We start from the raw sequence: 137,500 nt of genomic DNA on the forward strand, positions 1-137,500 counted from the left end.
AGGTTGTGCTATATAATTATATGTGCTCAATATTGTGTATTTCATTTCTAGTTAAATAATAGTTTGTCCCCAAATTATTTTATACACATACACAATTGTTAGTAAGGATCAATTTTGCAATATAATTCATCAGTAGCAACTAGAAGTCAAGGCTTTGCGCCCACTTTCCAGACTCAATACAATTGATAGTATCGCTTCACAAGGATGGATAATTGATCAAGGGAAATTCAACAAACAAGGTACCTGCAATAGTTCTCAAGTTGTTCTCATGACTTGTGACAACTATGGGCCACTTCTCAAGTTTATGATACACTAAAGCACCTCTTAAATGCTTGAGGCAATACAAATATCCATATGCACTCTTCCAACATATTGTGTACATAATCCAACAATATAGAGTATTTTGCATGAATACAAACACTTCTATGTTGAAGATATCTCCATCACACATCCTGTTTCAATTATGATGGGCCTAATACTCCTTTAGAAAAAAATGCGCAGTCTAATTTACAAAGCTTCTTACTATAGAATTTGAAGTATCACTTTGGAATTTTTAAACAATACAAACAATATGACAACCAAGACAATACCTACAAAGCTCATGGTATAGCATGCCATCTACCAACTTAGTGGAGACAAGAAAACAATTGGTTTAGATCTACAACTATTGGAAGATAAGGAGTTAAACATTTGAAAGAATTTCACTTCCAAAAGAGATGACTTAACTTCCCATCAAGTTGACCTTCATTTCATGACTCTTGTAATCTATATGAACATTCGTAATATAACTTCTAAACAATAAATTCATTTATTTAGCAAACAAAAGATAAATAACCATGTACACCTTTCTTAAGAATATGTCATGCAGAGAATGAACAATTGAATAAAATACATTTGTTGTTTTAAATTTTTATCTCTTTGTCTATTTTGCATGCTTACTATGTTAGCTTCCACATACACAATAACTCATCTAGATTCTCATTTGAAGTTTTTCATCATTTTTATAACCCTCAAACCTAGACCAATGGTATTAGAGAATTTTTCTTTGTATATAGCAGGTCTTTCGCCAAATAGTTAGAGTACTTGAGCCTCAACATTGAGCCTTGAGATCCATCAAATTACTTGCCAATTTATTTCAATATGTTCAAACCCACAAAATAAGTGATATAGGCGATGATCAATAAGGAAATTACAAAAGCACACATCGACCAATAAAAATACTATTCAATTAGTTTGGGGAGGTCCTTAAATAGGTGGTCCATTGACCTTGTCATCAAATTGAGTTTTTGGTGGATGAGTCCCTCAAATGTATATTCTTTTTAAGGAAGTTTTTGTGTGTGTCTGTTTAACTACAATATAATTCTTGTACAAGTGTGTATGAATGAAAATTTGATATACTACATGCAATTTTATTATTCAAACTATATATACAATTTTATATTTAATGATGAGTCTTATTATGTTAATCACAAAATTTATTATTTAGAATTACTCCAAAAAATTCTCTACATAAAATGTTTATAATTTGTCTTAATTTAAATTCCACGAACCCAAAACTAAATTTGATGATCAACCCTGCCTATCGAATCAATATTTAATGAAGATCATCAATTCAAAGTTACCTTTCAAATAGAAACATATTTTATTTTTAAAGATTATATCATAGATGAGATATATTACTATGATATTACGTATTTTTTTATTAGTACAACATAATATTCTCAAAATTTTCATTAGCCAATAGGCTATTTCTAGTGGGGAACTCCCCATTGGAATCCTCATGTCTCACACCAGTTTTTTCTCACATCGGCATTCAAATGCCCATTTATCAAAATTTATATGCTTTATACAACCGGAAAGGGTTCTCTTTGTTACTTTTTTTTATCTATAATACTGAAAGCAATTTAATTTATTTTTTACCTATTTGTCCAACCATAAAATTCTGATACAGAGGTGAGACACCAAATGGAAAATATAACTTTAACCATAGCACTTTCTACCTATTTACCACCAAATACATTTTTTATCCCAAAATTCCTCAATATGGTGGGTGCTACAATTTGTGTATCTTAAAATACAAGGTAAATTCCCCATCTCGTTGTAATTATACACTTACCAACATATTATTCTGATAATTTAACTATTTTCTTTTTAAAATGGAGAAATTAATTTAAAATTTGCAAATGTTGAGTTTGCGAGCATTCTGATTTTTCTCATCATGATAGTTGTTAAGAGAGGTGTACCATGCAAGCTAACAATGGTTTTTTCAACACTGACTCAATTGGTATACTGATTTGTGGTTGTCATAAGATGAAACCAATTCTCCCCTAAATAGATTTGATTTCCTCGCGTCATGTTTAAAATAATGTTAGTTAGGAACCAACTATAATAAATGACAATGAATGCCAGTAGATATCAATAAATCACTTGGGCACCACCCTCAAATGCATCGCCTCCAATGAACCTTTCAATCCAACCCACCCGAAGCCAAATAGGATCAAATGAAGTATGAACAATACATGCATTACAAACATAGAGCCTAAGAGAACTAGACAAAATATAGAAACAATCTAGACCAACACTTGCAAGTAATTGCAACACATTCTAGTTGTTTGTTTCTCTTCCTTCTTTTTTTTGTGTGCTTCATATTGTTGTGAATATTTTGCACCTTTCACTGTGAAATCTTAAATTTTTAATTGCTTTATGTAATTTCTCTAAATGGTCAAATGCTACCCTCACATGTCCCCTCCTTCTCATCTATCACCAATTCAGATTGTTGGTCTCGAGCAATGTAGGGATGGGAGCACCAATTTAGTGGCTTTTAGTTCCTTCGTGGCCTTTTATTTCTTCTTTCCCTCCTTTGCACCCTATATGAAAATGTCGAGGTTCAGGTAAAAGAAGATTTTGTGAAAAATAAAAAGAGAATATAAAATGAAGGAATAAAAAGCTACTAGAGACCATTGCTAAAACCTCTTGTTCAACTGTGTTAGGTGCAAGAGATAAGAGTTGATGTAATAAAGTGAAATAAACTTGTCATATAGGCCTTGCATCATGCACCTACTATCATGACTATCTGTGTCCTAAATAACTCTATTTATAGTCCTTGTCAAGACAAATGTAAAAAAACTATAACTACATATATACAACCATAAACCCTATATTATGGAAGATTTGATCACTCTCCTTCCTTCCAGCATATCTATTCTCCATATCCATAGCTCATGGCTTCCCGTACAATGCCACAACAAAAATAAAGAAAATAAAAAGAAAAAGAATTATACTTATTCGTAGTTATAATTAATATAAGCTCATTGTTTTCTAATAAAGTTGCCACCCAAGGTATTAAAGATTGTGTTTTTATGATTTTTAAATAATATTGGATGAAAGGAGCGATAGACAGAGTGCTACAAGGGAGGAAATTTTGATAGTTGGGGTTGAGAGGCCCTAGGCCATTTCTCTTCCAAGTTGGTTGCAATGGTGGCATGGGGGGGGGGTGTGTGTGTGTGTGTGTGTGTGTGTAGCGCAATGGGAGTAGACCTGGTGGGGTCCATTTGCAAGGTTTTTTTTTAAGTTTTTGTTGTGGTTTTGGCTATGTGTGTGGTGGTTTGCAGGGTCGGGGGATTTGATTTGGTTCTAGCTTGTTGTATGTGGTTTTGAGTATTTTCCCTTGTTGTTGTGGGCATTTTTGTGTTTGTGATCATAGAATGTGTTTTTTTCATTTGGGGTTTGGTGTAGTTATTTTTACTCGTTCATTTTTTACCTGTGGGGCCTTGCATAGCCTTCTATGGAGGTTCTTTGGTGACTTAGACTCTCCCTTTCAAGAATATTGCGATTAGAGGGATCTTGTCACCAATTTTAAATGGTAATTCAATGTTTGGGATGAATAAGATTGCCATTGAGGAAAGTTCTTCTCAAAATGGAGGTTTTCAACCTTTGAAGGTGAATGGGTATCTTGCAAGGAGTGAGCACAGGCTCGTGTTGGCATTATGTGAATCGGTATGAGGACATAATGACATTGTATGTTGTCATTGATGTCAATATGCTGAAGAGTTGAGAACCGACATATGAGAGAACCGGTATCACTGTGAACCAACATTTATGCCAAAGTGAAGCGGTGTTCTTGTACCATCTAGAAAAGGAAAAGAAGCTAGCACTAGTGGTGAACCAAGACAGGGCAGAGAAATGGATGATGAGGAGATTCTGATGGCATTTGAAGCTCTCCTTTCCAGGAAACTTCCTAAAGGAACTGACAAATACAGAGGTAAGCTACCTTTGAAATGCTTTTCTTGTAACCGGATAGGACATATTGCTGTAAACTGTCCTAATGGTGACAACAAGGACAAACTAGAAAGGTTCAAGAAATTCAAAGGAGGAAACCGGAGAAACTATTTTGTGGCGGTTGATGAAGGTGTCACAGATGAAGAATCAGAGGATGAAGAAAATGAAGATATTGTGTTTGTTGCTGTCAAAGAAGATGTGTCAGACAAGAAGGCTCTTGTCTCCCGGTTTGATAATTCCAATGAGTGGATCATTGACAGTGGTTGTTCTCACCATATGACTGGTGACCGGAGCAAGTTTCTATCGTTGGAGGAGTATGATGGTGGTGTGGTTCTCTTTAGCAATGATGCACCATGCATGGTCAAAGGTAGAGGGTCCATCTCTCTGAATGGAAAGAGTAGTGTTGACAATGTGTATTGGGTTGATGGTCTTAGACACAACCTTCTGAGTGTTGCCCAGCTGAATGACAGTGGCCTCACTCTGGAATTCAAGAACGGAGTTTGTAGAATCAAAGGAAAGAATGATGAATTGGTGTCCATCGACATGCAGACCAAAGGTAACCTATTTCATCTGAATGCAAATACAAGTACATGTCTTATGGCTAAATTTGATGATAGCTGGATATGGCATAGGAGACTCTGCCATGTAAACTTTGATAACATTGTGAAGGCTAGTAAGATCAAGGCAGTTAGAGGGTTGTCGGTGCTAAGCAAACCGGATAATACCTTGTGCAGAGAGTGTCAATTGGAGAAAATGTCTTCCTCAACCTTTAAAGGTAAATCTTTCACTGCTGACAACTTGCTTGATCTTGTGCATACTGATTTGTGTGGTCCTATGAAAAATAGAAGTGTGCAGGGTGATATGTACTTCATGATTCTCACTGATGACTGCTGAAGAATGATGTGGGTCACATTCTTGAAAGATAAGTCTGAAGCCTTTGTAAAGTTCAAAGCCTTCAGAGCTTTAGTGGAGAAGGAAAGCGGTAAAAGGATCAAGTGCCTGAGAACTGATCAAGGAGGGGAATTCACTTCCGGTGAATTCAACAAGTACTATGAAGAACATGGCATCAAGAGGCAATTGTCTACCCCCCGGACTCCATAGCAAAATGGCCTAGCAGAGAGGAATAACCGGATTGTGGTTGAAGCAGCTAGAACCATTTTGATTCAAGGAAAGGTAGCTCACACCTTTTGGAGAGAAGCGGTGAGCACTGCAGTCTACACAATGAACCGGGTACTCATCAAGAAAGGTAAGGATAAAACTCCTTATGAGTATTGGACCGGTAAGACACCTGTGGTCAGCTACTTTAGAGTGTTTGGTAGCAAATGTTACATCAAGAAGAGTGAACACTAGAGCAAATTTGATGCGAAATGTGATGAAGGAATATTCCTAGGATATTCCACCAAGAGCAAAGCTCTCAAGTGTTTCAACAATAGGACTCATAGAGTTATGGAAAGCATCAATGTAAGAGTTGATGAAACCTCTGAGAAAACTAAGGAAACCGGCAGTGAGCAAGCAGTAAACGAACTGGTTGCAACCTTTTGGGAACCGGTTGATAGCCAACCAAGTACCAGTAACAATGTTCCTAAACCGGCAAATGTAGATGCTGTTACTGATGGAGATGAGGATGAAGAAGAAAAGCAAGAGGAATCTGTCAAGACCATTCCTCGGTATGTCAAGCTGAATCATGATCCTAAGCAGATCATAGGAGATAAGGATGCAGGAATCCTTGCAAGAAGAAAGGTCAGAGAAAACTCATGTATGATCTCTGAATTTGAGCCTAAAACATTCAAAGAGGCACATAAAGATGAAGACTGGATCAAGGCAATGGAAGAGGAACTTGACCAGATAGAAAAAAATGGTACATGGTCTTTGGTACCCAAATCGGAGCATAAAAATGTCATTGGTACCAAATGGGTCTTTAGAAATAAGCTGAATGAGGATGGCACAGTGATTAGAAACAAAGCTAGATTGGTATGCAAAGGATATGCTCAAGAAGAAGGAGAAGACTATAGAGAAACCTTTTCTCCTGTAGCCAGATTGGAAGGAGTTCATATGCTTCTTGCATATGCAGCTTTTAAAGGTTTCAAAGTATATCAAATGGATGTAAAATCTGCATTCCTAAATGGTGTACTTGAAGAGGAGGTGTATATTGAGCAACCAGATGGGTTTGCCCTATCTAAAGACAGTGACATGGTATGTAGGCTACATAAAGCCTTATATGGACTAAAGCAGGCACCCAGGGCATGGTATGAACGTCTGCATTCCCATCTTGTGAAGATTGGATTTGAGAGAACAAGTGAAGATAGTAATATCTACTTGAAGTCTGAAGGAGATCAAATCCTGATCTGTGAGGTATTTGTTGATAACATTATCTTTGGTGGAGATGACAAGATGAGTCATGAGTTTGCAGATGAGATGAAGAAAGAGTTTGAAATGTCACTCATAGGGGAGATTAAATTCTTCATTGGATTGTAGATCCAGCAGATGAAGGATGGAATATTTATCACTCAGTCCAAGTATGTCAAAGAGGTGTTGAAGACCTTTGGCATGGAAGATAGCAAACTGGTTGGTACTCCGATGGTGACCAGTTGTAAACTATCTAAAGAAGATGACTCAGAATTGGTTGATGAGAAGGAATACCGATCAATGATTGGTAAGTTGCATTATGTAGTGCATAGCAGACCGGATATTGCACATGGAGTTGGCATTACTGCAAGGTTCTAGAAAAGTCCAAGAGAATCCCACTTGGCTGCAGTCAAGCGGATTCTTAGGTATCTGAAAGGAACTATTGACTATGGGTTATGGTATCCATACAATAATGATTTTAACCTGAAAGTGCTCATAGATGCTGATTGTGTTGGTAATGTAGATGACCGGAAGAGCACAACCGGTGGTGCATTCTTTCTTGGTGGTAGACTGGTCTCATGGATGAGTAAGAAACAAAGTTGTATCTCTCAGTCTACAGCGGAAGCAGAGTATGTTGCAGCTTTCATGAACTGCACTCAGACAATTTAGATAAAGCATGTATTAAATGGCTTCAAAGTTCCTGTATCTGAACCGGTAAGTATATTTTGTGACAATACTAGTGCAATTAATATCTCCAAGAATCCGGTTTTACATTCTAGAACCAAGCACTTTGAGCTTAAGTATCATTTCTTAAGGGAAAAGGTTTAGAACAAAGAGATTGCACTGGAACATGTTTCCAGTAAGGAACAGTTAGCAGACATATTCACCAAGCCTCTCTCAAAGACTACATTTATGTACTTAAGAGGTGAATTAGGGGTGTTGCCCCTTCAGGAGGTAAACTAAAAGCATATGCTCCACATCAATCAGGTATTGCATAGTCAAATTTATTTTGGATTGATGTGTTGAAGGATGCTACTCCTTAGGGGGAGCAGCATAATGGAATAGGGAAGCTTGTGCCTCCACTTTGGCATTGTTGTCAAAGGGGGAGAAGATGTGAAGCGAAGAAGATATCTGCAGAAATTGGGGGAGAAGATGTGAAGCGGAGATATATCTTTGTATATTGCCATCAATGCCAAAGGGGGAGATTGTTGGCATTATGTGAACTGGTATGAGGACATAATGACATTGTATGTTGTCATTGATGTCAATGTGCTGAAGAGGTGAGAACCAACATATGAGAGAACCAGTATAACACTGTGAACCGACATTTGTGCCAAAGTGAAGCGGTGTGCTTGTTCAAGGTGAACCGACATATGGTTATGGGAACCGACACATGGAAGCGTTGTATGACTACCACTTGGTAGTCTCAACTTTAGGGTTTTCGGTTGAAGTGCTTCAAGCCTTTGTGGCTCAACCGGTGACTTTGTGTGATGAGTTAGCATGATAACAAAGAACATATCGTGTTGCCATGTAAGCCTTGTGCGCGTGAAGGATCTTGCATGAAGAAGATTGTTCCTATCTACCTTGGGAATTTGAGAAGTCTGTAAAACGGTGATAACGTGTGATGGGTTATTAGCCGCCACAAAATCGGTGGAAATGGACGATGGAGAATGTCTTGAGATTGGATCAAGAATTGCTGCATTTAATGCAGTGTGCTCAACAGTCAGGATTGAGCTGTTTGAATTCATTAACCTAATAGGTTTAGGGTTTATGGTTTATGCTACTGACCTAATTGTTTTCCTATAAGGTCGATGTTGTAACTCTTTCTGAAGTTGTTGGCAAAATTTGTGTGTGTGTATCCAAGAGAAGGGATACATGATTCTTGCCAGACCAAAAGGAGAGAAGTGATACCTACAGAGTGTAAGTGCAGAAGGTGAAGAGGAGCTTAAGCGGATCTGCATTGGCATTGAGTGCTGCTACCAGATCATTGTGTTACTTGTTGATCTCTAACCACCTCAATAGTTGGAAAATCCCTTAACAGGGTAGCCTTAACCGGCTTGCTGTAAATCCTTTAACAGGGTAATTCAAAGCTATTGAGTTCAAAATCCTTTAGCTATTGAGCTCTTGAAATCCTCTAGCAAGGTAACCTTTAACAGGGTTTAACCCTTAACCGGGTATTGTAGCCATCCCTTAACCGGGTGATCTCTAACAGGATCGGTTCCTAGCAGAACCTATTGTAATGTCTCTAATCGGACAAGGCTCCTAACAGAGCGGACTTCTAAAGAGTTCAAAAATAGCTTGTGGGTATTCATCCCCACCGTGGTTTTTCCCAGTTGGGTTTCCACGTGAAAAATATGTGTGTCATGTGTGATGATTTTATCTTGTGATGCTTTGCTATTGTCTATCAAGCATATGATGGTTCTGTGTTTTATGCCTGTCAATAAAACATGTTGAACTAGCTGTTATTATGATCTGATGATAGATTACCTGTTTATGCATAAGGGTGAAATGGTAGGGTAGTCTTGAGTTGAGTGAAAAGCTAAGTGAGTAACCGGTTAATGCTTGTCTCAGACATTCTTAGCTTTACCGGTTGCACTCTATTTCAAACCGGTGTCACTATTTGCCAGTCATTTGAAGTGTTTGCTATCAGACCGGTTTAAGACTGTATTTTTGCCTGTACTGATTCACCCCCCCCCCCCCCCTCTCAGTACTGGGTTAGTACTATCAATTCATCATTGAGTTATTATCTCGTGCTTGTGATCCAACTTGATACTATGGAGGAAGACATCAAATATCTTTTTAATCATTCTCTAATTTTTGCAAGTTTATGGGCATTCATGTATCTTCACCCTTTTTGGAATCATGGACTCGACGCACATGAAACCCATAGGGAGAAATGGAGGTGATGGTCCCCTTGACACTAACTATAGATAAAAAGGTACTTCACCTATCCTCGTGTTTGTATTGAAATTGATTTAAGCAAATCTTTACCATATTTTATAGAAATTTAGTTGGGATTCACATCTTGGATTCAACAACTAGATTATGAAACTCTTCCATTTAGATGTCGGATTTGTCATGAATACGGTCTTCTCCATAATCCTGAAAGGTATTCTAGTCAAAGACCATCTCATCCGCTACCTAAGTAGAACAAAGGGAAATCCTCTATGATGGAGGAAAAAGAGGGTATCATCCTGGTTAAGACCCAAAATAATGGAAGAGGGCATAAGAGAACTCTAAAGGAAACGCAAAATAATTGGGTGTTTAATAGATTCGATGAGCTAGATAACTTAGATTAGTTTGATGAGGGCCTTGCAAAGATGTCTGTTGATCAAGAACCTATGATTATGGAATAAAATACCAATGGGGAGGATGGTAATCCCTTTGGTATTCCATTTGCTATAATATTAGATGCACAAATAGACAAATATATTTCCTTTCTATCTACAGGTGAGAAGGAGACAAGTGGGGGCAACGAGGGGAAGTTTCCCTAATCTAGCGGGATTTGTGGCTAACCTTTGGAAGTAAGGGAATTCCACTTGATTTGGGGTTGAAACAAAAAACTCTTGAAAAGGGGTCTCTTGAGAATCTCCCTAATGGTAGGAAGAAAGATCAAGAAAAAGTGGAACTAATTGGTGAGACATTGGTCGAGTTTGGTTATGTTAAAACCATTGATTCCCATTTCTCTCCATCTTAGAAATGATAGTTCTATCATTGAATGTAAGGGGTGTGAATAGAATCCCTAGATAAAAGGATATTTGGGAGTTGATTAATTTCCACTCCCTAGAGATTGTTTTGATCTAGGATACTAAGATGTGTATGGAAGGTATGTTAGGCTTGGTTCCCAGGATTTGGGCTAGAGGCCAATGCTAATGCATTGGGGCTCAACTCTCAAGGTAACTTAGGTGGTGTGGCCTGTATGTGGGAACCCAATAAGGTTGTTCCTTTGTGGTGGGTTTCTAGTATATCTTTGATGTCAATGATTGCATTTAGTTTGAAATCAAGAGAAGTTAATCTTCTTACCAATGTGTATGCCTTGATTGATTTTGTAAAAAAGTCTTTACTTTGGTCTCATATTAAGATGGTTGGATCCCTTGCACCTTATCTTCCTTGGATCCTTGTAGGGTATTTTAATTTTTTTCTCAGTATGAATGAGAAGAAGGGCGATGTTGGTAGGCTTGAGCACTGTTTTAGGCTCTTGAGGGATAATATTGATCTTTTGAACTTGGTGGACATTAAGCCATCTAACGAAATGTTTACTTGAAATAATAGGAGTTTGGGTGTTGATGCCATCTCTTAGAGGCTTGATAGATTCGTTGTGTCAACTTATTGGGTGGGAGATAGTTGGACCACTACCTCAGAGATCCTTAACTAGAAGGGATCAAATCATTAGCCAATAAAAAGCTTATCTTCCTTTTACAAAACTTCTAAAAATCCTTCTTTTAAACTTCAACTGATGTGGCTTCAAGTCTCTTTTCTACAAGAGTATTTCTAAATGGTGGGCCAAAGAGAAGCCAAAATATGGGACAACAACATTATCATTTAACAAGCAACTTCAGTTTGTTAAGAATATGTTGAAAAGATAAAATAGGCAACGTTTTGGCTATGTATTCACGACCAAGGCTACAACTCAATCCCACTTGGATGATATGACTCAAAAATTTGGGATCAAGTTCTAACAAAGGATTCTTTTCATGTAAAAGCTAAAGCTATGAAAAAATTAGAGGAATGGGAATTGTGGGAAGAAATATTTTGGAAGCAAAAGTCTCATATTAACTGGCTATGTGAAGGAGATAGAATCATTATTTTTTTCCACAATCCTGATAGGGATAGGAGAAAAGGGAATCTCATTAATTCTCTCAAGTCCTTAGAAGGGAATCACATCTCCTTTTTCAGGATAATTTCAAGAGATATTATTCAATTCTATTCCAGTATGTTTACCAAAGACACTCTCTTGGTAATAGAGGAAGAAGCTCTTATTCTAGATTGTATTCCTCCTTTTGTTTACAATGAGATGAATGAGCCTTTAAAAAAACCCATGACTTTGTATGAATTAGAGAGGATTGTCTTCCAGATGAAGAAATAAAAAGCTCCTTGTTCTAATGGGTTTCCAATTGAGTTTATCAAGAATTTTGGGAAGTTGTTAAGTTGGACCTCCTTGAGATGGTCTTAGAATCTCAAATAAATAAACAAATGTTGAAATCCATGAATGCTACATTCCTTTCTCTTATTCCAAAAAGAGGTGAAGATGATTATTTGGATCAATTTAGACCCATATCTTTGTGCAAAATTGTCTATAAAATTATCACCAAACTAATTGTTGAGAAACTCAAGTTCTATCTTAGCTCTTTAATCTTAAAGGCACAAGTGAGTTTTGTTATCGACAAACAAATTTTGGATGGATTTGTAGTTGCAAGTGGGGCTATTCATTCCATGGCCACATACAGAGAGAAAGCTATGTTTATCAAGCTCGACATGGCCAAAACTTATGATTGGGTCAATTGGTCCTTCTTAAGTAAGGTCTTAAAAGCTTATAGATTTGATAATGAATGGGTCAAATGGGTCATGAGTTGTGTCACCTCCTCTTCTTTTTGAGCTCTTATCAATAGTGAAACTTCTAAGCTTTTTGGCGCTTCTCAATATCTTCAACAAGATGATCTTCTCTCCCCTTAATTTCTCATCTTAATGGCTAAAGGTTTGGGGAGGTTTCTAAAGTCTCATGTGAGACAAGGGTTTATTCAAGGTTGGAATTGGGGTGATAGAGTATCTCCCCACTCACATTTAAAGTTTATGGATGACATTTATTTGATGGGATTAACTAGAGCTAATGAGGCCATTAATTTGAGAAAGTCTTTGGATGTTTATTTGGCAGCCTTTGCACAAAGGATTAATGAAGATAATTCCTCCATTTTCGTTTTCAATACACTTAAGCCTATCCAGGCGTAATGGGAGGAAAATTAGGGCAAGGTTTAAATTAAGATAATAAAACCACTTAATTACCTAATTAACCATTACATTAGGGAGGAGAGAGAATATAATAGATCTAGCTTTGAAAGACTAAGATTCTGATTAGATTCCAGGCTCCTTTGGTAGGGTCTTTCTCCTTCCTATATTGATTTTATTTTATTTGATGATTAGGGCAAAATAGGTGATTATTGAAGTGATCTAGTAGAAACAATAAGCTACAGATGTCCCACAGATGTAGCCATGGGGATCATTTTTTGCCAAGGAGATACAACACGTACCCTAATTCAAATTTGGGCCCCATTGAGAGGGACCGTGGTGTTTTGGAGTACCATGGTCTAGACCTGGGCATTCCATGCCTTGGTCCCTCTGGAAACAAGATGAAGTTAAGGTGCTAGGGGGAGGGGTACCTAACCATGGGATCCATTAATGGGTGTTCATGGCCTAAAAGCTGGAGAATGGGGTTAAATCAAACCTAGAGAGGGGATGGGTGTAAAACATGCTAAAGTGGGAGCACAACATGAGGTGTAAATTGGACCAGTGATAATTTACAATGCTAAACTAGGTTAGGATTTCCAAAATTCTAGGATTCCATATCGACGCTCTTCCCTTTGTGTATCTTACTATCCCCATTGCCATAGGCTCTTTGCATAGCATGTTTTGGTAGGATATCTTGGATAAGTTTTGCCAGAAAGTTACTCATTGCACCTATAGGTGGCTCTCCTCTACTGGGAGGGTGTGTCTTCTTAAGTTTGTGATTCAGGAACTCCCTTTGTATAGGTGTTTTGTGTAGATTGCCTCATCTAACTTCATTCATGAATTTGATGCTCCCTCTAATCAATTTTTATGGATTGGTAATTTGCTTTCAAATAAATGGAGTTTGGTTAAGTGAGATTTGATTTGTAGACCAAAGTAGGAATGGGGCATTGGTCTTCATCAAACAATCTTAATGGTCAAGCTTTGGTGGCTAAACCTTATTGGAGATGGTGTTGCCACCAGGATCATGATTGGGCCAAAATTCTTACTTTGAAGTATTTGAATGGAGAAAAGAGTAGTGATGTTCCTCAATATAGCTTTGAGGGTAAAGGATCTATGATTTGGAGCAATCTCAAAAGAGGATTAAACTAATCAAGTAGGGGCTATTTTGGATCTTTAATAGAGGCTTAGAGGCTTTGTTTTGGTCTAACCCTTGGGACAGGTTCTCTCCTATCATATATGTATACCCACATTCGTGATCCCTTTGCAATAATTTTTTGGAGGTTGGTTGGACTAATTTGCAAGATTATAAAACCTCCTAAATGCTTGGGCAACTTGAAGTGTTCAGATGGAAAGAGCCTTATGAGTGGCCTTTGGGTGTTTTTTATGAGGATCTTCAAGAGCTTGGATATATTTTGTCAAGAAGAGCTTGTAGCTCATTGGAGGAGAGAGAATTTCTTAAAATGTAAATTCTTAACTGCTTCGGGTTATGAGGAGTTTGATAGACAACTTCATGGGAATATTAGAGTTTCTTGGTGGAAACAAGTGTGGAGTAAGTTTTCTTGACCCAAATGTAATTTCTTCATGTAGTTGGTTGTCTAGAATAATGTCTCACCTAGGATAATTTGAGGAGGAGGGGATTTCAAGGTCATTTTATGTGCTTTTTGTGCAATCATGGTAAAGATATATCTTCTCATATTTTTTTTCTTATGCCTCTTATCTAGGAAAATATAGCATGCTACTGGTGGGGGTTTTGAATAAGGCTTGTTTCCATTGCTCCTCATTGGCTGAATTTTGGGTTCTTTCAGGAAATTCCCTTGTTAAGACTCCTTTTATGCACATTGCTTGGAATATAGGCCCTTCCTTTATTATTTGTTCGATTTGGTTAGAAAGAAATAGAAGGAATTTTTGGAATAAAAAAATGCTAAGTCATCCGTTATGGATGCACATAATTAGTGCCCTACATGAACCCTTATTATCAAAATATGATTTGTCACTCCATGTGGATACTGGTGATTCAGTTTTCATTCTGAGGTTGGGTTTAAAGGGTTGTAGGTGGAAGTCCCCCTCTTCTAGGGGTGGTTGCTAGGTTAGCGAAAAGGTTTGTTAGGATGGATGTTCGTCGCTCCCTCCTCAAGATGTTTTGAAGATAAATACTGATGGTTCATCTAGGGGTAATCCTAAGCATGTCGGGATTGGAGGAGTTGGTAGAGCTAGTTTTGGAGTGGTTCAGCTCTTCTTCTCTGTGTATAAAGGTCACCATTTTAATAAATTTATGGAAGCTCTTGATTTCCTTTATGCTTTGCAAAAATGTTGTGCTCTTGGATGGAGGAAAATTATTTGTGAATCTGTTTCACAAATTATTGTTGATATGTTAAATAGACGAGAGGTAGAGGGAGTGAATTGGGAATTGGCCTCGGTGGTCAATTAGATTGCGATACTTTGCAGATCTTTGGACTTTGTTACCTTTTGTTGCATTCCTAAAAAATGGAGCAAAGTTCCATATTTCTTTGGGATGGACTTATGAGCATATGGGAATGGGGAGTGTTGGAAACTGGGGGATTTTATCCTCGAAGTACTCTAGTAGTTTGGAGGATTTAGTTATTGAATACATGAGAGTATTTAGGTGTTTTGCGAGAGCTCTAACTGATTGGTTTCTTTGTTGTTTGGCCTATTGTATTGCTTGTTGGCCCTTGTTACTTTCTAATGTTCTTTGTTGATTAATAAATTTTTACTTCCTTAAAAAAAAGGAGTGTGTTTTTATTGACATAAGAGCACAAAACTGTATTTTATTAATATTTGCTAATTTTCTTTAAAATTTACCCTCGTAAATTCGCCTAGCTATATTTATTTATTTGAATAATTAAATTCCCATATTTATAAATATTCTATAGTTTTTTGTGAGTATTTATGTCAATTTAAAAAACATAAGGTATATGCATTTTAAAAAATAACCAACTTTTATATGACTACATATGTATTGCATAATTTAAATCTTGATTTGCATTTACATTTACATGAATGCATTTATTTCAAGAGGAGAGTGATGTATGAATAAGGTTGTTATACTATTATGAGAAATTTTATTACTTTGCTTCCTTTTTCAATCTTTTGTTTTGAAGTAGAAATTTATTTATTCTTATGCCAATCAAGAGTTAGAAAATAATCACACGATTCCATTCATCTCTTTTTAATAAGGAACATTAGATATTCATTTATCCAACTAACATGCGATATCTACTCCATCCATTATAAAAATATGATTTGCATTTAAGTAGTATTATACACCTTCATTCTCTCTTTTTTTTCACTTTCTTTTCTTCTAGAGAGTTATCTATATGTAATAGGATTGGGTATCCACTTATTAATTTAACCCTTAAATACTTAACAAGGATCACTTGCACCTACGTATAACTTATATCTACTCTTAATCTATAAATATTTATTCTTTTATTTAAAGAACCAAGTGACTTAGGAAGGAGATAATCTTTTGTGGATTATAGAGAATCAATTTTAATAAACAATTAAGTCTTAATAAAAAAGACAACTTATTGGAAACATGGGTTGTTGTGTTGTGTTGACATTGATGTCAATATATCTTGTGTTATAATTGATGTCACTATTTGTTGGAGATGGTCTAGAAGTGATTGTTTTGATATTGTTGTGTGGCCTAGTGAAGATATCGAGGTGTTTTTAGAAGGTTGGTGTAGTGAAAGTTTCAATATATAGGAAACAATATTTATGTAGGAAAGAGTTTTTAATGTCCCAGTGGAAAAATGGTTTTCTTTCCTTTGGTATGTGAAGATTATGAAGTGTGGTTTTAGATATAATGTTTATGATTTGTATATGTTGTACTATTAGGTTTACAGGGGTTCTGTTGCTTAGATGATAGAGTTGGTTGTTGTTGTTTTTGATAGTAGCTATCTATCAGAGCTGTTCCAAAGAATGCTTGGTAGCTCTCTAGTGTTTGGATTCAAGTGTTGTGGCTTGAAGGACATGTTCATTTGGTTTGTGTAGTGTTACAATTTAATTTTTGGTGATGGTTTGATTGGCAAAAGAAGTTGTGATGTTCTGAGTTCAGTGTTGTTAGTTGGTTTGGTTTTTGGTTAACTATGGCGGTGTATCCTATCTGGATCATGCCCTTTTGGTTTGGATATGCTTTGGTGAATGAGTTTTAAGGTTGATATGGGTTTCACCATGACTTGTGTAGATCCGCATTGAGTTTTGTGCATTGGAAGATGTTTTTGGGTTGACTAGTTGATGTGGTACATTGTCTCTCTACATGTTTTATTTGATGTCGGTCTTGGAGGATGTGTTAGCATGTGTGGTTCACTAGAATCATTTGAAAATGATGTGTTGTGATGTATTTGGGTCCTCTCTATCTCATGGAGTGGATATTTTAGGTCCGGGTGGCTGAATTTATGTAATGTTCATTGTGTCTATGGTCAACCTAGTTAAGGGTTTTAATGAATTATCTTGTATATATAGGGGTGTGGATTTATGAGTTGTGCATGGGATGCATGCAAATTTATGTGAAGTGGATTTGAATGATGCATAAGGAGATTTGGTATAGAAAAAGTGCGAAATACAGTTGTGGAGAGCTTTGAGACAATATTTGATGTTAGTTGTGTTTTCCATGATTGACAAAGTGGTTCAAGGATAATTTCATGATTAAGAGATCTTTCTCATTTCAATTCATTAATCCTCTACACTTTTTAGAAGAAGATGTGTTCCTTTTGATAGCTAGTGCATTCATTTGTACTTAGCCTCGAGACAGTGAGTCTCAGTACAAGTCCATTGTATCTTGCACTAAGGTTGTGCTCCTTAGTCTTATAAGTCCTTTTAGGGGTAGTAAACTCCTTGGCCTCTGGCCTAAACATTGTAATCAATTATTCATTTCATGAGTGTGATTCTCACCATGGATTTTCCATGTTTAGGATTTTCCATGTAGATTTTGTGTTCATGTGTATGTTGTGCTTTGTGCTTTCATGTTTCACAACTGCACTAATAAGTTAAGTGTGGTTTGAAGTTTAATAGATCATAAGTAAAGTAATTTTAGGTCTAGACTGATTCACCCCCCTCTTAGTCTTGTGGTGTGTTTAACGATTCGTATCAGATCTTGGTTCCTCTGAAGAAGCTTAATCACTTGAGGAAGATCCAGAATGGTGAATGAAGTTAATTTTAAACCAACAAGGTTCGATGGGACAAGTTACTATTATTGGAAAGAAAGAATGGAATGCCACTTGGAATCTCTACCAACTAGAACATGTGAGAGTATCAAGAATGGGTATAGTGCTTTGGCAAATGGTCCTCAGACTTTGGATGAGGTTAAGGAACATGAGAACAATGTGAAGGCTAAAGTTGCAATTATCAGCTATTTAAGTGATGCATTATTTGCTGAAGTTGTTGGATTCAAGTCTACTAAAGAAGTCTGGGAGAATTTGAGTACTGTATATGAAGGTGATGAGAAGACAAGGCAAGCTAAGTTGACAAATTTGAAGCACAAGTTTGAAAACCTGAGAATGTTTGATGATGAGAATTATTGGAAGCTATATACAATAGATAAATGAGATTGTGAGTGAAATTAAGGGTATTGGTGGTAAATTAGAAGAAAGTGAAGTTGTGAGAAAGGTGATGTTGACATTGCCTAAATGCTATGAGTCTAAGAAGTATGTCATTGAAGAAATCCATGATATGGACAAGTACACTTTGGATTAGTTTTATGGCTCACTCTCTACCTTTGAATTTGCTAAGCTAGATGATTTGTAGAAGGAGAAGAAATATGCTGCATTCAAGGCTAGTAGGAAGATTGAAGATGATCTTGAATCAAGCAATGACATGGATGAGATAAAAGCAACTTTTGTAAGAAGACTAAAGAAAGGATCCAAAAAATACAAAGGTAAGTTATCCTTCAAATGTTTCAATTGTGGTAGAATTGGTCATTATGCTTCTAGATGTACTTAGAGAAGACTATGATAGAATATCTAATGAAGACAATAAGGGAAGAGATAATCACAGATGGAATAATAAAAATAGGGGAATAGATGATAGAGACAAATCTAAGAAGAAAATATGTTCAATGGAAAATCATTCATTTGAGGAAAAAAGAAAAGAATCAAATGAAGACCTCATTGTTTTTAGCTATAAAGGAGAAGAGCGATGAAAGGTTTAGTGATTCAGATGATGTGAAGAGTAGTGAAAAACTAGATAATGAGAAGATTGCACTACATGCGAAAGTAGAGCCTAAGGCATGTATAACTGACTCTGGATGTTCAAATCATATGACAGGTGATAAAGGAAAGTTCATTGATTTTGAGAAGTATGATGGTGGACCAATGAAATTTGTTGGTGAGGAAGGTGCATCGATCCATGAAAAAGATACTATTTCAATTGATGGTAAACTTAAGATTGATAATGTTTATTATGTTAAGGGTTTGAGACATAATCTTTTGAGTGTGAGTTAGATGTGTAGTAAGGGCTATAAGCTTATATTTCATGGGTCCAGATGTGAGATCAAAAAAGAAGGTTTTAAAAGATTGGTTGCAGAAGGAATAAGAACTAATGACAATGTTTAGTATGTGAAGGATAATAGTGGTAGCAATTGTATGTTGGTGTAGAGCAATGAATGTTGGTTGTGACACAAACAAATTGGACACATCAATTTTGACAATATGGTGAAAATCAATTCTACTCATGTTGTAAGAGATTTACCAAAGATTATCAAAATTGTTGATACTATGTTTAGGGAATGTTAGCTAGGAAAGTAAACAAAGAGGAGATTCAAGAACAAGAAGTATTCTACTTCAAAACCTTTAGAGCTAATTCATATAGACCTATGTGGACCTACAAGGATAAGAGGATTGAATGGTTAAAGGTACTTTATATTTCTTATTGATGATTATTCTAGAATAACATGAGTTACTTTTTAAAGAGAAAAAATTGAAGATTTAGAAAGGTTTAAGGTATTCAATTCTATGACTGAGAATCAAGTTGTTTCTATGATCAAATGTTTAAGATTTGATAGAGGAGGAGAGTTTACATAAAATGAATTTGATAAATCCCATGAGGAACATAGTATTAGAAGGCACTTTTCAGCTCTTAGGACTCCTTTGTTGGGAAAATGGTGTCTCAACCTTGCATTTACATGAGGTTACCATTTAAAGTTTTCATTTGGGCACAAAATGGTGCAAAATTCTCCCTGAAGCTTCTGGTTGGCTAGATAAACATTTCGGTAAAGTTACATCGCAAGATCACAACTACTTTTTAAGATATTAAAGTTTCCATTTTGGAGGAGTGCAATGAAAGGTTTGATTTTAATTCTGAGGACTTTAGAGGCCCCGAAACACCCTAAAAAGTGGGTGTAAACATCGCTGTTTATGAGGCAATAGAGCACTTCAAAAGCTTTTTGACGCTTCAAACAGTTCGTCAATAGGACATGTGTTGATGTTTTTTTAAACATGTCATAAGGCATATAGATTGGAGAAAGGTCGGCTATACCTTATTGGGTGGTTTTAGCCCATAGTTTTGTAATATTGTATGATGGTTTCTTGTATTGTATCTCCTATATATGAGGTGTGTGAGATAGAGGTTGCGTCTAAGAGTCTTATGGCTATTGAGTTACCTCTGAGTCTCTGATTACTGGTACTCTTGCGAAGAGCTTGCTCTACAAGTATATTGTAATTTGTTATTGATTGTTGAATAATATATTGAGCTTCTTTTGGAGTGTGGGGGTTTTCTCCCGAAAGGGTTTTCCCCACGTAAATCACTATGTTTATGGTATGCATGTTATTGTGTCTATTTCTGTTAAGTTTTTGTAACTATTGTAACGATTTATAAAAGTTTTTGCATTACCCTCCTCTCAAGGTTAGTGTAGGAAGTTGTTCAGCTACTGAACTTCCTTACAAGTGGTATCAGATCCTGATCACCTTTGGTTTCAGTTGTGGGTTGGGTTTTTTGAGCTAATCTAGATTTGAGTGGGAGATTGTGCAGAAGACACTTTCTGATCTTGTTGTAGGAATTTTCAGATGGCAAGTTCATCGGGGAGAATAGAGGTGGAGAAATTTAATGGAAGTAATTTTGAGATGTGGAAGTTGAAGATGAAAGATCTGCTAATAGATTGAGATCTGTGAAATGTTGTTGATGCAAATGTCTCAAGAGCTGTAGATCCTACTACGGTTGCTCAGTATGATGTCATGGACCAAAAAGCCAAGGGTTTAATCACATTGTGCCTGACAGACTCTATTCTAATCAATGTCCACAAAGAGAACGTTGCAAAGAAGTTATGGACTAAGCTTGGTGAAATGTATCAAGGGAAATCCTTATTGAATCAAATTTTCTTGAGGAAGAAATTATATTCCTTAAAGATGGAAGAGGGTGGACTAATTGTAGACCACTTGAAAGCATTTAATCTGTTGGTGGCTCAATTAGTATATGTTGGTGTGAAGATGGACAAAGAGGAGAAATGTCTTATCTTGCTTTGTTCTTTGCCTGATTCATGGGATTCTCTTGTTATGGCTATCGGTAGTACTTCTGTTGTTTTGAAGTCTCAAGATGTGGTGGGTGCTCTACTTGGTGAAGAGATGCAAAGGAAGGTATCCATCAGTTCGAAGGAAGCCCTAACTGTTCGAGGAAGACCTAAGGAAAAAGACAAGAAGAATGAGAAGCACAATAAGTTCAAATCCAAAGGGTGATCAAAATCTCCTAGAAAGTCCAAAGTCACATGCTGGAATTGCTATAAAGCATGTCACATCCATAAGGACTGCAAAGAAGAAAAAGAAGAAGTTCAATTTTGATTCTGAGTCTGAGAAGGAAGATGGCGATGCATTCATTGCAACTTTGGCTACTCATGCAGGTAATGATGCATGGTTAATTGACTTAGGTGCATCTTTTCATATGACTTCAAATAAAGATTGGTTTTTTGAATATGAAGAATTTAATGGAGGTAAGGTGTACTTGGGTGATGATTCACATTTAGACATTGTTGGTCGAGGTGAAGTTAGGATCAAGTTTCCTGATGGTAGAATAAAAAGGATTAGCGGTGTGTTGCATATCTATGGATTAAAACGAAATTTATTATCTGTGAGCAAATTGATAGATGCGGGTGTGCAGGTAGTCTTTTCTGATGCATGATGTAAGATGATTAAGGATGCTATGGTGACTGCTAGAGGTGTTAGGTTCGACACTTTGTGTAAGCTAGATGCATACACTGTTGAGTGTAATAGCACTTCTATAAAAAACAAATCTGCAGATACTTCATCGGAAGACTTGAGGGTTTCACCTTCAGTGGATAGACATGGCTTCTAGGTGCCTAAGGGTGCTCTTTCTTTTGAAGCAAAATTACCTGCAAAAAGATTATGTTATGGCACCAGAGACTTGGCCACATTGGAGAAAAGGGTCTAAGGACCTTGAAAAATAAAAACCTTGTTGAAGGTTTGAATAATTGTAATCTTGACTTTGATTTCTATGAGTATTGCATTTATGGAAAACAAAACCGTGTTCAGTTTTACTCGAGTTTTCATAAATCTTGTGGTGTTTTGGATCTTATTCATTTTGATGTGTATCACCATTATGGAGGGATATTAATTAAATATAGATGTCAATGCAAAATAATTTATGAAATTAATACACAATATCCATGGGAGGGTTACCTAGGATTTGCTAAAAATTGAAGGTAACGATGGCTCTGACTGGGAGCTGCGTTCTGTGACAGAATGTAGAGAACTCCAAAATCTCTGGGACAATCAAGCATCTATCTATTGGACTATAGAGTCACCATTTCTTATTGCCATGAGGGTTTCTATTGATGATTTCTTTTTGAAAGTTGCATAATGTCAGTGTTTTAAATGACAGGCATAATCCACCCATATCTTGTAACACGTCGTCTAATATATTCATGCAGTACAACTGTAAGTACTTTAACAACATCCTCAAGTTATTGCTAACAATCCCACATCATTAACAGGCTCATAATCTAAGATTAATTTTTCAAGGGAATGGCACTAAGTCCAAACATCTCGGAGGGCATCATCAACTATCTTTGCACATGCTGCAATGCGAACAGGTTTCAAATATTCTCTCACAACCAACAACTATGTATATTTCACCTTTAACCTCTCTAGAATCATATTTCTTGTTGCAAACAACAGTGATCTTGAGAGAAATAACCTCCTCGCCTCTAGTTCGCTTTGTTGTAGTGCATGCTAAGATATCCTACTAGAAGACTTGATAACTCTCTAACTTCAATATTCATCTCCACAGCCTGATTTACTACTTCAATCAATTTTGCAATCTTGCTGCAGTGTCCTTAGACTTAGAATCTCTATAATTCTAACTTCCGCTCTTGTTTTACTATCCTGATAGAGGTGCTAGAAGAAGCCATATTCATAGTTTGTAATGGTGCACATAAAGGATACTGTTAGATGACTAGATCTACGAACCTTTGTTAAGCTCATCCTCCAATCCAGATGTTTCCAAACAATACCACAATCTTCTTTGTACAAGCAAACCAAATTCTCAATACTTTTCACTCCTCCGGTGAAATTTGTGAAGTGTACATCAAAACATTTGATATAGCCCAAACAATCACATCCCTTCTTAAAAATAATGAGCATTTTCACCCTAGCCATCCTCTCATCAATGAAAGATCACATGATCTAGAAATGCAGATGACCTTCAGCATTCACAACCTTTTTAAAAAAGAATCGCATCATTTATAACTTTCAACCAATTACTTGTAAACTGATGTATTTTAGCAAATTAGGCACCGTAACTGAATGACATACCAAGAAAAAAAATGCAATTAGTTTGGGAGGTGACAGGAGAATCTCCCAAATTTGTGCTAAATACGCTTTGTGAAATAACCATCCCGCCTTAGGAGTTATCCCAGCTACTCTGACTATTGTAACTATCACAACAATTTTAGCTGCAGATAATTGATCTGAAGGATGTTTTGTTTTAGCTAGCACCATTTGTACAACTGTACCTTTTCGTGCAGTAGGCTTGGAGGCATTATTGAGGCGAAATTTCTCTATCACAGATCTATGATCTCCCTTGACGTTTCCCCATTCTGCTACTAGTGGCACCTCACTAGAAGCAACCTCATGCAGAAGTTACAACAAGGTAGCCTGTGCTAGTGCTAGCTATGGAGATGACTTCGCATTTTCCTTGCTTGAGATATTCTCAGGGAGATCATTACCACACTTGCAAGTCTTCTCCCATAAGAATCCACATAATTTATGTCACCACCCAATTGAATTAACAATTTTATAGTTTCGACAACATAAATAGGTCCTCACCTGGCAACTACACAGTGCAAGCAGTGCTCTTACTAGAGCCACAAGCTTGATTCATATCTACACCACATATTAGATAAATTGATAGGATACAATTCAAAACATCTATGCTGTCATAAAGTGATGCAACCATCAATGGAGTCCAATAGAAATTAATCACAAATAGAATCACCGTTCCCATCATCCATATCACTTGGAACATGTTAAATATTTATACGTTTTATGATGAAGGCATCCAGCTTAGCATAATTCAATTTAATAATCTTTGAGTCGCCATTTGTTTCCTTATCCTGTGAGGACCCAATGCCTAGAACCAAATGTCTCCCTTGATGTTGTCCTCTCTTCTAATCGCACTAGATCTAAAGCTTAAAACAACATTGTCCTCATTTTTCCATGGTACTTTCTATGCAAGCCTCTTGGTCATGTCTTTCAATTTTTGTAATCAGATGATGGCATAACGCTATCATGGGCATTGTCCCATGAACTGTTGTTAGGTACCAACAATAGTTTAATTACCAGCCAAAGGCAACGATGAACAATCTGCCACTTCTTCCTTTTGCATTTCTACAAGTTTTTCTTCTATAGTCATTGCATGTGCCTTCCCAATAGGATTCACATAGGTCAAGGCAATTATCAACTAAGTATTGAACATAATAGCACATCAATCATCATTCTCAATTGGTCCTCCACATGTGACTGAGTGTCCTTTTTTGATACTTAATTATATTTTTGTAGAAGGCTTCCAGAATCTCAGGAGCATCTTGGAAAGGGTTTGAAAATGGTAGTTTTGGATAGTTAAACTGCTTTGTGTGTTGATATGTCTATGCTTAGAGCATAAGATATTGCAGTTTATATCGAGAGGGCCTTTATTTCAAGGAAATTTCAAAATGTAGGGGCTGATTTAGGGCAAAGGGGAAATCTACAAAGCTCCTGTAAGCTTATTGGAGATGACACACAAACCAAAGACAAGCCAAAATTAGAAAGAAAAATGAAATATTTACAATGGGAGAGGTAAAAGAGAAAAGACTAAATGTGACCAAGGAAGTGACTTTGATATGGAGACTTGGTAAGGGTATTGGCTTTAATTATGGGACAGTGAGGATTAGATGTGACAGTCAGAATGCCATATGTGAGGCAAAAAATCCTATGTATCATGCTCGTACTAAACATGTTGATGTTCAGTATCACTTTGTGCGAGAGATGATTGAGAGTGGATAGGTTTTGATTGAAAAAGTTGACACTTTGTATAATAATGTTGCAGACTCTCTTACGAAGCCAATAACCACAAATAAGTTCTCTTGGTGCAGGAAGGCCATGGGCCTTGATCACTATACTTGATTTGTATTATGTATCTCCATGGGGTAATTTATAATGCATGATGTCAAGTGGGAGTATTTTAGAATTTAGATGCCATCAACCTTGTAAATCCTCTAATTTATTGTTTTCCTAATGTCTATTGTAATTTACCAATAAGAGGTTAAACCGTTTAACCAAAAGTAGTGAAAGAGACCATGCAAAGGCAAAGTTACTTTTATTGTTTGTCCTCTAGGAAAATGACAAAATAGCTAGGCATCCCCTCTTGGAATCTTCTATTTTGAGGTGCTTGGAAACTTCTCAGGAGCTATAAGAGAATATATGATGGTTATGACAATCATTATTGATTCGATGACAAGCATTTATGACATAGACTCTTATATTGGTGCAGGGGTGCCCAATTAGCTAGATTCCATTTAACAATTGTAAAAACCATTTGTAAGAGGTTATTTTGAGAGGTGGGCATGAGTTTTTCTAGGTGGTTTTGGTGATTGTTGTTTGGTGATACCATAGTGGTATTCATCCTCACCAACCTCTATAAATTAGGGGCCTTAAGCTAGAGTTATTCATTCAATCTTGATTAGTTTGAAAGAGAATGGAGTGTTGCCAAATTTTACAGAGGTCTATAAAGAAGTGTATTGTTGTTGTATTTTTCATTGCATTAGTAATATACTTGCCTCTCTTTCTATGGTGAATCTGGGGTTTTATGAGCAATGGCTTTTTTGTTCTTGTTTTGACTCTACAATCACTTTGTTAATGGTTAATCTTTAGTTTCAAATTGGCAATAACTTTGGATTTAAGTTCATATTGCAAGCTTTCTTCACCTTGTTTTACAACACATTGCATAGGACTCCAACGTCCTTGAATTATAAACTGAACTACAATAACATGAAGAAATTACATGAGAAGAATCAATTGAGCACGCTCAGTCTAATATCCTTAGAACCCCAATGGAGGTATACACAACACCTGATCACATGGAAGCAAAAAGGTCCACTCCCTTCGGACTAGGAGACAGTCACAAAGGCCGAGAGATACATCACTCATCCAAATATGCAAAGAACGTAGCATCAAGCATTGAATATATACAAAATCTAATCATGAGGTTTACCATTAGATTTGTGACCTAATAATAAATGATCAAAGTTTACAATGGTAAATTATACATAAAATGTAGCTTAGAGTGTTGCCCCTGAATCCCTGTTGGGACACACAACCCTTGGACCCCCCACCAGGAGGGGCATCCCTCTAGACCTCGCAAAGGGTGTACCCCACCTTGCAATCCCTCACACTCATTTATCACTAGTAACCTTTTATTATTGCAAGGTTGAGATACCATTTTCCTAGCAACAATAACCAAGCTATCACATACCAAACACAATCAACAACACATACATTTGAACCCAAGTTGCTAACAAAACAAACAAGGATGGCCAACTACACCACCCTTGGACCCTTTGTAATGTTCTAAGCACCCAAAACTTGGGTGTGGAAGGCACAAGCATGTTTAGAATGATCATGTTTCCTTCTATGGACAATCTTCCATGAAATATCATCCTCCAAAGACTCAAATCAAGGGGAGAAGGGATGGCTAACCTCTACTGCGCCCAAAGGCAAAGAAATAGGAGCAATCAACTTTACCAAAGCATCCGATGAGATATGATCCCTAGATTCAACTCTTGGCATCAAAGTTTTCAAAGGTGGAATGGCCAAAGGGCCCATGGAAGATAACTTGCCAGGAGACTTATAAGTTATCATGGCCCTTGGGGCCAATTTCTCCTCCAAACACCTCTTCAGAATAAAAAAATCCCCCAACCATCAAATGTTCACTTCTTTTCCAAGTCACCTAGACTTTCTTGTGGTGAGAGCCAGGACAAATCGAAGCCAAGCACCTTAAAACAAAACATTTCTTGCAATGAAAGGAGAGACCCTCATAGTCGAGTGTTTAAGTCCATAGTGTATCCCCAATAAGTAGGACAATATTCCCAAGCAGATCCTTAGAGGTGTAAATATCCATTAGAATGTGACATAATAGTATGGCCATAGTTTACCATCATAACATTTTCTTCTAAAAAATGACCAAGAACTTTTGGATTCAAAACAAGACACTTTTCAAAATTGAAGAGGAAGATTAGGAAGTTTGACCCAAGTAGGCATAATACTTAAGGATTGTATAATGATCTTATGTAGGAAGAGTATGAATGGATAGGGCTTGGGTTTCATTATCCATCATTATGATACCCTATCCTAGAATGGATTAGTAGGGTTCCTATGGGTGCAAAGGCAAAATCAAGAAGGTGGGCAAAGATTATTAAAAACAAGTTTATTATTATGTGATTGTGGTGCCCCACATAGAGCTTTATGACTTGAGGGTTCTTTGCTTCTTTCACATGATGTGCCACTCAAGATAAAGCAATTAAGATTGCACAAGGACATGCAACATTTTTAGTTGGGGCAATAATGAACCCTGAAATTAGTTGTTGTTTTGCATCTTTTTCATATCCTTAAACATGCTTTTGTATAATAGAAACCCTTTTAATAACCTCATTTCATCTACCGAACACATTTAAGTAATTTCTATTTTATATTATGATAATATTAGCTGAATTGATTACTTTTTAAGTAGGAAAATGTGGAATAATTGGTTTTATAAGATGTTTTATATAGTAGTTCTGGTGGCTTCCAAAGGTTTAAAAGAATTGGAAGTTGTGCTAGACATGAAAAACCAATTAGAACAATTGTTTTACATAAAAGTTGGTAAACTTGCAATGGAAGACAACTCTATCATGAAAGGTCATTGTTGAGCTATCTAAATCAACCGTTTTCTTATGCAATGTTCCATATAAGAATGCTCCAAATAGATTATACTCATTGCACAACAATACAAGTGATAAATGGTTGATTGATAACCAACAAAGGGGAGAGCCACTTTTGTAAAGATAGTTAAAAGACAAGCCTATTGTAATGAGTTGCTATTAGGTTGTTTAGGATTTATTTGTCTCTTGGTAAAGGTAACATTGATATTGTAGCTATTGCTATAACTAAATGCCACCATTAGTATCTATATAAATCCCTAGTTATAGGCAAGTGGTAGGTTAGTCTTGAATTCAAATTCCTATGTCAATAGTTGATTCACAATTCAATTGTCCCATGATGACTTACCTATTTATAATAATAAAAGAGTTGTGAGAGTGAGTTTGTGATCCAATAATTAAAATGATTAGGAAGGGGCTTGCTTGTCTTTTATGTTTGCGTTGTTTATTTTTTAAGTTTTGACTCAATTAAGTATGATGTTGTGACTGCTATTCTTAATATGTTTTAATTCACAAAAGTATTACACTTCAACGTGTTACATTTGAGGCAATTTCCCTCATTGATTTGCAAGTAGACTTGGTTGATAGGTAGGAGATATTTTCCACAACAAATCAAATAATGATATTTCTATCAAGATTCAATTGTGTAGTTTTCGAGTCAAACTCATTGACCCATGTTTCATGAGTAATATTAACAAGAACCCATCTCTCATGAGAATGAATGGTCCACTTAGCACTCATTGCATCTAGGTGATGCTCACAGAGGTGAAGCATTTGGCCTCCCCGAGAGGTCACCCATCCAAATACTACTCCAAGTCAAGCGTGCTTAACCATGGAGTTTCCTCCAAATTTAAACCCACTTAGCTTGCAACTCCATTTGCAAAAACCTTCAGCAAGTGTCGTGCCTTATGAAACATTTATTATAGAGCCCCTTTAGCTCATCAATTGATAAGTAGGATATATTTTCCACAACAAGTAGACTTAGCGTTTTCTCTTATCATTATCTTCTAATATATGTGAGATCCCCAAATTAGATTTGATTTGCATTTCATTTAGAAAATGTAGTTTGAAATACGACTTGTATACTTACATATAATTTGCAAACACTTGGTCAAGACAAGGGTCCTTGCATCAAAACAATATTGAGTGCTCTCAACAATTGGATTTTGAAGCTTTGCTAAAAAATCCATTCTTCAAAGAAAGAAATCTCATTCTTTTCTTAAGCTAAGAAAGTGACAATTTAACAATTGACACTTGGCAAGGAAATTGATTCATTTGACCAAGCTAAAGTGCAACCCTTGACAAGGAGAGTGGTTTGTTTGACCAAGTTCAAGCTTTAGAGGCTCTATTAGAAAGTAGCCAAGCACATGCCTTGCTAACACAAACAATAAGGAAGCTATAGTACAACCCTTCCTAATAGAGCCAAAAAACTTGAATCTCTAAATCTATTACCATAAGGTGAGAAAAGCAAAAGTTTCTTAAAAATGAGTTTAAATTGTTGGAAAACATAAATGGTTGAAGCCAAGAGCTTTGACCATAGTGTAGATAGAAAGAAATTCAAATCCTATTATAGGAAGTTAATAATGCTTAAGTACAAAAGCTTTCACTAAGATTTGCACAACACATTTAACATAGCAATGGGCTATATCAACATTATATTTCTTACCTCAAGAGGAAATTTTATATCATCTTGAATGGTCATATTTTTTAGGATTGAGAAGTAAGAGCTTCTTGGTAAACTTTAAAGCAAGTTTAAGCCAACACAATATAATGTGGGTTTTCTGCCATTTACAAAGTAAGCCATCCATCTCAAATGTTTTGTCATTGGCATCTACATAAGAGTCAAGTCATGCTCATCCAAAGTGAGATGTTCCATAGAGCCCTAGCAAAAGGAATAAGGTTGCAAAGGACCACTCCAATATATTCTAGAAAGAATTGGACTTACAAATTGTATTATCTAAAGTGTTTGGCACTTAAAGCTATAAAACACTCTTAGGAAGCTCTATTAGCCACTTTAAGCAAATGGAGAGAAACTCTTAAGATGAGTGGCTTCGACTAAATGCATCTCTACATGCTTTTGCTTGTGTTTGGGAAAATCTCATAGGATTTAAACACTGTGATGAAACGATAAAGCTTAAGTTGAGATTTAACCCTATAAAATTCATTGATAGAGTAAACTTTGCTTGCTTAAACACCATGTAGTCTCTTGCTTGCCATAATGTTTAAGGAAAGAGGCACGGCAAGAGATGGTGACTATGAAATCCAACTTGAACAATGAGGTAGTGCAAGAGAAGACATCATTCGAATGCAGTAACAATAGAAAACTTTGGCTTATTTTGTTGAAGCAAGTACTTTCCTTCATATCACCCTGTCATCAGACTCATCACGATAGTTTTCTTGAATATATTTTGGTCTCTAATCTTATTAAAAAGAATTGATTTTATTACAATTTCACAACAGAACTACAACACTGTGAAAAGAGAACAGCATTATTTTGACAGGAAAACCATATGATGCTTTACAAGGCTTGTTCACACAAACTCCACTAAATCAACACCTCGGCTTGCTGTAAAAGTGTATGGTTCAATCCATCCCTGCATCTGGGTTGAAATACAAAAGAAAAAATAAGATCATACTCTTCCAATCATACACAATCTACAATAAAAGATGTGTAATTATCCAACAATAAAGCAGTGGACTGATACTTGATTCCTCAGAGGCCAAACAGTTACTGGGAAACCAAAACCTGCCATCAGTATTCTTGGAAGTTTATATGACCAGTAGCTGTGGCATGTTCGACAGCTCCCTACCAAATACATTAAAAAGAGGAAATCAATAATTTAAAATCATCATTGGAAAATAGTTTTTCAAATTGAAGACATCATGCTACTCTATGGAGAAGTAAGAATTGATTTCATACTGCTTGACCAACTACTCCTTGCTGACAGACTCCACAACGCAACGTGAAATTTGCAGTATCTGTGAAATTCCTTTGCCTGCACACCATTTTTTGTAAAAATACTCTCCAAAATTTTAATTAAAATTTCATTCTACTGAAAGCAATAACAGGAAAAACACAATACTTTAAGACTGTGTCTTCCAAACAATAAAATTTAACCTTTTAGTCTCTTCAATCAGGCTCTCAGCTAGCACTTGGACAAAACCAATATTACCATCTCTATCAACGGGGAAAATTGTTTGGTCAACTTCTTCTGGGGCATTCTTGGAAGGGGTCATCTGCAACCAAAAGGATTAATATCTACCCATGTCACTAATGTTTGCGGAGTTTGTAACCAAAAAGAAAATTGATATGAACAAAAAGGTGAAGACCAGCCAAGAATCTACTACTACAAAAATGGGTTGATTGGACCATACAGCTAAAGCATCATAATGCAAACCATCGTAAATCAGCATGACTCGTTCTGTATAGCCCTTTCCCTGTCAAGCAACATTGACATTAAATTATCCCAAAAGTTTTGGTCATGTTTCTTTGGATTACCAGTGCAATTCCAGCTCTAATCCTTGCTTATAAATACCATTTTAACTTAGCTTCTACTCATGCTAAAACAAAATCCTACTATGAATGAGCATACCTGGCCATAAAGATCACAGCGGGTTGTTTGAATATCATATGCAGCAATTTCACGACCATAATAATCTGCTAAAATTGAAAGCTCAATGGCACCTGCAAAAATAAGGATAACATAAAGAGAAAGAAGAATCTCATATTGGTCCTAGTTTTCTTAAACAAAAATAAATCATGCATCAGTGAAGAGTTTTTGTGCCATGTATCACCAGTTTGTGATGATCGGTCTATGACCTTTGACATCCTCTTAGGAAGTTCGAATAAATAACATGTTAATCACTTAATCTTCTATTCCCTCTAGATGTTAGCATATAATCCTAAGCTCCATTGCATTCATTAAGGGGTCTGATATCTTGAATCGGTTCTATCACTGGCCTTATTGCAGATCAATTTGATGAGCTAGTTAATCCAGGTTTTTCTCCAACTTGGATGACCAACACCATCTACCTCATCCATAAAACAAGTAAGCTTTTAAGTTATCAAAATAAAGAATTATGTGTCACTATACTTCCTTGCTAACTACAGGTGCTATGCCATTGTTCAGACTATACACAAGTGAGTTACAGAAACACTTGAAAACAAAATCCAAGTGTGGAATATTTCTCTCTAAGAAATGTTGATCACCGCTCTCCCCTTTCAATATATAATGAATATGCTAATAACAAGTACATTGTGGATCAAATCACACAACCTGAAATAAAAAATAGAACTAAGTCACAGCAATAAAACAAAATAAAACACATACATGGTCCACCATATATAAAACTTTAGAGGAAGACTGAAACCAACAGACATTCGCAAATCCTATGACATAATAACAAGGATATACAAGATGAAGTGGTTTGGAGCAATTCAACAGCCAACCTCAAACAGCACATGCTCAATACTTTCCGTCGATGGTTTCTAACATTGCCTTACTATAATTGTCACTGCCACATTTTGAATAATGTAGCTTATAATCAAATATCATTAGCAGTATCCCAACCAATCTCCTCACCTTCCTATGCTTATTCTCTAGCTCAATATTATTTTGGGTCATCGAAGTTTTCTCAAACTTTCTTCCAATGATGAACATGCATACTAGGGATTAAATGACATGGACAAGCATCCAACTCATGCTGACACCCAAGAAGCTCAACCACATAGCCAAGTATCTCAACCAAACAACCAGGTAGCTCAACTAGACAAGCAAGTAGCTCAAGCAAGTAGACAAGTAGCTCAACCAGGTAGGCAAGTAGCTCAACCAGACAACCAGGTAGCTCATTTCAATTTTCTATTACTTTGAGTAATCCTCCAGAAAATGTACAGCCTTAAATATCATCCTTTGACATCAATGAAAAAATATGCAACACTTTAATCCTCAACAACCCATGCATGTTATCCTAGGCATATGAAATCTCCCTTAAAGTGGCTCCACCATGCTTCTACTACACTACTCCAATTATCATACAAATCTCATCCAAATTGAATTTGGAAATACCTGCAGTCTCAACATAAAAGGCTCTCCAACCCATCATCCACTAGATTGCCATAGTACTCCTCTCCTTATGGTGAATCCACAAAGTCAATCCCCATGTCAAAATAGTCAATCTATCATGTATGGCCATAGGAAGCAAACCATCACGAGAAAAATGTTCTTTTCCCACACATTCAGCATGCATCTCAAAAAGAGGGCTAGGGTATGCTAGGTTTACATCCATAATAGAAAGAACACTTCCTACACAACCATTCTCAATCCCATGATAGCATTTATAACTGTGTAATTTTTGAATATACAAAGCTCATTACCATGTCATTCTGATTCAAATTTAGAAACTTACTATCATGATGAAACCTTTCTTTAGCTCTGAGATGGAACAGTTTTGAAGCTCTCTCACAATGCTACAATGCCCATTCTGTGCACACATTTCCATGCAATCAGCTGCAAACAATAATGCTAGGTCTGAAATCTTTGTGGTCAGTGGAAGCAGCCATTGAACATCAAATGTGTATGCTGAAATTCACTGAACCAAAACTGAAAGCTCTTCACAGACTTGTCACATATTTGTGAAATTCAACCAAATCAATAATCTTATGATTTGAAATATTATTTCATTCACTAATAATGAACGGTGAACAGCAGGATTAAAGTGGGGAATCATCAGTGTCTCATCTAATAACCGCCACAAAGAGTGAGATGTCCATGACAAACCACACATTAACAAAATGAAGTATCTTCCGTAGGGTCAATCTCTTGAATCAGATTGAAAAAGATAAATCTGTCCACTCAAAACTTCTGCTATAGGAATTAGGCGCTGCTCCAGCAGGGGCAATTTTGATAAAAAAATTCATAACTCAATCACTTCACAAAACTGTCCTAAATTGCAAACAAAGGTACCTTAGACCAAGGGATCCACTTCTGAGAAGAAATTTACAGCCTTTTTCAACTCCCAAAAGTACTAGCATGAATTTCAATGTCACCTCAATCTATACAGCATGCCTGGGAAGGACAATTTCTCTAGAAAATTCAATATCTCATGAAACATTGCAAAAAACCTATCAATCTTGGTCGCCCAGCTGTAGAAAGAGCAAAACATCTATAACAAGAAGCAAAAAGTCAATATTCTTGGAGAAACGAACCAAATTCAAACAGCAGTCCAAAAATTATCAAATCACACCAAAACTCTGAAGGCAAACTCAAAGACCTCATAAATCTTTATTTTTCACAAACCCTTATCACCAAAATCTCAAGCAAACATGTGTACTCTGATTGAAACAGTAAACCATCTAGGGTGGGTCCTTCACGACCAAAAACAAACAAATTGCAAAAGGTTTTTGTCCTCAACAATCCCAAGAACTCCAAAGCTCATTTCGATAGCATCTCAATATATGTGCAAATTTAGAATGAAGAAATGAGAGCCCAAACTCCAAAATATAGAGTTTGGAGGGAAACTAGGGCATTCAAATTCTAAATATTTTATTTCCCTTTGAAAGGCCCCCATAACACCTATTTAAAACAACTTTAGTCCCTACAACCTAGGCATCCAACTCATGAACATTTACTTACAAAATATTTAACACTTAAGTTAATAATAAAACGCTGCTTTAATACTTAAGTGTAAATATTTAAAATTAATTCCAATCACCTTTTGGGAACTTGCCAAGACATCAAAAATGGAGAACCAAACATGCGGAAAACAAATGAAGTTGGAAGATGATAATTGATGCCAGCACGAGCACATAGTATAAACAGCAGTGTTCTTTGAGAACCAAAGAGAACAAACCCACAAAAATGCCCAAAAAACGATGTCATGCAAACACTTCTATAATAGCAATGTTCTCCGAGAACCAAAGAGAACAAACCCAGGTTAACCTAGAAAGATCAGTGCCATACAAGCACTTACTATAAATAGCAGTGTTCTCTGAGGTCCAAAGAGAACAAACCCAAAAAAAAACGAAAAGATTGCAAGCACTTGCTATAAAAAGTAGTATTCTCCAAGGACCAAACAGAACAAACCCAAAAAAATCCAGAAAGATTGTTGCCATGCAAGCACTTACTATAATTAGCAACTGCTATTGAAACCCATTGAAATTGAAAACTGAGCTCACCAAGAACACTCGAATAGTTCCTGCACACTTGAAAACCCAAAGAAAACCCTAAAAAAATGGTCAACACTAGTAGAACAAGATGGCGTAAAAATGGGACATCACATGTTTAGTGTGCCTCTAGTCTTGAGTGTGTGGACACTAAATTAGAAATGTTTCATGCTTGCACATGGGTTGCCACTCACATTTACCAACAAAGCAAGTATATTTTTGCATTCTTGGACATTTGAAAAGGATATTGGAACATAACAACACTGTGGTGTGTGGTTAAGCTCTCGTAACCAGTTGAGAAGCTGTGTTGGTTGTGTTTAGATCTACATACATCATCCTTATTGTACTTGACTGATTTAGTTTGAAGAGTAGTTGGATCTTCAAAGCTAGGGTTTTCCCCTTCCAAGGTTTCCCTAAACTAAAATGGGGCATTTTTGTCATTGTTGTTGTTTCAAGCTTCTTAATGGTATGCTGTTGGAAGAATTTTTGTCACATTTTCAATAGAGAACAACTCCTAAAAGGGAGCACTTAAACTCTACATTCTCATGCCCCCTACTCACATGGTACGACCAGCGAGTATTTGGTATGGCCTCCACCAATGTCCTTCACCTCTTTCAAGCTTGTACGCATGCAATGAAATGTCATGGAAAACCCAAATGGCATAAAGATGACATTAAACTAAAACAACTTTAAACATTATATCAGTACAAGAGCAGGCAGCAAGGGTACGGCTTGCTTGTACCATCAAATTCACTTCAGTCCCTTCAAAAACATCAGGGAGATGAGAAATCACAATATCAAAACACATAAAAAATGTCCATCTTCTACAACAAACTGAAAAATATTTACTGGCAGGCACATCTGTGACTTAGGATGGAATCACTAAATCCAGTTAGGAGGGTTTTTGTCCTCGAGAAATAAGAAACTCTCAGATCTCCTCAAAGCAAAAGCAGATATGAAAAATGGTAATTCTTTTCTCTTCACAACTCCTTTTATAACTTTTCTTGTTGAATAATATATTAATTTCTTTTGGCTCCATATTCACTTTAATATTTTTAAATCATTTTAAAGTGTGTAGAATGACCACCTTTTCCCCCCTTGAACCTGTCACCTCCTTTTTGCACAACTTAAAGTCACTTTTCACTTTTTAAATAATTAAGATAGCTTTCAATCTAAGTTACCAGTTCTTGTCCTTTTGGCTTGGGTCCGGATCCTGGTTCGTGCCTGGTCTTGGTCTGGCCTGGGTTCGACCTGGGTTCCACCCGGGTCCTTCCCAAGAGGACCCGGGTGAACCCAGGCCTGCGAGTTCCCAGAAACGGGGCCCACGCGTCAAAAAACAATAAAAAAAGGACTTTAAAAATAGTTTTTAAATAATTAAACCCTACTTCGCCCCTTTATGATGCATTTCATGCATCAAAACATTCATTCAACTCATTCTATTTGCATTTTTGAAGATTTTCTCTAAAGCCAGGTTTCTTAGTTTTTGCATTTTTCTTCAAAGGTAGAGACTATGAAGATGTGAGACATGCATAAAAGGCATAGGAATCGCTGGAGGGAAGATTTAGCCATCAAAGGTGAGTGAATCTGATTTTTTTACAAGTTTTCAAGAATTTTTTAAAGTTTTTTTTAAAGTTTTTTAATTTTTTAAAAAAAGTTTTTCTAAATTTTTAAACATAAGTTTTGTATATTTTTTAACACTTTGTATGCAGAGTATGGGGTTATAATGCCGAAATTTTATCAATTTTTTTCAATAATGTTGTGTTTTCTCTTTTTATTTTAGGTGCATTATTCATATAATCGTACATAATGGCTGAAATTGAAAGTGCAAGTGCAAGCTCTAGTTCAATTGCCCATACCCGAACTGAAAATAACCCCTTTAAAATTGATCAAGATTCACCACTTTGGCATTATACAACAATGATCAAGCAAGTGTCTGGTGGTGGGGGTTTTGTTTGGAAGTGTAACCATTGTGGCACTGAGTATACCAGCTCATACTATCGAGTAAAAGGCCACCTTTGTTTCATCCCTGGGCGTGGAATAAAATTTTGTAAGGGATCAGATGGCAAGGGGCTGTCAAAAGCTCTAGTTTTGGAATATATTAGAGAACAAGAGGAAGCTGATAGGAGAAGTGGCAAAGCAAAGATTGATCATCCTCTTGTCCAGTCAAGCTCGAAGACTACGAGGCCTTCTAGTAGTATTGGCTCCACAAGACCAGCCGGTTCGCATCCTTTCATGCCAAAACCACTAGTTGCTCCACTAGAGAATCAAAATGTTGTGGCTTCACGGAAAAGAGGCCCATTGGATACTACCTTCAAAAATGAAATGAGAGATTGTGCAGATCAGAGCATTGGGTGTTGCCTTTATGGCAATGGGCTTCCTTTCAACCTTGTTAGATCACCTTACTTTCGGGACATGGTACATACCCTTTGCAACACACCTTTTGATTATGTTTGTCCAGGGTATGAAAAGGTGAGAACCACCTTATTGGCAAAGGAGAAAGCATCTGTAGAGTCACAGTTGAAAGTCATCAAAGATACATGGCCGGAAACAGGTTTGACCATCGTTTCTAATGGATGGAAAGATTGTAAAAATAGGCCATTGATCAATGTTATAGCAGTGTGCCCTAAAGGGGCAATGTTTTTGAAAGCGGTGGATTGTGAGGGGCAAGTGAAAGATGCAAGTTTCATTGCCAATATCCTCATAGAATGCATTGACATGGTGGGGCCTCAAAATGTTGTCCAAGTCATAACGGACAATGCTAAAAATTGTAGGGCAGCGGGGACTATAGTGGAGGCTACATACGGTCACATCTTTTGGACACCATGTGCAATCCACTCACTCAATTTAATCATGCAAAAGATTGGCACACAAATTGATTGGGTGAAAAAACTGTACGAGGAGGGCGAGGAGATTCAAATGTTTGTGACTAATCATCAATGTCACAAGCCATTTTTAGGACCTTCTCCAAGTTGGAGTTGTTGAAGGTAATTACTAATTTAAATTTTATTTTTTAATTTTTAATATTTTTATTTTTTATAATTGATATATGCTGTGTATTTTTTTATGTCATGTTAGGTAGTTGAAACACGATTTGCATTTGACACACTCGTCTTAAGGCGACTTGTGAAGGTGCGAGAGGCCTTGAGTTCTATGGTCATCAACGGATTGTGGAGTGTATGGAAGCAAGCCCAGACAGAAAGAGCTCTAAAAGTAAGAGCATTGATCCTTGATGAGAAATGGTGGGATAATGTGGAATATGTTTTGAATTTCACTGAGCCCATCATGAGCATGATTAGATATGCTGATACTGATTGCCCATGTTTGGGTGAGATTTATGATGGCATGGATTGCATGGTGGAGAAAATAAGAGAAGTAATAAAAAGAAAAGTAAATGACCCAACGGAAACGTTTTTCAAAGTTGTGTAGAATATTATTGTTGACCGTTGGAACAAGATGACCAATCCCTTACATCTCTTAGCATTTGCTTTGACACCAAAATTTTATAGTGTAGAGATGCTTGCAACACCAAGGAGGGTACCACCATATAGAGATGCAAAAGTTGCTTCTGGCTATAGAGCTGCCTTTAAAAAGATATATCAAGATGAGGAGACAAGAAATGTTGTCATGAAGGAGTTTGGCCAATTTGTATCCACAAAAACTCATGATGTTGTAGCTCTCAATGCTAGATATGGGATGGATGCTGATGAGTGGTGGTATGTACATGCTCAAGGCTCCGTTTACTTGTAGCCTCTTGCAATTAAACTTCTCTCCCAAATATGTATCTTTTTATTTTTATAGTTTTCCAATTCCATTTGATGCTATCATATTTTTATTTTATAATTTATAAATTTCTAATTTTGTTTTAATTTTTAACAGGTTGCAAGTTCTTCTTCAATTGAGCGGAATTGGAGTACATACTCCTTCATCCACTTAGTCAAACATAATCGTTTGGGTGCAAAGAGAGCTGAGGATTTGGTCTACGTACACTCCAACCTTCGTTTGTTGTCACATAAGGACCCTGAATATAATGTGGGTGCAACAAGGAATTGGGATCTAGCCCCTGAGTGTGCTGATTTAGATGCTGCAGTTGCACAACTTGCCCAAGTCTCTATAGACGAGGCAGCTACGGAACTTGAGAGAGACTTGGCTAGTGGGAGTGACATTCCATTCGATAGTGGTTCAATTGATGTTGGATTTGAACCACTTGATGACCTTGGGCTTGGGTTGGATGGTTCAGATGAAGATGAATATGGAATTTAAATCCCATAGATAGCTTGTAATTTGAATTTTTATTGTGTCATGATATATTCACATTTTGAAACTTGAATCAGTTGAAACTTGAAACTTGAATATTATCTTTTTTGCAAATTATGAATATGATATTAGACTTTAGTTATTAGTTTACTGATAACATTTGCGATATATGAATATTTATTAGCATTGACAATTATGGATTTATGATTTATATATGGAAAGTCACATTGTATATTTTATATTTGTATGGATTGTATATATTGAACATATATATAATATAAATTTATAATTAATATATGTATATATTTACGGACGAACCCGTACCCAAGAATTTTATCCGTACCCGAATCCGAACCCAAACCGGTAACTTAGCTTTCAATTTAAAATATAAGAATACTTTTGACAACTTCACTTAATTATTTAATTTACTTTTCCCCTTTTTAATGCCAATTAGCTTACGAGAAAATATGGGAAATAAGCTAATGACCACAAATTTGCTTACATGCAAGAAAGGGTCATTACAAAAACATCATTGAAGGTATCATTCCCAATATTATGAGAAGTTCCAATAGCTAGAAGCCATCTCCTTGATCCATGACTATAGAAGCACAAAGAGCTTGTTCTTTGTTTTTACTTCTTACAATAATATGGTCCTTTTCCTTATCAAATTCTAACTGTTTTGAATGAAAAGAAGAAACTGAAGAAGACATTCTAGAAGCCAAACTGATTCTTTTCTTCTCAAGGATATGTTTCAATTCATCAATGTCCTTATAACAATAATGTTCTTCATGTCCTGATTTCTAGCAATACGCACAAGTAAGCAAAGTAGATGTGGATTGTGTGTTCTTAAGCTTGTTCAGTTTCCTATCTTTGCCACTAGAAGCATTCTCAACCTCTGCAATCAAGGCTTGTGATTTTGAAGACTACAAAGAACCCATTTGAATAAGCTTGTCTTGCTCCTTGGTGAGTTGCATAGTAAAACTCTCAAAAGAAGGCATCTCAAACTCACTCCCAAAGGCCTTCTGTAGCATAGAAAGTAGATACCAACATTGAATAGTCAAGTCCTAGCTTTGAGAGAACACTTAGTACCAATCATGTATCTAATTTTTCAATTTCACAATCCTTTGTTTGTGTTCTTAGTGACTCGAATTTGGTGATGAAGTCCTGTATACTGTCAAAATTACATGGATTAAGACTTATTATTTCATTTTCCAACAAATGTCCTTGATTTTCATTTATTTGCCCAAGCATTTTTGATAATGCATTCTACATAGCCATAGATGTATCCAAGTGCTCAATGTGAAACATCTCAAGAGAGGCATACAAGCAAAAATAGCCAATGGCTTCTTTGCAACTATTCAACGACTTATTCCCTTAAACTTTCTCATTAGTTCGTTCACCATCAAGTCCATGAACTATTCTATACAACTTCTTATCTCTTAGCAATTTGTTCATTTCATATTTTCATGTTATAAGGTATTAGAAGTAGAACCAAATATTGTTCCATGATGAAATAAGAAAGAAAGAACACAAATCAAAAGGAATGCAACCACAACCATAAGAAAATTCCCCCCCCAATTCACTTAATCAACGATCCCCCTAACAAGTATGATTTGGCACTTTATAATTAGTGCAATGACAAATACCACTTGCTCCATGATGAAATAAGAAAGAAAGAACACAAATCAAAAGGAATGCAACCACAACCACAAAAAATTCCCCCTAAATTCACTTAATCAATGATCTCCCAACAAGTATGATTTGACAGTTTCTAATTAGTGAGATTAGATACCACTTGCCAAAAATAGCAAAGTGGTCTTGATCTTAGTACATGAAAATGACAAATTTGACGTCAAAAATATAAGTACATTATTTTGATAAAATGAGATCAATATGATCATACCATTACAAGGTGCAAGAAAAATTATGCACTTTTAAAAATAACTGCAGCAAAAATGTTACTGTAGGAGCCCAGATGAAGCCTTAGAATTTCCCAAAATGAGAACTACTCAACAACACCTATAAGATTCTACATTTTTTTGAAAAATTAGACATCAAAATAAGAGCTGTTTGTACCATTGTAAAGCTTGCAAAATTCTGCCCCAAATAAAAAAATGGAGGTTGGATGACTAAGTTAGCCTTCTAAAGTTGGACTTCTAAAATGAAAACTCAAAGGAAGAAGGGCAAGCTAGTTGGGCGGTTGGTTTGCTGATCTCACACTAACGCCAATAGATCCTATGAATAGAATATTCACTGTTTGGCTAGAATATGTTGTTGGTCACCCAACCACCCTCACTTCGCCTAAAAAAGCACTTTTCAATGGCAAAAAACCTCTTCAAGAGGTTAGGGTAATTTTGCAAGTTTGAGAGCTATTTACAATGAAAAAACTATTTTGCAGGCCGATGTAGTTGGCAGTTTTGCCATAATTAATAATGTTAAAGAGATCAGATTTGTTTATAGATAAATTTTAATTTTTCTTTGCTGCTGTTGCTTTGTATAGTTGAATATATTTGCCAACTTTGTCTCCAATATTATCACTGAAGTAATGAGAATGCTCTTAATTCAATTTGATCAGAATATGTTTGATATCTTTTGCTTGCACTTACTGATTTCTGTACTTGCCATTAGAATCGAATTCATCCATATTATATATGTTTTTTATTAGACATATCTATGAATAGACATGCTCCACTAAACAGCAATGAACGATTACGCGATCATTGATATTAAACAGCATAGTAATACCGATCTGTTTAGCAGGATGATCGATTCATTATATTGATCATTCCATTGATCAGTATATTCGATGTTCATAACCAATTATAAATAATTCGATTCTCATAATCGAATTTGGTGTAATCAGCATGATACAATTAATACATAGTTAGTTTAATGTATAATCGATTTCCATAATCGATACATAATCAGATTAGTCGATTTACATAATCAACATTATTAATGATCATAATATAATATAATGTGATCAATACATAATCAGATTAGTCGATTCACGTAATCGACTTCATTAATGATTAAGCACATAATATGATCTTTAATCGATCCAAGGTATGATCGATTCACTTTATCATTCAATCACAGGCAGATTGGTGATTCGCAATGATGATTATAATTGTCTCCAGAATTACATGATTTATATAAAATGATCATAATCATGTATGTATATATTTAATTATATATATCCATATATATCATTAAATATATATATACATGATTATTCATAATCATGTTATGATTAACATCATCAAGGTAAATACATCGATCAGACTATATGAAAGGATAGATATCAAATGTTCACATATATGACTTCATCGGTTAGATAATCTGACTGAAGCTACAGTCATCAACAAATAAATAATGTTTTGTTAAGTAATAATTGGCAATGTAATGACATTTGTTTCCGAGTAGTTGTCGACAATAATTGCCAGGTACTATATGTACTTCATGGTTGTCTTGGAAACTATTATTATTGATTGTACACATTACATTTGGAATAAAAAGATATATCTTTCTAGCCATGTTTTATTGTTTATTACTATTATGTTACCTTACTATATGATGTGAATTCTATCTATTGTTTACTTTGCATAATCTAAACTAGTTCCATTCAGGAGTAAACATTTTGGCACTATTGCCGATACGAACCTGGAAATCTAAGTGACAAAGAATGATGACAGAGTAATGGGTTAGTCGATCGAATGACCAGACACATTTGAAGAATAGGACAACCCTAGGTAGGATGAGTTGATGCAAGATCTAGTATACTTGTGGGAAGTATCTGTCAACTACAACGTTCGAAGGGAGGCTTGTGAGCACGAGGTCCCTAAGAGCGTCATAAGAGACAACCTAATAGTGATGTTGGCACATAATCTCATCACCCTCCAAGACCTACGAGAGAACAGAAACTGGGAGCAATGTTGACAACAAATACTATAGTGCTACGAGGAAAGAAATCGTGGGGAGGAAAAAGAGCGGGATACAAGTAAGCGTAGTACCTCTAGCAATTAATGCCCCTACAGCCAAACAAGGATATATGACATACTAAAAGCACTTGAGAGGAAGGAGAGGGATTGGTGAGAAGATCTCTTTGGATCAAGGAACAAAGTGACAAATGGCGGCGATTAGGGAGAATTGTCGAGGGATAACATAGTCCGCAGTCGGGAGAGACAACTGTGCAGTGAAGGGGACACAACACCTTGTACGTGGAGTGAGTGGAGGAAGTTTCCAAGAACCAACCACTCTTGAATGAAGTAGACAAAAACATTGCAAACCAAGTAGCCAACTAGTGCATACAATCAGTGTCGGACCAAGATGTCAGGAGCGAGTCCACAGAAAGTAGCTTGTCCATACAATTGGTACATGATGTAGAAGATGGAAGACGAAATATTAGGGATGAGGTTGCCAAAATATTTGAAATCTTTTTGCACTGTATTGAGAACTTTCTTATAGTAGAGGGATTGAGAATAGGGGGGCCTAGGCCAAAGACACTGAGAAGGGAGTCTAGGAATGAGGAAGGTAGCCAAGGTGTAGAGGACACAAACGGTGGATGCATAGAGGGCTCGCACGTGGTTGAGAGTGCAAGTGAAGCACTAGAACGTCGAGAGAAAAACAGTCCAATTTGGTCCTAAGCACACAATACACACCGATTGAGGACAATGGTGACCCCCTCGGCGAGTCCAAGTGTGGATAGGCAGAAACTTCCCAAGTTCACTGGAAATTGATCGGAGGATGTCACAAGACATTGCAAGACATGTGAAATCATATGGTTGGCAAGTGGTTAGGATGATAGGGACTATTGGTTAAGGTCATTTCCCGCAACATTAAGGGGAGTGGTAATTGACTAGTGTTCAGAGTTAGATGAGAAACACACGGCATCGTGGGATAGCCTAAAGATGCATTCCAAGAGGAACTGAAACTCCTAAGGGATGACAATAAATTTGTGGCTAAAATTTATAACACCAAATAGGGGAAGCATGAAAATGTGCAAGCTTTTAATTGTAGGCTCAAAGAGTTACTGGGAAAAATGGAGAATCAGCTAGCTGATGGGTTGCAAAAACAGTGGTTCAATGAGAGACTGATCCCCTCACTAAGGAAGAAGATGAAGGTGGTACCCCTATCCTCGTATGCCAATGCTTACAATCGGGCAATGGATATTGAAAGATTGAAAGCAAAAGTAAACAATCATGGGGAAAGAAAAAAGCAAGTGATGATGAAAGCATAGAGGATAATAGCAGTGTCGGCAAGTCCAAAACAATACAAGCCCTCAAATGGGATATGCTATGAACGATGGAGTTAAAGGCTAAGAAGGAAGGCTAAAGAAGCACAAGGAAATGTGGTGCATTGACTGTAAGGTAGGTCACACAAAAACAACCTATCTAAAGAAACTATTTTGCGACATCTAGCAAGTATTGGGACATTCCATCAAGAAATGCCCATAGAACTTAAAATCAAGAAGCGCACAAGTGCTCTTTGCCCAAGGGGAACAAGCAACCCCTTCGACCACACCACCAAAACTACCTACCAATTCTAATGCATCACCTGGCAGATACTGTAACAACAGGTGAGGGAACAATAACCACCATAATAATAATAATAATAATAATAATAGTGGGCCAGAGAGTAGAATACAATGTGATGCAAAGGGAAGACCCATGATACAATGTCGAAAATGTAATGAATGGGGTCACTTGGCTCGAGAGTGCCAAAGCGATCAAAACAATGTAGGCATGTTGTGCAAGTGGTGTGGACCCGAGAACCGCGAAGACGTCGACTACCCATATAGAAAGGGGTAAACATGCTGGAAATGGAACAGCCAGAGGAAGAAGTGCTGGTGATCACCAAGCTGCAAACAAAGAAAGCAATATATCTAGATCTCCGCATGGAGAAGGAAAGACTTCGGGTTGCCAAAGCTAATGTGGAATGGGTAGTGGTGGATGAAAGAAGAGCCTTAAATGAAGCCACCTATACTCCACTACGGTTGGAGTTTGAAAAGAACATAGTAAGACAAGTGCCGCAAACCACAATATCTGTTAGGATAACCGATCGATCTTCTACAAACCATGCCACAATTGAAAATGGCAATCACCAATATACTCAGTGAAGACACACTTTGCCAGGAACAATGCAAGCCACAGATGGAAACCAATAGTGAAATAATCAGGTGGCCTGGCCATTGATCCCATGTTACTAGCAATAAGAGCCATCGTCGAGATGGAGATAATGGGCAAGAAGTTGACAAACACCATCGTTGACGGAGGCTCGAGTGTCAATGTATATTACCAGAGGAAACATGTAAATGTCTGGGGAAGCCAACACTCTAGCCACCAACTTTCCATTTGGTGGGTACAAAATGTTACAATTGGCACACAATACTTCTTCCTAGTTTTCGTAGTTATCCCATTGCAGAAGAAGGCATATGACGCTCTCCTCAGGAGGGGTTGGGAGTGAAGGGAGATAGTACATCATCGACTTGAGGAATCAGGCAGTGAGCAAAGAACTGGCATCCTTCCATTTAGAACCTGAAGATGGAGATCCTGGGATAGATGAAGGGCGGAGGGTAATAGAACCTATTGATAATGTACTTGAATTGGAAGATTGCTTGGAGGATGAAACAAGTTCCCTCGATGGGTTATTTCACTAGCAGATGGAGGACTATGAAGTCTTCCACTCGAGTACAACATGGTATAGATTAGGGAGATTGAGGAAGTTGACAAGAGTATAGAGAGTGCTTGCTTTCCTCCCGAGCATGAAGAGTATAAGGAGGGAGTGGCACGAGTGGATGACACATCAGTGCACCATTTTGAAAGAGACAAGATCATAAAGTACGAAGAGCCAAGTGTGAAGAAGGTAAATCTAGACAATGAAGACAACTCGAAGGTGATATTGGTTGGTGACGACTAGAACCCCATACTAAAGGTGATTGCATTCAAGATATTCCAGGAGTACAAGGACACTTTTGCATGGACATATAAGGATCTAAAGGGGATACCACTAGTGTTGTGCATACATAGAATCCCCCTTGTACCGGGTGCACAACTTGTACAGAAGAGTCCCTACCAAATGAACAAAAACTACACCGCTAAGGTACACAAAGAAATTGAAAAAGATGTTGGAGGCGGGTATAATCTTTAAGGTGGAAACTAGTGAGTGGGTCTCGCCAATTGTCATCTCTCTCAAGAAGGAAGCAAATCAAATAAGGATTTGTGTAGACTTCAGGTGTCTTAATGTAGTGACGATTAAAGATCCCTTCCCAATCCCATTCACCAACACCATACTCGAAGAGGTTGTAGGCCACGAAATATACTCCATGGACGCGTTCTCGCAGTACAACCAGATAAGCATTGTCGAAGAAGACAAATTGAAGACTACCTTTGTGGTAGGACTGTATGCATACAACAAGATCTCGTTCGACTTGTGCAACGCTCTGGCTACCTACCAACGGATAATATTACACATTTTTGAGAAGATGTCGGTGGGGAATTTCAAGGCATTCCTAGACGATTGTTTGATATACAATAGGCATGAGACATCTCACTGCACTTTGTGAATGCATGGAAAGGTATTGGAGGGCATGACTGGCTCTAAATTCGAAAAATTGCAAATTTATGGTGTTGCAAAGAAAATTGCTCGGCCACAGTGTACAAGGAAGGACTAAAGAGTCAAAGACAAACCTTGACAAGGTAGGGGTCAACATCCAAATGGAGGCCCCAAAAAAGTAACAAGAGTGAAATCGTTCCTCGGGCACGTTGGCTACTACCGGAGGTTCATAAAGAGCTCCGCCCAAATCTTGTACCCACTAGACATGTTGATACAAAAGGGGGAACCATTCACATGAGGGGATGAACAAGAGAAAGCATTCAATGAACTAAAGTCAAGACTAGTCAATGCACTGATCCTAGCATACCTAGATTGGGACAAGGAATTTCATGTGCACGTGGATGCTTCCAATTACACAATCGGGGCTACACTGTCACAAGTGGGCATATAGGGATTGGACCACCCGATTTTCTTTGTCAGTTGCCTACTCGCCAAGGCTGAAAGGAGCTACAACACAGTTGAGAGAGGCACTAGGCATGGTGTACTTCGTCCAGATTTTCCGTCACTACCAGCTAGCGACACCTTTCATGTTCTATGTGGACCACCAAGCATTAATGTATTTGGTGAACAAGCCAATTATCCAAGGGAGGGTGAGTAGATGGTTGCTCCTACTGCAAGAATTCACATTCACTATTATTGTCCGTCCAAGGAAAAGTCATTATCGCTAACTAATTGTCGCGAATAAAGTTGGGAGAGCCACCTGAAAGATGAACAAGGACTTCCTAGATGTGCATCTCTTCCAAATTGTAGCCTTGTCGCCATGGTATGAAAGCATCAGGGAGTACTTGTCAACATCAACCTTTCCAAGGGAGATGCCACTGAGCAAAAGGAGGAAGCTAGCACTTCAAAGCAAGACTTTTCATCTAATAAATGGGTTGCTATGCAAGATGGCCCCGACCCGATGCTAGGAAGATACATCATGTAGGAGATTCCCGAAGTGCTAAAAGAGTCACATGAAGGTTTGGCAGGAAGCCACATGGCACCAAATGCCATTGCATGCAACATGTTACTAGTAGGACTGTGGTGGCCAACACTGCATATGGATGCCCATGAGTGGGTAGCGGCGTGTGATACATGCGAAAGAGCCGAAAAACTACTAAAAAAAGACTCCATGCCTCTATTTCCTTCAAAAACCCCAAGAGTTGTTTGAGAGATGGGGTCTTGACTTCGTCGAACCACTAAAGGTGAACCAAGCACATTGGTGCAAGTATATTATGGTGGCAACAAAATATCTCACAAAATGGGTGGAGGCCAGAGCACTTCCTGATAATACTACCATTAGTATGGCAAAGTTCATCTACGAACAGATAGTGACAAGGTTCGGTATCCCAATCCAAATTACAAGTGACTTGGGAGCACATTTTGTGAGCCATGTCATTCGATCGATGACAAAAGAGTTTAAGGTCTTTCACAACCTCTCCAACCAATACTATCCAAGAGAGAATGGGCAAGCCAAATCAACAAACAAAGACCTGGTCTCCATAATATATGTCATGTGGTGTGGAGGAAGAAGATTGGGAGGAGAGACTGCCAACAATACTATGGGTGTACTGCACGACGTACAAAATGATGACGGGGCACACTGTAATGTCCCCATTTTGCGAGCATCAGAGTTTGTAAGAATTAGCCTATCATTTGACCCTCGTAGGCTAATAATTATTGATAGAGGGCCTCGTGTGGCAGTTACTTGGTGATTTGAGACATTACTCTTCAACTGGATTCAGGTTTTGGCCTTTGCACAGGTTTTTTGACTCAGATTGGCACACTTACTATTTATAGTAAGTTACTATTTTGGGAGAGTCAGGGTTCCTATTAATAGAAAGACACCTGAGCAGAGCTTATTGGCAGTGTCAACCTTGATTGGGCCTTTGCAGCTATTTCTAGACTCAGTTCCACATAATTACTATTTATAGTAAGTCACTATTCAGGGTTTCTATTTTTAGACAGGCATCCAATCACATGGAGAATAGGGAGAGTCGACTCCTGGCTCAGACGGCTTAGCAATCAGACAAGTACATCAAGAGGTATTAAAGTTTAAGTGACTTAAGTGATTTATTTAATATTTTAATATTATTATAAAGTTCTAAAGTAACTTTATAATAATAAGGTCACTTTAATATAATAAAGTGCATTAAGTGAATAATTTAATGTGGGAATAAATCTTTTATCCCACATTGGCCAGGAAGGTGTTTGAGCTCTCTTAAGGAAAGAATAAAAGGAAAGTCAAGAGTTCATTCTCGACATCCAGTTGATGAATAGTATTTTGATTGATTTTTATTGTGGAGCCTAGGGCTTTCGCAATTTTCTTCTTTGATCATAGGAAACGAAAACTTCCTATTGATAGCAATTTTGAAGGTGTGAAATAACATCTGAATTATTGCAGTTGTGGGAAAGAATACTTCAGTTCTTTCATTTGTGCAAATTGGTGAAGTTTTCTACAAGGGTTTGAAGTTTATTGTTGAAGAACATTTATAGCTGGTTGTGAATCATCCTTATTTGGCAACAAATTATTCAAGGTTTTAAGAGCAGATTGCAAGTTTGTTCTTGTTGCTATAGTGCGCATGAACAGTGCCGTGAACAGTGCGCTACAGTGCCATGAATAGTGCGCATGAACAGTGCCGTGAATAGTGCGCTATAGTGCCGTGAACAGTGCGCTACAGTAGTTGGAGTTCTATAGAAGGGGATTTAGAGAGGTTGAACAGCTATATATATGTGACAAGGGATTTGCATATGAGGAGAATCAAACCAATATATCAAGGCAGCCATTGAAATACCAAGTTTTCTATCTATGGTCATTGTATTAGAAAATCATTACTTCATTGCATCATTTTCTATTATGATTATATCATGAAATATTTGGAGGTTGCATATGTTTAATGGAGATATAATTTGCATATTCCACATTCAACATTGATCAGCCATTTAGCTTTCATGCCAATTGTTTGCTTAAATGCCTAATGGCTGTAGGTGTACTTTCGGATGCATGACAAGTGTTTGTCTTAATGTCAACTAGCTGTACTAGTTAATTTAAGTCATTACATATGTGTGGAAAGGTCTAAAACAGCTAGTATATCATTTCTATAACAACTTTGCATTGTTAGAAGCTTTCCATAACTTCATTTGCAGCCTACAAACCCAAAGAAGACAAATAAAGAATTCACTACAGCGGCTTCAAACGTTGTATGCCAAATGTTTGACAATATTCCTTGGTGTTCATATAAGCAAAACAGGGTCAGATTAGCCAAGGGATATTACACACACCTCATTTCAACTAATGTACGAGCAAGAGGTAGTGATTCCAATAGAGTACATGGTGTCGAGTCTACACATCACTATGGAGAACTGTCTCAGAGATATGGAGAGCTTGAAGAAACGTCTGCTCACCCTCAATAAGCTGGGTGAGCATAGAGTGATGGCATAGTGGATGACAGAGGCGTACAACATTGGCGAAAGTTATGGCACGACAAACATCTCTAGAGGATGAACTTCCAGCTGGGGCAATTGGTTTTAAAGTATAACAACTGCAATAAAATTAAATCGAGGAAGTTTAAGGTTTGTTGGTTTGGATCCTATAAGGTAAGGGAGGTTGGTTAGAATGGAGCCATTAAACTTGCAACGTTCAACGACAACCCCATTCGAGACCCGATGAACGGCTCTAAACTCAAGATTTACCAAGAGAGGAAAGGACTCACTATAGGAGTAAACATGTTGGGATATACTATTCGCGAAGATTGGACAATTGGGAGAGATGAAGTATTGGAGGAAGACTTGGTGATTATGGACCAACCATATGTACCAGATAAAGACTAGGTTGCACTCGTAACATGGATCAAGGAAAGGTTGGCAAGGAAACATGTCAAAGGCATTGCGGTACCGTGCATCCACAAGCACTTGCCAAATGCATATTTTGGCACACCTGCACTTTGGATATGAATGGCTACATATTGGCAATGGAAAGCACCATACGAAGGAATACGCCAAGGGCATTTGGCCTATGATATTGATGAAGTAGAAAAAAACAAGAGGAACAAGCCATGAAGGGAGTGGTACAAGAGGATTTGGAAGAGGAATTTGACTTGGAAGAGTATGGCAAAACTTTGGGTCCACGTCTCAAAATGATTGTGAAGCCAAATGACATTTTTATCGCCGAGTGGGATGGATATAATGCGGATATCATCAAGAGCTGTGTGGAGGAAGGTAGAGAGTCTCCATCATTGCCAACTTCAAATTCACTATGGTGGGTTATCCCTAACCCTATGGAGCTACCCGAAATCAATGGGGAGGACGTAACTTGGTACCAACAGTATGGAGGATGGTACATTGATGGTAGGTACAAAGGTGTTGGACCCACACCACTACTTGATAAAATTTTTGATCTAGAATACCTAGGTACGTGCTACAAACATGACTGCTACAAGTGACCTCCAAACACGTGTTGGTTATGATACACCTCCGAAGTCAAGGTTCGATTTGGCGGCGAACCTAGGGGGATGAAGTTGAAAATTGATGATGAAGATGCCGAACCAACTAAAAAGCAGAAAGGAGGTAAGCAAAAATTGCAAAAATTTGGGAAAATTAAAATTAAAAAGAATACAGTGGGAAAAGTGTGGAAGAGAATATTTTTTATAAAAAAATAAAGTAAAGAAGTATTATGGTGTCAAAAAATATAAAAAGGTGTGCAGAAAAGAAAATAAAAAGTGTGGAATGGAAGTAAAAGATAAAACAAAGGACAAAAATAAAAAGTGTTCAAAAGTTAAAATTAGGCAAGGTGAATGATATGAATCAAAGGAAATTTTTTTTGTCAACTTAATAAAGTATTTAATCAAAATGATAACCCTGGAACAAAAAGGCCTTTATAAACCAACCAAAAGTTATTTCTCCTCAAACGCATGAGTATGCAAGGTAAGACAAACAACAGCCAGGGAAAGGAAGAAGTCGCATGAGGAGCAAGAGCTGTACGAAGGATTTAGCATTTAAAAAATGCCACACTTATTGTACAGCAAAGGAATATTACATAGGAAGGGGCCATACGGCCAAGCACTGAAATCACCGTACGATGAGAGGGATGAACTGCACAAACAAAAGAAAGGACCGTACGAGAACAATTGCAAGAGGTCGTACGTCGTACGGGACAAATCAGGCGAGAATGGAAGCAAGAGGCAGTATGGGGGAAAGCCATACAGATTGAGATTGAAGACATACGGAAATAGAGACAAGCAAGGAAGGTCGTATGGAGTGAGAAGGAAGTCGTATGTGGTGATCAAGGAAGCAGTACCATATGGAGTGAGATGTAATGTCCCCTACTAGGTTTAGGCCTGTTTTAACCATAATTAATCCATCTCAACATACTTATGACTTAAACTAAGTTGATTAGAGACAATACTATCTTACCATGAATTCAATCAATGATAAAATAGTCTTCTTTCTGATATTGAATTGATAATTCATTCTGATTTATAATCTCAGATTTACTTGTTCATTCAAATTACTATTTCTACATATATATTTTTATTTATTTTTAGATTGTATTATACTATATATTTTACTGCAGAATAGTCCTTATAAAAATATAATAGTAATTGTAATCATTATATTATTTTCTATAATTATATTATTATTAAGTTCTACATAAGAACATTATCGTGCTTCATATAATAAGCACATCCCCATGCATACCACCAAGAACATGGATGTTACTGCTTGTAATTTAATAACAGTTCTGATCTGATCTGATTGATGGTGCTCATCAGTGATGCAACCTGATCTCCTTTTATGAGCACGGACTATATATAATAATTTCCCATCCATTCAATGGTTGCAGATAATACATATTCCCTTTTTCCTTCCTTTTATAATCTGTTATAATCTTTCTATATATATATATATATATATCTGCCTTGGTGTATATCTCCTTCCAAATGGTCACAACCTTTCAAATAAGTCATATCTTCTAGTAATCGCTCCTCTTTGGAGACTAATTATAAGTTATGAACCATTTGCAGCCTTGAGAATGTATAGTAATGCATCCTTTGGGGTGTATCATAGTAATCGCACCCTTTATGGCTTTAGATGTTAATTGTATGATTAACTTATTAACTTCTTAAATGGGAATGAATCGTAATAAGCTAAAGATAATTTTCGATTAAGAATAAGTATCCTCAGCTATTTGTTACGATACTATATTTAATGTAATTGAATGGCTTTAGGAAGATATTGATATGAGAATTTCTTAATTCAATGTCCTGTTTCTGTATTACTAATTATAATCGCTGTTCTAACCAAACATTGAATAACTAATCGATTGATTATTTAGTCTGCTGATTACATTCATCCCTTTGGCAGCGGTAATTGATATTGGATTGGTCAACTAGATACTTAGTCTTCCTCAACATGAATTATAGTGATTAGCTGTAGTAGAAATTGTATCACTACAGGAATTTAAAGCTGAAATCCTCCAATATTTATTTGCTATTTAACCATATTGATAAATACCTAGAACATCATAACTGCAGAACCTTATATTGATAAATACCACTCTATCATTGTAGTAAGGGAATCGTTGCTCCACACTAACCATGTGTGCCCTGGTGTACTAATCACTAAGTATAAGTGGCCCTAAGAATCGAGGTTGGATTGAGAAGATAGATTTAGTATCTATTTGTCTTGTCTCGATCAGATTACAGATTAAGGTGACAGATACTTACGGCTGCTATTTAGAAAATTGTGAATTCTTATTTCATAAGACAATTCTCTGAATGTAAAGATGTATTTTATTAACTTGTTCTTCTTTAGGGTAGGTTGTGAGGACCGAGGAGTGTCATGGCAGGAACGTGACATGAGAAGGGAGCTGCCTGTGATGATCAAGGAAGTCGTAAGGTTGAAACGCCCGTATGTGATGAGGAAGCCATATATGCCAAGAGGAAAGTCATACGTGACAAGAGGGAAGCTATATGTGGGTGCAAAAGCCTAAGGCATTGAGTTGTACAACAGTGTTGTAGGAAGAGAAGAGCATTAGCTGTACACACAAGGCAGGCATAGGAGACCGTACGGAGGTGTGCACAAACAAGAGGCGGCGTATACAGAAGGCGTTGAGCTATACAATTGCACCCATTCGTGCAAGAGTTACCATATGATGTGAACAAGTTTTGGCAACCCTCATCAAGTGAAAAAGAGCGATAGTTATTAAAACGACCTAGTAGGAGATAAAACCAAGATAGACAGAGATGAGAGATTAGTTGTTGCAGCCATGGCGAACAGTTCAAAGGGGAAGCATGCTAGACCCTACATCGTAGACGGGAAGCAAAGAAATGATGAACCAATTACCGTTGACACTATCATGTGGGAGAACTTGACAAGGAGCGAATGCAGAAATTGATGGATGAACACAAAGGATGACAATTACATTTTGAAGTGTGCACTCCAAAGTGCATCAGTAGACAAGGCAGCGTGATTGCCATTTTTTAACTCCAGTTTGTTTGAGCTATACCTAAGGGCCATGGTGATATGGTACAATTGGGTGAGAAGGGAGTTCGTCATCAACTACAATGGCTGCAAGGTCACTATCCAGTATCAACCCACAAATTTTACCAGAGTGATAAGTATTTTGTCTACCGGGAACTCCATCGAAAAACCCAAGAAAATAAATGCAGAGAGGAAGAGATGTATATTCAGCAGGTATGTAGGCAAGACTTAACGCCAGAAGAACTGGAGAGGATTCGGAGTGTACGCGGGCACAGGGGTTTGAATATAAACTTCCTCGCCAATGTGAATGGAAGTGCATACTAGATTTGTTGAAGTGTCGCCTAATGGGCATGACCCATGCGTCCGATATAGCCTTTTGGATGGTCAAGTACATGCTAAACATAAATGTGGGGAGGACATACAATTGGGCGAGAGATTTGTCAAACCGAATTCATGAGTTTTTGAGTCTCTGTCACAAGGCTTTTAATATGACACAACACGCTATTGCCCGCTTTTTGAACACTATCCATACATGTGTCAATAGATGGCAAATTGCAACCGAACAAACAGATAGAGCTAGGGTGGTCTACAACGTTCCATTGGGTAAGCCTTGGTACACAAGTAGCGAGGGAAGAGACTCCCTCAAGTATGCTGCAACAAAGGAAGAGGAAGTGCTAAACTGCCAACCTGCCAGCTAGACCACCAACCATCAGCCAACAGTGGCGAGGCTATCACTATTATAGTTACCTCATCATCTAGTGGAGACGCTTCCCTAGATAGCATCAATTCAAGTTAAGGAAAAGAGGAATCGGCAAAAGAAGGTACTGAACTAGTTTGACCACTACCACCACTGCCACCGAAGACAGTCGTCAGGAGTCATGGCATTGACAGTGTCGCATTTGCACCGGCCATACTATCCCTCACTGCACACATAATCTCGCCAAGTGCATCACTGAGAATTTTTATGCCACAAGGGGTGCAAGAAGCCACACCAGTTGCCATTGTTGCGAAATGGAGAATAGTGTCGGCCACCACCATGGATGCCATAGTCACACCAGCAGATCATGAAGGAGCAGATGCAGGGGTGGACAGTTGGCTCAACCAGTTCAAGGAGATACCATTCACCCCTCTCGCACCATCACCTAGATTCTTGAAGGATTTGGAGGTCCTGCCAACTACAGAGGGGGAAGTTGCGCACTTGGCATCTTTAGGAGAGATGGAGCATGAAGTAGCAGCAAAGGAGCCAACGATCCATGTGGTCGAGCTTGTAGGAACATTGCAGGTCGATGAGCCTGGCGGCCATGCCACATAGGAGGTTACCATTGTTTCTCGGTCGACCAAGGCTAAAGCTAAGGTACCAATAGATGATTCAAACGATTCTAGTGAGGATGAGACACAAGCCTTGCATATCGAGATCTCAAGACTAGATCCCCACGATATCTTGGGTACAGTTTAGAGATTCTCGTCTAAACTAGAGGATACGGCCTTGGTTACACACGAAGTGGCAGAGCTATCAAAACAAATGGACATTAGGCATGCGTCTCTGGTGGCCAATGAGGCAGAGAAGATTTTGAGCTTTATGCAGCTAGGTTGTGAGAGTGAGTTCTTAAGCTGTTTCATATCCCGTGGACGTCCTACGGAGATCCCCGAGATGCCAGGAGGCGTGGCATCTAGCAAGGCCTACCATAGTGGATAAGCATGTTCAAGTACTCTCCATGCTCCATAGTATGGAGAACTGCTTCCAAGATGTTTTTTAACTAATAAAAAGAGCACACACTTCCTTGGGGAAGTAGAGATGGTGAAGGCAAATGCCCTTGCCCGGGTGGAGGTTGCCTGGAAGACTATGAGGAGGGAGTTATATGCTCAGATGGCACTTGTGCAGTAGCAACTTGCTCGATAGACACAACTCGCCACCTCTGAGCGGAAGCATTGTATGGCCTTGGAGGAGCAACAAGTTGTGTTGGCAGGGAAGGATGTCAGGTTGGCAGAACTAGATACTATATGTACTTCATGGTTGTCTTGGAAACCATTATTATTGATTGTACACATTACGTGATGGAATAAAAAAATACATCTTTTTGGCCATGTTTTGATGTTTATTACTATTATGTTACCTTACTGTATGATGTGAATTCTATTTACCGTTTACTCTACGTAATCTGAACTAGTTCCCTTTGGGACTAAATAGTAGAGAAATTCTTGTCGTAAAAAAATTGTCAATTTTAACAATTGGTAGCAAGTAGGTGGGGCCATGCTTGCCAGCACAAATGTAGGGTCATGTGGTGCTCGAAGATGGAGTTGTACCCTATTGGTCTACAAACTACATAAGGTATGGACTTGCTTCTGATCTTTTAAAAAATAATAAAAAAAAATTGAGATTAAAAAAAAGATTTTTTAATAAAAAATTGTTCGTTTGCTAAAAAAACCTCCATATGTGAAAGTTATAATCGTTTGAAAAAAAAAGCCAATTAGAGCCTAAGGGACGAAAATTAGGTGCCTAGACTTCCAACCCATGTCTTGAATATGACTGCCGCTGGATAAAACCTTTAAAAAAATCTATCGCTGCTTCGAGCAATGGGTGAGCGAAGTAAGCTAGTGGAGGTGGTGGCCATAGGCACGCCACTTGTCAAACACTTAAGCTCCACCAATGGCCATAAGATCGTTTGCTAGGTGAAAATCATGACCATGTTTGCCTCACTGGGTAAACAGGAAGAATACAGAAATCGAACAGCAATGTACAATGCAATTATAAAAGAAGTACCAGAATAAGCTTTCCATTAATGTCAAAGGATGTTCATATTATATCCGTTGTCAACAATACATGTGACACGACTAACATTACATGTCCTCCAACACTCGGAGGTGGTACAATATATGACAGCCGAAGGGGTGCGACACAACCGTCGCGACTCCAACTACCTACCCGTCGGCTAACTAACTGACCGCCGTAACTCATTATTACCGACGACAACATAAACATAATATACCAACATAACATAATGATTATTCCCGTCAACATCATCCCCCCCAAGAAAAGAAGTCGACTCCGACGACTTAATACAAAATAGAGATGAACGGCAGGAACTACTGACCCCAGTCAAGCCCGGATCTTATACACTTGCTGCGTCCTCACCTGAAAACCCTTTTCTACTACCATCCGATGCTCAAGTGCGGATTTCACCAATATTGCTTCCTTTGCCATCACAGTCCTCCTGTGCCTAACCCAAACTTGTGTGCAAAACACGTTTTTTCAGCTTCCACCAACTGCTACTCAAATGATTCTGTCTCCCTAGCCAATTTGTCCTCGATAGCCACCCGTGCTGCTCTCTCGGCATCCAACTCCTGGGTACGCTGAACTAAGTCTCACGCGACTATTGCCTCCAACCTGGTGGTCAACTCCTCCCGAGCCCTCTGTGCATCCACCAAGGCAACCTCACGTCCAGCCGAGACATACTCCGAGTTCCTCAAAGCGTACCAGTCATGCCTGGAGGTGGCCACAATCCATTGGCACAAATGCTAGGAGCCACCTCAAATCCTCCATCACACTCCCCAAAGGCTAAAAACTGAACTGAATAACTCCCTGTTGTCGTACGACTGCACGGACCTGCAATGCCTTCCCTCAAACTCTGTTTGTTCGCAACCTCCAAATCCGTCTCCCTCTACGGCTTATTTCTTCCCCGCCAATGCTTAGCTGCAGACTTCTTTCTCACAAGACGGACAACCACAACACTTCCCGTGGTCTTCTGTAGCTCAAAAATAAACTGGGGGTCTGGGGGCAACGCCCCCAGCGGGGTCGAGGGGCAGCGCCCCTCGCCGCCAACACCAATTTACAACCTTCAGAACCCCACGAAAGTCCATGGCGCACTGCATTTCTGTGATATTTCAAGATGCCAAAAACCTTTCTTTTCTACTCTGAATTTCCAGTTTCCTAGCTTCAAACTCCAGCAAATCATTTGAAATCTGGCCGTCGTCGTTTCTTTTTTTTTTTTTTTTAGGCTGCTGCGCGTTGGTGTGCATAACCCTTGCTGTGCGTGTTGATCAGGCCATGCGGTGCGTGGTCTTATCCTTGCGCGGCGGTGTCTTCTTTCTATCCTCCGTGTGCGGCGTGTTGTTCCTTTTTTCCCTTTGCTCGGCGTGGCGGCTTCTCCTCTCCTCGGCGTTCCTTTTTTTTTTCTTCCTTTGCGCGGCGTGGCGTGGTGTTTTGTTCATCGGCTGCTGTGCGGCGTTTATATTCCCGCGGCCTTCGGTGGCTTCCACCGCACGGTGGTCCCACCGCACGATGGTGCCACCGCACGGTGGTGCCACCGCACGGTGGTGCCGTCTGCTGTGTCCACCGTACGGTGGCCACTTTTTCTTTTTTTTTAAATTTTTTTTTGACCGTACGGTCGCCTGTCATACGACCATACGTTTTTTTTTTTTTTCCCTCATCTCCTAATTTAGATGTCTTAGAGAGTCATCTGCTCGGGTCCCGTGTCTCTAGGATTGCCCTTCATCCTTCTCGGTTTTCCTCGCTCGAGAGTCTCCTGTTTTGGTCCTATACCTGGCGAGTCGCCTGCCCGGCCTCTCGATTCCCCTTCCATCCTCTCGGGTCCCCCTTTGGGCTCTCGGGTGTCCGTCTGGCCTCTCGGGTCCCCTGCGCGCTTCGCGTGGTAAGGTTTCAATTTGTACCCGTTGGTGGCCAATCTATTTTCACTGGTCATTGAAAGACCTGGAACCACAAATTCTACAGGGACCACTACCTCCTTCCCGTACATAAGAAGAAGAAGGATAATAAAGATTTTGAAGGCTGCGGCCTTCCACACAGGGTTCCAATCGGTGCCGACACTCTTCGGATTATTTACGTCGCTAGGGTTTGGGGTGTCTCCCTTCCAATATTCTTTGTATTCCGGCAGGTACACCTCTGTTGGTTGCTCTGGTTCCTCTACTTCGAGCCTGTAGCTTTGGAACATTTCGTAATCCTCCATTTGCCAGTGGAAGAGCCCGTTAATCGAGCATACCTCATCTTCAGAACATCCCTCCAATTCTAGCACCCCTTCACTGTTCGGCTCCATCGCGTTCTTGCCCTTGCTTTCATCGGGACCCCCTTCCCCTTTATTAGAGTCCTCCGAGTCCGAGTCGGAAGAGGCGAGCTCTTCGCCAACATCTTGGGTGTGTAGGTCAATGGTATATTTCCGCCCTCCCTTCTCCATGGAAAGTGTATTTTTCTTCCAGTTGTGGTTTACCCTTGCGTTGATCAACCACGCTCTCCCCAGGATGGCGTCATAGCCTTTCTTCTTCGAGGGAATAACCACGAAATCTAACAAGAATGGTTGCGTACCAATTGTCACTTGCTGGGCCATCAACAGGCCGAGTGGCTTAATGCCGTGTTGGTCCGCTCCCACCAGGTTGAATGTGGGTGGCCACAGGGTGGGCTTCCCCAGCCGCTTCCATGTTTCTTCTGGTAGTACATTCACCCCAGATCCACCGTCCACAATGGTGTCCTTCAGAATGGTCCCACGGATACCCATTTCTACCACAGCTGGGTGTCTACCACTGCTCAAGGCTAGTAACATCGGGTCAGTCGAAGGGCTGACGGAAACCTCCACCTGTGGTGTACTCTTCGTAGCGGTGGCGGGAACCCCTACCTGTGGTGCACTCGACGATGCGGTGCTTTGCACATTGGTGAGGATGGCAGTCCTCAATTGTGGCATAGAGTCTAGAAGGTCTTTTACCTTTATCGGCACCTCTATCTGCAAGATTTGCTCAATGATGTTATTTTCCGCTTCCGTACGGAATGATGTACTCGCCACCTCGTTGTCCCGTCGTTCGGTCGTCATCTCACGTTCAATATTGGCCTTTGCCTCCCGTAATCTCTCCTTCTCCGTACGGGGGTCGGGATAAGTGGCTTTTTTCGTCTGGGCGCGGGTGATCGCCAGTACTTCTTTCTCACCAGTCTTCTCAGCCTTCTCAATGTTGAGGAGATTAACCCCTGCCTGCGGGCAATTTGCGTCCTCATGGTCGCCTGGCCCACACCAACGGCAGAGGTGCTGAGGGGTGGCTTCCTTCGTGCAATCACGGGCGAAGTGCCCCCACTGATTACAGGCCCTACATTGGATAATTGGCCGGCCCTTGGCGTCATACTGGATACGGCTTCCGTTATTGGTATTGTTGCTATTCCTTCCACCGCCGCATCTGTTGTCCCGGTATCCTCCAGATGATGCATTATTGTTTGCCTCCGATGTGGATGGCTGCTCCTACGCAAAGAGCACTTGCTGGTTACGTGCCTTCAGATTGTATGGACATTCCTTCGTAGAATGCCCCATAATCTGGCAGATGTCGCAGAATGCCTTCTTGGGACAGGCACCTTTCGTGTGGCCGCTCTCCTTACACTCCGTGCACCATAGTTCATCGTCCTTACTTGTAGTCCCCTTCATTGTCTTAAATTCTTTTAACATCCTTTCCATATCTTTTTGAAGGGCTGTGACTTTCTTCCTCGACTTCTCGTCACTACTACTTTCTTCTTCCGATGTGTCATCATCTTCAGATGATGATGAAGATCTATTCTTCTTCTTTTTGGCCGTCTTATTTTCACTTTCCAGGTCCATGGCCCGGTTGTATGCGTCGTCGTAGGATGTTGGAGGCACAATTTTCATCTTCCGTCGTAGCTTAGGGTTCAAACCCTCGACAAACCACCTCTTCTTCAAGCCATCGGCCGGTTGGCTTTCCATTTTCCCGACTAACTCTTTTAGTCGGCGCCCGTACGCCCGTACGGTCTCCTCCTTTCCTTGCTTTGTTCCGTAGATTTCGGAAACTATCTCGTTATCATCCCGGAGAAGCCGGAATTCCTTCTCGAATGCCTTCTTCAATTCATCCCACGTAGTTACACTGGTTTTATCCAAGTCTGCATACCAATCAATAGCCACTCCTCTCAGTGTGGCGGGGAACTGCTTCATCCATTCATCCTGGTCAGTCACCCCGTTGGCTGTCCAGATGGTTTCGCATGTACGGCAATGCCGTGCGGGATCATCTTTGCTATCCCCGTTGAATTTGGGTAACTTCTGTTTGGTCGCCATTGATGGAAATCGTCTACTTGGAGGTGGTTGTGGCTGTGTCTGCCCTCCGGTGCTGCTCCCTCCGATGCCGCTGATGCCTCCTGTGGTGGTGACCAAAGGTACGGTGTTCTGCCTTATACCTACCGTGCGGTTAACTTCCCCTTCGTCGTCACCCGTGCCAGGCTCCCTTCGGTGATCCTCCCTTTGTGGCGCTTCGTCGTCACCCGTGCCCGGCTCCCTTCGGTGATACTCCCTTTGTGGCGTGAGAGATAAGTTTTTGAACCGATCTCGAGTCTCTTCAACTAGTTCTCTCCGTAACCTAGTTTCCTCCAGAAACTCTTCAAGGCTTCTCGCTCTACCGTAGTCTGGCGACGCGTAGAAATTCCCCTCGGCTTCTGCACCTTCCGTGACACCTCCTTGGTTCCCTTCGGGCAACCCTTCGGCAGGTCGTCCTTCGGCAAGTTGCCTCAGCCTCCGTCTACGTTCTACACGTTGTTCCAGAATCAAAGCCTTCTGCGCAGCCTCCCACTCGTCGGTTTCTAATTTCTTATTTCTGTCTTTATTCAGTAAATTGGGCATTAATTGTGGTACAATTTCATGTTTCTCAACACATAAATCAAAACACAACACGTCTTTATTAATTCATTCTTTTGTATACAATCAACAGTGTTCTTTATTTCTCTCCTTTCACAATTTAAGGATTATTTGTCCTTCGTCGGTCTTCCCTACGTCCGTCATCCTGGCGCTCATGAAATTCTCGTAAAATTTGCTGTCGTCGGTTCTCCGGGTTTACTTCACCAACGGGTAGGCCCATTGTGTCTGTGCGCCATCCGTGTCTTCCGTTTCTGAGTTCGTCTAGGCAACGGCGCCAAATGTTTGCCTCACTGGGTAAACAGGAAGAATACAGAAATCGAACAGCAATGTACAATGCAATTATAAAAGAAGTACCAGAATAAGCTTTCCATTAATGTCAAAGGATGTTCATATTATATCCATTGTCAACAATACATGTGACACGACTAACATTACATGTCCTCCAACACTCGGAGGTGGTACAATATATGACAGCCGAAGGGGTGCGACACAACCGTCGCGACTCCAACTACCTACCCGTCGGCTAACTAACTGACCGCCGTAACTCATTATTACCGACGACAACATAAACATAATATACCAACATAACATAATGATTATTCCCGTCAACAGACCAAGGGCTTATAAAAAAAACTCATCGACCAAAAATCTTTTTAATTGCAATTTAAAAAATAAAAGTAAAAATTTATAAATGTGAATTCGAACCAACCTGGCACTAATGCCAAATCGTATCATATGCTGCATAGAAGAATATACTCTAAATATGCCAATGAACCAACTATAAGTAATATGCCAATATGTCATTTTTAAAAAAATATTCCTTTTGATTAGCTAAAGCTAATAAGTGACACAAGCAAGGCATAGATTGTACAAATCAGTAATGTATGAACTTTGTATGACTATACAAACAAGAATCTACCAATTTCAAAATTTTGCAAACCCTCAAAAAAATTTCGACCTCCAAAATCTAAGTATTTTATATGGAAATAGGGATTTTGGGGCCTTCTGGACTCGGTCGTGAGTCTATTTTGCGCAAAAAATGTACCCAAAACATGCACTTACCTAAATCACCATAAAAAATGGGAGACTGGAGCTCCAATACCATGTAGGAATTGATTGGTGACCCCTCAGCATCCCCAGGAACCCTGTAAAACTAAAAAAAAATCCACACGAGAGAAAATGCAAGAATAGCATGGTTGATTATTGATGCAAGAATGATATGAAGATGTACATGAGAGGCCTTTCTTATAAAGGCAAGGTGAGAGAGGATTAGACGGAATGTTGACATGTGCCATAATCCTATACAATGAGACAACTAAAGTGAAAAATATTAAATGACCTAAGTAACTAAAAGTTGTTGTCAATAGATAAGTTGAGATCATGTGACAAGTACTCAATCTTCTATTAGGACACTAGGACCTAAAAACAATTAACATGTGAATAAGTTCCCTACTAGGAACTAGTGAAAACACTAGGTACAAGACCTTACTCACACAAACACATAATGCAACTATTTTTTTGCTTTATTTTTTCTAATTTTGTTTTGTTTAAATTTAAATAAAAATTAGTAAACCTTCAAGAAAAAATTTACAACTAATCCACAAACCCTAGAGAAAAGTAACAAGACAATAGCCAATAACAAGGGGCCGTACACAAAAGCATCCATGTTTGCTGGAAACAATCACATAGAAAAGGATTCCTAGTGTTTGTATTTTAATGTATTTCTTTTGAGACAATACAACATTGGACAATGTGTATAGAAAAACCATTCTTCAAATTACAAGGGGAAGCTCTTTGAAACCTAACTAATTTGTAAAATTTACAAATACACACTATAAATTTCAATGGGGGTTTTTCATTAAATGTAAAGATCTAAATTACTATTTTTTTTCTCTAGATGCAACACCAAATTGTTGAGGGTAAAATCTTACAGCAAGAATTTTTTATTAAGGAGGATAAAAACTTCAAGTATGAACAAGCTGAATCTCCTAATGGTTAAAGGAAAGATTAGTATGTTGTAAACAAAAAATTAAGTTAATTATGCCAACCGATGTTGACTACTAGCTAAATTGATGATCAATATTTCACATCAACAAGAAATGAATAAATGGACAGATATTACATGGTTCTAGAAGATGAATTGCTAAAGCAATATGCAAAGTACTACTTTAATGAACAACATTAATGCAATGCTTTATAGAGTTACTCAATTCAGTTTAACTTGCAGGATTACAAACATAAGTTTACCAATTACTAAATAACGATAACAACTAGATAGTTTCTATAGCATAAGCTTTACATTCACCATCCTTTACTACACACAAACCTAATGACTTGAAACTTCAAATGTCAATCTATGTAGCACAAATCTGGCATTGACCCTATCTATGCTACATCCAAGACACCTATTTATAGTTCTCTAGTAGTTTCTAGGACTAAATTACTTACTAGCTGTGTCACAGGGCTCGCTGAATTTCATGCTTGAAGTTCGAAATTTGGCGAACATTTGAAATAGGTTTGAAGTTTTTAAAAATTCACATCTATGTTCGAACGGAAAAAAGCATTAGTTTTTATTTTTTGAAATATATTTTTGCAAAAACGTTTTTGCTAGAGTTTTTTTTACAAGTTCTGAAAAAATTTCAAAATCCACGCAGTAAAAAATGTGTTTCGTTAAGCTAGGGCACACATTTCTTTAGCTGCCAACTTCACACAGTTCGTCAAATCGCGATAGCTGGCAGCTAGGGCATGTCATTTGTGGTGAGCATTTCTTCTGCAACGTGCGACTATTTCTGGCCGCAGGGATGAGCTACGCATTTGTTTTGCAACTTGTGATGGGAGCTAGAAGAACAAACCACAAGTCACGCATTCTTTGGCATGGATTTCTTCAAGACAATTTATTTGACCACGGGAGCAATTATACGGAGCGAATTTCTTTTGCGAATTTTTGCTTATTTGTTTCAGTTTCGGGCAGGTGGTTAATAAGTCGAGAGTTTAAGTATTTTTTTATTTATTCATTTATAAGTTTTTGTTTAGGTCTTTCTATGTTTTATAAAATCTTAAATCTGCAGAAATGACTAAATAAAAAAATTACTTTATTTTTATCAAAAATTTATTGAAAAATTAACATCTAATAGATTTAAATTTAATATTATTTTATTTTACTTATTTATTTTTTAACATCAAGATCTAATTATTAAAATTTAATATTGTATATATTTTTTATTTTGTATATATATATATATATATATAATGTCAATTTTTCTTTCATATTTTTTTGTCCTTCTTGAATTTCATCCAAATTTTATTGTTGTCGAATTCGAACCTTGTGACTTGGCTTACTTGGCTTACTAGTATAACTATCTTTAGAGGAATATAGGTAAAGAACGCCAAAAGATATCATATTTGTTCATTATTCCACTTTAAAAATTATTATTATTATATTGTAATTAATATTAAATCATTATTATATTATGATATTTTTATATTTCCATTAAAATTTTTACAAATGCAAAAAAGTTTTTAGTTCCAAATTATTATTATTATATTTTTATATTTCTATTCCTTATCCTTCAAAAAAGAAAGTGGATTTTATTAGGGACACTTTCAATCCCCATTATTAATAATATTATTTCTAATCTACTATTATATTATATTATATATTTAAAACAAAGTATAAATATATTTTTGTTTTTATATATATTTATTAAGAACATTAACATAGTAATTTTGTAATAAAAACAATATTAAATTAAAAAATAACAATAAAATAACAATAATATATAGTAATTAAGAACATTAACTACTATTTTGTGATGGACATTGTTACATCCATACATCCATATGTGAATATAATACGCCTTTGGCATAATTAAATTAAAGCGTGCCAAATTGCTATTAAAACCAGTGTTCCACGGAAACGCGTTTCCCCCCTCCAGGCCAAAGTCCCCCCGTCCCCGAAGCCCATCCCCACGTCCCCCGCGTCTCCCCGTCCCCAACAGCCGTGGAACAATGATTAAAACTCCCCTTTATATGTTTCGCAGAGATCACTAAAATGTCTGCCATGTTTTAATGCACTTTATTGTTGGTTCACCAGCTCGATAATAGCACTATATCAACAGTTTGCTTCTTCTTCCATGCACAATTTCATGATGACTTTGCCACTTGAATTATGGGTTTTTCTTGGCATTGTCAAGCAAGCTGTGCAGTTTTTCTTTATGTTTTCCTTCACTCATATGTTGATCACATTTTCCATCATAAATTGCCACTTGAAGGCACCTCTCTGCCAACCTTGCCACTGGAAAACTGAAATATTCACTTGTGTCCTGTTACCTATCATGCTGGTCACATTTTTACACTTGTTTGCCACTTTCAGTGCTTATTTTACTGGCTGCACCGTTGGAAAACTACAAAATTCATGTGTTTAGCTCTAGGCACACCTTGCTAACTCCTTTGCCCCTGATTGGTGGAGTTTCCAGCTTGGTTTGCCACTCCATAATTGTGATTTTTGTCCATGTTTTGGCTTCATTAGTGACATGCCACCACCGATCACCATTTTTTATTGGCTCTGCCCTTGTAAAAGTGACACGATGACATTCTTCTTTATTGCCATAGTTTTGGGTTATTCCAGCCACTTTGACAGAAGCTTTTGACTGGCCAAGCCACTAAAAAGGTGTGCCATTTCATTGATTCTCAGTTTCCTTTTTGTCAAGCATGTCTTCCTTGGCAACTTGCTGAAATCTGAAGCCATTGCCCTTGTTCTGCTCCCTTCATTTATCCTTGTCATTTGCTGCTTGCTGCCTTGTGTTGGCATTGTCATTGTCACTTAAAGAGCAGTAGAAACAGTCCCATTCATCAACTTGGTCATTTCTAGACCCTACTTTGTGATCCTCATCTCTTCATTCCACTGTAAAGTCATCATTAATCATGAAACCTCTTCATCTTTTAGTTGGAATAGCTTGAGCTTGGACAAACTGCAAGATCTGTTAGTTAAAAGTTAGACTGCAATCAAGCAACTTAATAACTCATTAGGGGGAGAACTCAGTGGATCCTAATAAAATGACAAGAATAACTTGATCTAAGGTGACCAACATGACCTTAGGCAAAGTTTCATAGGGGAACCAATATTGATACTAATAGGCAGCTTGAGCTTGTTTTACATATTTTATTTTTGCAACAACATTAGGCATTTTGGATTCTCAATGCTCACCAATGTAATCCCGATTTGTCATTTGACATTTACGAAGATTAAATATATACTGCGGTATTATATTCCTCACAATTTTACTCAACAAGTAGACTTATGGTACTAGTCAATAATGATTTTAAATTGATATGTTGTAATATTCATTACATAACATTGAAAATGATCTAATCTACTTATGTTGATCATATTTGTGTATAATTTGGAGGAAAAAATAAATTAATGGACAATAACTACATACCTCCCCAATTCTTTGGCTCAAGAATCCAAGCACAATACTCTTCGTTACTCTTTGCCAAAAATGCTTCATTATAATTCTCAGTATCACTTGCAACTGTTGCTGCAATTACCTGAGATTCAGTCATATTAGTGCAATACAAAATCCATAACAAAAAAATTACCCAGCTACATGTAAGAAACAATCACAATCACTTGAAATTATTGCTGAAATAAACTGTAGTTTATAGTAATGTTAATGCACTACAAAAGCATTATTAAATAAGTTATCTTGTTACATGCAAGACACAATTAGTGTGCTTGAGCCTCAATGTGTAAGATGATTGAAAAGGTAGAAGGTATTGCCTCTATTTATTAGTGCTTTTTGAAGTTTTGGGGATAAGCGGATGGGTTTCACAGACCAAAAGAAAAATCCAAATTTTGGAGACAGCAAGGGATGGCTGTTTTGACTTAACTCAAGTGTGTGCCTCACACTAAGGAATCCATTTTGAATTTGAAAGTATCAACTCTTACAATGCACACTTCTCAGGGACTGATTTTTCAAAATTTTAAATCATTTATCAGGTGCATCCCATCATAAGTACTTCATATTGGACTTCACCTACTTTACAAACATGTACACTTGTGGCCACGCACCTTCACTCCATACTTAGCAAATTTTCTAATTGAACGCCTCCTCACAAGTTCACCCTTCATAAAGTTTTTTTTTCCTTTCACTTAAAACTAACTTCCCCATTCCTACATTTCCTCTTCCTAATAAGGTGATCTTGAATTCTTTATAATGAAACTCTATTTCACCAATAGAAGCAGACTACAATACAAGCAAACTAGATGCTTGAAATCTCAAATCCTTTCCCCTTGAAGAAACACATGATACTAGCAGGGGAGGGGATGGGGGAAATGAATCAGTATTATATAATTCTTTACTTTTTCAACTCAATACCATAAGCATATCAATTGCACAATATCAAAAACATAAGATGCAACAATCACACAACATAAGTAGAACACATGATTTATGTGGAAACACTTACAAGAAAAAACCACAACACAATATTGCTTATAAATAAATTCTTCTTAAAAATTTGTAGGCACCAACCCATGGGAGACACCAATCCCTTGAATTTGTTGGCACCAACCTACTGGAGCCACCAACCCCCATAACTAAGCACCAACTTAGCGAGAGACACCAATCTCTCCTTTAGGAAGCACCAACTTCCAAATCTTCAATGGATGATAGTCAATTCGATCTCCTATTTGATATCACTCTTCCTCCTGAGTTTATCTTCCTTCTATATGTATAATTCATTATCATTTATTTCACTTCTACTTCCTCTTCAATTCTACCTTTACTCCTTTTTGTGATTTGCATATATTCTTCATAAAGATCTGCACATATTACTCATGTATATCTGCATATATTCTTCATATATCTTTGCATTAACCTCTCTTCTATATATGTATTAACTCCTCTTCTAATATGCAGATCTGTAGGTGTCTTACATATCTTTATTTCTCACTTTCCACTATATCTGCATAATCTTCCTGTCAAAACTGCTTATATATCTGCTGTTTAAAAGGAAATGTATCAGTTCATACCTGCTGTTCCATTCTGCTCTCTGTCTTCTTTGGAGCTGCTTTAATTCATATGATATTGCCTTTAAAAAACTATCATCCCTTTATGTCAAAAATCTCCTTGCATTTATACCCAATCGTGTCTTTTGTGAAGGGAGGTGATCTCTTTTAAAAAGGGACGACTTGTCCCAAAGGTTGCACATTTTTAATTTTTCATTTATGTAAGATTAACTTAATCTGTCTTTATGTGGGATGCTTTTGTCTTATTCCCAAGCTTCCTTTTCATTCCTTAATCGCTGCTTTTAAAACATATAAGATTGCTGCCTTTTTTTTGTCTTACTCTAATTTTGCCTTTTCTGATTTTTGTCTTTTATTACTCGTCTTATATGACTTTTTAATAATCGCTGCCTTTAAAATATATTCATATATATCATCACAATCTTCATTAATATAAATCTCTATTAAAATTCCTTCTTGTCACTTAACTTATATTTGTTGCCTTCTTAAATATAAACTCTGCCATTTTAAATATAATTACTGCTCCATAAACATTAATCACTGTTCCTCTAACAACAATCAATGCTGTCCATAGGATATGGGCAATAATAAATTCTTGTCTGGACTTAGGTGCCTTTATATATATATATATATATATATATATATGCATCTTTTGAGTGTATTTTCCAAGGTCAGCCAAATATAGTTTAAATGTATTTTCCATATAGAGAGGCACCAATCAACAATTTTGCTTTTTCACCTTGACATCAATGACAACATTTCCAACACCCCTATTATCAAGTGTATACTCCATCAAACCTTACTAAATTTCTTCAACAGTGACTTTCTGCCTTGACAAATGTCTTCAAAAGCTTTGTTCCATTTTCATACCAACATTTTAAAAGGACACTAAAGACAGCTATTCAAAGCAAACTAGACGAGATTTGAACATAGCCTGCATCTGGAAAAACAAACTTGACAGAATATGTAAATTACATACGAGTAGAACAGGTATATCTCAAGCATACAAGATAGATGTCAGATGACATACATTAACCCTACTTTTACTCCCATGGAAGGTATTTTGACATTTTCTAAGAATGGTGATGGCAATGGTGCATTTTGTTTCTAAGGATGATGATGGTGCCTTTGTTGATAGCACTATCTATAGATGGCTCGGAGTTTGCTCTACTTGATGACCACAAGGCCTGAAATTTCTTTTGAAATTGTGGTTCTATCTCACTTCATGCATGAACCAGGGAAGAGTCATTGACATGCTGCCAAATGTATACTTTGTTTACCTTCAGATAACAGATTCAGGGCCTTGAATATTGTCAAAACAAGAATTTCTGACTTGTCAGACACTTCGGTGTAGACTATGGGGATTGTGTTGATGTTGAGTATCTACTGTAGGTTATATTATACACATGAATTTTCAATTGCTACTGAATTGTGTAGTAAGGAATAGGACACAAAAGCTAATTCTTCCATAGAGTCTAAATACTTTGCAGCTTGGGATACTTCTCATGAGGTTGTATTCATGTGACATATTCTTGATGATCATTATCATTCACAACTTGCTCCTACTCTTTTTTGCATTGACAATCAGACTGAAATTAAGATCCTCTTTATTGTCCTATTGTCAATCAGACAACTGATATCTTCACCAAGCCCCTTGATTGCCTCAAGTTCAAGAAGCTCCGCCACCAACTTCATGTTCTTCAAAAAAGATCTCACTGATCAAAGGGGGTCTTTTTTGGAGTTTTTGATCAGATATGTTTGAATCACAGGGGATTCATTAGTTGTTCTCCTAAGGTAACATCTCCTTTACTCTGTTGTCTTGCAATAGAGGTATGTTTCTCTTAATTTACAGACAACCCTATAGTTAGCTTAGTCTAACATTGGAATCTAATCTATTGTTAGACATTAGCATAATTAACATTTTTCTTTTGTTTGAGCGGGTATTGTGCATGTTGAAGGTAGCTGCAGAAGTTGTAACTTTTCATTTTGTCTATTAATGTGGAGGACAACAGCATATAGGCATCTCCCTCTCATGTGTTTTCCTTTAATTAATAAAATACATATGTACATGCATAGATGACTGAAGCTTTGTCTCAATTTCTAATGATGCATTACAACAAGCATCTTAATACAACTCATGATATTCTCACTGACACATGTTATTGGTATCTAGAAATCATCTAGAACTTCTAATGATTTACGATGTGCTACAATTGAAGGGGCTTTGGATTCTATATTCATTTTGTGGATGGTCGGATAGTCCCATGGAATTGAAAAAAATGCAACTTTAGGATCAAAATGTATCTTTCCCATAAACTAGGAGCCCCACATATGTGGCCATAAATTTTTAGTTGGTGTTGAGCAGGTGGGACTGAAATTTTTCACCGTTGTGGACTTTTATATCTATGTGGCAGCTAGCATGAAATTAATTTTGATAAATCCTAATTATGGACAATTTAATTTTATATGTAGTTTCTATAATTTCTCATCTAAAATTCCTCACATCCATTTAAAACTCCTTATCGGAAGGGAATTTTAAAAATTCTATAGGACCAGTAATTGAAAAAGGTTTGCATGTTCTTGGGAGATAATTAGTTAGACCCATCCATGGGACCTTATCCTTATTTTTTGTGCTCCCAATTGTCCCTTCCTTGATGTTAACACTTCACATGTTATAGTTAAAAGGACAAACACTCAACACCATACCCCTATTTTCATTTAGGCTTCACTCAATAGTTTCAATGCACAACCGTTAGATTTCATCAAGATGTCACTTGACATCATTATTAGGGAAAAAAGCAATTTTGCACTTGTGAATCAAAGGAAATAACATAGGAAAATATAAATATTCCCCAAGGATGTGTCCTCAACATTTTGACATGTCCCTATACCAAGGATGTGGCAATGCCTAGGAAACGTCCCTTCACTATCCCCAATAAAAAAAAAAATTGGCCTTGATGTCCCAAAAATGTGGGGACTTTGTGGAGATGGCTAGTCATCCTTGAGATGGCTGGGGACATCAATTTTTTTTTTTAAAAAGGGCCAAAATGAATTATAAAAAATATTTTATTGTTCTTTTGTGGGCCCCCACACCACTCTCATCCCTAAATGAGAGATTTTGATCTGCAAATAGCAGATTGTCAAGCTCTCTTATGGTGTATAAAAGTCGCATGTTGTTAGGGTTGACTTTAAAACATTTTAAAGCATTTTTTAGCGATTTCAAATTTCTTAGCAGCAAAAATCTTTTGGGGAAAAAATCAAGATTTAAATTGGAAAAAAATAGAACTTTAAAAAATGCAAAACAAAAGTAGTGTTTACTCTCATACGGAAATATTATTTAGCATACAAAGTAAACAGAAATATCATCTACTGAACATAGAATATCAGAACATAATAACACCAAGTACAAGATAGTTTCAAAAAGATAGATCATTCACTTCAATATGCAATGTGTACAACAATGATAACAAGTCCCCGAGACATCACAAAATGAGTACATAAATAGTCCACAGTTGATTAAGATTACCAACTGTCAAGAACTACCAAGTGACAACTACTCATCGGAGACAAAAAACACAATTACATAACATAGCTGACCAACTACTACATACTTAAGACTGTCGGCTAAACACATTTACTTATAAACAACTTGGCATAATCTATTAACTACATTTGTTGGTTGAAAATTTTGTACACTTGGGGAAATATACAAAATTGTGGTTTCAACCACAGCGTGTGAGTAAAACTCTCCTAATTAAGGGAAAGCTCCCCCTATCTAACTACAACTTTGAAAATAAAATAGGATGGGACAACAATCTTTCTTCTTCTTTCAAGAAAGACAATATCCTTTTCTCTTCACAGAAAAGTGATGGCAATTTGATATAAAACAGCAGTAACAACTTTCGAAATGAAATGAGAGAAAGGAAATGAAGTTTCCTGAAAGCTCAAAGACTTCCGTCACTTCCTTCGGGACAGGAAGCAATATCAAGCTCAAAGACTTGATTATATGAAGTCCTATCTACTCTTTTCTATACTATTTCTATCAAGAACAAATTATAACAGCTCAAAGACTGGAATATCTTATTCTTTTCTACTTAAAACAATGGGAAGTAGTATAAGCTCAAAGACTCACAACTATTTCTTACAAAATCTGCTCCTAAATTCTCTTAAGAACAAGTGAAAGCACAAAGACTTACAGCTTCTCTCAACAGAATATTTATTTTAATCTATATTAACCTCAAATACTTGCAACACAAAGACTGCAAATCAAATGTGATTAAGCTCTTTAAGAAACACTTGCAAGAAAGATAATATAGAACACAAACTCAAGTATGTAGCACAAAGACTCAAAGCTTGAGCAATTTCCTTCTATTCCTTTCAATTCTTGAATTTACACATGAAAGCTCAAAGACTTCTTTGTTGTAAATTTGGCAAAGTTTTTGCTTGCTTTCCAAAAAGATAAAAATTACAATAGACCCCTCAAGTATTTATAGAAGAGGAGCCTTGAGAAAAAGGTGGGAGGATCCTAACTAACTTGAGAGATTCTCTCAACCACCAAGACTTATTCAATAACTAACTAAGACTTATTCCAACTATAGTCCTAATTGAACACAACTTGTAGTTGCCTTACATGTAATTACAAAAGTGCAAGTAATGAGTTAACTTGCATTTTACAAAAATGCTTTTACATGTAACTTGTCGAAAGGAAAACTACAACTAAAAATTACAAAAGTGGGAAAATACAACTAAGTGTTGAAAAACACTTAAGTTGCAGCACGTAAAGACACGAATCCTTTAAACTTTTGGATGATCATTTGTAGTTCCTCAGTGTCCGGTTCATGGGTGTTCTTGTCAACAACCATGGTCTTCATGATAGTATCATGACACCGAAGGAGCGCAGAGCTGTTTTATCCAGGACGGACTGGATTTCATGCAAAAAGACTTGGTGTTTCATCAACATTTGAATTGAAGCGGTCAAAAATTGTTCGCTCCTCCATTCATTATGAATCCTCATCTGTAAATCAGCAAGAACTTCTTCTTCTGGAATCAGCTCTCCATCCTGACTTAATATGTTGCAAGAGGCCCTTTCACAATGTGAGACAATGTCTCGGAAAACTTCACCCCGGAATCTCTTTGCATCACTGATCTCTTCAATGAGGGATTTAAGAACAAGGGCCTTGTTTTCCAGGAGCTCTTCAAATTCCAAGTACATGACCCTGGAAGAGATGATGGCATGCTCCTGTAAAACACTCAGCTGTTGTTGGGGCATAGTACGCCAGATTGTCAAACTTTCTTCAACACTTTCCAGATTCTTTTTGAAAGTATCAAAAGTCTGATCCAGTTTCTCCTCAATGGTCTCTAACTTAGACATCATCTGAAAAATGTCTTTCATTACCTGTGCACATAGATCGTGAAGCTGATCAACCCAGGAATCCAGTGCTTGTACCTTCTGAGCAGCCCTTTTTACTCCACGAATTGATTCTTGGGAACAAGAAGAACCTATGGAGTTACTCCCTTTAGTAGCAGGTTTTGTGATTTTATGAACGACTGCCATGAGTTGTCGGTTTTCCTCTTCTAACTTGTCTTTCTTTGCTAGAAGTTCATCACACCTTTGTACCAACGAAGCTACGGAAAACTGAGCATCATGTTTAATGACCTCATGCATTTGTTTGCCCAACTCTATCCTTGTAACCTTATAATCAGCAACTGACATTTCTTCAAGTGGCTTATTTACAATGGGTTCTACAATTTCAGCTACCTTCATCTTGTTGTTGTCAACAGTTACTCCGGAGAAAGTCTTGGCCTTCTTAGCAACTTTGGATCTGGACTGTTTTAGTTGCTGATAATCAAAGGCATCAGGTGAGATTTCTCGCTTCTTCCTTTTTGGAGTAAAAGAGCTGAGCCATGGAGGCAAAGTCATCAACTCCCCTTCAGTAGCAGCTATAGGCAAAGGAGAAGCAGTTTCTGTTTGAATCACCGTGGTCATCCTGGGAGGAATATTTGTTTGGACAGCGACCACAGTTTGCTCAGTTACCAATGAGCATGAAGATTGCCTCATAAATTCTTCAAAATCAGAAGCCTAAGTATCAATTTCTGATAACTGGATGCAAGTAGGAATATCCTCAGGAACTTCCAACACACTCTCTTGTTGATGATCAGGATGTGGCTCGTATGCTGAAATGGGAATGACATTCTGAAGAGATTCATCCACAAGCAAATCAGGAGGAGAAAGAGGTGTCTCAATGGAAACTGGGGGAATGATCTCATGAGGCGAGTTTGAAACTGGAGACTTGGGAGCATCATCAAATTGTTGCCCCTCTTCTGGATTATCTGGATCAACCATTTGAACATGAAATCGTGATTTTTCCTTTCCACGAGCTGTTGTTTCCTCAGGAGGAAGCACTACTGCCCGATTTACTCGCAACTTGATCCTTGTGCTCGAAGATGATGCACCTTCCTTGTTGTCAACCTGAATCTCAGACTTACATCCAAAAGGCCCCGTAGAATCATCTTCTTTTCCAACCTTGATTTTTATAAGTCTAACAGCATTATTTTCCAGCCATGTGTTGGTGTTAGCCAAGATAGGCTGAAATCTCTCAAGGATGGATATGCACTCTTTGTGTGACCATTGGATCAAAGGAAGTGGAGCTTCCTCAACCCTTCATGAAATATATTCAGGATCAAGTACATGCCCATCATCAATCATCCCTTGTGGGATATCCACCACGTTCAAATCAACAATTTGCTCAACAGTGAGCCTACAATAATCCATCTTTAGAACCTCGACCTCTGTGCGGAGATCTACCCAGATGTCCTCAATGCGATGCACATGCACAAAGGATTTCTTGATCTTCTCCTTCATACCCCTATAATCAAAATCAGCTCTAAGTTTAAACCTTTTGAGCTTAATTTCCTACATTTCCGTTTCCATGGCCTTAGCTTTTACAAATGTGACAAGGGAATACCGGCCAATTTTTAATGGGTTTGTTGTAGAGATCCCATTCCAACTTTGTGTTTAGCAGACTGAAAAATGTGGACAGCCATGATCTGTCTTCCCAACTCCATAAGAATGATCCCGTCAGTCGAGTATCTAGGAAGCATATATGGCTGACCACTATAGCATCCAATTCTCATATAGGTGAAAGTGGGGAACTGTAGAAACAAAAATCCATATTCGCACACCCTTTCCCATGACTCATCTGATACTCTTTTGTTCCTCAGAGTTTTGTCAAACTGACACATGAAATATCCAAAGAATGCATCTTGGACTCTTCTAAAATGCAGTCTGCTAGGTCTCAAAGGTAACTGATCATAATATTCCCAAACTGGTATAAGTGAGCGATCACCCTTGGTAGAAAGACCTGGAAAGTGTCTAAGTGATGCTGTCAAGTATACCAAATATGAGTTCATGTAAAAAGTCATCGTGGAAGGGACTGCTACAAGTTGTTCACACAAGGCATCATCGATGACTTCTCCCCATGATATATGATACGACTGCCTTATGAACATGATAAACTGGTACATCCATGGCTCAAAGACATTAGAATGCTCGAGGCCCACTATCCTGTTGAGAAGGGTTATGGTATCTCCCTAAGTCACCAGGTTCGGCCGAATTTCATCCTTGAAGTTCGAAATTCGCCGAACTTCAAAAAAAAAAAAAAAAATTTTAAAATAAATTTTTGGCCTCCTTCTTCTGTTAATATTTTTTAAACACATCTTCTTTTCTTTGATTAAAACCCATTAACCCGTTCTTTCTTCAGGATATTTATGTCTGTTAGAACCCTCAATTAGGATGAGAAAAAAAATGCTGAAGATGATAATTGATTACCCAATCAGTGAGGTATTTCAGTATTTGGTGATTCTGTTATTCTCATAAGATGAGATAAAGATGTTACTTACAATAAACCTTATTAGCAATTCATATGGAACCATCCCCATATGAAAGATTGGTTGTTTTATGGAATATATTTGGCATATTTATACATATGGCGAACTTAATTCGAATTTTATACATTTCGAATTTTTCCCTCATCGAACTTCATTCGAATTTCAAAGTTGTCGAACTTCGAATTCGAATTCGAACCTAGTGACTTAGGTGTCTCCTATCTCCCATTTGAAATCGCAGCGGTACAACTTAGCCCACCTTGAGAAGGAGGCTCGTGGCTCTTGGATCCACCTATTGATATGTCGTTTACAATCTTTTTCTCTCTTCACGTAATACTCAGCTGCACTTTCTTTCAGCTACACTTTCTTTGGAGATTTCCATGTAAACAGGTGCGGGAGGTATTCTGAAAAACCTTCTCAATCATATCTGCATCAAGACAAATTATTGCCTCACCATCATCATTTTTTATGACTCTTGTCTCTTTCTCAAAATGATGGGCGCAGGCGAGAACAAATTCAAGTTCTAGGGCAGCCACCGGGAAGGAAGATGCATGATGGATATGGCTGTCCAACAGCCGTTGCATGTTGTTATCTTGTGGATCTTCCACCCTCTTGACAAACTCTGGCATATCCACGTGCCCTATTTCTGTGTCTCTGATACCATCCAAAAGGGAAGAAACTTGGGAAGGTGCAACCTCGTTCTGATACTTGTCAAACTTGTACTTCATCTTTTTTGGAACCGGAGATGATGGCAAATCTGACATTGATTGGAAACCTGGAATACTTGAATGAAGACTTAAAAGTGTTAAGGCAACATCATAGTCAGCTGCAAATAACATTCTTCCTTCTTCAAAATGGGAAAAACTTCGATTCTTGAACTTCACGATTTTGTGAGAGGAAGAGGGGAAATATATGGAGATGGGAAAATCTTGACTTTGACCAATTTCGGATCTTGGGGAAATTTTTGCAAGTATACAAGTTAGAAAGAACATACATGTAATCGGGGTTTTAAAACCTGAATGCAAGTACACTTGTAAATTTGCAAATGAAGAAATGGATGGAAAATGAGAATTTGACTTGCGGAAAATGACGGAAATGGAAAGTACGGATATGGGAAACATGAATGGATAGAAAAGGGAAAATCCGGGAATGTCATTTTCATGAAAATGGGAAGAACTTTTCAACATGTAATCCGGTTCTTAAAACTTGATTTTGAAAGGGGGGGTTATTTCACATCTTTTCAACTTGGAATTTCCACCATAAATGGTTAAATCCATTAACCGTAAAGGAAGAACAAAAATTTCCAGCCAACTTGTAATCGGGATTTTTTAAATCCCGAATACACGTAAAGAGAGAAAAAGGGGAAGAACAATGCAATTCAAAAATTGCATACCAAGGGGAAAATCTCTCTCACAAAACCGATTTTTGGGGGAAGAAGAACATATTTACAAAAATGCAACTAGAAAGGAAAACTAAGAAAACAAGAAAATAATAAAATGAAACAAGAAAGGAAAACATACCTTGAATGAAACTGAAAATGCTTCTCAAATATGCAATCAATCTTTGAATGAAGAAGAATAGCTCTTAAGTAAACACAAACTGCAATACCAAACCCTAGCCACGTTTTTGAAAAACGTCAAAAACTGAAAAACGTGGCAGCAAAGGCAAATAAAATGGCAAGAAAAAGGGTCGAATCTTCATCCACCTTCAACGCCTAGGGAAAAGAGGCAAAAACGCCTTAGGAGTTTGCTGCTTTGTGAAGAAAAAACTGCCCAAAATATGGATCCAAGGAACCATGTGTTTGCTGATTTAGACCAAAAATCAGTAAATGCAAACTCCAAATGGCGTAATAAGTGTTTACAAATGCATGAGAATAGGATGGAATCCCAAATGCCTCTCCTTCCTAGAAAATATCCACAAAATTCGCTTTGAAATGTTCAACAAAAACGTCTTTCTTGCAAATCGGGTTTTTGGAGACAAATAGCAAGTTCGCATTTGCATGAACATGTGAAAATCGGGTTTTTTAGAAGATATAACAAGTTTTAATTTTCACTTTTTCCTCAACAAAGCCAAAATCGGGATTTTTGGAACAAAATGCAAGTTTAAAATGTCAAAAATGCACTTTGTAAGCAAAATCGGGTTTTTTAGACCAAAGTGCAAGTTTTAAATTGTCACTTTTTCAATTACAAGGCAAAATCGGGTTTTTGAGAGAGAAATGCAAGTTTAAAATCACTTGCAAAGGGGAAATAAAACCCCTACAACAAGTTATAATTTACTTGCACACATGTAATAGGGGTTTAAAATCCCTATTACATGTAAAAACCATGAAAGTAGGGGTTTTTGGAAAGAACTACAAGTTTACTTGTAACTTAACCAAAAAATCCACATTTTAACTGAAAAAAGCCAAAAAACAAAAAAAACAATAAAGGGGAAATTTAAAACAAATTACAAGTTTTCATTTTTTAATAAAGTGCACATGTAATAAGCTAAAAATTTCCCTACAAAGACCAAAACAATGGAAATCATTAAAACTTGCAGTTCAAGGAAAATTCTATACCTGCAGTCGAGATTTTAAAACCCGAAATTGAAAGTAAGACAACAAACGAACCCAGAATGCGATGAAATTCGAAACGTAGTTCGAGGATGGACTAAGGATTAAACCAGTCCAAGGATTAGTCGAAAATCTGCCTTGAGAAGCGTGTCATAGAGTAAATTTTTTCATTTTTTCACAAAAAATTTATGTTATGGTCCTTCATTTTTGGAAACAAAAATGAGGACAACAACATCAACCCCCCCAAAAAAGGGGTTGTTTTGAAACAAAAACAAGGCTATGTACAACAACAAACTACTGACGAGGGTGAGAAGGTGTCCCTAGGCAAGTGGAGAGCTCTAGAATCGATGTGGCAATGGAAGTGGAGAGCCACTGGTGAAGGCACTGCACCTACTCTGTGCGAATCTTCAAGTCATGTTCAGCCATAAGCTTGTGCTCCGGAGACCCCTTCACCATGTTAGTTGCCTCTATCAGGTCATGTTGAGTTTGCTCCAACTCCTAAGTTGTAGCCTTTTGTTGTTGCTCCTAGGTTGCCAACTTGGCATCCTTCTCTGCCAACTCTACCAATTGTTGTTGCAGTCGACTCTCTCACTCAAGCAATTATGCCTCCCTCTCGGCCAAGGTGGCCTCCAACGCTATACAACGCTCACACTCTGCAGTGGTGAGCTGAGTCTATTGGGCAAGATGCTCCTGAGATATGCTAATATGGGCAGACAACTCACTCTAGCAACTTATACCTGTCTAAGTGCATTCACCCTGGCTGAATGAGCTTTCTCCATAGAAGTGACCGCCCTCTTCATCTTGTAGAAGACATCCCAGAAGCATGCCTCCATACCATGGACTGCAGTGAGCACTCGGCCATGCCTTCCAGTCATGGTGGGACATGGCGGGTGCCAAGCTACCAACATGTTTGGGTTCCCCATAGTGGGTAATCCATGAGATACAAAACAACAAAAGAATTTTACTTCACAATCTACTTCCATAAATGCAAGAATCTTTTTCAGCTTCAATGGCCACCAATGGAGCAAGATCAATATCCATCTACTGAGAGAGTTCGGCCACTTCATGTGTGACCAAGGATACATCCTCCAAGTCTGCATTGTGCCAAGTACATCATGGGGGTCTAGTCTAGAAATTTGTATGTGCACCCCATGTGTCTCGTCCTTCGGGTTCTTGGCCTTTTCAGGCTGAGAAGTAGTAGCACCCTCATGTTCACCGGGTTCACTAGATTGATTAGCCATGGGCTCAGCCGATGTCTTGACGGTATGAATTGCCTCCACTGGTTCCCCTAAAAGTGCCAACTACTATTCTTTTGATTCAATTGCCTGCTCTACCTCCCTCCCTTTTGCCAAGTGCTCTGCATCTCCTTCAACTAGCAGAAAACCCAAGTTCTCCTCCAAGAGACTTGGTGATGGCAATGGTGGGGTGGTTGGTGCCACTTGAAACTTGTTGAGCCAACTATCCACCCTAGTAGCACGAATTCCCTCCTCAGAGTCTCGCAATGCCCCCTTGGCAACTAGCAGCGCTAAGGCACTTGACACTGATGCAGTAACTGGCACCACGACAACAATTGTCATTGGTGTGGTAACTAGTACCTCAACGACAATTTCAACCTTGGTAGAAACTCTCGAGAGTGTGGCAAGCGAGAGTATGGCCCACGCGAATGTGATGATGGCAGTAGTTGCTAGAGGTGTTGGTCGTACTGGGACTGAAAAAGCCTCTCTCGAATCCTTGTTTGAACTAGAATGCTCTGGGCTAGCATTCTCTAGGGTAGTGTCATCACTAGATGACAAGACCACAATCGTCGTGCATTCACTACTTTCCACTTGGCGCTTTTGTTTCCTTGGCTAAGGCATAATTGATGGAACAAAATCCTCACCAACTGCCTGAATTCCCAAATTAGCCCAGTTAATGTTGTTGGCCACCTTGGTTCTAACTGTCCCACAGGTTGTAGTCTCCCCCATATGTCTGGAGGCACCTACATATGAATAGCATCCAAAAGTAACCCAATAGCTTGTTGGGCCATGTGCCTTAGATTGAGAAAGTCATAAATTCTTTCTCATAATCCTCTCACCCAATTGTAAACCTTGCCCATGTTGAGTTGAATCATAAACTCAATCATCCAAAAGCAACGTCAGAAGCGCAATTGGCACCCAATAGTTAGCACTTGAGAAGGTCCAGTATACACTTCCATTCTATTGTGGCTAGAATTTTTTTCTTGAGCCCTTTGTTTCCCCTTGAGCCCCAAATGTCGTTACACTCTTATTGCGTCAAATCTCACCTACACACGCACTGGATAAGTGCCTCCTTTTGTTGTGGGCTAACTTTCTTGGGTTTCCCCACATAGTTCCCCATCGAAGGTATGCCCAACACACTGGTGAAGTTGAAGGGCCAATAAGAAATCGTCACCTGGCAACTGTGGTAATTGATGATGGATTCTCATTTTGGTTATACTGGACTACCATGGTGTGCAAGGCTCAAAACCCTTCGAGTTTAAGAATGGTAGTTGCACTACTTTGGCCACCTGTGCATGACGAAGCACATGCTTCAATAAATGATCTTTGTCCACTTTCTTCAACCAACTCCTGCATTCGCTTCCTATGAGATTTTCCCAAGTGAGGGAATCGGCTGTAACTATGTCATCATTTCTTTGCTTTCCCCCATCTGCAATTGGTGTAGGGAAGGTCGCTTCCCTTTACTGCTACTCACCACTACTGAGGTTGGTGTTGATAATGAATGTTGACCTTTGGCCTAGACTTTATAGCCTTTGCACAGTTCATTAGAAAACCTATCGCTTCTCAACTACCGTTCAGATTGCTCGAGTCTTATACCCTTGTTTCACCTCTCGTCCCCCACCATTCAACCTATTTGCTACATACGGGTTGCCAAAGCTAGCTTTCACCATGTACAACATGCAACCAACACCCTCGTATAGACTCCCTTTTCCCACTTGCAACTTGTTTTCTTTCTATGCATACAACCTTGTCACGTATGACCCTACCTCTTATCCACCATGCAGTTTGAAACTCCTGGTTTCATACAGCTCAGTTACTTTTTCCCCATACGGCTTCACATCCTCTTTCTTGTATGTTGCAATTATTCTTTCGTACAGCTTTGTTTCCTCTTCTTACCACTCATTTATTTCCTATTTGTATAGTCTTATTTTCTCCTTGTATCATTTTCTTCTTGTTTGTACAATCTTGTTCTCTCTTTCATTGCCTTCCCGTACAGCTTAGCCTTGGCCACATACGACTCCCTTTTCTTCTTTCCATACAGCTTCATTGCTGCCACTATTTTGTCGTATGACCTATATCTACAATGTCTCGTTCGTACATTGTGCTTGCTCAACCATACGATTTGCCTTATGCTAATCCCACATGGGCCCTTATGCTGGTCATACTGCAATTTCCTCCCTTTGCTATTAATTTTGTATTGTGCTTCCTTCCTACCATACGGTTCGTGTGAGTGGCTCCTTGTGCCATGTGATTCTTCTATCTCGCTTTTCCCTGCCAAATTTACCCTAATTGGGTGTACTTGTGGCATTTGTTCTCTTTGTACGAAACAATGAATCCAATGTAAAGTGAGCTTTTAATCAATTGGTTTATGAGGCGTACTTTAGGAGTTAATTTTCCCTTCTTACCCTTTAATTTTCCATTGCCTTTTTATTTTTAATCTTTTTTTTATATTTCTTTCCCCTTTCATAATATTTTCCACCTTTGTCTTCACAGTCCTCTTTATTTCTACCAATATAATATTTTCTAATTTTAATATTTTGATAAAAATTGCTTTCTTCATATTTTGCTTGTACTTTTCCTTTTCACCTTTAATTTTTCCACCCTTACCACTCAATAATAATGTTTCCCTTTTAATTTTTTAATTTTTAATTTTTCTAATGTTTTGGTTTGTCTCCTTTATGTTTTGCTTTTTGTTCTTTTCGTGGTCTTCATTACCAATCTTCCTCTTTTTTCCACTATATTCATTAGATAGTCTGACTTATACCTCTGAGGCATATTGCCACCAACAAGTGTTTAACTATCACTTGTAACACTTGTTTTCACAGCACGTACCAACATATTACAAATAAAAAATCTTATCAAGTAATGGAGCAAGCCCCATACCTTTATAACATCCGTCGACATAGTTCCCTCCATACTGTTGGTACCATGTCACTTCCTCGCCCTTGATCTCAAGTGGCCCTATTGGATTTGGGATCACTCACAAGAGTGAATTCGATGAAGTGGCGAGGGTTCTCTACCATTCTCGATGCAAGATTTGATAATCTTTGTTATGTGCATCCCACTCGCACACAAACCAATCATCCATCTTCACGATTACTTTTAAGCATGGGTCATTCTTCTGCCCATATTCCTCCAAATCAATTTCTTCTTCAAAGTCATCTTCTTGTTTTGTCTCTTTCATGGATTGCTCTTCCTTTTGCTTTTTCTTAGCTTCCTTGTTGTTGTGACCATTTCACACATCGCCCCATTGCAAATGGGGACCCCCTCTTTTTGCTTGTTTTTCGCTCGCCTTTCGCTTCGTTTTTAGGGTTTTGTTAGTCAGTCAGTTGTCTGGATTTAGGGTCAAGCCTTAGGGTTTTAATTGTCGTCTTTCAGGCCAGAATCCAGTCAGTTTTGAGAGCTTTTGAGCTTCCTTTTGTAGGATGCAATTTTGAATGAAATGAATTTGCCAGAATGGTCTATTTTCAATTGGAATTTTTGAGTGCAGAGCTTAAATTTGTCTAAGTGTTGATGATGAAATGTGAATTTTTGTCCAATTGAGGAATTTTGACCAAATTTTGACCTTTTAGATTTTTGATCCCGGGCATTGGGAATGATTTTTTTTTGCCTCGTGAATTGATTAAACTTGTGGAATCATGTTATTTTGGCCTGTAGGAGCAAAATCGCTCCTGTCCCTCAGTGAAGGACCGGAGCTCGTTTCCAAATATCTTACTATCCCTGCAGAGTCAAGATGAATTTCGAATTGCAAGTGATGAAGAATGGCGTGATCTTTCCGTTGAATATAAATTGAAGAATTTCACGAACACGGAAGTGCCTCCAGGAGTCAAAATCGCTCCTGTCCCTTAGTGAAGGACTGGAGCTACAAATCAAATATTACCTTGTCCTTGCAAGATTTTGACGACTTGACGATTTGAAGAGATCCAAGGAGATGCATTTTATCAAATGAATATAACTTGAAGTGCCGACATGAAGGAGAATGACCCAGAATGCCAAAATCGCTCCTGTCCCTCAGTCAGGGACCAGGGCGAAATTCTTTGTAGCTCCCGTCCCTCTCCCAGGGACCAGAGCGAAGTTCTTCATAAGGCAAAATCCAGATGAAAATCAAGCAAGTTATAAGTTTGAAGGCAAGAAAGGAGATGAATTGAACCCATTGAAGACAAATTGAAGATTATCAAACATCAACAAGGGACCTAAATACCTAAGTTCGCTCTTGTCCCTCAGGCAGGGACCAGAGCGATTTTTACTTTAGATGATTTTCTTGCTCAATTTGAATGGACCCCAAGGCATGGGTAAATGGAATGGAACATTACGAATCCGTTGAAGGTAGTTTTCGAAGATGATAAAGTGAAATGAAGCCCACAAGGCCAGGATCGCTCCTGTCCCTCTCCAAGGGACCAGGGCGATATAATGATTATATTGCTATTCCTCCAAGTTCAAACCACTTCAAGACGGAGAACAAGGTGGCAAGGACGTCTTAAGGCATCTCCATCAAGCACAAAGCATCAAGGGTCGTCAACATTGAAAGATTTGTACAAAATACCCTAGTTCGCTCCTGTCCCTCAGGAAGGGACCAGAGCGAAATTTGCATAAAGGCATAGATTTCGAAAGTTAAACAAGCATCAAGTGACCAAGAAGGATCAAGGGACTACGTTTTACCCAAGGAAGACTATTGCAAGTTGGAGAACGCAAGCATGAACCCAAAAACTTGAAGTTCGCTCCTGTCCCTCAGGAAGGGACCAGAGCGATATTGAATATATTGACCAATTCATGCAAAAATCAAGTGAAGTTAATGTTTTGCAAGGACATACAGGGTTCAAGGCGTCTTTTGAAGGTCATATACCAAAGTGTTGCACGTTAAAATGCTACCAATTTGTACAAAAGGTCTATATCGCTCCTGTCCTTTGGACAAGGACCAAAGCGATTTTTACTAAAACACTCATGTCCCGTCAAAACCAAGACAAGGCAAGGATAGGCAACGTCAAAGATGCTATTTGGAAGGTGATGAACAAAGAACCAAGATCAAAAGTTTGCAAATTTGAGCCAAGACACATGGATCGCTCCTGTCCCTCTCCAAGGGACAAGGGCGATGATCCTTCCAACGTTTAAATGTCTTATGGAATTCAAGCGAAATGAGCATGGAATGAAAGAATAGCATTGTTTGTCCTTCACAAAGATAATTGAGGCTCGAATTTACAAAGGTCAAGGAGAAATTATGAGGATCGCTCCTGTTCCTCTCCAAGGGACCAGGGCGATATTTGCCAAAACACCTATTATCCTTCGAAGATCATAACAAAACAAGTTGCAAAGGGTCTAAAACGCCATTTGGAAGGTAATGAACGAAGAGTTAGAATCAAAAACGATGAATTTCAAGCTAGAAGACAAGGATCGCTCCTGTCCCTCTCCAAGGGACCAGGGCGATATCACATTTAAAGACATTCCTTCGCACAAACAAGTCAATCAAACTCGAAGGACCCAGCTAAAATGTCGATTTGAACGTGGAGATGAAGACTTTGGACGTCAAAAATGCAAAGATCAAGACCAAATTGATGGATCGCTCCTGTCCCTCAGTCAGGGACCAGGGCGATGAGGTATGTATATTTCATTTTCAAATTTTGGCGCCCAAAACAAACATTTTTTTAATTTATTTAAATGCTAAAATTCGATATGTTTTGAAAATTCAATTAAATGGCATTTAATTATTGCGCTTGGTATTAATTAATTATTTTGCCTTGCAAAAATCGAAATTTATTAATTAAAAAATGAAGGCATTTAATAATTAATTATTAATTTAATAAAAAAAATCAAAGGGAGCGCTTGGTATTTTATTGTTTTATGAAGGTCAGCCCTTGTTATTTGTTTAAAAAGTCGTTTAAATTGCCTTATTATTTACCAAGTCGGCCTATATGAGGGTGAGAGGTAAGCGCTATAAAAGGAGGGTGAAAATCTTCATTTTCACATTATCATTTTTTGTCATTTCACATGCGATTTAGAAGACAAAGGGAGAAGTGCAAAATTGAGTTCAAGTGCAAATTTCATTTCAAGTTAGGGGGTGCGAATTCATATCCAAAGGAAGGCGCAAACATCATCCAAGGAGGTGCGAACTTGGTTTTCACTTGAGCGAATTGATAAAGGATCGATCATTTAAAGGGGATCACGTCAAGGGCATCTCCAAAGGTGGCGAAGTTGATATTTTAAAGAAGAAATCACATCAAAGCTATCTAACGTCAATTTTGCCTAGGCGAATTTTATTCATTTTGCATTCTAGAGTTAGCTCTCTATTGAGGTATGGCGATTTTTGCTTTATTGTTTAATTTTGATCGTTGATCGTCATAGCTTAAGTTTTGAATTTTGAATTTTGAATTCCTAGTTCAATCGTCATTTTTAGGAAATGATAACTCAAAGACTTATCATGAAGTTTCCTAAAATACTCTCTAATCTATGTTATTCATTGCAAAATCTAGCTTCTCATTATGAAATGTTGTGTAGGTATGGCAACCCCGAAGGCGGGAGCATCCACCAGTCGTTTAGCTCTCATGAAAGAAGATTAGAAGACGAAAGAAGTGGAGACTAAGATCGTGTCCAAGTGGAGCAACATTGGAGATACAAACTTAGGCAACTTTAGCACGAAGAAATTTCGAGAGGTCCCTTATATTGGCAAGCCATCACCTGTCGCCCGGAGAATAATCGAGAGTGGCATCATTAAGGCGGCCGGCTTTCCTCCAGCTGTTCAGTGCCATGAGTTGATGATCGAGTGTGCTCGTCATTATGATCCACAGTCCAGGACGATCGTGTCCAAAGAGGGAAACACTTTGGCGTACCTTTCAGAGGAAGCTATAAGTGAAGCTTTCCATCTTCCAGAGCACAGGGACATGATATATAAGAGCTTAGAAGGAGCCAGGTCTATGTACGAAGATGATCCAGATGCTTGTCTAAGCATAATCAATAAGAACTGGTTACTCAAGAGTCGTCCCCGTCTGAGCAAGATCCCGAACACACCGCATAGGATTGATTTCCAAGAGGAGTACAGAGATTTGATTACCATGCTCAACCGAGTTACAGGAGCCCCTCACGCCTTCTATTTTGAGAAGTGGATGTTCTACTTCATCCAGGTGATCGTTCAAGGGAAAGGTACGATACATTGGGCTAGGATTATTAGCCATTGCTTGGACGTACAGTTGAGGAGACTCAAGGCTACTAAGTCCTTCCACATGAGTTCATATGTCATCTATGCCTTGATTAGGAGTGTTGAGTACGTAGGACTACCTCACAGAGGAGTGATTGGAAGAGGACCCGGCGAGGTCAGAGCTTGTGATTCCTATGCCTACTTGCATCATCCGCCAGGGAGCAACTACAAGCTAGTTAATGATACCTTCACGATGCACATCACAAGGACGTTGCAAGGTGGAATTCACAACAGGTTATCTCAGGATGCACAGGAATTCATAAAGAGGTACGATGCTTGGTTCATTCAGTTTCCCAAGTTCACTTATATTAGGGTGCATGGATGTCCTTTACCTCCATACATGTTGCCGAGATATCCAACAGACAGAATTGTGTTACTTGAAGTAACAAGACAGTTGGCAGCATATGCAAGGGCATTCAGACACAGACATCAGAATGGAGTTCCAGTACCCATCATTTTGGGCAATTCAGTTGAGGTATGTCCTAATGCTTTAGCCATGGATGACGCAGAGAAGGAGTTAGCCTTGTATTCTTTTTCATCTTTTGCTTTGAGAGAAAGCTTTGATCCACATGGACATTTAGAGGAGACAGTCGGCAGAAAGTTTAAACATGAGTACCAAATAGAAGATTTTATGATGAATCTCTTAGATGATCTTGAAGTGAAACGAAAAATGCATTCTAGATTGCCTTTGGATTTCATCAGGAAATGCAGGATTTATAGAGTGGCCGACCAAGCTCAGGACAGTGGCAGACATATCCAGTCTTCCTATGATCGAGAAAGCAAAACAATAAGGTTGGATTGGAATGAGCCCGAGGTCGTGGATTTAGATACTTTGATGGCACCAGTCTCGTCTTGTACTCGCAGATGGGTTGACATACAACATCAGAAGTTGAGAGAACAAGGCATAGCTATGACTTTCACTTTGGAAGAGAAACCAGCCGAAGGTGGAGCTAGTGTGAGTGAAGGCAATCCTAATCCTAGAAATTCAGGTGAAGGTAACCTTCGATGTGCCAATGAGGGCAATCTCCATCCAAGAGGTTCGAAGAGGAAAGAGAGACCTGGAAAGAGAGAATCTTCCAAAAAGAAACAAGAGGCCAACCGAGATCGTTCATCCGGCACATCTTCCAGACCAGAGAAGAGGACAATTCAAGTGGAAGAATCCATGGAGTCGATGGTACAGAATGACAGGCAGGAAGAAGGACAGGCACAACAAGGGTCACCAGATGGATCTCTCCAGGACTATGATTTAGATGAAGATAAAGAAGACAATGAAATGACATCTCCTCCCAGACAAGAGGAAATAGTGCATAAAGAAATTCAAGTTCAAGAGACAAGATCGATTATCCCAGATTGGTTGAAGGAAAGATTAACCAAGGTGATCATAGTAGAGGACGAGGACAATACAATTGATTTAGAGAGCCTTGTTGGACGTTCACATGAAGTAACAGAAAAAAGAAAGGCTACCAGGATGTCCAAGATGATTCGAGATGAGACTGGATCCAGAAAACTGCAGATAGCTACACTGGCAACAGACAAATATGAAGGTGAGATCCTAGCAGAGGAATATGATATACAGACATTTGAGTTAGGACCATCTACAGCAGAGCAGACTTTAGATGATGCTACCGACTCATTTGAGGCATTGAAGGACAAGCTTAGAGAAGAAATGGAGAAGAATAGAAAGCTTGAGAGAGAGGTCGGTGCATGGAGGACATATTTCAGTCACATCAACGAACCTTTGGGACGTCAGGATCCAGCTAGATCACCAGTGCAAGCACTTCCACTTCAATCAATCAATGAAGCAGAAAGATTCAGGAACATGGTCCAACGTACAAGTAATTTGATGGATAGATCTCATACAGTGGCCATAGAGTTTGTAACAAGGATGATGAAGATTATTCATCAAGCTATCCAAGTTCTTGAGATAATCCACAATTTGATGATAACAGTAATTGCATTTGCCCATACCAAGGATGTTATCATTCCTGTCTTGAAGGTAATTAGACACACATCAAGGAAAGTTTTAGCGCAAGAGAAGATTTTGGATGGAGAATCTCACAGTTTGTTTCAGTGGTCAACCTTACTCCATATGAAGAGTGTTCTCTTCGAGGACATCAGTACTAAATGTAGCCAAGTTGAGGAGGTGATCAATCCGATCCAGGACAGAGTATTTGAGGTACTTCGTACCATTCTTGGCAGAAGGATCGAGGTCGAGACAGATGTGGATATGCAGGAATTAGAGGATAGAATCAAGGTCATCTTTTGCAAGGACGCAAATGTTACAGATGAGCAATATGATCAGATGTTTGCCACCATGCTCCTGATTGAAAGAACAAAGGAACTTGAATCTACTTGGGACGCAGCTCTTCTAGATGCATTCGATCAGGTCATCCACTTGGAAGAGAGTATGAAGAATCTTCCCGAGATTCCAATTGCAGAAATCGAAGGAATCGTGACAAGATTCATTGCATATGCCAAAAAAGAACATTGGAAAGGGAATAAGATTCTAGATGAAAGGTTGTTATAGATGACATGGCATCTTATTTGTCATTGGTTTATGTCTCCTAGGTTTTTGTGCCAAATTTAATATTTGGCTATGTATTTAATATTGTTCAGTAAAAAGGAGGCCATTTGTAACAAACCCTAATTAGGGTTTAGGTGTCATGATCTTGACCGTTGATCTACTTTCGATCTGGACCTTTCATTGTAATTGGGGATGCTATTTATACCCCCATTTTTCATTTCATTTGGTAATAGTCAATAGTTAGATATCAGAGAGTTTATTGTATTAGAGAGATTAGAGTTAGAAGCAATTTTATTTTGTAGCAAGATTGAGTTTTGAAGAGAGGAATTCAAGCAATTGTTGTACATGATGACTTGGAAATCAATGAAATATTGAAGTTATGGTGTTTTGTTGCAACTTTCTTGGTTGTCTTCATGGTTGTTTAATTTACTTGAATCATGCTCAATCAAGGTAGTGTGTTAATTTGAAGGACATTGTGTGAGACTTGATCTTTGGTAGGATTCGTAATCCAAACCACTAGCTTCTTGCTGATTGTAGGAACGCCTTGCGTGGTCGACTGGAGAATACTTTGAATCCCTTAATCTTCAATCATTATTGTATCTTGGATATGTACCTTCGTGGTAGTGTCTTTGACCTTTGATATATTGAATATCATTTTATTACCTTGGAAGATCGCATCAATTTCAGTTGAGTTGTTATCTTATGGCAAAATTGAAGTTGGTTGAATCTTGCCAAGTCTTGTCCATACTAAGTCATTCATAGGGTTAGACTAGATTAGACCTCTTGAAAACCCTACTCTTTTGTTATTTTTGAATAGTTTCTTAGTTTAGCAAATCTTTAGCTTTCGGAATATGTAAGACCCCTTGAAGGAAACAGCAAATCACATCATACCGCTGGAAGCTTGTCCACACGTAGAGACCCTACTAACCAGAACCTTGGAGTCTTCCTAACTGATCCTTTATGCGAATCTTCAGCAGTTAGAGGCTTTTTCTCAAGAGAGGATAAGATGCTTATTGGTATTTTATTCTGTGTATGATGGTGTATAAAATACACGTCAACACTTGTCAATGTCACATGTCACTTATCCTTGCTGCACACCTTCATATAATGCTATCCATCTCCAGTAGCCAGCCATACGTCTCTAGAGTGCAAGTGTGTCGAAGAAGGCATTTGTCAGGTGTTTGTGGATTCGTGGGACCACAACTCCTGCGACGTGCTTCCTTACTAGCCTTCCCTCGACCAGTCGCTCTGCCTCATCCCAATCCTCTGGTGCAAATGGTTGTTCAATTATAACAGGATCCTCCTCCAATGCTTCATCTCTTCCTACTGTCCAGACTCCCCAGGTTGCATATACCAACATATTGATTGCCAAAGTGGGTCCTTTTCTCTCCTATACACCTTAAGCTTGGATCCGTTAACAAGGTCTCGGATGAGCTTGTCGTCCAAGGTTGCCAATTTGATTGCTCTGTTCTTGCCAACCTCCCTTTTTTTATATGGTCCCAACCAACAAACTTTAAACTCCTTGGGCTTGATCTTGTTACAACCGTTATATTTTAAAACCAATTGTCCTGGCCGGAAGTTCAATTTTCGGAGGTGTTTGTCATGCCAAAACATTCACTGGCGTTGTAATCTTGTGGTCCATTGTGCCATTATCCTTTGCTCATCCAACTAGTTGAGGGCGAAGAGTCATTCCTTCAAGCTCTCAATGTTGCCAAGCCGGTTCTCCACCGCAATTCTCAAGCTCAAAACCATGTACTTAGCATTGACCGCAACTTCCTATTTGTACATCAACTGAAATTGTGTATGGCTCGTTGTTGCCTTAAAGTTATATGGTAGGCCCATAGTATAGTTGAGAGTCTTTTTTTCCCAATCCTCGTCCTCGGAGCCACATGACTTGTATATGACTGAGACTAGCACTTTGTTGACTCTACCTGGCCGTTGGCTCTCGGGTAGTATTGACCCAACAAATTATGGAAGATCTTGAACTCTGTTGTCATCAATCGGATGACATGGTTTACGAAGTGCACCCCTCTGTCACTTGTGATTTGGATCTAGATGTCATACCTCATTACTATTTGCTCGTATATGAACTTTGTCATATTGATGGTTGTGTTGTTTGTTAGTGCTCTCACCTTCACCCACTTAGTGAGGTATTCAGTGGCTACCACAATGTATTGACATCTATGTATTTGGCTAACCTTCAACGGCCTAATGAAGTCTAGGCCCCGCCTCTCAAAGAGTTCTTGGGGTTGCGAGGGAAACAACAACACAAAGTCTATTTTCAAGGGTTTGTCGGCTTTCTGGCAGGTATCACATCCAACTACCTATTAATGGGCATCTGTATGCAACATTGGCCACAATAGCCTTGCCAATAAGACTTTGCATGTCGTAGCATCTAGTCCTGTTGATGTGTTTTTCATGCACATGTGAACACAGAATAAAATACCCAAAAGTATCTTATCCTCTCTTGAACAAAGTTACTCAAATGCCGAATATTGGCTTAAGGATCACTTCAAACAACTCCAAGGTTCTGGTATGTCGGGTCACAACGTGTGGATAAGCTCGTGGGTTTGATGTGATTGTGCTGGAATCACAAGGGGACTTAGGTTGAATTATTGAATGCTTGAATCACTGGAACTTGATCATCTAATGTTGCAATCTTGTGATGCTTTTTGTCCTAAACTAGCTTGAATTGAAAAAAAGAGCAAAAGATAAAGGGGTTGAAGAAGCATATCTTAAAGCCTAGAATGTAAGAAAAGGGATGAATGATTAGATGGAATCCTACTAGGCGAGGCCTCACCATCAACTTGAACAATTTGACACAAGCTCAGTACAATCTTCTAAGGTGCGATTCAGAGATGTTCAAATCATTACCATCAAACATTGATCACCATCCAAGTTAATGCATAAACAATGGACGCATAACAATTTGAGGTTAAGCTCATATCATTCCAGTTGACCACACAAGGCACACTTACAATCAACAAGAGGCTAGTGGTATGGACTAAACGGATTCCACATAAATGCACTCAACATATTCCTCCACTCAATCTAATCAACATGGAAGTAAATTGAGAAGTAAAGACCATGCAAGTTTGTTGAAATAACAAATCAAATTCACCATAACTTCAATGAAATCAATTGCTCTTTACAACAAGGTTTGGCAACAATCTTTGCCTTCTCCTACTCTAACTTCTATTCTATTACTATTCTCCTAACTATCTATTAACTATTCTATTCACTATTAAACCCTTTACAAATGAAGAGCTTGAGCCTTTTATAATGCTCTCAATACAATCCAATGGCTCAGATCAATTTGAGATCAATGGCCAAGATTTTACAATAAAAACCCTAATTAGGGTTTGTTACAACAAACTCTATTTTGGCCAATGAAATAATTACAACATTTTGACACGACTAATAGATAATAGGGGTAGGTGCTTCGAAGTTTGTGCCATCACAGACGAGTCAGGTTCGTTGAATCCGGACATGCTAATGTGGAACTCCTTGATTTGGTGAGTGGTGACTGGGATGCCACCTTTACTTTGTACTTATGGTCTTGATTCGTCATCATGAAGGGGTGTTGAGAGAAATCTCTTGATACTCAATGTTACAAGCTTGGTCGATGCTTGGTGTGATGATAGGAAGCATCATTCATCTATCCTTGCTTTCTTATCTTGCCTTGAGATAGTTGTGTGATATCTCCATCGCACTCTTTTGATCTCTTTATGTCTCCCTGGTGCGGTGAGAGTTGAGATTCCTCTTGGGCATTTTGTGCTTGTAAATGAAGTTTTCTCCCTTGATGGTGGTGTAGATCTTACAATATTTCTCCTTTTGATTTGCAATCACCATCCTCTCTCATCTGCAAAACAAAACTATATAACCTTGATAGTTCTTCTAACTTGATATATTCTTTGATTTTATGTGTTTTGTAGGTTTGATAGGAGGATTTAGAGAAAATCATCTCTCATGAAGGAGCATTTGAAGTTGTTTTTTGCTCCTAGAGAGGAGCACTTGAAGTTCGCTCCAACCCTTATGCTCCTGAAGTTACCCTTAAACTTGTCTTTGAACTCGCTTTCATTCATTTCCCTTCATTCTACAGGTTCTAACATTGAGTCTTCCCACCATTTATTGATGCAAACATGATAAATTGTCCTTAGGGAAGGCCTCTAGAGGAAATTTGCTCCAATCACCTTGCTCATGAAGTTCGCTCTCCTTGCCTTGGACATGAAGTTTGCTCTCCTTGCCTTGGACATGAAGTTCACTCTCTTTGGCTTGGACATGAAGTTCGCTCCCCTAGGCTTGGACATGAAGTTCATTTCAAATCAAGACTCTAACTCTCCTTCGTTCTCTTTCACTTACTCTCTCAACTCTTATGTGTCATAGCATGTTCAACATGAGGACTTAGGATGAATTTCGCTCTGAGTCTTGAGCACATGAAGTTCGCTCCACAAGGGGTGCACATTAAGTGATCGCTCTCCTTGCCTTGGACATGAAGTTCGCTCCCCTAAGCTTGGACATGAAGTGAATTTCAAATCAAGACTCTAACTATCCTCTCTCTTTCACTTACTCTCTCAACTCTTATGTGTCATAGCATGTTCAACATGAGGTCTTAGATGAATTTTGCTCTGAGTCTTGAGCACATAAAGTTTGCTCCACAAGGGGTGCACGTGAAGTGAAGTCCGCTCCAACATGGATGCACATGAAGTGAAGTCCAAATCAATGTGGATGCACATGAAGTGAAGTCCAAACCAAAGTGGATGCACATGAAGTTCGCTCCAAAACTCATGTACCCGTAGTGGATTGAAACTTGACACTTAGTGTTTTCTTGCTCATTCTCCTTCATTCCATTCATTCAAGCTTGTTGAAATCAGGCTCATGGTGTGTTCTAGGAACAACTTCACACTCAACTAAGGGCACTTGAAGTAGCTTGAAAATGTACTCTCGAGTGGAGTCTTATCACTTTATGCCTTAGTTTATGCCTCTAGATACTATAAGACCTCAAACTCACCTCATGGATATGATTTCTCCTTCGACTTGAGGCAACAAGAGTGAAATGCGCTCTGGGAGAGGGGTAGGAACACTTCAAGTGAAATGCGCTCTGGGAGAGGGGCACTTGAAGTGTTCATATCTGGCAGCCTCTCACACTCTTCGATTGAACTCATGATGGACTCAACTTCTCATGTGATCTGGATGTTACTGAAGTCTAACAAACTCACTCATTTTACACCACACAAGGCTATCCATCTGACTCCTGGCTTCTTAACCAACTATACCCCTCTAATGCAAAGGCTAATAGCTAAGGATTCAAACACTACCCTAGAAAGCAGGAAAAAAAGTGGGGGTCCTCATTTGCAATGGGGCGATGTGTGAATACCTCACAACAGGTCCCATATGGTCGCTAACCAAACCTTTAGGTGCTTCTTTCAAACTCCCAATATTTCCTCTTGCATGACACATCTTCACAACACTTGGTTAGGACCCATCTTGTATAGCAGCCCATTTATGAGTTGCAAGGTTTTTCTCTTGAGGACTAGCTTTCTCCTTTTGCTCAATGGCATCTCCCTTAAGAAGGTAGAAGTGGATAGGTACTCTCCAATTCTTTCATACCATGGTGGCTGGCAATGCCCCAATTTGAAATGGATGGGCATTCAAAAATTCCTCATTCACCTAGTCAAGTGGCTCTCCCGACTTGATTTGTGATAACTGGTTAGCAATGACATGGCCCTTTCTCAATCGGGCGATGATTGTGAACGTAAACTCTTACAATAAGAGCAGCCACCTACTCACCCGTCCTTGAATGATTGGCTTGTTTACAAATTAGTAAGTACATGAGAGCTTGTTAATCTGCATAGAAGGTGAATGGCATCGCCAACAGGTAATGATAGAAGTTTTGTACCAAGTACACCTTCCCAATTACCACCCTTCGAAAGGGTCACAACTTCACAACTTCCCAGTGCCTCTCTTTCAATTGTGCTATAATTCCTTTTTGCCTTTGAGAGTAGGCGATTGGCAAAGAATATTGGGTGATACAGTCCTAGTAAGCCCACTTGTGCTAGTGTAGCCCTGATTGCATAGTTTGAGGTATCCATGTGCACATGGAACTCCTTGTACCAATTTAGGTACATCAAGATAGGTGCACTGACTAGTCTCGACTTGAGTTCACTGAATGCTTTGTCTTGCTCATCCCCCCACGTCAATGGTTGTCCTTTCCTCATCAACATATCCAGGGGGTAAGAGATTTGGGCAAAATTCTTTATGAATCTTCAATTGTAGCCAATATGCCCAAGGAAGGATTTATGTAATGACCCCTTGTTGAACTAGGATTTATTAACATATAATAATAATAAATTAAAATATAAAAGAATAAAAATAAAATTCAGTAAAGTTTAATGAATGGTCAAAAGGCATGAAATGAAAAGTTGTGACTCCCTCACACATGAGATATAAAAGGGAGAGAAGAGAACTTCATTTGGGGAGGAAAGGGATATAAAAGCATTAATGGGAAGAAGATAAGTGACTCCTTCAAAGGGGCAGCAATGATGAAGGGTTGTGACCCTTTCGAAGGGTGGTAATTGTGAAGGTTGTGACCATTATGAAGAGGTGTGACTCTCCCTCACATTGGAAGATATATAAAGGAGAGAAGTTTCCATTTGAGGAGATAAAAAAGGGGAGATCAATTTGGGGAATAATATATTATTCTCAAGGGCAACAATGAAAAGTGGTGACTGAATTCTTATGAAAGGTGGTGACCCTTCCACCAATAAAGTATAAAGGCGACTTCATTCCAAGCATTAAAGGGGATTTATCAATCAATGGAGGAAACCAATACAATTGACATCAATTCTCCTAAGAAAGCAAAGAACTTCAGCAATCAAATGCAGATCGAACCATTCAACAATAGCACTCATCCAAGAGAGCAGTGTTCAACTTTTAAAGAAGGAAACAACATCGAACTGAATCTTTCCAAATTACCACAATAGACTGAAAATACATAAACTGCAATAATTCTACAAGTATAGTAGGCAACATTTAGTGTCCTCCCAAAAGGGGACATTACAATTTCACCCTTGTTACGTTCTCTGGTGCCTCCATCTATATGATGACCCCTACCTTGTTTGAGTCGGTCTTCAATCCTACCATGCACATTATGTGGCCAAGCAACTTGCCTTGGGGCACCATGAATTTGCATTTTTTTGGATTTAGTGTCAGCCTTGCCCTTCGGCACCTCTTCATGCATTCTCTAAGTGCGGTTAGGTGAATGCCTTGCCCACTATATATTGACCAATCATCTAGGAAGGCTTTGAAATTTCCTATTGACATCTTATCAAAATGTGCAAAATAATCCATTGGAAGGTAGCCAAGGCATTGCATAAGTCGAATGGCATCTTGTTGTATGCATACACTTCATCTTCTACCACGAAGGTAGTTTGCAATTTATCCTCTTCAGTGATACTTCTCTAGTTGTGTCCCAAGAATCCATCCATAATTGAATATATCTCATGACCACAACCTCCTCTGATATGGTGTCAATGAATGGAATCGGGAATGGAACTTTGATTGTTACTACATTCAGGCACCTAAAGTCCATACAGATCCTGATCTGGTTTGCCTCCTTGAGAGATATTACAACTAGCAAGACCCACTCGCTTGTTTCTACCTTGAAAATTATGCTTGCATCTAATATTTTCTCAATTTCCTCGTGTACCATGGTGGCATAATTTTTATTCATTTTGGAGGGTCTCTTTCGTACTGGTTGTGCACCCAATACAATGGGAATTCTATGTACGTAGAGCTCTAGTGGTATACCCTTCAGGTCCTTATATTTCCAGGCGAATGTATCCTCTATTCCATGAATATTTTGAATGCAATTGCTTTCAGTACAGTGTCCCAAATATCATAGACCAAGATGACATTCAGGTTGTCTTCAATGCCCAGATTTATCTTCTTTACACTTGGCTACCCATATTTTATTGTCTTGTCTCTTTCAAAATGATGAGTGGATGTATCGTCTGCCCATGCCACTCCCTCATACTACTCGTACTCCGAGGGGAAACTATCATTTACAACACCTTGGTCGCCTTCCTCAACCTCCCCAATCTGTAGCATGTTGCATCCAAGGTGAAAGACTTTGCAATCTTCCATTTGTCAATGGAATAGTCCATTCAGGGAACTCGTCTAATCTTCAAAAGTCTTCCAATTCGAGCACCCCTTCATCATTGGGTTCCATGCCTTTCCTTCATCCATACCCGATTCTCCATCTTCGAACTTTGATTCTAAAGATGTCAATTCTTTGCTCACTACCTGATTCCTTAGGTTGATGACATACTTCCTTCACTCTCAATCAAGAGTGTCCCACTTCCATGGTTCACCTTAACGGTAATCAGCCACCCCTACCGAGGAGTGCATTATACGCCTTCTTCTGCAACATATGACTATGAAGTCCAAGAAAAAAAATCGTGTCCCAATCATTACTTTTTGTGCCATCAGTGTTCCCAACGGCTTGATGCCATGTTGGTTGGCCACCACCAAGTGGAAGGTTGGCTGCCAGAGTGTCGGCTTCCTAAGGCATTTCCAAGTTTCCTCTAGTAGCACATTGACTCTCAAGCCTCCATCAACAATGGTATTTGTCAGCTTCCTCCCCATTATTTCCATCTCGACAATGGTCAACTTCCTCCTAATGCTCACTGTTAGCAACATAGGATCACTGGCCTAGTTACCTTCGCGTAATGGTTTCACTGTCAATTCCTCTTGTGATTTACATTGTTTTTGGCCAGCTATGTCTTCACCGGCTATATTAATGATTGGCATTTTTTATTGTGGCATGGTTTGTAGAAGGTCTATCACCTTTAGAGGTATTGTTGTTTGCAACACCTCTCATACCATATTCTTTTCAGATTTCGACCCCAATGGAGTACTAGCAACTTCACGAGAGGCCCTTCTCTCATTCGCCATTGCTTGTTCTACATTGGCTTTGACTTCTTAGAGTCTCTCCTCCATACAAAAATCTAGGTATATTGCCTTCTTTGTTTGTAACCTGGTGATCGCCAGGAATTTCTCGTCTGGTTCCTCCACAGCCATCATATTCTCCCCTTTTTGCTTCAAGCAATCGACATCTTCGTGATTCCTAGGTCCACACCTCTTACATAACATGCTTGAGTTATTTTGACCGATTTGGCACTCTCAAGCAAAGTGACCCCATTCATTGCACTTTCAACACCGAATCACTGGCCTCCCCTTCGCATTGTATTGGATTTTGCTTCTTGGGTCACTATTCTTATTGTTATTTGTCGTAGCGGTTATTATTTCCTTTCCTATTGCAGTATCTATCATGCATTGGCATTGGCATTGGCAGGTGGTTTTGGTGGTGTGGTCGGTGGGGCTTGCTTGTTCCCCTTTAGCAAAGAGCACTTGTGTGCTTCTTGTTTTTAGGTTGTACATGTATTCCTTGATAAAATGTCCTAGCAATTTCTCTAGATAGGTCATTTTTGGGTGACCTAATTTACATTCGGTGCACTGCATTTCTTTTTTTTCACTGGGACTCTCTTTCTCGACCTTCAATTCCTTCATCATGCACGACATGTCCCATCTCAATGCTTGTACTATCTTTAGCTTGTCATCACTGCCGATGTCCTCCATACTCTCGTCGTCGCTTGCTTTCTTGTTTCCTTGTGATGTTTTATTTCACTTTCAATGTCCATTGCCCAATTGTAAGCATTGGCATATGATGACAGAGGTACTACATTTTCTTCCTCAAGGAGGAAACTAGTCCCTCTATGAACCACCTTTTCTTCAACCCATCGATTGGTTGGTACTCCATCTTACCCAATAACTCCTTGAACCTAAGATTGTAAGCTCACACATTCTCATGCTTACCCTGTTTGGTATTATAAATTTCAACAACAATCTCATTATCATCCCTTAGGAGTTTAAATTTTGCCTAGAATGCCTTCTTCAACTTTTCCCAAGATTCCATGTGTTCATCTTCCAATTCGGAGAACCGATTGATGGCTATTCCCCGTAATGTTGCAGGAAACAACCTTAACTTTGACTACTTGCCAACTAGATGGTCTCACACGTCTTGCACTGCCTCACAAGGGCTTTTGATCCTTTCCCCATGAACTTAGGGAGTTTCTTCCTATCAATACTTGGACTTGCTTGCCGGGGGGGGTCACCATCATGCTCGATCAATATGTACTGTGTGCCCAGGACCTCGTTGGACTTTTTTGCTCTCAACAACGTTCCAATGCTACTCTTGCACTCTTGGACACATACAATCCTCCTACATGTCCACCATCGGCATCCCTTGCACCTTGCTTACCTTCCTCATTTTTGGTCTCCCTCCTCCCCAAGGTCTTCAACTAAGGCCCCCCTTATTTTTGGTTCCTTTGCTATAGATAGGTTCTCAATGCAAAGATTATTCTCAAATATTTCGGCAACCTCATTCTCAAGGTTCCTTCCTTCATTCTCTTCGTCGCATACCAAGTGTACGGACAGGTTACTCTCTACAGACTCGATCCCGGAGTTTTCTTCATCCTCATCGCCCGATATTGAGTGTACAAACTAGTTGTTTGCTTGGTTGGCAAGATCTTTGTCGAGGAGTGGTAGGTTTCTGGCAATTTCCTCCCACTCACTTCACATACAACATTTTGTGCCTTCTTTGCCAAGCGGTTTTTGTTTCTCCCGACTTCAGCTTCGGTTGACACTTCTACTTTTACTTCTTTGTTGACTCTACGGTTCCTCAACGATTCTCTACAATTGGCATCATCGATTGTTGGTGTTGGAAATAAGCCACACCCAGACCGATGATGGACTGGTCCAAGAGGGGCCAGTAGCTCAATGGTAGAGCACTCCAGCAACATATGGAAGGTCTTAAGTTCGAGTCCTAGCTGATCCATGTCTCAACATGGTATCAGAACCAGGTCCAGGCTAGGAGCCCCAAGCACACGAGAGGTGTGGCTTAAGGGGGGGTGTTGGTTTTGGAAATAAGCCACACTCGGACCGACGATGGACTGGTCCAAGAGGGGCCAGTAGCTCAGTGGTAGAGCACTCTTGCAGTGTATGGAAGGTCCTAGGTTCGAGTCCTAGCTGGTCCATGTCTCAACATTGATCACTTTGGTCTTTAAGCTAGAGAGATCTTCTCACTAATCCCTCTCCCTCCTCTCAAGTTGTTTACAATACATGTTTTGTCATTGTTTGGCCATAGGGGCATTAATTGTCAAAGGTACGACATCTGTTTGTATCATGCTCTTCTTCATCCCTCTAGTTCCTTTCCTCATACTGGTGTAGTATCTGTTGTCGGCGTTGCTCTCAATCCCTTTCCTTCTAAAGATCTTGAAGGGCAATAAAGTTATGTTCCAACAACCTTGGTAGTCTTCGAAGAAGATGGTCAACCACACCATTCACTATCAGGCTATCTCGCATGGCACTCTAAGGGACCTCTCGCTAGAGAGCCTCCCTTCAAACATACTGGTTGACGGATGCTTCCCACATGCAGACCAGGTCTTGTGTCAATTCATCTTCAACTGTATTTTCCTCTTCCTCAGATATTTTTGGTTCTTCACTTGGTCAACTCATTACATTGCCATATTGCATTTTGGTATACTACCTCTCTGTGACTCGGATCTTTAGGCATCATATCAGCAATAGAGCCAAACGTTTACTCCTATAAGGTGATATTATTTAGCATAGTGTAAACGGAAATATCATCTATAGAGCATAGAATATCAGAATATAATAACACCAAGTACAAGATACTTTTAGAAAGATAGATCATTCATTTCGATATGCAATGTGTACAACAATGATAACAGGTCCCCAAGACATCCAAAAATGAGTACATAAATAGTCTGCGATTGGTTGTGATTACCAACCATCAGGAACTACCAAGTGACAGCTACTCATCGAGGACAAAAACCACAATTACATAACATAGCCAACTAACTACTACATACTTAAGACTATCAGCTAACCACATTTATTTATAAACAACTCAGCATAATCTGCCATCTACAAGTAGCAAAAGAGAAATGTATTTCCATAGAATAGACATATAGAGAGCAAATAAAATAGAGCTTAGCCCATGAATTGTCTAAATTAAAGAGTTTAACCAAGGGTACACAAGGATGCCTTCCCTAAGGTTTTTGGCCAAATCCCCATACCAAGGATGTTTCGGGGAGGGGGACGCCTTGGGGACGTTTCTCAGGCGTCCCCAAAGTTTATCTTTTTTGGGCGGATGTCCCCGATAAGAGGGGACGGCAAGGAGATGCCCAGGGAGACCTTGCTGTCCTCAAGGCAGCCAGGGGATGCCTGGATGTCCCTTAACTGTCCTGAGGACAGCCAGCCATCCCCTTTTTTCCAGCTGACTTTTTCAACAAAGAAACACAGCAAATTTTTTATTTTTTTTCCTTTCTAAGTGGACCCTATGCCCTCCCAACCCTAAAATGAAACATAAAAGTTGTTTTCAAAGCCATGTGAACGCATTTTTACATTCCAAAAAAAAATTGCAGCAAAGAGGAAAGTGAGAAAACAAAGAGGAGGGTTTGAATTTAGCAAGGGTTCCAAATAGCCAGAAAGGGGACTTTACAAGATGTAGCTCAACATAGAGGTGTCTAATTGCATGATTGGAAGTGTGTTTGAATGGATTTTATGGCTATTTACCCTGCAGTATTGATGTTTTCATATCGGCCATCACTCAAATGAGTGTTCCAGAGATGTCTACTTTTATCTCAGAGTATGAAGGGGGTTGGAGTAATATTAGAGCTGATTAGTGGTGCTGTGTATGTTAAAGGTTGATGATCACCCTTAGGAGGTGGTTCTACCTGTTAGGAAGTGCTTGGAGGTGTTTTCATAAGCTTTTAAACGACTGTACAATCCCATATGCTTTGTATGAACTGCTGTTGCATTATTGCAGGCCTGTAACTCACTGTTTGCTTGCTTGTTGGAGAGTGTTGGAGGTTGAAAAATGCCTACAGACCTGCTACAAGCTCAGATTTATATAGCAGACCTGTTCACATCCATTTGCCTGTTTACAAGGTGTTGGAGGTGCTATTCAGATGTGCAACTTTATCAATGTTATCATATAAAAATCTGAAATTTCCTTATATTTTTACTTATATACATAGCCGTCCCCATCCACGAAATGTGTCCCGCCTTCCCCCTATTCCCTCCATCCCGGACACTCGTTGAAACATAGAGTTTGGCCCATGAATTGTCTAAAATAAATAGTTTAGCCTATAAATTGTCCAAATGAAATTTTTGTCTAAAATAGCATAATGTAGCATAGCATGTAAGCTTTGCTAGTAAATGATTCTCAATGAAATATTTTATTGTTAACTTAGCTATAAATAAAGTTATCGCTAAATTAACAATAAAAGATTTCACTAAATAATATTTGAGTAAACCTCTAGCCTTGTTGTATGATGTGAGTGGATGGTAAAACGCTACTAACAACATTGCATTCCAAATTATTATTAATATCAAAAGAATGTTTAAAACTTTAATCATAGAGATTGCACTATCATAACAAACTCTGAAACCTTCAAAAACTTAGTATGCCATCAAAACAACTACAATAAACATGTTTGCATCCCAAAACGATAAAAGGAAAAAGCAGTTTTTCATTAAGAAATTTTCAAGTACAAAACCTCAAAGAATATATCATCAAAATAAAAATTTAATCAATTGATAAAAGTGAACCCATTTCTCATAATAGGTAGAACCAAATGGGCATGAATTAAGCATTTTCAAGGGTTCAAGGTACAAAAGCAAGTCATGTTTAAAAGCTTTGCAGTTTGCTATTAAACCAAACTTTCATATTTAGCCAAGGTACTGACTCACATAAAGTAGAAGTAGAAGACAGACACAAAACACATTTTAGGAAAGATATGTATAATATCAAAATAAGCAGACAAAATCACAACGACCAAGATTTTGATGTCACAAAGATTGGACATCTTGGTGCAATACTAGGTTACATATAAACATCAGGTTGATGTTTTCATGCAGCAAAGGTAATTTGTATTACAACTTGAGAGAAGGATAAAATATTATGAAGACAAAGATGACCTACACATAGCATTACCTCTTCATTTCTAGTTAGGAGACTAGGTAAAAAAATTGAAACTATAGCATTGTCATATTCATCAAGCAAATCAATGATATGACAGGGAGCCTAAATAAGCATTTAATTCAAGGTATTAGCTAGGAATACAGATTATTTCTTTCCGGAGAACTAAGTTGCAAGGCTACCACTAAATTTTACAAGGCCGCCACTAAATAAAAAGATAGACCATCAAATGTTGTTTGGACCAAATAACCATCCAATCTTCACAAAAACAATTTATTTGTGCAGAAAATCAGGAATGATGAGGGTATTTGATGTAGAAAATAAACCATGTGTGCCATAGTATTGATGGTATTGACAAAACTCCTAGAATTTAAATATAGATGAAATTAAACCATGATAAAGTAGACACAAAATATGAAGCATGAACAGCGAGTTGAAATATAATAGTAAAATACTATCTCTTTGGATGTAAGTTCCACCAAAATAATATAGATATTTTTTTGTGTGTGTTATGTCCCCTTCTCACACCTGGTCAGTTTGGCTTTTCGTTAGCCTGTCCCCAAAGTTCCCATAGGCTAAGCAGAGTTGGTTAGAGAGTCAATGTCCTGTGGAGAGCTCGAGCCTTGGTGAGTTTCCTAAGGTGAGGGGAATAATAATTTATATTTTTCACTTAAATGACCAAAAAAGTGACTTTTAATTTATAACTCAAGTGTTAAATGTTTTAAAAAGTAAGCCTCAAAAGTGGACACCTAGGGAAGGAGGGGGGAGGGGGAAATTAAGTGATTTTAAAAAGTTAATTTGAGAGTCTTTGAGAGAAAATATTATATTTCAAATCCATGTTGCCCTAATTTTTCCCTCCAATTTTATAAAAATGAGTTTGGGCTCTCATTTCCTGATTCTGCTTCTGCACACATAATGAAATGCTCCTGGAATGAACTTGGAGGGTTATTCTGAAGATTGTTGAGGACAAAAACCCTCAACAGTTGCTTTGGTTTCAGTGGTGCAAGATCCACCCTAACTCGTTATTACTTTCAATTTGAGTTTTAGTGATTTTGGCTTGAATTTTAAGACATGGGTTTGAAGATGATGAAGATTTACAAAATATTTTAATGTGAGTATTCAGTTTTTTGGTCTGTTTAGCTCTTCTAGGGAGTGTTGTTCAAATTTGGTGTGTTTTGGACAATTTCTCAATGCTGGCCGTACCATTTTCAGACAAGTCAGTTACTGTTCTTAAAGTCAAATTTGTCAAAGCGATCTTGTCCTTGGTCTTTTCATGATAACAATTTTGCAGGAAAAATGAGGATTCAAAATATGCAAACAATGGATGAGACAAATATATATAACAGGATGGATGCAGCAGTTCTTTCAAGATATGCCCAAGGAGAAATAAAGGGCGAAGTTTTCAGCCAGAAAAGCACAAGGGAAGCTATTTAGAGAAACCTAACTGGAGACCAGATCAAGCTAAGAGAAAAGGGACTATGCTGTCAAGAAACCTAGCACAAACAAAGCGGCAAAACTGTGTGCAAAGAGCATTCAGCAAGTAGAAGACCAAGTCAAATAATGAGACATAAATGAAAGCATTGAACCAGCATGAAGAAAGAAGACCTTTTCAATCTGTTATTTAGAACGGTAATGTCAGCACAATGCAAATAATGAAGGAAAGATAGTGTACAGTCAAAGCCAGGCACAAATTATTTGATGGCTTAACCAACCCAAATCCATGCCACTTAAGTGGTAAATTGGCAAAAAATGACATAAAACTCCTCCAACTACCAAAGAGGCACACTTTCAGTATGGTCAAGTCATGGCAAATCCATGCCCAAAAAGTGATTAAGTGACTGCAAAAGCACACCTAAGTTGAAACATGGATATGCGACAATAAGCCACACATTTTGATGGCTTAAACCAATACCAAAGCATGCCTAAGTAGTGGCGAATGAACATAAAATCGATGCCATTTCACTTAAATCAAATTAACCAAATGTCAGGTGCACATTTGTCTTGGCTAAAACATGACTAATGGGTTATAAAAACGTACCCAAGGCACTTAAGTGAATTGTCACTTAAAAAAGAAAAGTTTTAGGGTGGTTAAGCCAACATAAATCTCCACCCAAAAGGCAGCTAATCAGTCTCAAAAGCACACCAATCACTTAAAGGTTAAAAGACATCTAAAGGCACACCTCAACATGGCTTAACCCATACAAAACTCCATCTCAACAATGGTTGGGCAATCATAAGAATGCACCCGAGGAGAAAAAATAAACGTTTAGGTGTTGAGTGCACAATTTGGATGCTTTAGCCATTAAAAAAACGCACCCAGGCATGGTCAATGTCAGAACATTGTCTAAGTCAAGGATTGGATGCTGAAATAAGGTGGATTGATCAAGGAGAAGGGTACATAACAATCGAAAGCATGCAAAGGTTTCAAGGTTTCAGCATTCACAAATAAAGCAAAGTCCTTTCACCTTGGCCAAATCAAAAAGATCAATCAAGGTTTTCAAACACACTAAATATGACAGTTTCAAGTTTCAACATATGTTTGGATCATTATAAATGAGGAGTTTTGTAATGTCCCTACTAGTTAGGGATCACTATCCTGCAAAAACAGATTGTTAGAATACAACAGACATATAAATATATATCTAATCTAAATTGCAATCGAACTTTAAAATACTTAATTAACATAATCATAATTTTAATCTAATAAAAAGGATACGAATGCCATACAAAGTATATCCTTAGGCGGCCATGAAGCTCGCCTTCTTGGAACCCATCTTGGTTCCAAGCCCTCCAGGAAGTCGAAGGTGAATTCGACTCCTGTCTTGAATGTAATTTCTTACATCCAAGCCCTCCAGAAAATCGAAGGTTAATTCGATTCCTGTCTTGGGTGTGACCTCTTACACCCAAGCCATCCAAGGAAGACCATGTGTTCATTCCTTGCCTTGGGTGATGCATCCCATCACCCAAGTCCTCAGAGTGGACCGGCCAGATCCATCTCCTCCTAGTTGAACTTAATCAACCAAGCCATCCATATGCATATCAATAATCAGTATATACTGCCCTAGGGATTAGCATAATCCCTTCCTTAAACTAAGGAAGTTTCCTCCCTATAGTTTCCATCATGTGATAATATATTTTTGCCTTTCATTAATATTTTCCTATTCCCTATTCCATATGTTCATACTCCTGATTTAACATGTATTTTTTTCCATATTTTCCTTAAAACATTCATTAACCCATATTCACATATATTTTAACTAAGCATTGACATATATTCCTTAATATTTGAAATCCTTTCATTAAAGCATTTATTAACATGAATATTATATATACATTAACTACATTAATTATACCCCTTCATTACCTATCTAATAGATTAATGCATGTATTATAACATTCATTATTTATATCCACTAATTACTTATATTATAATATTAATTATTTGTATCCCTTTAAAGTACACAATAATTAACATTACCAATGACCTTGCCTATATTCATTACGTCCTTAGTATATTTACCCCTTACCTGTTGCTTGCAGCAGAATTCCGTTTGTATTCCTCTACCTCCCGTGCCTATCCCCTTTGTCCTTCATTGTTGCGGCTGCTTCCCTTTTAATGCCTCGTGAAGGGTTGTGACCCTCCCCGATCCCCTTCTACATGAAGGGGTGCAGTGGTAATCGCAGCCCAGGCTGCGATTACTGTCGCACCTCTTTGTGCGGGGTGATTCGGGGGGGGGGGGGGGGGGGGCTTATTTAATTATATTGTTTGTTTGCTTTTTAAGATGTATTTAAATTAATAATGTTTGCCTTTTGTTATCATAATTTAAATTAAGATATATTATAATAATAATGTTTGCCTTTTGTTATTATATATATATGTGTAGTAACAACACCTCATTTGTTATATATTTAAAATAATAACATAACACTTCTTTCATTATATGTATATATTAAATATATTACATATTAAATAATACTTTCCTTTATTATATACATATATTTCCTCTATTTAATATAATACTTATATTATCGTATTAATCATGTATTTACAATAATCTTATTTACTCGATCCATATCCTTTAATATTATTACATAACTTTACATTAGGTGATAACGCGGGGGTTATCACAGGTTTTCACCATATCAAACAGATCGACAGGTTTAACATTCAATTAACAAAAACTCTATCTAGTTTCCAAAGCAATTCTATTTTTACAAAATTCTATTATTGCTAGGTATGTTTCTTCAAGGAACACTGAGAGGAGCCAAAAAATCCAAATTTCCACTTTTTGAAAGTTGTTTTTAAAAAAAAACTGTTTTTTAAAGTTGCTCATCAATTTTATATCCATAGCACCCACCTTGGAGGAGTTGATAGGGTTGAACATTTAGTTTCAAAGCATCAAAGTTAGAATGTTCATCAAATTAAGGAGTATTCTACAATTTTTGTTGGCTTCAAGGAAAATTTTGCTATATTTCAAAGGCTTTAAAAGATTTAACAAAACTTGTAGGTCAAAGATGTCTTAGACTTTTGGTAGTACCTTAATTGACAAAGTGTTTACCGCTACAACTGGTAAATTAAATACAGGAAATAATAATGTACATGACAATGCATACCAGATACGGCAGTAAAATATATATTTATTCGCACATTCAATTATTACAGAGAAGAGACCAAAGATGGTCGGCCAAGGATTACAATAGATCCGACAATACCATGCCACTTCCTTGACAATACACGACATATTTAAAGGACCCGACGGTTGCCGAGAGGTACACAACCATCAACCAACCGACACATAACTACCCGAGACTGACAACCCACTCAATACAATTAATTAATACCTTGTCGGAAAACAAATATTATCAAACATAACAATAGGCAATTTATGCCGTCAACATCATCCCCCCCCAAAGAAAAAGTCATCTTCCAGACGACAAGCAAACATCAAGTAATATTCGGGAAGACTAACAACAAATAGCGACTTCGACTGGACAACCCCAACTTGTAGTGTACCTGCCAAATCAAATGGGGGTTTGGGGCAACGCCCCCGCCGCCAACACCAAATTACAACCTTCAAACCCACACGGAACTCCATCATGCATCAATTTTCTTCTTTTTTAAGACATCAGGAACGAGGCCAATGAAGTCAAAATTTTGATCAAGGCGTATTCTCCCATACGGGTATTGTGTTTTTTGACTTGTTCTCCTTCCATATGGGCTTATCCTCCTTGCATACAAACTTGTTCTTTCATGCAAGCTTGTGCTTCTCTCTTGGTTGTACGATGCATAGGTGTGTGGCTTGAGACTCCCTTCATCCAACTCAACACTTCCACCGTACGGTACGATACTTTCGTTGTATGGCTCAACAATTATCTCATACGATGCAACTCCTCCTTCGTACGGCCTAGGAATCCTTGCATACGATTCAACTTTTCTCTCCCACGGTGCAACTCTTCCTCCGTACGGCCTAGCAATCCTTGCGTACGGTTCAACTTTTCCTCCGTACGACATGTTTATGGTTTTTCTGTACGGCCTTCTCCACACTCACCCGCCATACGACATGTTTATGGTTTTTTCTGTACGGCCTTCCCCACACTCGCTCGTACAATGTACTCACGAACGGCCTTCTCTTCTTCGCGTACGGTATACTTATGTATTTTCTATACGCCCGCCTCCACACTTGCTCGTACAGCCACACAACTTTTTGAGCGCAACACTCACTCACTCATACGGATTGGCCTATGGGTACCAACCGTACGGGGTATGGTATCAATGCTCTGCAATTTGGCTCCCTTGACCGTACGGATCTTCCAGCACTCCGCTTCTCTAGTTTGTACGGTGTAGCTGGGGCTCTTAGCTTCGTGTGGTAACCTCGTCACATCAACGCAATCTGGACTCTCAGGAGCCAACTTGCTCTTGTCTTCTCTGAACTGTACAACGTACGATATGGACTTAGTCAATCGTTTGGCAACTCTACTCTTCGCGTGCAGTGACAATTCTTCAAAAACTTTACTCTTGGCGTACAGTGACAATCCTTCGGCAACTTCACTCTTGGTTCCTGTGGACCGTACGCTCCACGTACTCTCGGCTCTTATTGGTTGTATGGCCAACTTACTCTCGGCTGATTTGAACCATACGGCTGAATTACTTTCGGCTGATGTGAACCATTTAGCATATAGTATTAACTTCTTTGGGGCATCTCCACCAGGCTCTACAGCATCCAATTTCTGATCTTCGCCCTGTGAGTCTTCTTCGTACACCTTAGATACTTCCCCATTCCCACTCGGCGGCCTTTGTTCATACGATACAAGCTCACTTGGCAACTGTTCGTATAGCCCAGACACACCAACACCGGATGTGCACAAATGAATATCATATGATGGACTTTGCACTTCCTCAATTTGGCCAATTTGTAGCATGTTACAGTCGGGGTGGAAGACTTCATAATCCTCCATCTGCCAGTGAAATAATACATTAAGAGAACTCATCTCATTCTCAAAGCAATCTTTCAGTTCGAGCACTGCTTCATCGTTGGGTTTCATGCCTTTCCTCCCTCCGTCCATACCTAACTCTCTACCCTTAGACTCAAAGTCTGAGGGTGTCGGTTCTTCACTCACCGCCTGGTTCCTCAAGTCAATGATGTGCTTCCTCCCGTCACTCTCGATCAAGAGTGTGTTTCGCTTCCAGTTATGATTCCCCTTGGTAGTAATCAACCATCCCCTCCCGAGGAGTGCATCGTATGCCTTCTTTTGTAACCGGATGACTATAAAGTCCAAGAAAAATTGTTGTGTCCCAATCATTACTTTTTGTGCCATCAATGTTCCCAACGACTGGATGTCGTGCTGGTCGGCACCTACCAAGTGGAAGGTTGGCAGCCAAAGCTTTGGCTTCCCCAGACATTTTCATGTGTCTTCTGGTAGTACATTTACACCCGAGCCTCCATCGACAATGGTGTTTGTCAACTTCTTCCCCATTATTTCCATCTCGACGATCGTCGACTTCCTCTTGATGCTCACCGTCAACAAAATCGAATCACTGGACTCATTCCCTTTGGCTGATGGTTTTCCCGTCAGTTCCTCCTCGTGTGGCTTACATTGTTTCTGGATGACTGTGTCGTCACTGACTGTGTTGGCAATTGCCATTCTCAGTTGCGGCATAGTTTGAAGAAGGTCTGCCACCTTGATGGGTATGGTTGTTTTTAGCAACTGTCGGACTATGTTCTTCTCTGACTCCCGCAATGACATACTTGCAGTTCCATTGGAAGTTACTTGTTCCTTCACCAACACTTGTTCTACTTTGGCTTGTTCCTTTTCCGTACGAGAGTTTGAATACATCGCCTTCTTTGTTTGTGCTCTTGTGATTGCCAAAACTACGTCCTCTTGTTCCTCCATGTCCAGCATATTAATACCCTTCTGATTCGGGTAGTTGGTGTCTTCATGGTCACCTGGTCCACACCATTTGCACAATAATTGTATGTTGTCTTTCTTGTTATGAAAGTCTCTCGCAAAGTGTTCCCATTCACTACATTGTCGACACTGTATGATAGGACGTCCTCTGGAGTCATACTGTATTTGGTTTTGCCCTCGTTGATTTCCATAACCACTTGGCGATACATTTTGTGATTTCGATGGGCTGGACTCTCCCTGTGTAAAGAGTACTTGTGTACTTATCATCTTCAAATTGTATGGGCACTCCTTGATTGAATGCCCCAACACTTGGCGAATTTCACAAAACATATTTCTAGGACAATTACCTTTCGTGTGCCCCTCCCTTTTGCACTCAATACACCATAGTCCATTCCCTTCATTGCTGGTTCCTTTCTCAGCCTTCAATTCTTTCATCATTCTCAACATATCATGTCGAAGGGCTCGTACGGTTTTGGATTCTTCGTCATTGCTACCTTCGGTGCTCTCATCATCATCAGTCTTCCTCCTCTCTCGGGAGGAGGTTTTATTTTCACTCTCGATGTCCATCGCTCGATTGTACGCATCGGCGTATGAGGACGAAGGCACTACTTTCATCTTCTTGCGCAGTGAGGGTATCAATCCCTCCATGAACCACCTCTTCTTCAACCCGTCGGCTGGTTGGTTTTCCATCTTGTTCAACAGTTCTTTGAGCCTACGGTTGAAAGCGCATACACTCTCATTTTTCCCTTGCTTAGTATTATAGATTTCGGCCACGATCTCATTATCATCCCTCAAGAGTTTGAATTCCTCCTGGAACGCCCTCTTCAGATCACTCCATCTCATCTTGTGCTGGGCGTCAAGGTCTGTGTACCAGTCAATGGCGATCCCCCAAAGGGTGGCGGGAAATGCCTTCAACCAATAGTCCCTGTCATCTTGGCCATTCGCCTCCCAAATGGTTATGCATGTTTTGCAATGCCGTATCGGGTCCTCTGACCCGTGTCCTGTGAACTTCGGTAGTTTCTGCTTCTCTTGGGTGTTCAACATTATTTTCACTCGAAAGGTACGTGTGTATTCGCCTTGTGTGCCGGACCTGGGTGGACTGTTTCGACCGCTACGTTCTAGTGCTTTCCCTGCACTCTCGGCCATGCAGGCATCCTATACACGTCCACCTTCAGCGTCCCCAACATTTCGAGTACTTCCAGGTGTGTCGGACCTAAGTGGACTGTTCCAACCACTAAATTCTGGTGCTTTCCTTGCACTCTCAGACACGCGCACGTCCTCTACACGTCCACCTCCAGCGTCCCAACACTCTGAGTACTTCCAGGCTTCGACTCGTCTCTGTGCTCCCTCCGGCCGAGGGTCGGCAGATCACTTAGTTGCTTTGTCTTGACCACCCTGTGGCCTCTTCTCACCTTTGATGGATCTACGGACATGAATCACTCAAGGCTGACTTGATTTCTTTTAAGGAAACGGCGCCAAAATGTTTACCGCTACAACTGGTAAATTAAATATAGGAAATAATAATGTACATCACAATGCATACCAGACACGGTAGTAAAATATATCTTTATTTGCACATTCAATTATTACAAAGAAGAGATCAAAGATGGTTGGCCAAGGATTACAATAGATCCGACAATACCATGCCACTTCCTTGACAGTACACGACATATTTAAAGGACCCGACAGTAGCTGAGAGGTACACAACCATCAACCAACCGACACATAACTACCCGAGACTGACAACCCACTCAATACAATTAATTAATACCTTGTCAAATAACAAATATTATCAAACATAACAATAGACAATTTATGCCGACAACACAAAGGTTGTTATTTTTCAAAGGGGATGGATGTGAACTTATTTTTAGGATTCCATTTATTTAGATTTTTTAGAATTGGTTGATTTTATCTCCTTATTTTAGAGGATAGAGATAGGGTTACTTTAATGCGGTTATTTTATTATTATATTTCCTTTAAAAGTGTCGCTTGAGAGTTTATAAATAAGTGTCTTGCAAGCATAATTTGCAATAATGACATTCGATAGCAAACTTATGTTGCAAAATGTGTGAGTAAAACTTTATTGTGATTTTTGTGAATCATAACTGTATGTTGAGCCAATGCTACATTAATTTTCATTCAGTTTTTGAAGTCAAGAATGTTGTGATTTCATTAATGAATATTGGTGGAAGTCATACTTGTGCTACAGAAGGTATGAAGCTTTTATGGGATTCTTTTAAAACTTTTTTTTTTTAAAGCTGCTTCTTGAGAGTTCATAAATAAGTACCACAAAATTGGGTACTCGTGCCATAGTTGTCATATCCATCTTGGCCACCTCAAACTAACGCTTAAGAGTGGCAAATTTGGTCCATTCAGTGTGAATCGTGTTGGTATCTACAAGATCATACATCTTCTCAATGGCCCTAAGGAACCTTGCCTTCACCTCAGCATCTTGTATCGGTGTAACTCTACTAGGACTAGTCTTGTACCACTTAGGATTCAATGCATAGGCAGCTATGTGCAAGAGAGCGTTGAGTTTCTCCCATCTCCGATGAATGATTGGTTGAATGTGCTCATTGTAGAATGCTAATGTGGGGTTCTTTCCTCACACAACCACCCTCATCTAGTCAAGCATAGAATCAATGCACTCATACACCTCTCTAAGGTTAGGTGCATCTACATCCCCATATTTGATGTCCTAGACAAATGAAACAATGATGGAGACTATATATTTTGCATCAATCCAAAACACATCACTCTTCGCTATAACCTTCACCCTCCTCCCCTGCTCTGTCTTGGACTCAGCTCACCAATTTCATTTGTTGTCATAACCATGACTTGCAATGACTCTTGCAACTCAATGATTCTCTCCAAGAGAATAAAATACGATGCATATCTGGTTTCAACAAGTTTCAAGTCGTGTTCCACGAGGACACGTCCCCATCCCCCATGGTGTTTTGGGGATAGCGAAACAATTGGGGACATCCCCCTACCATTCCCTCGACTTGCCAAATCGTCAAAATTCAAGAAACATCCCGAAAATGGGAGGGGGCACCTAGCCATCTTAAGGATGATTGGGGACGTCTAAGGTGATGGTCAGGAATCCCCCACAGCTGCAAGACATTTTTGCCAAAAAAAATTCATTTTTGTTCATCTTTTCAAACATCTAAAACCCCCCTACACCCCCTCTATCGTTGGGTTTTTCTCACATCTAACACCTTGTGCAGCTTATCATTATTGTCCCTCAAACCCATTAGGGTCTCCACTCCCAAACCCCCACTAATTATTGGGATCTCTTGTTATATAAGAAATTTGATTACAATGAGGGGGTTTGGGAGCAAAGACCAAAATAACTTAGACAACTAATTTTATCACTATCATAATATCTAATTGTTGTTTTATAGTTTATATTTTTGTTATACTACTTTATTGAAGTTTATTATGCCGTTATACTACTACTGTCAGGATTTATTTATATGTTGATATTGTTGTTATTAGTTATTGACAGATCTCTCTCTATTATACAAATTTTAAAATACACATACCCCATTGTCCCCAAAAAGCATCCCCTATCATCTCCCTATTCCCGTGTAATGTCCCCTTTTTAGCTTGTTCCTATTTTTGAACGATTAGCCTATCATTTTGACCCTCGTAGGTTAATAATTGGGGGATAGAGGGTCTTCTGAGGTAGAGGCTTGGTTAATGGAGGTTCTTGTCTTCTCCAAAATTCAATATATGTTCCAGTTTGGTCTTCATTTTGCTCAGATTGGACTTTGTTTGGGCTTAGTTTCATATACTTACTATTTATAGTAAGTCAGAAGGCGGTCGAGAGGGACCCTTTCTATTTTTAGTAAGTCTGTGGGTTGGACAGAGGACAAAATGGTCAACTCCCCGGTGCAGACAGAATGAAGAAATATTGATTAATCATGGAGTTATGCTTATTTGATTATTCATAAAGTGATAACTTTATTAATATATTTTATTATGAGGCCATTTAATGTTATATAATAAGTTATTATTATTTCATAAAGAAAGGGTCATACTCATCATTAAAATGGGGCCATGTTTTAATTAATTATTGAGTGCCTAGCCAAGGAGGAAATTAAATGACATAAAGTGCAAATATAAAATTATATTATTAATGATTTATTAGAAGATTCTAGATGGCCGACTTCATAAGGAGGAATTAACAGTAAAGGAGGATTTATCCCACATTGAGCGTGGAGATTGATTTGGAGTTTAAGGAATCTTTATAAACAAACCTTGTCTTCCTTCAAGAGCATGTTATGAGATTATTTCATTGAAGCTATTTCTCCATTGTTGCTGGATATCAGTGACTAGATTGTTCTAAGGAAGAAAACCCTTGGATTTCTTGGTGTTGGACGGAAACCCAAGCACCATTGTGAGGTGGTTTCACTCAGGAATCACTATGGAGTTTATTGCATGTTCTTAATTCATGTTTTTAGCATAATGGCAGCTAGGGTCTGCACACAAATTCATATTATCAGCTGCATATTTTTCCCAGAATGTTACAACAGGGTTTGAGAACAAACTAAAAGGGCCAACATTGCAGATTGAAGACTCCTTAACAAGCAGACCTGTATTCTTCATTGGCAGCCATTGTTGATCAGATTTCAAGTTTTCTTATTGCTGCTACAGTATCACGTGAACAGTAAAATGCTACAGTACTTTGGCAACAAGGAGTGCTCATTGCATGAGTTAATGCTGCCACCTCTTCATCACATATGGGCGCTTATTTACACCAGGTTCTTCATGATTTTTAGATGTAGTTTACATTGTCATATCAGTCATAATAGCTTGCTGCAGATGCACATTAGTTTACATGCCAAGTGTTTGTAAAAATGCTCCTTGGCTGTAGCTATGCATTTTACCTCTGAAACTCATGTATTTGCATTTGAAAAGAGTAAAAACAAGTACATTTCATTCTCAGCTCATTGATGGATCTTTTGACATTCATTTCAAAGCATTTGCATCATTTCTACTTGATTTTAAGAGCATACACAGCAAACTGAAATTCCTATCAGCGAGCTACAACTTCGCATACAAAGTGTTTGACAATACCCCTTAGGGCTCAAATAAGCAAAACAGGGTCATATTAGCCAAGGGATATTACATCCCGTCCCTGAAATGTTGTGGAACTTAGGTTTCAAGAACTCCTTAGAGAAGCTCCCGAAGAGTGCATGTGAAGTGTGGTGGTTGTAGATAAACAAATGCACATCTCTAGCATCACTGACCACTACTCTGATCCACTCAATCTTACCCATGCCCTCGAGTGCATTATTCATGGCATGCACACAACAAGGAGTCCACCATATGTCTATAAGCTACCTCAACAAATTTCCCAACAGCTTTGCACACGTGTTACATTTATCACTACTTGGACCACATTTTGTGGCCCAACCTCCTCAATAGCATCCTTGAGGACAAATTTCCCAACAGCTTTGCACACATGTATTACATCTATCACTACTTGGACCACATTTTGTGGCCCAACCTCCTCAATAGCATCCTTGAGGATCTGAAACTGAAAATCAACATCTTTGTAATGCCCTAAACAATCAACTGCCTTAAAAAAATATGGGCTCTCTATACATGTAACCATGATATTGATGAGTGGACTATGTGTAATATCTGTCCACCCATCCATTTCTATAATACATCCACTCTTCACCCAACATTCCTTCATTTTCTCCGTCAACACATTGATCTTGGAATAGTTTTTATCCAAGATTGTGGTCCTCAACTTTGTCTCACTTGGTGGCACATATGATGGTCCTCCCCTTGCTAGCATCAACATCATCTCCTTATAATAAGGAGATTGAGCTACATGAAATGGTATGCCATTGGCAAAGAACTTGCCCATGGCATCATCTATATCATCCTTTAGTTGCACAATGAATAAATCAGCTATGGGGTTGCGAGCATCACTTGTCAATTTGTGTTTCCCTCTACCCTCTCCTGCATGGGCACTTGAAGAAGAACCTGCCATCTCCTACTCCCATCTGTGAACTATGACTAGAACTTTGTGGCTGGCTCTAATAAACTTGCGTCCTATGAGACAAAGTAGTGGGCATAGGTGCAACTGCACTGTCATCAGGAACATCCCATAGCTTGTTTATTTCAGCTCTGTATTTCAGGTTTGCTGCTTTCCCCGAAAAAGAACATACATCCACACCTTTTCCTCGAATATGAAGGTGTGCATTAACTTCAGTAATGCTGCCAAAAAAATCTAGCTCACAAAAGTGGCACTTCCACAACCTTGTGCCACCAAATGTCCCCAGCCTGCCTGGTAATTTTGTTGCAAAATGTCTAAGAGGAGACTTAAAATCAAAAGTACTCCAATCATACTCTGCCAATAATGCAGAGGGGCACTCTATACTTGCAGCTGCACTTGCCATTGAACTAGGTTGGGCTTCAGGTTCAAGCTCAGCCTCATGGTCACCCCCCTCAACCTCAGGTGCATATTCAGATTCAGTACTGCATCGAGGGATGCCTGGGCATCTGTGGTACGTCTCAATGGCAGTGATGGTTCGGCAGGGGGGCAAACCCTGCCCTGTCCTCATGGTTCACTGAAATTTATATTAAAGATTTTTGTGTCTCTTGTGGCTCTTCGCTTAGCAAGATTTGAGATTCTGTATTACCAGATATATATAAAAACACCCAATATCTACTTCATTTTGTGGCAAGTCATTGCATAAGAATACACATAACCAACATGGATCCTTGAATGCAGAACATAACCTTTGGGAGACTCCCATTAAGACAAACATGAGTGCTTAACACAAATCCTACTATAATAAATGCTTTGCATTTTACTAACCTCAAATGCCTGTTGAGCTTTCTAGTTTTGCAAGGCTTATATATGGATATATTTATAGACATATAAATATATACACGCTGATAAACACACTTCCCATTTCATTACTTTCCAAGTCATTACACAAGAACTCTCATTGCCAATATGCAACCTAATGATACCAAATATGACCCTTGGGAGCATTCTTCACTTAAGCAAACAAGATTACTTAATACAAATCTTGTTGTACACATTTCTTGGCATTTCATTAAAAATTGACTTGGCTGTTGTGATTTCTGGTTCCACAAGAATTTGCTATGCACAAAAAACTTCTACCGATATGGAATTTGGTAATATAATACATGACACTCAGAAGTTTCCATTAAGGGTAATTTATAATTGTGGTCATACACACTCATGAAGTAACGAGTTGGGTTGCCGAAATACAATTATCCTCTCATCCCAGGAATCTCAATACTAGCTAGCAGAAGTTAGAACAGACCCACTCATTGTCTATATGGAACCTGATAATACCAAATATGACCCTTGGGAGCATACTTCACAAACGCAAACAAGATTGCTTAATACAAATCTTGATATACTCATTTCTTGGCATTTTACTAAAAAAATCACTTGCCATTGTGATTCCTGGTTCCGCTAGAATTTGCTATACACAAAGAAAACTTCTACCAATATGGAATTTGGCAATACAATACATGACCCTTCCAGGAATTTCCATTAAGGCTAATTTATATCTGTGGACATACACACACATGAAGAAACGAATTGAATTGCTGAAAAACAATTATCCTCTCATCCCAAAGTTCTCAATACTGCTTTGCAGACAAACCCACTCATCGCCGATATTGAACCTAATAATATTAAACGTTTGCTTCCCTGTTCTGATTTCTGGGTCCGCAAGAATTTGCTATACACGATATGGAATTTGGTAATACAATACATGACCCTTTCAGAAATTTACATTAAGGCTGGTTTATATTTGTGGGCATACACATACATGAAGAAACAAATTGGGTTGCTGAAAACCAATTATCCTCTCATCCAGAAATCTCGATACTACCTAGCAGAACAAAACCACTCATCACCGATATGGAACCTAATAAACTGAATATGGACCTGGGGAGCTTACCTCATTTAAGCAAACAAGATTCTAGATTACTTAATACAAATCTTGATGTACTCATTTCTTGGCATTTTATTAAAAGTTGATTTGCCTGTTGTGATTTCTGGTTCTGCAAGAATTTGGCATACAGAAGGAAAACTTCTACCATTATGGAATTAGGTGATACAATATATGACCCTTTAAGAAATTCAAACTAAGGCTAATATATATTTGTGGGCATTCTCACACACGAAGAAAAAAATTGGGTTGCTGAAAAACAATTATCCTCTCATCCCAGAAATCTCAATATTACCTAGCAGAACAAACCCCTCCACCAAATATCACTTCAACAAGAAACAAGAATCAAAAGAAAGAAGTAAAACTAACAGCTATCTCAATTAAAACAAATTATAATATTTTCCAACTGAAATTAAAAAAAATACAAGACAGAGAGAAAACCTGTCTCAACTCTGACGACTTGTTCCTGTCATGCTCCATTACATAGCTGCACCAAACACATAAACAACCACTGTCAGATTGCAGTACCAGACAAATCAAAACAATTGATAAAAATAAAAGTAAATGATAATCGTATAATTACTCACCCCACAGCATTAAAGAGGCAGCTGTTATCAGAAGGAATGACCCTTCTCACAACCGCACCATCATCCATCTTTCAATTTAATAAAAAAAAAACGAATGAAAAATATCAAACACCCACAAAAGAAAATAAATCTTTATTTGGATTGAAGAAAAATGCAGCTAATTTCTTGAGATTAGGATTGAGATGGGAAGAAGAGCAAGTTTGCTGTGCTTATAACTGCCACATGGACTTATTTCTTCAGAGAAAATGACGTTATGATTGTTCTATCTTTAAACGCAAGGCTGTCTGACTGTATTCCAAATTCTATTCCTCCTCCTTTTTAATTTATTGGGGAATCTGATCCCGTTTAAAATTGCAAGCAGTTTACCATACCTTTCAAATTTGTAACGTAATAAATAATAAAATAATTATAATAATAATAAAGAAATACACCAACCCAATTGCAATATCTGGTAATACAGATTCTGTATGACTACTCTATCCAAGACTACTTGACGTTTGAAAACAAAATTATCAGTTTTTTAAAGATTAATGGGAATTTTTTTAATCTGTATGGACTACTTAATAAATGGGTTATTTGGGCCTTCGTTATTGGGGCCCTCAAAAAAAGATTAGTAGTATGTATATGTTTATTATTTTTTTTTATACAAATGTTTTTAAATAGATATTATTATTTGATTGGTTGTTTTTAGTATATTTGTAGAGTAGAGATATATATTTAATATTTTGTTATGTTATATTATCTATTTAAAAGTATTTTTGGTCAATTTCTTACAGTATTTCTCATCATAGACTCATTGTATTTATGGTTCTATTTTTTTAAATGAACTACAATCATGCCCTACACTCTTTAATTTCAATTCAAGTAAATGCATCTAAGGTTTTGAATTGAGTTTCTATGGCATGTATTTAAATGCATTTCCCTAGGTCATTATAACTATTGAATAGAGGAGAGCATCTAACCAAAATAGAAGATATTTGTAGATTAATCACTAACACTCATAGGTTCAAGTATCACCTAATCTATCTATGTAAACATTCAACATCTATATTTATTTTATGTTTCCATCACTATTAAGTTAGCTTTAGGGTCTAACTACTAATAAGGAAGTTGTTCACTCTTTCCAACTATTATAGCAATCTCAACAATTCTTCCTAACACAAGTTGGTTTTCCCTTGCACAAATATACATAAGGGAAAATCTTTTACATATACCAAAAGGGCATACTTACTTTAGAAATAATCGCACAATCGAAACATAATATTGCTACCAAGAATGGAGGGAAGTAGCATGATTACATCTTAGGATCTTGAACTCTTGCTTTAATTTACCTTAGGCCTCTAAGTTCATATCCAATTATATATTATATGTTTTCTCTTTGTTACAACATCTTTACATCTAAATTCCACTAAGTTGATTTTGAGGTAATTTTTAATTCCACCTCAATTTATTTCCAGCACATATCTATTTTCAATCTCAACTACGTGTATTTATGCCTTAATTTTTAGTAGACATGACATCAATCAAACACATATATTCCAATTCAAAAGAAATATATTTTGGTCCAATTGAACTAGAACCACATCTATCCAATTTCAACTATCTTATTAGTTAATATCATTCTATATTTATCATTTATTTTTATTGTATATCATATTTTATTCTCATATATATATATATATAGACACCTAAAATTGCCTTGTCTACTTTAAATATTTATTTTATTTATATAATTATTTAAGCCTAATTCTTCTATTAATTGAATAAATCTTTATTTATTTAATTAATTCATTTATCATCTTCTAGCCTTATTTCTCATTTAAATAAATACATTTATATATTTAAATTATCATTTTTCTAAATTAAATAAATACTTTTATTTATTTAATTTGATCCCACTTCTTCTATTAATTAAATAAATCTTTATTTATTTAATTAATTCATTAGCCTTTTCTACCTATGACACATGTTATTCATCTCTTAATTCATACACTACCTACCCTCTCATTATTTTATTATTTCTTTTACCTACCCTCTAATCATAGTCGACCATTTATCTCTTACACCTCTCAATCTTATCCCTCCATTTCTTATAGTGTCTTCTATACAAGGAGATGCTTCCTTCATTATCAAGCCCTGGACATATACATTTTTCAAGCATCCTAGCATTCGATCTTTCATATGTGATCCTACTTGCAACCACATTTCCATTCTTTGTTGAGCTCTTGTGCACACAAAATCTAAGAGCAAATATATCAAGCAAGATTAATGGAGATAGGAAGAATGGAGATTCAAACCCTATTGGACATGTGATGGTATAATCTTTGTGATTTCATTTGATTTGCATTGTCTTAGGTAATCTTCATATGTTATGGTGGATCTTTGTTGTTGTTAGGCTAGGGTTTTGTGGTTGAATTCATTTAGCCTTTCAATATTGTTTTATCCATTTTTCACCGTATACATTTTGGCACACCGGGTGGGACGTTTGTCCCTTTTGCATTTAACATCTTTTGTGCAGATTTTGTATTTTTGAAGTTGCAGATTTGACATTTCTGACAGCATTTCGATATTTTCGCGTTTGTGTACCTTCGAATCGCGTTTTTTATTTTCTGTCGTGTTTGTGACATCTAGAATTGCGTCTGTGTCTTCGACATTATTCTTTTTTTTTTTTGCAGATTGCAGGAATCATGTCTGTGTTCCCTAATCGCATCTATGAGGCCTCCAAATGCGTCTATGTTCGAGAACTGCGTCTGTGTTCAGGAACCATGTCTGCGTCAGATCTAGCCATGTTTGCATATTTTTATAGCATTTGTGTTACTGATAATCACGTCTGTGTTTAGTTTTTGCATTTTGGTTTCTTTGATTCGGTTTTTCATCATTCGGATTTCAGATCTGGTTTATATTGAGCTAACATCTTCAGATCTAGCTAACAAAATTGGTGCAGCTTGTCTTGAAAGCAAAATCGTTTTGTTGAAGGCCCCTATTTCACAAAGTTTTTTGGATCTAAAATTTACCTAACTTGTGTGCTTGCAGGAAGGGGTGATCATTTGAAACAATCCAAACTACTAACAAATCTTTGTTGCAGGATCTTCGCAAGGGTTTTTGATCTTTATTGTGTGTCTTGTTTTCATAGACTAGCAAACAATTCAATTGGTGCACTAAAATTGAATTAGTGTCTTTTGTGTCTTGAGCAATAGGCTCTTTTTGTTTGATCTCTAGAGGGTCTGTCTCCCCGTGTGGTCATTAGGACTACTAGTGAGGAGAGAACGACCCAATTGGTAGCGAGGAAAACCCACCTCTTCTGAACCACTATAAACAATTGTATCCATGGTGAAAACTATGGATAAACACTATGTCTCCCCATAAACCCGTTTGATCAAATTTATTTGATCAGTTGTAGGGTGTAACCCCTACCGATTGGGAGCCTTCTGTATTTACAAAGTTAAAAGTGTCGCATGTATGGCCACACAAGTGGATGCCCTTACTAGCACCTCTTTGTTTTAGAAGCCAAAATCCTTCTAGTTGTTGGGTCAGGAGGTCGGACCTCTGGAGCGACCCACACACATACGGTTCTTAGTAGAGATACAAAGTTCACCACGAGGAGTTTTCATGGGGACTAATGCTTGGTTGCCCCGAGAAGTGAGTGCCGAGGGTGGAGCCAGTGGGGTCAAGCATCCAAGTATTTTCTCTAAATAGCGTAGCCTCGAGGGAAACCCCATGTGGGATCAACAACTATTGTCCTGGCCAGCCATAAGAATTGTGCTTGTCTTATTTTGAACAGTCAAACACTCAAGATCAAACATCAAAACATTATGTCTTTTGTGTCTTCAAGTGTATGCAAAACAATTTTACATCAAACAACACACTTTTCCTTGAAGTCATTTTTGATTCCAAACACTTGCAAACATTGAGTCCTCTTGTCACGGAAATGCAGTCAAAATTTTAGATTGGGTCACAACAAAACAACTTCACAAATTGGAAAAATTTACAGTCCAACAAACAAGAGCAATCAGTTTCAGAATTCTTGAGCTTCCTAAGCTATCTCTTCAGGTTTTCATCTAGAATTCAACCTATCTTTGGGTCTCACAAAGTCCATCATTGCTTTACACCTTACATTACATTCACATTTGTCTAAACTTGAGTCAAAAGGTCACTTGCTTGTCCTCATCATACTTTGTCAACACATTACATACAACAACATTTTGCTAAGTGGTCCCTCATCAAGGTCTATCACCTTTGGGTCTCATTTGGTCTTACTTAGAGTCAAGGTCAACTTACCTCATCAAGAGAAACTATCATCTCTTTGGAAGCCACACCTACTCTACTACATACATACGTGGTCTTACACTTTGGACATTGCAAGTACACCTCAGATTCATTTACATTCCATCCAACTCTTGGTCTTCCATACCCTTCCATTTTCATCTAGTCTCACACATCTTGGTCAAGACCTAGTTCATGGTTGAAACCCATTCCCAAAAATCTAGGAGAGAAGCTAAAGAGGCTCAAGAGTCCGCAAACATGAGTTCCTATGAGTATGAAAATGATATCTTTTTCAATTCTGGTCATACTACATTACCTGACATGGATGCCTATAGAAACATTCCAAATGTTGAGAACATGGACAACACAAACAACAATGATACACACAATGACAATATGGACAACATTTCAATACATTCAGCAAAAGTGGAAGACTCCATTATGGATCCCCATTTTAATCGATTCGGTTGAAGAAATAATGAGGAGAGATAGACAATATTTCTTACAAGTGATGGCACAAAGTGGAGCTAAGATCCCTCATGATTTTGACATGTCTCAAATAATGGAAAATCAACCTTTGTAACAACCTCACCTCAACATGGATCAAAGGAGGCCTAATAGTGGAGGAAATAGAGGACCATGTATTGTTCCTGAATCACCATCATCTTTGTTTCAAAAAACCAAGGTCCCACATACACGTGGTCAAGCATATGATGCTCACCTTCGCAGACCATTATGGAAATCTTATGGAGAAAAATATACTCAATCACATACCAATACTAAAGACCAAACATCAAAGCAATTGGATATCCAAAGACATGTTCAAATTTTGGACACAAGGAAACCCCACGTTAAAATTGGGGGAAACACACTAGAACAAACTCATGATATGCCTGTAGAGTATGGTATACATGGACAAATCAAACATTTCATTCCTCATCATGACTCTATACCAAGTGGTCCTTATACGCAACATCACTATAGACCTCCTCCATGTGAACATGTGTATGATCAATACCATCCATATATGCAACATGCTCCTCCACTTGGTGGTTCAGGCATGGGGTATGGTCCAAGAAGTTGATCTCCACCTAAGAACAATTTGGAATAACAAATTAAGGACTTACAAAAGAAAATGGAGGACATAAATACACCAGAGCCAACTTACACAATGAGAGACATATGTCCCTATCCATTTGACAAAAGCATTTCAATGCCTCCATTTCCCACACATTTCGTGACACCTAAGTTTGATAAGTATAGAGGAAAAGGGGATCCTAAGGCACATATAAGACAGTTTTTCACAACCTGCATTGAGGTAGCAACAGAAGAGACATATTTGATGAGATTATTCCCACAAAGCTTAGGTGATCAAGCTATGGAATGGTTCTCCCAACTTCCACCTAGAATTAAGTCATGGGGTGATTTAGCAGAGGCATTTATCCAACATTTCTCATACAACATAGAGACAAGACATATCAGTCACTACTTTGTGCAACACCAAGCAAAAGGATGGAGAATATTTTTCATCATTTTTACAAAGATGGAGAAATATAGCCAACAAATGCTCTTGTGAAATTCCACAAAAACAAATGGTAGAGATGTTCACCCAAAATGTTAACAAAGACATTGGTTATGACTTAAGAAAAACTTGTTTGTTCACCTTCAAGGACATCATTGAAAAAGGCTTAGCAACAAAGAAAGTCCTAATTGAACAAGGAGTTATTAAGATATTCAAAGAAAACAAAAAGGACTTTAAAGGAAAAGACAAGCCAAGATTTTGGAATAAAAACAATAACACGGTCAATGATGGTGTTGTTGATGCCAATACAATACGACCCAAAATCAATTTTTTGGGATCAAGCTCTACAAACAATCAAGTGAATACTCAAACAACTTCCAAATCACGAAGGCAATACACCCCATTGGGAGAACCACTTTAATCAGTTTTCAAGAAGCTAGTGGCAAACAAAATAATAACAATTCCAGATTTGACTCCAAATGAGCCAAAGGTTAAACCAAATTGGTGGAACGATGATGAGTATTGTGAATTTCATAAGAGAAAAGGTCATAAAATAGGAAATTGTCATCGACTGAAGAACATAATACAAGATCTCATTGATAGAGGTGACATTGAGATTGAAGGACACTCATCCAATCAAGAACATGAAATGTTTCAAGAACCATTCCCAAAACATGACAAGGGAAAAGCTAAAGCCACAGATGACCAAACCAACTATACCAGAACATCTTATAACTATGATTCAACTATCAATCACATTTCAATGGATAATTATGTCTCTACCATTATCATCAAGGATAAAACACCTGAGAATTCTACCCAAAGACCCAAGATTGTCCTGAAAGGAATTGGATCTTCTTCCGAACCAACCTCTGAATGTAATGTCACAACTCGTTGAGGTAAATTCACTTTGCAAGGTTCTCCAGCTAAAACCACCACTTCCTCATCAACCAAACCTGAGTATGACTTTGTAGAACAGTTAGGGAAGACACCCACGCTTATCTCAATCCTTGAGCTCTTACACATATCCCCTACACGTAAAGTCATTCTTGACAAAATATTGAGAGACACTTCTGTCCCCACTGATCTGAACGTGGACCAGTTTCAAGCCATGGTGGGATACCTTTCCATTCCACACTCTTACATTCACAAAAGCTGACGATGCCTCCGTGAGCCAACCACATAATGCACCTTTACACATTGAAGCCTACCTACACAAACATCGAATAAAGCGAGTCTTGATAGATGGAGGAGCTGGTCTAAAAATTTGTACATTGAGCACTATTAAACAATTGGGATATTCTGATAAAGATGTGAATTCTACAAACAAAATTACCATCAAGGCATATGATGACGAAGAGCGCTCATCCAAGGGAACAATCACTTTACCTCTCAAAGTTGGGCCAGTTACTAAGGATGTTGTTTGTCAAGTCCTAGACCTTGATCTCACATACAACATATTGCTAGGATGTCCATGGATTCATGAGATGAGGGTAGTCCCATCTACATATCATCGATGCATCAAGTTTCCACACAATGGAGTTGAAGTGACCGTCAAAGCCGACCCAAATCCATTCATATATTGCAACAATCTGCGACCTAGATCAGAAATAACAATCCCAGTCAATCTAGAAGCTATTCTTTCATCAGCATACATTGATCCAAAATCCTTGAAAGCTTCTACATCAAAACAAACAGAGCTCAAAGAAAAGTTCAAGATTAAAGACCTGGGATGTGGTGAGTATATCTTTCATGTTGATCAACTCCCACTATCTCCTAAGGTATTCAGTTGACAAGAACAATCTACAAACAATTTGGAATGCCAAGGAATTGGGTGTGAAGCACCTAGTGTTGTGGCTACTAATTCTGAATGCAAATCTCCTCTAGTGGTGCAAGCATCTCTTGATATCAATAGTCCTAAGAGTGGTTTCAACGAATAATTTATTGAGCGTATCACTAGACCTCTTGAGAACTCACATAGCTTTACCATATCATCTGCTCATTCCATTTCCACTCCGCTCCTCAACTTGGATCAACAAGAGTTACAAAAGCCCTTACTCATTGGGGATCAAAAATCAAGCTTTGAAAGGCAAAATCTAAAAGTCAAAAATAAAGAAAAGTCCTTTAGTCCAAATCAAAATCAAAAGCCATTGGACTCTGCAAAAATCAAGGTCAAGGATAAAAATCCTATGAAAGAAAAAGAACAAGAGTTGATCTCCCCTAATATCAAAATAATTGGGGGCAAAAGTTCTACAATTTTAAGTCAAAAAACATACTTGTTGATCCTAAGTCTCCATCATGCTATCCTACTTTCACTTATTTTCGCAATCATAAGCCTTCATCACTCATCCAATTGTTCCGCACATCCTTTCCCTTATGGCGATACATCATGGACCTTTAATGGAGCTTCCTCGAGGGACTTTGTTATCAGGGATGCCCAAACTTCTTTAGGTGACATGCATATGGGCAAACGTAGTCCACACATTAGTAATTCTATCTCAATTCCTTTATCAAGGAAGATAGTCACTCGAGCTACACACCATTCAGTCAAGGACCAATGCAATTACAATCATAAGGTCAAGCCTCACACATTTGAGGTAGGTGACTTAGTTCTCAAGGAAAATCCTAAAAATCACCAAGACAGAGAGAAGAAGGGAAAATTCAAACCAAATTGGCTTGGTCCTTACATCATCACAGTGACCTATGGATCCGGTGCATATCAGCTCTCAACTCTAGATGTCGAACCTTTGGAGGATACTATCAACATCATGCACCTTCGCAGGTTTTACACATAGCTCTTCAGAGTATCCTAATTCAAAAATACAAAAAAATTCAAAAATTTTAAATACGAAAAAAAAATCATAAAACATAAAAAATCGTTACTTGGTGAAAACCTGACAATCAGGCGCCTTGTGACACAAAAAAAATTGAAAAACATAAAATATTTCGTCCAACGGTGAAAACCACTTCGGTGGCGCCCTGGGCAAGTACCATGGTGAAAATAGGGTCACCAGCGCCATGCGTAGAGACATTGCTCCTCCCCCCTTCAAGATTTCATTTCATCCTTTCACTTTGCACACACTCACAACCTCTTCATCCATAATAAACACCCATTCCCATCATGGCTTGTTATTGATCTACCTAAGATTGGTTAGCCATTCATAATAAACCTTCATTTTCACCCTTCCCATCCATAATAAATCAGCTCCTATCTATGGCTAAGGCAAATCCTACGTCTAGTGATGGTTGTGGAACTGAGAGCATCACATATTTTGAGGAGTACAATTTCTTTCAATTTTCTTCAGTCTAACTGTGCACAATCTGCAATAAAGCAGCATTTTCCTTGCCAATCCGCAATAAAGTTTCGTCTTCTCCGCAATAAAGTATCAGTTGCATGGATTCAATTAGTTTTAGATGAGACACAACAGCAACAATGGGCTTCAACAAATCAAATCTTTCAACAGATTCAGACAACATTATGGTTCAGTGCTATCTATCCTTTTGTGAAAGTAAACATTGTGACCACAATCAAATAGACTTATACAACTAACAAGAGACACTAAACTTGAGGACTACAGTGGATGTTGGTGTTGAGTCTTGGTTTTCTTTTGATTTTATCTTTTGGTGACATGTCTTTTAGCTTTTCCGGGATGTCTTTGACTAGAGATTTTATCTCCATGATGTCTTTGACTAGAAAGGCGAGGATGGGGTATCATCGCCTGTTTTTCTTTGCTGTCTGTGGATTGTCTCTTAGTAATGCTACGACTTGTCCAAGGATATGAGGACACTGTGATTCTAGGATGAACTGGGGCATTATTTGTTTGTGACTGTCTTATCTCCATGCAAACGGGTACAATGACTTTCTGGGTTAAACATATGTTTGGATTGTCATAACCTATTTTTCCATAATAAAGCTCAATGATGATAACACACAAGAAGCTCTTTCAGTTTCATATCTTCTATCTTCCATCCCCCTTTCTTGATTGACTTCCATCGTCCTTCCTAAGTTTGTGTAGCCAGCTATCACATGACCAAGTATAATGACACACCAAAAATATTTGCATTGCATATAGTTTGCACCTACATTACCACATATTAGGCATTTCATACACATATATAGATATCACAATTGCATCACATCCTGCACACAACACATGTTAGCACATCTTACATTTTTATCATGTAAATAGTTATTTGCATTATCATATTCATCTACATTTCATACATTCACATTTACATTGACATAACATATTAAAAACATAAAAGAACAAAAATATTGCATTTCCTCATGTACATATTTGCATCCATATCATAACCATCACATAGAAACATACATCATGAAACATCTCATCACATAGGTACACATGCATATAGTTGCCACAAGGATGAATCATCTCATATATATATCAAAATCATAAGTGTCATGATACAACGATGTCAAAATCATATGGCTACAATCACCCAAAGGTGTCATCATACAAAATGGTACAAAAAAACTGATACATAGGGATCCCTCTAAGGCTATGATGAACTCCCTCCCTCGGAGGCAGTTGGCCTCGACGGAGTCTGAGCCCTAGAAGGACTTGCCCCAGGATCATCTCTCCTTCCCCCTCTATCTGGTGGTGGTGGAGGACCCATGACCCCACCACTAGATGCCTGTTGCTTGTCTCTCCTGTCCAGCCCTCATCTTCAGTCCGGGATCTTGAAACACTCATCTTAGGGCATCCCTATCTCCATCTCCATCATAGGGTATCAACTCCCCATCGATCGGTATCCTCAAAATCCTATATACATCCTCCAAAGTGACTGTCATCTCACCCATCAGCAAATGGAAAGTACAAGTCTCTGAGTGCCATCTCTCAGCTAAAGCAGTCAGCAATCCCATGTTCGCTGAAACTCAGGCACATACATAATATGTCGCAAGCCCATAACCTCAATAGCTGATCTATCCTCAAATGTCAGCTCCGGTCGTAAACTCTGAGTCGATGGGAATCTTTCCCATGACTCCAGCATAGGTAGGTACTCCTGTAGTCAAGCAAATCAATCATGTCAGTCATAGTGGCATTCCCTGTTCATCACAAAGTGTTGCTCATATTTGCACTCGCTGTTCATCACAAAGTGTTGCTCATATTTGCACTCACTGTTCATCACAAAGTGCTGCTCTTTTTAGTACTCCTTGTTCATCACAAAGTACTATGTCTTGGTACTCCCTGTTCATCACAAAGTGCCTCAATCTATCCTATCCTAGGGCCTCTATTTGAGTGTATCCTCTTGAGTAGTTTCCTAATTTGCAACGTATGTTCTATAACAAAATTGTCAATCCTAGCCCCATCTTCTATCCTAGTCTTCCCTAGAGAACCTGCTTGAGTGTATCCCCTCAGCAGCTTATCCAATTGACAACGTATGTTCATCACAGAACTGTCGATTTGACCTAGAAGACACAAATGCGCCTTCATGACATAAACACGCTTACATATTGCACAAACATGCCTGCTCTACACAGACGTGCCAACATAGCACAAACACGCCTGCACAACACATACATGCTCGCATTTGACATAGACGTCTTTTCCTTCATAGACGCCCCTGGCACAAACACAAATGCGCCTAGCCAACCCAGACGCGCCTGGCACCAACACAGACGCGCCTCAACATTTTTTGACCTTGTTTGACATATTCTAAAATGCATTAAATGCGCTACCTAACATGCATTAATAACAATAATTAATGCGGCAAAGTACAAGGAGGTTTTGCGGTACTCACCGGCTCTCCTGCATCTGCTAGCCTTTGGAATCGGCGGACGCGATCGAATCTGTGAACCAATGCCATCGCTGCTGACTGCTGCTGCTCTATTCTCTCTCTACACTCTGATCTCTTGGATGTGTGGATGACAATGACGATGTATTCCCCTCGTGGTCTATTTTATAGACTACCCTAGCCCTAGCCCTAGCCCTCATTTCCCGAGTCACTCTTCATTATCCTGTGACTCTGTCACCCTATCCGGTCAGTCCATTCTACCCTTTCTTTCTTATCGAGAGATTGTCTATGATCTTTCCAAACATTTTCATCCAATCTCTTGAGGGGGCATATCATTCCCATCTTGGGGCAACTTTGTATCAGTTCATATTATCTTCTTTGAAACAACACGACAAACTACATTGTCTCAAAGAGGGGCAAAATGTAGACACCTAAAATTGTTTTGTCTAATTAAATAAATATTTTATTTATTTAATTATTTAAGCCTAATTCTTCTATTAATTGAATAAATATTTATTTATTTAATTAATTCATTTTTCCTCTTCTAGCCTTATTTCTCATTTAAATAAATATATTTATTTATTTAAATTATCCTTTTTCTAAATTAAATAAATACTTTTATTTATTTAATTTGATCCCACTTCTTCTATTAATTAAATAAATCTTTATTTATTTAATTAATTCATTAGCCTTTTCTACCTATGACACATGTCATTCATCTCTTAATTCATACACTTCCTACCCTCTCATTATTTTATTATTTCTTTTACCTACCCTCTAATCATAGCCAACCATTTATCTCTCACACCTCTCAATCTTATCCCTCCATTTCTTATAGTGTCTTCTATATAAGGAGATGCTTCCTTCATTATCAAGCCCTGGACATATACATTTTTCAAGCATCCTAGCATTCGATCTTTCATATGCGATCCTACTTGCAACCATATTTCCGTTCTTTGTTGAGCTCTTATGCACACAAAATCTGAGAGCAAATATATCAAGCAAGATCAATGGAGATAGGAAGAATGAAGATTCAAACCCTATTGGACATGTGATGATATAATCTTTGTGATTTCATTTGATTTGCATTGTCTTGGGCAATCTTCATATGTTATGGTGGATCTTTGTTGTTGTTAGGCTAGGGCTTTGTGGTTGAATTCATTTAGCCTTTCAATATTGTTTTATCCATTTTTCACCGTATACAATATGTGTGTGTGTGTGTGTGTGTGTGTGTGTGTGTGTGTGTGTGTGTGTGTGTGTGTGTGTGTGTGTGTGTGTGTGTGTGTGTGTGTGTGTGTGTGTGTATGTATGTGTATGTATGTATGTATGTATGTATGTATGTATGTGTATGTACATATATACATGCATACACATACATACATACATACATACATACATACATACACATACATACATCATATGTATGTATGTATATGTATGTATGTATATACATATATATATATATATATATATATAGACAGACATGTGTGTGTGTGTGTGTGTGTGTGTACACACACACACACACACACATATATATGTATTTATATACATGTGTGTGGGTGTCATGTTTGTGTGTATGTGTGTATACATACATATATGTATGTGTATGTGTGTGTATATGTATGTATGTATGTATGTATGTATGTGTAGATACATGTGTGTGTGTGCGTGCGTGCGTGTGCATACACATACATACATGCATTCATACACACACACATACATACATATACATATACATGTGTATGTGTATGTGTATGTGTATGTGTATGTGTATGTGTATGTGTGACACTCAATTTTAGTTAGTTTTAATATCATTTTTCTCTCCTTAGTTTGTGTTCACTCCTTCATAGTATACAATTGGATGGGTATATGCTTACTAATTATATTTCTTAGTTTATGTATATTTTCACAAGTTGGAAAAACATAATTGTTCCAATAACTCATATTATAGAATCTTCATGTCCTTTATCAACTTTGGCATGCATGCTCATTTAGAAATTTGCATTCACATAAAAGAGAGGATGAAATGTAGAGGAGAGAAGAACGTACTCTTATCCCCCACTCATTTTATACCATGGTTTTTAGATGTAATTTAAATTGTGGTCATGGCACTTAATTGGTTGATTTTGGTGCAATTATCAAAGATCACATAATTTAGTGGAATCACTAATCTAAAACCTATATATAGCACTTCTTTATGACATCACTCAATTAAAAGTATCTAATCTCTTTTCTAGAGTATTTCTCATCTTAGACTAGATCACACTTATGATTGTATCCCCTCTATTGAATCATTGTTTTAGTCTCATTTATTTTATTTCAAATGTAAGGCTACTTTTTCCCACATTGACTCTATAACTATTACCTATCACCCAACATGCCAAAGGTTTCAAATTACATGTATAGGTCTTTTATTTAAATGAATCACCCTAGGTCATTTCTTAACATTGAATAGATAACAACACATTTTCATATTTTTTACTAACATTTATAGGTTCAACTATTAACTACTTTGGTCATATCAACATCCAACACCTCTAGTTATTATTTGTTTATATATCTCTATTAAATTAGTCTATAAGTTTGATTTCTAACAAGAAAAATAATGGCTCTTCCCCAATATTCTATCAATTCCCAATAATACTTCTTAATCTTTTTTCCTTATATGAATATACACGAGATGGACATCTTCCAAGGGTATTAAAAGACTACATTTAATCTTGACATAATCATACCACTAAGAAAAAATCACGCAACATGGGTGATAATATCATTCTATCTTAGGATCCCAAACTCTCAACATCTAGTTGTATCATGCTTATCACTTCAAAGAAATTCGAAATTCTATTTTTCGGGTCTATCACAAGGTATTAGAATTCAAAGTCAACATTGTATTGAATTCAAGGTAAGCCCCAATTCATCTCAATCTATTTCAATGTATACTTTAGATATATATTTAAATAAACATCATCTACATCTCCTTATATTTTGTCTAAATTATAGAAGTATCTTATTATTATTTCCTTCTAATTATATTTGTAGGGTATGTTTGATTCCCCACAACGTGTATAGTCTTCAAGAAAGATTAATTATATTGTACACCTAAAATTTTTACTTATGGTCATATGGCCATGAAATTTTAAATCTCTTTTTAATTCATTAGAAATTATAAATTAAGTGAATAATTATTAGGTAAGAAATAGGGGAACTAAGTAGCTAAGAGATTTTACAATATATAAACTACTAAGTTCTCTCATAAGTATTCATTAATATATATCAAATAAATAAACAATAAATGTAATATTTGAAGTGAGTAAAAGTGATCTATATTAACAAACATGAAAGATGGGAAAAGATATATGGGATGCAAACTAGGAAACAAAAGTATAAACTAGCTATTGATAAAGATAATGGTAAAATGGTTAAAGTACACCTATTTTAGTAGATTATACTATGTAGGTTAGGATGAGGCAATGTAGAGATTCATGGAGCTTTGTAAAGAAAGGTCATAGTGGAAACTCACCCAGAGAACGACAATAATATGGTACTATGTTAAAGGGTCCTCTAGAGGAGCTAGAGTATTTACACTTTTTTTGCAACTTTTTGGTCTTATGTGTGGTTATTTGTAAGCACTGGTATAACATGCAAAATCCTTCATTCACTTTGTAAATCCTTTATATATGCTTTAAAGAATAACAAATAGAATTTTGGGTCAAAGTGTTTGGAAGATTGCCTCAATTAATTCCTTAAGAGGTGTATTTCCACCAATCATACATGCAAATTTGGGTATAAGGTGTGTGCATACCTAGGTGCTTACTATTTGTTGTATCAAAAAATAATAGTAGAAAATATACTAAAAACATAATTAGGGTATTGCAACTAGGTGGTTTGTGTAAGTGATAAAGACAAATTAATACTAAAATAGTGATCACAAAGGGAATCATGATGAGAAAAATGACTTCAAATTTGATAAAAGTTAGCTAAGAAGGGTTTCTTTAGACAGGGGAAATGGTAAAGGGAATAAAATTTTATGATTTCAAATGGAGAAATGAGTGAAATAAAATGAAAGGAGATTAGAAAATCTTCTTAGTTTTCATTATAAATACTTGAGGTATGATCCTTATGCTTTAGGTTGTTAGGATAGGGGTCTCAACCTTTTGTCCTAGTGTTTAAATGTAATTTATTGGATATAAAAGTCATTTTTTATCTCGAGACTTATTGAAATAAGTTTTAACTAGCTAAATTAGGTTATTATGATGGGGATCTATCTAATATCTTTAATTTATGAATGGGTTCAATTAGGTTCCTAGATCAAAATGTATGGTATTTAGAAGCTAGGATGTCACTTTAGAAATTTAGGAGCATCTATGATGCATAAAGGAACTAGAAGAGGGAGTTACACATGATGATTAAGAATATTCACCAATGACATGTCATTATAATTCTCTATTTATAAGGTGCTTGGGATGGAATTTTCCTTAATATTTTGTAGGTACTTTAATCCTATTAGTATTATTCCATATCTAATTTTTGAAGGTGTCTCATGGGAAGGATCCTTTCTTAGATTACATTGTAACCAATATTATTGTTGATTAATACATTGGTTCAAAGTTTGGATGCTAGGTTTTTCCCAAAATGGTTTCCCTAAGATATGTCATTATGTCATGGTAGATAATTTTATTGTGTTTATTTTTATTACAAGTTATTTTAGATCACACGTTATGTTAATTTCTCCTCTTATATGGTTCAATTAAAAATTTCCACACCTTAGCTTCCTTTCATTTGATATCAAAGCCCAATCAACTTAAGTCCTAGGTGGAGAATAAAGCTTTTTGTATAATCTTTATTTGGGTGGGAAAGAGCATAGAGAATATCTTTACTTTTGGGAAGATAATGAGCACATCTAAACTATAGATAAAAAAAGATAGTGACACTAACTTTGATCTATGGAAACTCAAAATAGAGGATTTTCTTATAGATCAATATGTGGGTTGTAGTATCTAGGTCTAAACCATCCATAAAATTATCAAATGATTAGGAGTGTTTGATGAAAACCTAAAAATCCTCATTAGACTTTGCTTGATAGTTTTTATATTATTAAATATCTATGAAGAACCTATCACAAAATTCCTATGTGAAAGATCAAGGAAATTAGACTCAAAGGACAATTGAAATTGACACATCATTAATTCGGTTGTAGCTAATCTAACTCCAAAAACACCACGATTTCTGCATAACACAAGGGTAAGTAAAAAATTATAGATCTCGGCCATGCTCGATAGAACTAGCTACGTCTTTTATTTTTTTGGCTATGTGTATAACACAAAGGTTAGTCAGTCATTTTCAAACCAGATTAGCCGCATCCCATTAATTCAACTCATCACTCATCATTTCCTCTATAATTAATCATTTATGTATAATTAACCA

General features: G+C 38.1%; 1 protein-coding gene across 3 annotated transcripts; it reads right to left on the reverse strand.

The window, feature by feature from the left end:
- Positions 1 to 30,121: 30,121 nt before the first annotated feature.
- On the reverse strand, positions 30,122 to 120,879 carry LOC131038933 (OVARIAN TUMOR DOMAIN-containing deubiquitinating enzyme 2). 3 transcript variants are annotated; one of them, XM_057971542.2, is made up of 9 exons: positions 120,532 to 120,879; positions 120,386 to 120,431; positions 67,540 to 67,648; positions 31,576 to 31,667; positions 31,358 to 31,420; positions 31,101 to 31,219; positions 30,903 to 30,978; positions 30,733 to 30,788; positions 30,122 to 30,582 (listed from the first exon to the last, which is right to left on the reverse strand). In XM_057971542.2, the coding sequence occupies exons 1-8, from the start codon at positions 120,597 to 120,599 to the stop codon at positions 30,735 to 30,737; spliced, it is 627 nt and encodes a 208-aa protein (XP_057827525.2). In that variant the 5' UTR covers positions 120,600 to 120,879; the 3' UTR covers positions 30,122 to 30,582; positions 30,733 to 30,734. The 3 variants fall into 3 exon arrangements, with proteins under 3 accessions (XP_057827525.2, XP_057827524.2, XP_057827523.2); XM_057971541.2 differs by having other exon boundaries at positions 30,729 to 30,788; XM_057971540.2 differs by having other exon boundaries at positions 30,688 to 30,788.
- Positions 120,880 to 137,500: the final 16,621 nt, after the last annotated feature.

Source organism: Cryptomeria japonica, chromosome 3 (assembly GCF_030272615.1).
Source record: "Cryptomeria japonica chromosome 3, Sugi_1.0, whole genome shotgun sequence".
Lineage (NCBI taxonomy): Eukaryota > Viridiplantae > Streptophyta > Pinopsida > Cupressales > Cupressaceae > Cryptomeria > Cryptomeria japonica.

Excerpts from the sequence above, each read along its gene's own strand:
- LOC131038933 (XM_057971542.2), bottom strand. The coding sequence starts at position 120,599 with ATGGATGATGGTGCGGTTGTGAGAAGGGTCATTCCTTCTGATAACAGC. Across the intron at positions 120,432-120,531 it reads TGCCTCTTTAATGCTGTGGG|CTATGTAATGGAGCATGACA; the intron begins GTGAGTAATTAT and ends TGTTTGGTGCAG. Across the intron at positions 30,789-30,902 it reads AAGGAGTAGTTGGTCAAGCA|GGAGCTGTCGAACATGCCAC; the intron begins GTATGAAATCAA and ends TGTATTTGGTAG.